Raw genomic sequence first — 143,670 nt, 5'->3', positions numbered from 1 at the left:
ATCCTTGTGTGCTTCTCTATCTCTTATCTTTAGCACTTAAGTTCTCGAAAGATTTGTCAAAATCTTTAAGGTGGAAGTTTTGTACTGAAAACGTTATTCAAACCCCCCCCTTTCTACCGTTTTTCATACCTTCAATTGGTATCAGAGCGCAAGTTCTGATTACCACACCTAACAGTGTTCAGTGATCCGGGCCGGTGTGAAAAACAATGGCTGCCACCACCAGTGAAACTCAAAGAGATGGTTACAATGCAAAGCCTCCTATGTTCGACGGTCAAAGGTTCGAATATTGGAAAGATAGACTGGAAAGTTTCTTTCTGGTTTCGATGCAGATCTCTGGGATATTATTGTGGATGGCTACGAGCGTCCAGTTGATGCAGATGGCAAGAAGATCCCAAGGTCAGAGATGACTGCAGATCAAAAGAAGCTGTACTCACAACATCACAAAGCAAGAGCAATTCTTCTAAGTGCTATTTCCTATGAAGAGTACCAGAAGATTACAGATCGTGAGTTTGCTAAAGGCATTTTTGAATCTCTGAAGATGTCTCATGAAGGAAACAAGAAGGTCAAAGAATCAAAGGCATTGTCTTTGATCCAAAAGTATGAATCCTTCATCATGGAGCCAAATGAATCCATTGAAGAAATGTTCTCCAGATTTCAATTGCTTGTAGCTGGCATACGACCTCTCAACAAGAGCTACACAACAAAAGATCATGTCATAAGAGTCATCAGGTGTCTTCCTGAAAGTTGGATGCCTTTGGTGACTTCAATAGAGCTCACGAGAGACGTTGAGAATATGAGTTTAGAAGAACTCATCAGCATTTTGAAATGCCATGAGCTGAAGCGCTTAGAGATGCAAGATCTGAGGAAAAAGTCCATAGCCTTGAAATCCAAATCTGAAAAGGCTACGGTTGAGAAGTCAAAGGCTCTTCAAGCTGAAGAAGAAGAATCTGAAGAAGCATCAGAAGATTCTGATGAAGATGAGCTGACTCTGATCTCCAAGAGACTCAACCGCATCTGGAAGCACAGGCAGAGCAAGTTCAAAGGCTCTGGAAAGGCAAAAGGCAAGTATGAGTCCTCAGGCCAGAAGAAGTCTTCAATCAAGGAAGTCACATGTTTTGAGTGCAAAGAATCTGGGCACTACAAAAGTGATTGTCCAAAGTTGAAGAAAGACAAGAAGCCAAAGAAGCACTTCAAGACCAAGAAGAGTCTGATGGTGACATTCGATGAATCAGAGTCAGAGGATGTTGACTCTGATGGTGAAGTCCAAGGACTCATGGCCATTGTCAAAGACAAAGGAGCAGAGTCAAAGGAAGCTGTTGACTCTGACTCAGAATCAGAAGGAGATCCTAACTCAGACGATGAAAATGAGGTATTTGCTTCTTTCTCTACCTCTGAACTGAAACATGCTTTGTCTGATATCATGGATAAGTATAACTCTTTATTGTCTAAGCATAAAAAGTTGAAAAAGAACTTATCTGCTGTCTCCAAGACTCCTTCTGAACATGAGAAAATTATTTCTGATTTGAAAAATGAAAATCATGCTTTGGTAAATTCTAACTCTGTGCTTAAGAACCAGATTGCTAAGTTAGAAGAAATTGTTGCCTGTGATGCCTCTGATTGTAGAAATGAATCTAAGTATGAAAAGTCTTTTCAAAGATTCCTAGCTAAAAGCGTGGATAGAAGCTTAATGGCTTCAATGATCTATGGCGTAAGCAGAAATGGAATGCATGGCATTGGCTATTCTAAACCAATTAGAAATGAGCCTTCTGTGTCTAAAGCTAAATCCTTGTATGAATGCTTTGTTCCCTCTGGTACCATATTGCCTGATCCTGTACCTGCTAAAGTTGTTAAACATCCTCTTAAAAAGGGATCTTTCTCTATGACTAAATATCATGCAAAAATTCCTTTAAAATATTATGTTGAGACACCCAAGGTGATCAGAACCTCTGGGGTAACTAACAAAAGAGGACCCAGAAAGTGGGTACCTAAGGACAAGATTATCTATGTTGCAGATATCCTTGATAGCTCCACTGAAACACCAATCATGGTATCTGGACAGTGGATGCTCGCGTCACATGACGGGAGAAAAGCGTATGTTCCGAGAGCTGAAACTTAAGCCTGGAGGCGAAGTTGGCTTCGGAGGAAATGAAAAGGGTAAAATTGTTGGTACTGGTACTATTTGTGTAGATAGTAGCCCATGCATTGATAATGTTTTATTGGTAGACGGCTTAACACATAACTTATTGTCTATAAGTCAATTAGCTGACAAGGGTTATGATGTTATATTCAATCAAAAGTCCTGCCGGGCTGTAAGTCAGATCGATGGCTCTGTTCTATTTAACAGGAAGAGGAAGAACAACATCTATAAGATCAGACTATCTGAGTTGGAGGCTCAGAATGTGAAGTGCCTTCTGTCTGTTAATGAAGAGCAGTGGGTATGGCATAGACGGTTAGGGCATGTCAGTATGAGAAAGATTTCTCAGCTGAGCAAGCTAAACCTTGTCAGGGGCTTACCCAATCTGAAGTTCGCTTCAGACGCTCTTTGTGAAGCATGTCAGAAAGGCAAATTCACAAAAGTCCCTTTCAAGGCAAAGAATGTTGTCTCAACCTCAAGGCCGTTGGAACTTCTGCATATCGACCTTTTTGGACCATTGAAAACTGAGTCTATAGGTGGCAAGAGATATGGGATGGTTATCGTTGATGACTATAGCCGCTGGACATGGGTAAAGTTTCTAACCCGCAAGGATGAGTCTCATGCTGTGTTCTCTACCTTCATTGCTCAAGTGCAAAACGAGAAGGCTTGTAGGATTGTGCGTGTCAGAAGTGACCATGGTGGAGAGTTTGAGAATGACAAGTTTGAGAGTCTGTTTGATTCCTATGGAATTGCACATGATTTCTCTTGTCCCAGAACTCCTCAACAAAATGGTGTTGTTGAAAGGAAGAACAGAACTCTTCAGGAGATGGCTAGAACCATGCTCCAAGAAACTGGCATGACTAAGCATTTTTGGGCAGAGGCAGTAAATACAGCATGTTACATTCAGAATAGAATCTCTGTGAGACCAATTCTGAATAAGACTCCTTATGAATTGTGGAAGAACATAAAACCCAACATTTCTTATTTTCATCCTTTTGGCTGTGTTTGTTATGTTCTCAATACTAAGGATAGATTGTATAAATTTGATGCTAAGTCTTCTAAGTGTCTATTACTTGGTTATTCTGATAGATCTAAAGGTTTTAGATTTTATAATACTGATGCTAAGACTATTGAAGAATCTATTCATGTTAGATTTGATGATAAGCTTGACTCTGACCAGTCAAAGCTAGTTGAAAAGTTTGCAGATTTAAGCATTAATGTTTCTGAAAAAGGCAAAGCTCCAGAGGAAGTTGAGCCAGAGGAAGATGAACCAGAGGAAGAAGCTGGTCCCTCTAACTCACAAACTCTGAAGAAGAGCAGAATCACTGCAGCTCACCCTAAGGAATTGATTCTAGGCAACAAAGACGAACCAGTCAGAACCAGATCTGCCTTCAGACCCTCTGAAGAGACCTTGCTGAGTCTGAAAGGATTGGTGTCCTTAATTGAACCCAAGTCTATAGATGAAGCTCTTCAGGACAAGGATTGGATTCTGGCCATGGAAGAAGAATTGAATCAATTTTCCAAGAACGATGTTTGGAGCTTAGTGAAGAAGCCTGAGAGTGTCCATGTTATTGGAACGAAATGGGTATTCAGAAACAAGCTGAATGAGAAAGGAAATGTAGTCAGAAATAAGGCAAGGCTAGTTGCTCAAGGCTACAGCCAGCAGGAAGGAATAGACTACACTGAAACATTTGCTCCAGTAGCAAGACTGGAAGCAATCAGACTGTTGATTTCCTTCTCAGTAAATCACAACATAGTTCTACATCAGATGGACGTAAAGAGTGCCTTCCTAAACGGTTATATCTCAGAGGAAGTCTATGTTCATCAACCCCCAGGTTTTGAAGATGAAAAGAAACCAGACCATGTGTTCAAATTGAAGAAATCACTCTACGGTCTGAAGCAAGCTCCCAGAGCATGGTATGAGAGACTTAGCTCATTCATTCTGGAGAATAAGTTTGTAAGGGGTATAGTAGATACAACTCTTTTTTGCAAGACTTATAAAGATGATATCCTAATTGTGCAAATTTATGTTGATGATATTATATTTGGTTCTGCTAATCAATCTCTATGTAAAGAATTTTCTGAGATGATGCAGGCTGAATTTGAGATGAGTATGATGGGAGAATTAAAGTACTTTCTGGGAATACAAGTTGATCAAACACCAGAAGGAACATATATCCATCAGAGCAAGTACACTAAAGAACTTCTGAAGAAGTTCAATATGCTGGAATCTACAGTAGCCAAGACTCCAATGCATCCTACATGCATTCTGGAGAAAGAAGATAAAAGTGGTAAAGTATGTCAGAAGCTCTATCGTGGCATGATAGGTTCACTTCTATACTTAACTGCATCTAGGCCAGACATATTATTTAGTGTTCATTTATGTGCTCGATTCCAATCAGATCCAAGGGAAACCCACTTAACTGCTGTTAAGAGGATCCTAAGGTATCTGAAAGGCACCACTAACCTTGGCTTGATGTATAAGAAAACATCAGAGTATAAGCTTTCAGGTTATTGTGATGCTGATTATGCTGGAGATAGAACAGAGAGAAAAAGTACTTCCGGAAATTGTCAATTTCTGGGAAGCAATCTAGTCTCATGGGCAAGCAAGAGGCAATCAACCATTGCACTATCAACTGCAGAGGCAGAATATATCTCAGCAGCAATATGCAGCACTCAGATGCTCTGGATGAAACATCAGCTGGAGGATTATCAGATCCTTGAGAGCAATATCCCAATCTATTGTGATAACACTGCTGCAATCTCATTGAGTAAGAATCCTATCTTACATTCAAGGGGAAAGCACATTGAGGTAAAGTATCACTTTATTAGAGATTATGTACAGAAGGGCGTACTTCTTCTAAAGTTTGTTGATACTGACCATCAATGGGCAGATATCTTTACAAAGCCCTTAGCAGAGGATAGATTTAATTTTATTCTGAAAAATCTAAACATGGACTTTTGTCCAGAGTGAAGATGGATCAGAACCTCTGACTATGATACTTCTTGATCAGAAGATGTCTAGTCCAGTAGGTAACTCAATCAGAGTGTGTGTGCCCACTGGTACTGACTCTGAAGCTGAGACAATAACACGTGCGTCAGAATTTCTGATGCATAGTTCCTTGTGCCCGTGTGACAGTCTGTTATGATTGCGTGTAGATATGCTTATCTCCTGTGTGTGATTGTGTATTTTACTGTTACTATCTATCTTTAATTTTCAGCCGTTGATCTTAAAGTGCTTTTTGAATCAACAACGGTTATTTGATAAAACCCACTATACACACACGTTCTCTTTCACTTCCGGTTTTCACTCTAGCTCTCTCTGCTTTTCAAAACCGCCTTTTTCTCGAATTCTCTCTCGATCTCTCTTCATCTTTCAACCTTCATCTTCTACCTCAAACCTTCAACCTCTTCAAAATGGTGAGACAAACCAGAAGATCTACTGCAGATGCACCTCAGTTCCCTCACATGGTAGTTGGTCTAGCAACGGGTCAAAGGGGCTCTGAGAATCCAACTCAAGAACAAGTTCAAGCTCAAGAACAGAGTGTTCCAATTGCAGAACGGGGCTGTGCCATTCACTGTGTTTATCCTCCTGAGGAACTCCAAGTCCTGGCAGAATGGAGATTCAACCTCGACAACTTGGCTGCAAATGGGTTTGATCTTCGTCCTGAAGTCCAAGCTCAAGGTTGGGGAAATTACTTCAACCGACTTCGAGGACCGGAGTATGAGAAACTGGTAAAGGAATTCTGGAAGCACGCAGACTGCGATGATACTCAAGTGGTCTCTCACATTCTTGGCAGGAAGATCATCATCACGGAGAAGTCATTCGTGAATCTGTTAGGTGCAGAAACTGCTTATGGGTATCGGTTCCAACTGCGGAATCGAAGCTGAAACCCAGCACCAAGGACATAGTCAATCAGGCTCTGTACACCACCTTCAAACCGGGCAAGACGAGTTACAAGGTGATGGATCTTCACCCCAAACTCAGGATCTGGCACAAGATCCTGCTCAACTGCATAAACCAGAGACCGAAGGGCAGTTCCCCAGACTACATCAACTTCAACTAGAAGGCGATGTTGTTCTTCATCCAAAATCAGGAGAAGATCTGCCTTCCCTACTTCCTGTTCTCCTACTTGAAGGAATGCATCCGGAAGTCCCGCACCACCGCCTCCATCAAGTCTGCAATCAAATACATCCCTTTTGGGAGGCTACTCTCAGACTTTCTCATTGAAAGCAACTTGGTGCAAGATTTGATCAATGCTGGTTGCACAGAGGATTTGAGCACCATTGTCAGTGATGTCTTCACTGCAAATTCTCTGAAGAAGATGGGTTTGGTCCAGAAGAAGATTGCTCCTGCTCATGAAGACACATCTTCTGAGATCAGAGGAAGAAGAATGCCTCTGAATGACTACCCTCTGTAGACCCAAGCAGACAATCCTGACGCCATCAGATGCTATGTTGAAGATCTAAGGGCTCAAGGATTCGAAATTGACCTTGATGATTTCGTCAGCAGACTACCACCAGCTCCAGAGTTTCCTTCTCCTCCCAAGAAGAAAGCTCAGAGGAAGATGGTTCTGGACGAATCTTCTGAGGAATCTGATGTCCCTCTGGTCAAGAAGACAAAGAGAAAGCCTGATGATGCTGATGATAGTGAGGATGGTCCTCCAAAGAAGAAGCAGAAGAAGGTCCGAATCGTGGTGAAGCCTACTCGGGTGGAACTAGCTGCTGCAGTGGTCAGAAGGACTGAACCTCCTGCCAGAGTGACTCGATCATCAGCACATTCAAGTAAGCCTGCACTTGCTTCTGATGATGATTTGAATTTATTTGATGCACTCCCTATTTCTGCCTTGCTTCAACACTCCTCAAATCTCCTCACTCCTATTCCTGAATCCCAGCCAGCCGAACAAACCACTTCTCCACCACATTCCCCAAGATCTTCCTTCTTTCAATCTTCTCCTACTGAAGCACCTCTCTGGAATTTGCTTCAGAACCCAACCTCTAGGTCAGAAGAACCAACATCTCTCCTTACCATTCCGTACGACCCATTATCTTCTGAACCAATCGTCCAAGATCAACTAGAGCCCAACCAAACAGAACCACAACCCAGAACGTCTGATCACTCTGCTCTCAGAGCATCAGCACGTCCTGCTGCTAGAACCACTGATACAGACTCTTCAACAGCCTTCACACCTGTATCCTTCCCAACCAATGTTATTGACTCTCCTCCCTCCAATACCTCTGAATCAATTAGAAAATTCATGGAGGTTAGAAAAGAAAAAGTATCTGCCTTGGAAGAGTATTACCTTACCTGTCCAAGCCCTAGGAGATATCCTGGCCCTAGACCTGAACGTCTAGTTGACCCAGATGAACCTATCTTGGCCCATCCTATCCAAGAGGCAGACCCCTTAGTTCAACAAGCTCACCCTGTCCCTGACCAACAAGAGCCCATTCAACCAGACCCTGAACCTGAACAATCAGTGTCTAACCAATCCTCGGTTAGAACACCTCACCCTCTGGTTGAAACTTCAGACCCTCACCTTGGAACCTCTGAACCCAATGCTCCCATGATTAAAATTGGTTCTCCACAAGGTGCCTCTGAAGCCCATAGCAGCAATCACCCAGCCTCTCCTGAACCCAACCTCTCCATAATTCCCTATACTCACCTTCAACCCACATCTCTCTCTGAGTGCATCAATATCTTCTATCATGCAGCCTCTTTGAGGCTCCGCAATGTGCACGGTCAGACTGATCTCAGTGAGAATGCTGACAATGTGGCTGATGAGTGGAACAATCTGAGCACTTGGCTAGTGGCTCAAGTTCCGATTATGATGCAGCTCCTGCATGCAGAGGGCAGTCAGAGCATTGAGGCTGCAAAGCAAAGGCTTGCTAGTAGGGTGGCTCTTCATGAACTAGAACAGAGAAATAAGCTTCTTGAAGCTATTGAAGAAGCCAAGAGAAAGAAAGAACAAGCAGAAGAAGCTGCACGTCAAGCAGCAGCTCAGGCTGAACAAGCCAGACTTGAGGCAGAGCGTCTTGAAGCTGAGGCTGAGGCAGAGCGACTTGCACCAGTTGTGTTTACTCCTGCTGCTTCTGCTTCCATTCCAGATCCTCAAGCTGCTCAGAATGTTCCTTCCAGTTCTACTCAGACAAGCTCATCCAGACTCGACATCATGGAACAACGTCTTGACACTCATGAATCCATGCTGATTGAGATGAAGCAAATGATGATGGAACTTCTGAGACGCACTGACAAACCTTAGTTTTTAGGATCTCTTCTTTTTCTTCTTTTTCGTTAACTTTGTTTTCCTTTTGTTAAACTCTGTTTCTTTTTATTTATTTATTCTCTTTTGTTCGTTTGTGATTATATATGCATATATATCTATATACTTCTGTCACATATGTTTGCAAAAGTCTTTTTTATTCATTGTCCTATCCTTCTCCAGACGCTCCAGTACATGCTGGATGTTGTTGAGTCTGACCTTTAGCTCATCTTTCTCCAGAATCTCTTCTGAAGTCCTGAGCTTCTTTTCCAAGATTTCTTTTTCTTCCAGCAGCTTGAGTTCAAGCCGGCTGAGTTCTTGCACCTCCTCCACGAAGGCAAGAAATTCCTTCAGGTCTCTCTCCAACTCTGGACGCAGGTCCTCTTCCAGCAGTGTCCGTGTCAGCTCCGCGATGGTAGTTGCACCCTCTGGATGCCTGATGTTCAGGAACAAGTCCTCTTCAAAGGCCTTCTTCCTCAGCTCTTCTAGTGCTACGTTGTATGATGCCATTTTTTTCTTACTGAAAATTATTCGAGGTGTGAAGCTTACCTTTCTCTCCAACGCTTTTTATAGGCTTCACTTTCTCTCTGAAAGTTAATGCTATTACAGTTTCTCGAGGTTAAGTTCTTGGTAACTGACCCTTCTATTTACTCACTTGACCGGTGGTAAACGTTCATCCCTTGCATTAACTCTTCTATTTATTTTCGCCTAACTCTGATTCTTACATCGTTTTCATTTTCTTTAAACTTAGACCTTCTCTAAGGGGGAGTACCTTGTACTTCAAGCTAAGTTTTTCACACCCCAAGCTTTTTGCTTATGACAAAAAGGGGGAGTAAACCCAGTTTTTGATGTGTAAGATGTGTTAGTGTGATTTATTTTTCTTTTGGAGAATTTAAGAGTTCCACCTTCATGACCATAGATGTGTCACTGGGCAAATACAAGGAATACATTTCACTTCTTCTGAAGTGATTCTAAGTTGACTCTGATACCCAAGACTCTGATACCTTGTCCATGACTCTGATCACTTATTCGCTCTGATTATTCGTTTTTCATCTATGTCATAAGCTTCTCACTCTGAACTCTTATATTTTTTAGCTCAGAATCTAGACTTTACTAACGTTTTCATCAAGTATTAGATTCAGGGGGAGCTAAGCTCAGAATCAAGCAGTGACTTGAATTCAGAATGAGCAAGATAAACTATTCACATCAGGATAAGTATTATTCTATATCTCTAAACTCTGAGTGAATTCAGTTTAATGTTTAAGAATTGTTCATCAAAAATCTTAGTTTTGTCATCATCAAAAAGGGGGAGATTGTAAGATCAAGTTTTGATCTAGTAGTACAACTCTATGTTTTGATGATTACAAGTTAACCTTTTGATATGAACAATTGTGGTACTCTAACGTGTTTTTCTGAGTGTGCTATTTACAGGCTCTGACCTCAACTCAATCTCACACAAATCAGAAGCACTGTGTATAAAGAGTGACCCAAGCAACGCTTTCGCATTCACCATGTTCAGTATGAACAGTGGAAAAGCTTCAGAAGTTCTGAAGCTATACAAACTCTGATGTGGACTCAGTCGCTAGAAGCTCTGAAGATCCAGAAGTTCTGATAACCAAGAAACACTGAAGGTTCAGATGTTCTGATGGTGTAGAAGACTCTGAAGATCCAGAAGCTGAATAGTGGAAACTCTGAAGTCCAGAAGCAAGAAACTCTGAATGCCATGTTCTTCCCTCTGAGTTCAGAATCAGAAGATACAATGGTCAGAGGATCTGTGCTTTCCCTCTGACTCTGATCAACCGGCTTCACAAGTTCCAATATGAAGTATTCCCCTGATCAGAAGTCTCCTAGGTTAAAAGGTCAAGTCGCTATCCAAGTACAAAAGCAAGTGTACCTTCCTGACGACCTACCTAACGTTCTCAGCCACAGCAGAAGCTGGATTTTCCAGAACTGCCCTCCAACGGTAGCATTTCCCATGCAACGCTCAACCCTAATCCTTGAAGTATATATAAAGGCTGAAGATTGAAAGAAGCGGCTAAGAAACTAAGAAGAAGTAATACACGCGCAAGACATATTCAAAATATTCTAAGCTTTCTTTCATCTTGAAATTCATTGTGTTTACTATAAGCTTTTTAGAAGCACTTTCTTTGTAAACAAGAACTTCATATACAGTTGTATAGTTTGCCTTTAGGAGATCAAGGTTGATCGGATCCTAGAGAAGACTAAGAGAGTGAATCTTAGTGTAAGCTAAGTCAGTGTAATTGTTAGTCACTTGTAGGTTTCAAGTGCAGTTGTAACTCTTACCTGATTAGTGGATTGCCTTCATTCTAAGAAGGAAGAAATCACCTTAACGGGTGGACTGGAGTAGCTTGAGTGATTTATCAAGTGAACCAGGATAAAATCCTTGTGTGCTTTTCTATCTCTTATCTTTAGCACTTAAGTTCTCGAAAGATTTGCCAAAATCTTTAAGGTGGAAGTCTTGTACTGAAAACGTTATTCAAACCCCCCCTTTCTACCGTTTTTCATACCTTCACTGATCACTTATGCGCTCTGATTATTCGTTTTTCATCTATGTCATAAGTTTTTCACTCTGAACTCTTATATTATTTAGCTTAGAATCTAGACTTTACTAACGTTGTCATCAAGTATTAGATTCAGGGGGAGCTAAGCTCAGAATCAAGCAGTGACTTGAATTCAGAATGAGCAAGATAAACTATTCATATCAGGATAAGTCTTATTCTATATCTCTAAACTCTGAGTGAATTCAGTTTAATGGTTAAGAATTGTTCATCAAAAATTTTTAGTTTTGTCATCATCAAAAAGGGGGAGATTGTAAGATCAAGTTTTGATCGAGTAGTACAACTCTATGTTTTGATGATTACAAGTTAATCTTTTGATATGAACAATTGTGGTACTCTAACGTGTTTTTCTGAGTGTGCTATTTACAGGCTCTGACCTCAACTCAATCTCACACAAATCAGAAGCACTGTGTATAAAGGGTAACCCAAGCAACGCTTTCGCATTCACCTTGTTCAGTATGAACAGTGGAAAAGCTTCAGAAGTTCTGAAGCTATACAAACTCTGATGTGGACTCAGTCGCTAGAAGCTCTGAAGATCCAGAAGTTCTGATAACCAAGAAACACTGAAGGTTCAGATATTCTGATGGTGTAGAAGACTCTGAAGATCCAGAAGCTGAATAGTGGAAACTCTGAAGTCCAGAAGCAAGAAACTCTGAAGGCCATGTTCTTCCCTCTGAGTTCAGAATCAGAAGATACAATGGTCAGAGGATCTGTGCTTTCCCTCTGACTCTGATCAACCGGCTTCACAAGTTCCAATATGAAGTATTCCCCTGATCAGAAGTCTCCTAGGTTAAAAGGTCAAGTCGCTATCCAAGTACAAAAGCAAGTGTACCTTCCTGACGACCTACCTAACGTTCTCAGCCACAGCAGAAGCTGGATTTTCCAGAACTGCCCTCCAACGGTAGCATTTCCCATGCAACGCTCAACCCTAATCCTTGGAGTATATATAGAGGCTGAAGATTGAAAGAAGCGGTGAGAAGAAACATTCACATACGCAAGACATATTCAAAAATTCTAAGCTTTCTTTCATCTGAAATTCATTGAGTTTACTATTAGCTTTTTAGAAGCAAATCTCTTGTAAACATTTCTTTGATAAACAATTTGTTTAGTTCCTTTAGGAGATCAAGGTTGATCGGATCCTAGAGAAGACTAAGAGAGTGAATCTTAGTGTGAGCTAAGTCAGTGTAATTGTTAGTCACTTGTAGGTTTCAAGTGCAGTTGTAACTCTTACCTGATTAGTGGATTGCCTTCATTCTAAGAAGGAAGAAATCACCTTAACGGGTGGACTGGAGTAGCTTGAGTGATTTATCAAGTGAACCAGGATAAAATCCTTGTGTGCTTCTCTATCTCTTATCTTTAGCACTTAAGTTCTCGAAAGATTTGTCAAAATCTTTAAGGTGGAAGTTTTGTACTGAAAACGTTATTCAAACCCCCCCCCTTTCTACCGTTTTTCATACCTTCAATCATTTTTACAGGTTTTACCTTATGTGGACGAAAAACTTCCATCCCTGAACTAAAGGAGAGAAAAACCTACAAGAAATGGGAAAGAAATTGTCAGAAATCAAACCACCAACTAACCACCAGGACAACAACCCCCTCCCTCCCTCCCTTCTGTCACCCCTACCCTCACTCCATTTTCCTCCATCAAACCTTATCGCAACCATCTCCGCTTGGACTCCATCAAACCTTGTTTCAACGGTCCCACCAGATCTGCAAATCCTTCCAACAACAAATCGAGCCCAGTTGCAGAGGTTGAAGTACAGGTAGCCTGAAGCACAGTAAAGTAGAACAAAAAACAACAACAAGGATGAAGTAGAGCCAAAAGCATAGTGGTTTTAACAGGTTATACCTCGGTGGACGAAAAAATTCCATCCCTGAACTGCAAAATCGTAAACTCAAGGTGTCACACATGCTTCGCACTATATCTCAATTATCCTCAAGTACTTAGAGCTCGAAGAAGGGGATCCCGAGAGGGAAAACCCTTAGAGCTTCCAGTGGGCCAATTGACGCTGTTGGAGGGAAGACACCGCTTATAAATCACTTCTTGGTCAACCAAGCCACCACCACAAGAAATCCCACTATTAGAAAACAAAGCCACCACCATGAAAAAACCCATATCCACCTCCAAGCAAACTCACGAAACTCCACCTGCCTTCTGCTTGTTTCTCACATCGAAAGAAGAACGAGGCAGGGTTCTAGGATTTCCTTCGCAGATCCTCACTGTAAGACACTGAATTGAATACATAGTTTCATTTATTTAATTTCTATAATTCTAGTGTCGCCTGCTATTTTATCGTGCTTGAATTATTATCCGCGCCATGTTGGCGGGAAATATCTTTGTACTATTTGTTTTGTGATATTTTTAATTGGGTGAATTTAATTTACCGTTTATATTATTTTCCCGACGATGAAAAATAATGACGCGATTGATGCGTATTGTTTTAATCATTATCTAAGGGTGTGCCAAATATACATGTGTATTTTCCAACCTAGATTATTAAATTGTTGGAAGGAAATTCAAATGATGCCAAGAGAAATTTTTGTGTGAAAATGACATGCATCTTACTTTTCACTGGAATAATCACTAGCATAATGACAAATTTGCTATCCTTAATGGGGGTGACATGCGACATCAGCATCCCCCTTTAGAGTTGGATTAACTCTTTTATTAGGGCTTAAGTGAGCTTAGACCATGCATCGTCTTTTCTTGTTGCTTAAGTTGTTGGGTCAACAAGTCTCCTAATGTGACAAGAGAACCTGTGTCATGATAAGGACCTTTAACCTGTCCCCCGAAGAATAGCTCAAGTGGTAAGAGCTAGAGACATAAGGGTTGGGTAGGATGAAGGGTGAGAGATCCAGGGTTCAAACCCTGAGGATGACTAATTTACTAACATTACTAACAACTAACATTTGCCTATATAAAAAAAGGACCTTTTACCTAAGGTGAGAAAAAATCACTCATTCCTATCCTCTCCTCACTCATCAGACTATCTTTAATGGTGTTGAAAGGGGGGTGTTTAGTGTTGAAAGGTGTAAATAATGGTGTTGAATTGAAGTGTTGAAAGTTGAAAGGGGGAGAGAAGAGTTGAAAAAATTCAACATAGTTGAAACCTGCTTGTGGGACCCAGTGGAGAGAGAGAGGGGCTGCAGATCAACACGTGGCTCTGTTTGATTGGTCCGGGCGATTTTCGTTTATCCTAATCTTTCCAACTCAATTATTTCATTCAAAAAAAAATTTTAAAAATATAATTTTTTTACCAAAATTCATGATTTTTTTTTCTCTATAAATAGCGACTTGGTACGTTTGATTTGGACACAGAAAAAAAAACAAGTTTTCCATCATCTTATTCATCTTATTATCTTTCTATTATCCCCTTTGCTTTGAAATAAAATATATTATTGTGTGCTTAGTTTCTTTTCTTCCATTTGAAGTTAATAAAATAAAATAAATTATTCTGTATATTTTTTTAAAAAAATATTAAATTGTTAAGTGTTTTAATTTAATTTACGTTAAAAAAATATTACGTTAATTTAATTTAATTTAAAAAAATAAAAAAAAATTAAATTAAATTAAATCGATAATAGTTTATTTAATTTAATTTTTATCGAAAATTTTAATTTTATGAAATCATAAAAAGAAAAATATAAAATTAAATCAAAATATAAAATAAAAAAAGTGGTGGGGTAGGGGGTAGGGTGTTGAATGAAAAACCATTGGAGTGGGTAAAAGTTGAATGAAGTGTTGAACTGGAGAGAGAAGGTGATGTGGAGTGTTGGGAAGAGAAAAAGTGGAGTGTTGAGGGTGTTGAATGTTGAAAGTTGAAACCATTGGAGATGGTCTCACTCATACACACACATAACCTACATATCCTCTTTATCTTTTTATTCATTTGAGAAGAAGAGAGAGAGTTGAGAAAGAAAGTGAGAATCTTTGAGCGAAAGGGAGAAAAACAACTCTATTTACTTCCTCTCCTCTTGCACCCTCGAGCTCAGGCCTTTTCCTCTAACATTCTTCACTAAAGAGGTAGCTCTTATCTCCTTCTTTCTATTGATGTCAATACTCATGCATAAAGTTCATGTGTTGAAAGTTTATTCTTTTTTATCAAAGCTTTTCATCTTTTTCTCTACTTTAAAGTTGTAAAGCTTCTCTTGGACGTCATAAAAATGTGAAAATGGTTTTGAAAAGATGATGATTTTATGTTAGAGATTTATGAAGTTAGGCTATTGAACTAAGTGCTTGTATAGAAGTTGTTTTCCATCACAGGATCTATGACTTGTGCTAATTTGTTCTCTTGAGGAAAAAGTGCTTTTGAACTTTAGCTTTTCGGGTGAGTTCTTCTATGAAAATTGTAGAGAATGAAAAGGGATTTCTTCTAGTATATGGTTTGTGTTGAGAAGTTGAGTTTGAGAAAAGTGTTTTTTGACTAAAAGTGATTTTGTGCTCTAAAACTAGTTTTCCAATATGTTCTAGATCAGCTGTTTCTTGTGTACTTGGTTTGAGAAGAAAGACTTGTCTTTCTATTTATGTGTGTGAGGCTACAAGCTATAAGTGGGTTTTGGGTTGAAAAGCTCTTATGAAAAGCTAGGTTGTATGTTTTATGTTAAAGGTTTGGTTTTTATAGCTTTTGACAAAGTATTGAGTGAAAAATATCTATCTCGGAGATTTGTTTTTTTTCGGCCATACTATGATTTTAGGGTTTGGACTTTGGAAACTTTGATTTTAAGTGTTGAGTAAGTGTTAAAAATAGCTTTGGAAGTGATTAGGAAAAAGGTAAAATTGGTTATCATTTGAGGAGTGTGGCCGAGACTATGCTTGGTGTTTTAGGCCAAGTTTTATGGTTTGGAACCTGCTAAATGTTGATGCATGAGGTAATTGAGTTATGTTGGTCATTTGATGCTTGAAAATTAATTTTAGGACTAAAACTATGTGTTATAGAAGTTTTGGGTTGAAAATGTAAACTTTGAAAAGTTTGGGAACCAATATTTAGTTTACAAAATTAAAGGGATTTATTTACAATTATTTATTTTAGAGAATTTGAATTTGGTTTCTTAAAATTTCAAGGACTTATTTGTAAAACTTGAAACTTCTTTTCAATTTATACTTTGGTCCTTTTTGAGTGATGCATGTGCATATATTCTAGTAAGCTAGAAGAACTACCTAAGATTGACTTAAATCTTAGATCATAGAGACTAAGTTTAGAATGTATGTATGTGCTTGTTAAAGTTCGGAGAACATCTTGGATTCGAGAAACGATGCTAGGAAAGAAAGCTCATGAGGTAAGGGCACTTCGAGAAAATGAACTTTAGCATGCAACTTGTGTGTTAGCTTGTATGAATCTTGAGTTAAATCGATAATGATGAGCATGAGACTAACATTTGAACTTGTGATTACAAGTGTGGGTTGATATATTAGAATGTGATATGCGATTACGCATGAGATATGCTTGAAAAATAATATGTTAAATTATGATATGATGTGAAGATTCGTGAAATGAATTGTTGAGACATGACTATATGAGATTATGAGATTGATGATGAATGCATGCTAATGATTGCTGAGGACAGCTACTGAGGTTGCTGCAGTATTCCTTCAAGAAATTGTCAGGCTCCATGGTTTTCCTTCCTCCATTGTATCTGATCGAGATCCCCTTTTCTTGAGCAATTTTTGGAAGGCACTTTTCCGAGCAGCAGGTACTCAATTGAAATTTAGTTATGCTTATCATCCCCAAACTGATGGCCAAACCGAAGTTGTCAACCGGTGCTTGGAGGTGTACTTGCGCTGTCTTACAGGTTCCAAACCCAAAAAATGGGTTTCTTGTCTTCCATGGGCTGAATTCTGGTTTAATACTAATTATAATGCTTCCAGCAAAATGTCACCTTTTCAAGCCTTGTATGGGCAGGATCCTCCTCTTCTTTTCAAAGGTTCGACCATTCCTTCCAAGTTAGATGAGGTTAATAAACTTTCTAAGGACCGGGACGAATTGTTGGCAGATTTGCGAGACAACTTGCTTAAGTCTCAGGATATCATGCGTACATATGCCAACAAACACAGAAGACAAGTGGAATTTGAAGCTGGCGATTGGGTCTTCTTGAAGTTGCAGCCTTATAGAAGGCGAACTTTGGCTCAACGAGTTAATCAGAAACTCAGTCCACGATTCTATGGGCCATTCCAAGTGCTAGCCAAAGTTGGAGCTGTAGCTTATAAATTGGACCTTCCTTCCCATAGCAGAATTCATCCGGTGTTCCATGTCTCTCTTCTTAAGAAAGCCATTGGCGATTCGTTTCAATCTCAGCCCTTGCCTCCCATGCTATCTGAAGATCACGAGTTGCAAGTTTATCCCGAATCGGTTCTCAATGTTCGTGAAGATTCTTCTGGTAATGTTGAGGTTCTGATTTCCTGGCAGAATCTTCCTTCTTGTGAGAATAGTTGGGAATCGGTGGCCCGCATTCATGAAGCCTTTCCAGACTTTCACCTTGAGGACAAGGTGAATCTTCAAGGGGGGGGGGTATTGATAAGATTAAACCTCCTTTGATCCAAGTTTATCGCCGGAAAAAGAAGAATTTCAGGTCTGGAACCACCATGGGGGGTGGCGCAGCCACTACTGTGGCCATGGAGACTGCTGAGCAGCCAAAACAGCAAGGAGAGAGGGGAAATACGAATTTGGCAGATGGATAGGGGCAGTTACCAGTCTGTAGTTATTAGGAGTTAGCAGTTATTATGTGTGTATGTCAGTTTGAATTCAAAATAGAAACTGCACTATGCAGTTGTATAAATAATAGATGTAGCCTATTAGATGATCATCCAGGAAATTATAAGTTTGGTAGTATGGAGAGAACAGGCTCTCGAACTCCTGCTGTATTGTACTATTCCCAGTAGAGATTCTTCATCTCTGCAGTATCAATAATAATTATCCATTATTCTATTCCCCTATCTTATCAGGATCACATGATGATTGATGACATGACTACATGCTCTGAGTTATATGAAAAACATGATGAAATTGTGATGATCACATGAGTTGTATATTGTGCTACCATGACTAAACTATATTATTGACTGTGTTCAAATGCAGAAGTTGTTTGAGAAAGTTGTCGTTGTGACGAGTATCTATGAGTACCAATAAGTTGGTGATATTGACCACTCAATTATAAGGGCACGTCTTATTTGAGAACCGAAATTTTACATTGTGAATGTCACTTCGTCTTTTTGACTAATCATGGAGCGTATCATTGCATTTGAGAAAACTCCTAAAGATGTTCGTGGAGGGAGAGTCCAGCTCCTGGTGGATTGAGGATTCTACGCGTTTCCATGTTAGGTTGCTAGCTATACGCTAACCGACTAGGAGTCTGTGTGTTTGTCCCGCCTTCCTCGTATGAATTTCGCGTATTTATCAAAATCATGATGAAAATGCATTGAGCATAAGAGATACGCTAGCACTAGAGACTACATAGGTCTTCTCCTGATACGTTTGACCTAACCTTTAGTTATGACTGAGTTATGTTGTTGTATATATATGCAAGTATGCGTTGTTTATGTTTCTGCACGTCCTTTAATAAAATCTGCGGTATGAAGTTTTGTTCTCTTCTTGGGAGTACTGCTGCCACTCCCAGCATTTCACTTATTTTAGGCGGATCGAGGAGACCTTCTACGATGACTATGGTGTTCGAACCCACTATCGGCATAGCTAGAGAGCCCTGCATTGGCCCATTCCCCCGTGGATGGCCTTGGTTGACATCGAGAGGACTCCAACTGCTTTGAATCCTGCTATGACTTATACCTATTCTCCCGTGTCGGAGGAGTGTGTCTCTTCCCCTTCTGAGGTGAAGGAGGTGCTTCCACATCCCTCACCTGTGTAGCACCGTGTTATTCACCCGACTAGTGTGGAGGAGGATGTAGTGCGACGAGTTCACGTTGAACTTATGGTCTCGAAGGTGGATCTTGCTACTGAGAGTCCCTTGAATAGCTACTTACCACCTTCGAAATGACAGAGCAGGTTCTTATCTCACTCCCTTGAATAGCTACTTACCACCTTCGAACTAATAGAACTTATTTCATTAATTTTCACTTTAGCAAATGTGTAACTTCCTGACTTGGCGACTGACCCCACTAAAACAACACGAGTCTTTTCAGCGCGCTTTGTCCTCACTTGCGCACTTCCCGAGAAAACTTCCCAGGAGGTCACCCATCCCAATATTACTCCAAGGCTAGCACACTTAACCATGGAGTTCTTATGAGTTGGGCTCCCGAAAAGAAGTTGCAACTTGTTGTCATGAGTAGTACCAATCAAATCTTTTATGCCCTCTTCAACTGTATAGTCCATCCCTATACAGTCTCGGAATACCTCTTGTTCAGGTGTGAGATCGGTTCTTTCATGTGCCCCTCCGCCTAGAAGCCTGCCAGGAGCCGCTCCTTGTCTGTGCCTCACTGCACCGGCGATCACTCCCCGCCCTCGTCAGCCCCGGGCGTCACAGGCCCACCAACTTCCGCTTGGTTCGTCCCCGAACCACACCGTACTGGGAGAGGTCGGCTCTGATACCATTTGTAACATCCTGACTAGGAGACTGACCCCACTATAACAACACGAGTCTTTTCAGCGCGCTTTGTCCTCACTTGCGCACTTCCCGAGAAAACTTCGCAGGAGGTCACCCATCCCAATATTACTCCAAGGCTAGCACACTTAACCATGAAGTTCTTATGAGTTGGGCTCCCGAAAAGAAGTTGCAACTTGTTGTCATGAGTAGTACAAATCAAATCTTTTATGCCCTCTTCAACTGTATAATCCATCCCTATACAGTCTCGGAATACCTCTTGTTCGGGTGTGAGATCGGTTCATTCATGTGCCCCTCCTCCTTGAAGCCTGCTAGGAGTCGCTCCTTGTTCGTGCCTCACTGCACCGGCGATCACTCCCCGCCCTCGTCAGCCCCGGGCGTCACAAAACGACAGAGCAGGTTCTTCTAGGGAGATGGAGGAGGATCCCAAGGAAGAGGTCTCACGCGTAGCAGTTTTCCTTGTCTTTTAGTATATACTTAGAGCAGAGTGCAATGTTGTACTTCGCTTTGAAATCTTCTATGTTGGATGACGAGAAGTGCTTTGAGTATGGAGTCTTTTCATGCGTGTTGTACTATCCTTTTTGTGTGGAGTAGACACCCGATCTTAGATTTGAGCCCGTGGGGCAACATGCCTTTTAACAATATGGTCCCATTTATTATATGTACTTATTGCAATTTGACTTATTTAAGTGTAACGCCCCGATTTTTCGAGGGTTAGAATTGTAATATTGAAATAAAATAAAGACAATAATAGAAGCGAAAATTTGAATCCATTGAAAATCTTCAATAAAATAGGTAAAAAAATTATTCCAAAATCTAAAGTGAAAATTAATGAAATTAAGAAATCCCTCCCGAGTCAACGCACAGGATGAAACTTCAAGGATGGTGATGACCATAATAACAAGAAGCAGTAAAAGTTAAGGTATGAGTACAAACTCGATCAACTGAAAACCCAAGACCCACTAAAAACGAGAACTCCTAGAGACTCTATGTCTAACCGCAACACTGTCCCTCTCGAGTTTCCGCTCCAAATGCATATTACACCTCTATACCCTCCATTGTCGTTCCTTGCGAGGCCTATCGTACAAGGTCTCTCCGTCGAGTATTTTTGGTCAAGTAGATGAATTTCATCGTACTTTGGGTATGGTACCCCCATCTAGTGACCAAACTCCATCTATGACGTTAAGCGCTCACATAACACACAACAAACAAGCAATGATCAACTCCAAAAATATGATGCCTCAAGGGAATTCAAATATAACAACATATTAAATATCATAATTCAAATATCAAGAGTACAAACATGATAATAACAATATCAATAAGTAAGTAATCAACCATAAAATTGAACCTAGGGTTAGTCTAGGATGATACTTAGTACGACCACGTCGCAAAAAAAATATGATCCGGATATCAACGCCAACTATAAAGGAGGGTAGGACAAACACGACTCCTTGAACGAAAACGAGGGTAACGCTTAATCACACACCATTGTCAATCTATTTTCCAATTCAACAGGAACAACCTTGAGTTGAACCAAAAACCACGGGTAACGACCCTTGGTCGAACAAAAAATGCATATGCAATGAGTTAGTTGAAACTTCCAAAATGAGCTGTTCTCCAACGTCCAAAACATCCAACGACAAGAATATAGGCCCAGTTTGGAAGAGCTTATTTGAGCTTATCTGACAGCATAAGCTCTTATGCTAGTGTTTGGGAGAGCTTATGCAAACAGCTTATGGCTTGCCATAAGCTATTTTCAGCTTATTTTCATAAGCTACTCAGGACAGCTTATGAAAAACAGCTTATGCTTATATACAACTTATTTTTAATTTATTTCAATAAATTTTTAAAAATAGCTTATGAATAAGCGCTTATGTCATAAGCGCTTATGGTCATAAGCGCTTAATTAAGCTGTTTTTCCAAACGGGGCCATAATCAACCACATAATTTGCATGACATAATTTTTTTACAACACAATAGCAAGTCTTCTCGAACTAAATATGCAATAGTGTTTATAAAAACATGGATTTTCTTTTTCTTTTTCAAATGAAAAGATTTTCTCCACATGCAATGCATAAGACTTTACATAAGTACTAATCCACCATCATAAACATAAGCCCGAAGGCAAGAGTAGTAAGGTCGTCAAAGACAAGCAAATACATATATTACAATGCTAAAAAAGGAATAGTCAGCCCAAAATGACATCCTCCAGACCCCTACGTCCGACTACTCCCTGTAATTCCCAGCAATGAGAACCACACAAAAAATAATGTGTTGGGGACCTACCCTGCCCAAAATGTACAAACACTAGCTAGTCAAACTATCGCCTTACAACCAGTAGGCATTACCCTCCAATATACGTCTACCACTGACTCTGCTACATTACCAGTCCAGTTCTCCCTAGTAGTCGGAGTCCTCAATCACGATCACCTCAGCTTCTACATCCACAATTTCCCGCTGGTCGATCTGCTCCTCACTCGAACGTCACCAGTGTCCACATCCACGACATTCACAACTACTACCTTCTCCTCTACACGTACCAAGTGGTCGACGTGTAGTAAGGTGAAGGGGGTGGCGACAAGGGCTCCATCTTAATCAAGAATCGTCTGGAGGTCGAAAAAAATTGAAGTAGGGTCGCATCTCGGTGCAACTACTGGCATCTGGGGTGCTATCAGAAAAGTTGAGGACTCCTCGGAAGGATCCTCCATAGAATTGGTAGTCGGTGCGGGTGGGGGTACTCCTTTCCCTGGACCTATCAAGAATGATGGAAGGTAGATGCTCACAGTCATAAGGTGAAGTCATCCCTATACTAAGTGTTCGTGCTCATCATGAATATCCTCGACCACTCTATAGGTGTAGTTCGCCCTCCTGGTGGCGTGGTCTACGACCCATGACTTGGGCTCGTCTCGATCAACGAACTCATAGCGAATTCACCCCGCATGACGAATCCCTGACCACCAATCCTCCATAGTCTGGCAGTTTAATTTATGGAACTTAAACTTGTAGCATACACTTCTTACAAACACCCTTTGCCACGAAATTAGAAGAGGTACAATTCAATTTGGGTGATTGTGGATCGCTTGACTAAATCTGCACATTTCCTGCCAGTGAGGACTACCTACAACGTAGAAAAGCTCGCAGAGATTTATGTGGCCGAGATTGTACGAGTGCATGGGGTATCAACAAGTATTGTTTCCGACAGAGTTCCGAAGTTTACTTCACACTTTTGGGGAGCTCCGTATAAGGCTTTGGGAACAAAACTAAGGTTGAGCTCTGCTTATCGTTCGTAAATCAATGGTCTGACGGAGAGAAACATTCAGTCTTTGGAAGATCTACTACAAGCTTGTGTGCTGGACAACAAAGGGAGTTGGGATGACCTACTACCGCTGATTGAATTTACTCACGCAAGTGTAGGGATGACACTCTATGAAGCTTTATATGGGGGGAAGTGTAGAACACCTTTGTACTAGTATCAAGATAAGGAGAATTTGTTGGTTGGACTTGAACTTCTGCAGGAGCCAATGAAGAAAGTTAAACAGATCAGAGACAAGATTAAGACTTCTCAGAGTAGGCAGAAAAGTTACACTGACCAACACCGTCGAACCCTTGAGTTTGAAGAGGGAGACCATGTGTTTATTTGAGTCACAACAGCCACGGGAGTCAGAAGAGCCATTAAGTCAAGCAAACTCACGCCGAAGTTTATTGGTCCATACCAGATTACTCGACGAGTAGGGCCGGTAGCCTATCAGATAACACTACCACCATTTCTTTCCAACATTCATGATGTGCCGCTAGTTAGAATAAAGTATAAAAGAGTGAAGAAACTGAGAGGAAAACAAATTATGATGGTGAAGGTCATCTAAAATAATGACACAGGCAATTCTACCTAGGAGAGAGAGGAGAAGATGAAAAAATAGTACCCAGAACTATTCGCTGAACCCTAAGTTTCGAGGACGACATTTCTTTTTAGGGGGTAGTATTGTAAGACCTAGATTTTTAGAAATAATATAATTAATTAATTTTTGATTTACGCCTAGGTTTCTATGCTGGCGTAAGGATGTTTGTAAAAAGTGTGTGCTATAACTTGCAAGTGAAGCGATGTAAAAGCTTTATACATCTATATTTAAAAAGTTGTAGTCACTTCGAATGCTAAATTTGAATCGTATTCATAACTTGATTATAATTCCGAATATTCAAAAGGTCGTAAAAATACTAATTAACCCACAACTCTTAATCGGAGCTAGAATAAGACTTGGGTGGTATTCTGATTGTGAATGTATGTTTAATTCCAGAACTATTTCAAAACTTTCGACTGTAATATTGATAGAGCTTAGCTTTAGAAACCCGATGAAAGTTTTTCTCGTCGACTGAATATGTTCAGTAGATGACCTAAGTTCGCGACCTCGATTTGAAAATCAAGGAATAACCAAACAATTCTGATTAAGAAAATTAACGCGGGAAATTTTTTGTGTCGAAAACGTATCGATCGGTCTTGAAGCAAGTTGTTCCAAGATATTTGTGGACCCCAAATATATTTTCTTTTAATTATGTTTTGTTAATTTATGAATCATTTTACTGTACACTAGTATTTTTTACCCGTGCGATGCACGGGGATATTCGTATTTTGTTTTTTGTGTAATTTTTTTAATTATGTGTTTATTTAAAATATTTTACGAAATAATAATATGTAATTCTATAAATCAAAAGTAATTAATTGTGTGCTACGAAATTTCCTAACTCATATAAAAGTAATAAAGAACTAATTACTTCTATTTTTTATACAATTAAAAGTCAGCTGAAAGGTTAAAACATATTTTATCTATCATTTCAGGGCAATTCATGTTGTGAATTCATAAGAGCAACAAATATATTTTTAGATTAACACTTTAAAGTGAAATAATAATGCATTTACTTAACGTGCCCATCATTATTGAGATAGTTCCTCCAAGTTCGATTTATTTATATAGCGGTCAAGTTAATTAAAATTTATTGTTTTGTGTGAGGTTTAAATTGTCTTAGAAATTTCAAGACATTGGTCTAGTAGAGCATGACAGAGTCCCATCTGTGACAAGTTGTAGGTTTGAACCTACCTAGTCTCCTTGGGGTGAGATAAATGCAAGTCTTTTGGAAGTGCTTTTTGAGCCAGATGGCTTTTCTAGCCTTGAACTGGGGCACCATCCCCTCACCGTAAGTTTTTGTAACAAAAAAAAGCCTTTGAAAGACATGTTCCAAATAAAACTTTCTGAATCTGTCACTGCATATTAGAGATGATAGGTTTGAGAGATGAAATGATGGAGAACAAAAATATCATATTAAATGGAGTTTCAACTTTAGCCGTTACACTTCAACGATGCAACTTTTTTTTTACCCTTTTTAATGTTATTATGATTTTATTTTAACAAATTGCGTGGCTGGGGGCATACATAAAGTAATGATGAATGACAATTTGACTATCTAGGGGAGTTCAATACGCCCATTATCTTTAAAAATGTTTTCTTTGTTTAGTTTGTTGGACCTTTTCCAATTGATAGAGAAAAGCCTAAAGCCTTGTAAGTTAATAGAAAGACTAATAAGGGTATCATGTAGACATCATAACTCATAAGTCATAATTATAAATATAAAGGTGATATGAGATCAAGTTCTTTTATCTATAAACTATTTTTATGTCTCCACCTCAAGTTCATCAATCAAGGGTTTGATACAAAGAGCACACCAATGAAATTATATCATGATTTAGCTAGCTTTCCTGTATTGTTCTACTGTGTCACACCCATAAAATCCAAATTTAAACACGAAGGAAAGAGAAAAAGGGGAAAAAATATCAAAGGAGTAACAACATCACAGTCCTATTTACTGTTCTCATTACTAATAAGCTCAAGCCATGTTGGGTTCTTCAAAGGAGTAACAACAGTCTTCCCTTGAAAACTTCTCTACTTTTTCTCTGCTGTGACCACTCATCTTTTGCCCACCAAAGGGAATTGCAGCATTTAAGAGTAAAGAACTTGAGCAGATAAAAGCAAGGATGAAACTTGTCTTCCCCATGGTATGAGGTGAATTTTAATTCAATATGCATTTTTTTCAAATCTAGGTTGTTGATAGAAGGCTCCATAAATCTCAAGTGCCCTAGTTAATGATATTCAAACTTCCATGTGCAAAGCTAGATAAAGCTACACTTATAAAATGAAAAGCCACAGAAATTATTTGCATAAATTAAGCGGTTTCCACCATAAAAAAAAGGATTCATTAGAAATAAAGCAGTTTACTTAGTCACATGGAGTAATAAAGTTTGACAATTCAATCGCTGACAACTTCTGCAACCACATTCCTTTCAACTCTAACATGCTCAACCCTCTGATGGAAATAAACTCAATGAACTAAAAATATTCAAATCAAAAAATGAAACTTAAAATACGATATAACAAATAACTTTCCATTTCTTCTAATATTAACTGAAGAATGGAAATAACAAAATTAAATGCTATTAAGGGAAACACGAAAACTCACATGTCTCCTACTAAGCATTTCAAACTTTTTCATCTTTTACATGGCATATATGTTAGATGATTTCTTCTCCCTATAGGATATTACCCGTGAAATAATACGGTATAAGATTTCACATAATTTCACAGTATAGAGGTATGTAAACAAAAGTAAAATGAGAGATGTTTCCAGGACATGCTCAATTTCCAGGGGAGAGATTCTTTCACAGCTGATATGGCTTAGAGATAGTCTCAAGAGGGGGATAAGATGAAACATTTTATCAAAACAGAAAGCAGTGAGCAAAGTAAAAGCATTCCCATTTGTCATTCTACTGCACGAAGACCTCATTTAAAAAGAAAATAACAGACCAAAAAACTCTTTCAAAAAAGAAAAATTGAAAGTAAGAAACAAATAAAACAGTTTTTAAAAAAATAAAAACTTGTTCAATTGAACAGATTCAGAACCAACAACTGAAGAAGAAAAAGAAGCATAGGATGCTAAATAGATTCAGACAGATTGAGAAAAGCTATGTAAATATGTCACAACTAACATAAGAGTTATATATGGAGCTGCATATGTGAGGAAAACACCCCTAAGCATATGAATGATATGATCCACCCAACAACTCTTCATCTATTACCATCATTCATATCTGCACCACAAAAATCAAATCAAAACAAAATAAGTAAGGAGAAGAGAGACAGTTGGAAACAAATGGAAACATGATCCTTAACAACTAAAGGTTTTGTGTCCTCAAAAGCATCAACGTTTACCTCAGAAAATTTTACATTGTTCTCTGCAGTTAGCACTGCTCAAACTATACCCCGCTGACACTGAAGAAATTGAATCCTGGATAGAAAGAGACACTGGAATTGCACGCAAAAGAAAATTACTGCACTACCCAAACTCTAAGAATAAGCTTAATCATTTTCTACACATTGTCATCCATGAATGAGAAAATGAAAAAAAAAAAAGAAGAATCATAAGTTAGTGATGCAATGAAAGAAGAATCTGAAAGCAAAGCATTGGCCAAAATCACATAACTGACATAAAACTCACCTAATTTAATGAGGAAAGCATTACAAAAATCTTATGGGAGATTATTGGTCAACATCACATAACTGAGATAAAACTCACCTAAAAAAACTGAAGGCAAAACAAACACACCAAAAAATGCGAAAAGTAACTCATGGAAACTCAAAAACTTACTCAATGACTCTTAATGAAGTGCAATACAATTAGACTTTGTAACTGACTCTTTAAGACACTTTACTTAGTAACTGACTCTTAAAGATACTTTAAGCACAATTAAAAGTAAGAAAGATAACGGACAATAAGCAATTATTTCTAATACTTATCAGCTAATGGAAAGAGGAAAGCATAACAAAAAAACTCAACCCACATATAAATCATATTAAACTGAGTTAATGTCATAAGGCCACAAAGTTACCCCAACAATAAAAGAACATGCTCTAATTGGAACTTATCAGTGAAAAGAACAAAAAGCCACAAAGGCACTCCAAGCACTAAAGATACACTGTTGTGGTCCCACTAACAATGTTGTTTTCTTCAATGAACATTCAATGATATGTATTAGAGTGATTGATAGAAGGCAACAAAGAAGGCAAGACCATTTTAAATAAAGACTCTCAGTGAGAGAATCTCACTCGCAAACCCCACCTAAAACCACTCTCCATGTAATTTTTTCCAACATTCCATTACTCTAACTCTGTATTTAATATTTTCGACTATAAAAATTCAGCCCTCAAACCTCCCTAAAGTCCACCTCAGTATCCACATAAGTGAGGCTAAACATAATATTTAGCAAATGAAATCCATATCTAAATCTGGTTATAGCTTCTTAAGTTTTCTAAATTAACGATTCCATTTCTTTTTGCTCTTCAAAGTAGTTATTAAAGTAATTGGTGGAAGGAAACAAAGAATATAAGGAGAAACATTGCAAATAGAGACTTTAAGTGAGAAAAGTATCTCATATTTGGGAATGGCTAACCCCACCTAACCAACTCTCCATGCCATTTTTTCCTACATTCAATTCTTCCCTCTCTGCTTAAATGCCCAGGAAGGAAGCATGCAACCAAGATCAACCGGACAATCTGATAACAAAATGACATAAAAATTGACCTCCTATTCCACAGCAAGACTGCAGCAAAGATCATCAAAATCCACTCAGTCAATCAGAAAATCAAAATCAAGCTTAAAAATCAAAATTATGAAAAAAACATTTACCTTTCCCTAAGTAATTCTGCAACAGTTTGAAAATAAAAACAGGATTATTTATCATTTCAAAGCCCAAAATTGGGGTTGATGATACAGTATCCACCCTGAAGCTTCTTGACCTTAAAGAAGAATGCACAGACCTGGAAACTTGCCCTGATTTTTCCAATTCCATTGCTCTTGAATTTCTTAATAGCCTCACATAAATGAAATTCAAACACTTGATGATGCTCTCAGATAACTTGTTGGGTTGCCACTTTAGGCCAGTTTCTTCTGACAGAAGTGGATCAAGTAGTGATCTAGTGGGGAGATCTATACATCTCTGGATTACGTTCCCTCAGCTGAAAATAGAAAAGGAATTGTAAATTAGCAAATTAAAACTGTTGACAACATTATATATTCCAAGTTATGGCATGTATAAGGTAAGGTATAGATCATTGTTGAAGTTTTGATATTACAGTATTATTTTCTACTTGATAAATATCATAAAGGCACCAAAAAAGCAAAAATATAAGGGTTCTTACCGGAGCAGAAGATAATGACTGATAAGAACTTAGCCTCACAGCAAAATCTAAAGATATAGGGTGACGACTCCATAACAGTAAAAAACACAAATGCATAAAACATCAATTCAATTCTAACCCCCCAAAACTGCGAGCATGGGCGTCAGTTCAGATGAATCAAAGTCAAATTCGGTCTCTCCAGAGCAGAACTGCAGGTAAATTAAAAATGGAAGAGAAGATGAGACTCTAAATCACATAATAAGGTCGATTGAGATGAACAAATGAAAGACAGAAAGAAGAACAATCAAAGAGTTGTAGAGAAAGAAACCTAACACGATGATGAACCCAAGGCGCACCGCAACGACGAAGATGAACCTAACACGTTTGAGAAGCCAAAAAGGCAGTAACATTGCAAAGGGAACCAACGGCTGTGATTGAATCAAGAAGAACTACTTATTATTTTTACCAAAATAACCATAGTTAAATTTCAAGTATAGTGCAATAAAATATTGAAGTACTAAATTGCCCTCTAGGCTGCACAAACTCTCTCTTTATATAGTTTATAGATAGATAGATAGATAGATAGATAATTACTTTGGGAAATAAGAGCCCTAAGTACAATATAGATAGATATATATTGATAGAAATTTTTTTATTTTAAAAGTATTTTATCTAAATTATTTATTAAGAAATATTATTTTGTTTTTTATTTTGATTTTTTAAATTTGTCAAATGCAAACCTCAAGTCAATTTTAAGTCTATGAATGTTGTTATTTAATATAAGTAGTTGAATATGTTTTTATAATACAATTTTTTTTCAGTTTTTAGTTTATTAAATTTTTTATTTTTTAATGTATTTAATATAAAGGTATGTGAGCTTTTATGGTTTAATACATTAATTGCATGCAAAACCACAAGTGTGCTTTACATATATATATAGATTTTATTTTTAATTTATTAAACTCTTATTTTTTATTTACATATGTGGAAATAAAATTTTAATTTAAAATTTCATGTCGGCCTCATTTAACACGTAAGCGCGCCATGTAGGACCGTTGAAGTCATGTGGCAAAGTCATCGGACCACCACCTTCAAAAGGAACTAAAACTGGGTAGTTTCCCTAAAATTAAGGACTGAATCCAAACTTTACTCCAGTAAAGAACTAATTTCAAACTTTGCCTATTACACAAGGACCAAAAACTTAATTAACCCTAAAATAATCAAATCCTTTTGTTTTCTAGTTCGATGTGATAAGTAACCTGAGTGCTGCTAATTGGGGACCAACAATCCTTGATCCTAAACCATGTGCAGAACAAGAACGTAAGAACTAGGATGTAATCATGGAATGCAATATGGGAGCAGAAAAGAAACAATTAATTAAATTTAGCTATCCATAAATATACGAAAATTTACATTCAGTTTCTTCCAAGAAAAAAGTGCATTCATGACAATGTTAATGGATATGCTAATGGGAATTCCACGATTGGCTACAAGTTTGTTGGATCTGGACTCATAATAAAATGAGAAGGTGAGAGAGTTATGTGCTTAAAAGAGGAAGTAATTCCGCGAAAGAGGAACAGAAGCAGCTGCGGTGCAGGTGAGAACCGCTCCATCTGCTGTGACCGTGTAGGTTTCTGGGTCCACAGTGATTTGTGGAAGGGCATCATTCAGTTTCATGTCTAGTTTGGTGAGCTTCCTCACATTGCTGTCCACGGCTTCCACCCTCTTGTTAAGTCCGTACGAAGTTTTTACCCCTTCGTCCAAAGCTGCCTGCTTTGTCACACAATCAACATATGATGTGAGTCTGTAATCTTCCAGAGAAACTAACAGTGTGTGTGATACGTGCAGATCAGAATCCACTCAATTGGAAATTCACATGTCACTGCCTTGTTAAAATTTCATGTCTATATCTCTCTTTATACTTATTAAAATTATGAAGAGAGACCTCGATAGACAGAAAATATCACAAGACACCATTACTTGACATGAGAGAATCCTTATTTCGTTATTTGTGTGCCTGCATGTGTGTGATTGTGTCTGTCAAAGAGGAGCAGAGAAGGATTCCATGCCTTGCTCACAAAAGTAATGGAGTGCGAACTCCCAGCCTTGCCAAATGCTCCGAACATTGGCCTCATAATCACCTGAAAAGTTATGTTTCCTAGTTTATTTAATGCACTTCCATCATAACGCCCTAAGGGTGTTGGAGGTTTTTTTTTTTCTGAATTAAAAGAGCTATATCATGTTTGTAAAAATGAATGAGATTAAGTGATAATCGATCACTTTAGTCCTTTCATTCTACAAAATGATTAAATTAGAAAGTATTTAATTGAAATAATTTTTTTTACTATGTCTTTCCTTTTCTTCAAACACCCCACTCCATCCACACTTGCATATAGCTTCCCATAATATATTAGAAGGCAAGCCAATACATATATGAAAACATTACCGGTTCAGGCGTTGGGATGCTTGCATTTGGGTCACCCATGTTAGCCCATGCAACCTGACCACCTTTGATCACCATTTCTGGTTTTGCTCCAAAAAATGATGGCTTCCATAATACGAGATCTGCTAACTTTCCCACCTGCAAGACTAGGTGTAAATGAAGGGGTCGAGATAATACTAAAATTAGAAGGATCGGCACCAGCTTTATAGCTGTGGTATGATACACAAATTGCAGTTGACGTATGAAAAAAGAAATAGTTTAGTACTTAAATGCATACCAATAAGCAATAATACAGGTACTCACTAATTCCAAGATAGCTAAAAGTTCAATAACTTTTTCTACAGGAATAGCTGACCAAAGACGTGGAACTAGCACTACTTATAAAGTATGCTTTATATAATTATGCACACAAGTACATATCAAAGTAAGAAAGTTTGATAAATCAATAAAAAAAATAAGAAAAAATGATTTCTGAAAATCGTGACGAACTTTTGCTTGGTCATTAACCCCTCTCACCAGGTGTGCGCTTCAGTTTTTTTTTCTGTCTTTTTTTTACGTGCAATCTTGTTAGAGCCGGGAACATCCACATACTGGTGAGACTAACTCCTGAGGTTTTAACAGATTATAATTATGTCTCTTATTGGAATTGAAGCCCAAAGAATTCAGCCACTGAGGCTGAAAACCTTGAGAGCTAGAAGTTAACTAAATCTATTATTCATTAATTATTGTGATAGTTTCAAGTACATACAGTGATAACTCAGGCTTAGCTAGCCTAACTAACTTTAATTAACTTCCTAACAGAATTAGTTGGAGCTAACTGACGCTAACAGCTCTATTATCTTTATTGGCAGTAGGTTCTGTACATTATGTGTGTATATAGCCTTATACTCTAATATCTGTGGACCAATGGACACTGGTTCACAGGGGAAGAAGTTTTGGGATTGCTGGAAATGTCTGGTTCCACAGCCACCCTTTTTTTCACTAATTCCTACAATAGCAGTCGCATCTCCTCCAAACCATCAACCTTCTTCTTCATCTTCGCAGAATCTATCTACTTCTTCCCTAGATTAGGTCATTGTTCTGAATTGGTCGTGACGTGACGCATTGAATTTTCTGCATCTCATTTGATTTAAAAATTGTCTCTATTTGCTTCTTCGGTCCTTCGACTCTTGAGTCCATACTTGTTGAGAGTACCCGACAAGTCAAACCAAATTATTTGGTTCAAGAGATTGCACAAACAAACATGAAAATTTTGTTGATAACAATTCTGGATTTCAACCAGAATTGGAATAAAAGAACGGATTCACGGGCCTAAGACCTAACAGAGATCAAGAATACTTTTTTTTTTCTAAATTGGTAACTAGCCCCCATGCATTTAGAATTAAAAACACACATAATTATCAAAAACTCGTAATAACTACCCCAAAGATAGATATAAACACACATAACTATCATGACCTAAATATAACTGTCTCCTTATCGTAACTTCCACTAGAAACCCTATTTTTCTTTCTAACATAGACTTTCAAGGCCTTGGGCATTTGACCTCCTTTGGCCAATCGAAATTTTCAAAGAACTATCTGTTTTTTCCCAGGAAAATGCATGCCTAACTTGACATAGGACTCAACATTCAAACACCATACCTCAACTGAACCAACATATCGTGACAAACCATTTGCTATAGCTGGATTTATAGTGTACTTTGCGACATAACGTTTGATCCGAAAATTGTCATTGACTGATTCATCGGGCAGCAGTGGTCCTCTTTGTGACTTCATCTTGTTGGCAGTTTGCCATGTTCTGCTTATCACCTAAAGAAGAAATTATTCAACAATATAATCCTGAGGATAAAAAACTTGATAAAAAATTTCATGGATATACAATAAATATAAATAAATAAAAGTGAAAGTTAAGAGACAAATATGGGAATATGGTACGGTGATAGTCAAATTAACAACAGTAAGACATAAATTCCAGACATAGATAGAACAGAAGTAGAAGAGAGTAGAGAGAGAGAACAGAGAGAAACAGATAGATTCAAGAAAGAAGAGTTCAATACAATCAATCACAACAACCATAACTGACTCTAGATATTATATGCTACTACTAACTAACTCTCTTGCTAGCTGTACACCCTAAAACAGCTGTAATTACCCAAGCTACCAGCACATGCACACCATTGTGCATCAGACATTTTCTGCATGAGACAATAACAGAGATCTTCAAACAAATTGAAAGAAATACCACAGGCACACACCATTTGATTTTTGAGAATAAATTTGGCCCTACCAAGCTCTCAATTCCATTGTTCTTTTCAAAATAAATATGAGAGTAATTAAGTCTTATCCATATGTGATAACTTGATCAAAGGAAAGACCTCTCCAATTCGCCCCATAGCCTGTGAATCAGAAGATATAATACTAATTGCCCCCATATCATGCAAAATATCTTCAGCAGCTATTGTTTCAGCTCTTATCCTTGATTCTGCAAAAGCTATATCTTCTGGAATATCCTTATCAAGATGATGGCAGACCATCTGTACATCATCAAGTCTGAGTTAAGAACCAAATAGCTTAAGCTAAATATTAATATTATTACTGTATTTTCTTCCATACCAACATATCAAGATGCTCATCTATGGTATTAGACGTATAAGGGCGTGTAGGATTTGTTGATGAGGGTAGGACATTCTTCACACCACATACTTTGATGATATCTGGAGCATGGCCGCCACCTGCACCTTCACTGCCCAAATCAGTTAACTTAGATCAGAAAACAGAACCAAAAAGTCATCATGTTCTCCTTATTGGAGCATATAATATAATAAACCATGCCTACCTCGAACCCCCACACGGCCAGAGAGAAGAGTTGAGGGTTACAAAAAGAGTCATATGTATACAAGTAAATGTCCTATTATGGGAAAAACAAAGCTCTAAGTTTAACCTATCACCTATTTCACATTACAGATAAGATCTGATTCAGTAAACGATGGAAATTAAAGTTCCACCAAGAAATTACATATAAACTTTTTTCTTCAAGGTAATACTTCTATACAGTGAATTTTTCACATAAAAATAAAATGGGCATTTTCCCTCAGCAACAGTTAGGACAGTAATTAACAAATAGCAATGGACCTGTGCCTGTTATAAGAACTCTCAGAGTTAACATATACCTGTGGTAAGTATGAATAGTTCTTCCTTTGAATGCAGCAATTGTATCTTCCACAAATCCAGATTCATTTAAGGTGTCAGTGTGTATATTAACCTGTTATACTAAAAGTTAGCAACAAGGAAATAAGCTCCAATTTTACAAAGACAAGGATATTATAATGGGCAAGTGACACACAAGACAAAATAGGATTAGGCATGAATGCATTAGGGAGAAAATTCAAGTAGCACCTATTAAGGAAAATATAGTACTATCCAACTTAAGATGGAATGGACAAGTGTGGAGAAGACAGTAGTCCCACTAAGGAGAGTATATTAGATGGAAGATAATCAAATAGTTAAATGTAGAACAAGACAAGACCAAGAAAAACTACTGGCCACACCAATAAGAATGATTTAGATTTAAATAGTTTGTCTTTAAACATGATTTACAACAAATTATTATGGCATCACTTGATCCATGTAATTGACTCTGTTTACTGGTAAAAGACTTGTTGTAAAGTAAAAATTGGCAATAGAGATAAACCAAGATTAGAAAAACAAAAAAGTGAATATGTGGAAGAAAGTTGTGCCTGAATGCCATATTGTTCCGCAACAGTTAAGCAACAGTCTATAGCTGCTGGTGTAGATCCCCAGTCCTCATGCAGCTTCAGTCCCATAGCTCCAGCCCTGATTATTTCATGAAGTTCATCAGGCTTGGCACTATTCCCCTGAAGAACGAAATGAAGCTTTATTCACTTTAAACATATAACATTGAGCAGAAAAACAGGAAACATAACTAAACAAAAAACCCAGTAAAAGATTAAATAAACAAAGAGACTTTTCCAGTAAAACCAAAGTTCAGAGGCAGGTCATCTGTTGATTGCAACATTAGTTTCATCTGACTTGGAGCTGGTGTACAAGTTGTAGCACGTGTTCCATCAGCTGGTCCTGTTCCTCCTCCCACTAATGTTGTGATACCTATGTACAAAGCAGAAAAGGACTAATAAAATCATACAAGTAGTTTGGATGATGGATATTTCTTGAGAAAATGAGTAAATTGGTAAAGATGGGAGTCTTCAATACAAAAACAATTCGCAGATGATCTCAAATAACTCCCAAACTTTTTCATCTACATATCAGTCATGAGTCTGGTACCGCACACTGAAGCGTGCTTTAAATATTTGAAAGATACATGAAATGTGAAATTTCAGCAGAACTTGGTTATAGACTTACCACTTGATATGGCTTCGTATACTAATTGAGGGCATATAAAATGCACATGACAATCTATAGCCCCGGTTGTTACAATCAAGCCCTCTCCAGCAATAACTTCAGTATTGGCCTAGATATGGATGATGTGTGTAAGCTGTATCAGGACAATGATGAATGAATTCAACCCATTACCCATGATGTCTGGAAGAGAACTTACCCCAATGATCATATTAAGGAATACACCATTCATCACATCTGGATTTCCTGCTTTTCCAATTGAGACAATAAGGCCATCTTTAACACCGATATCTGCTTTGATAATTCCAGTATAATCAATGATCACGGCATTTGTTATAACAGTATCCAAGGATCCATCAGGTGAATGGCCGCATGACTGACCCATTCCATCTCTTATGACTTTCCCACCTCCAAAAATACATTCATCACCATAGACAGCAAAATCCTTTTCAATTTCGGCAAACAAGTTAGTGTCACCAAGACGGATTTTATCACCAGTAGTGGGGCCATATTTGTTAGCATACTCTTCTCGAGAAATTAGTGTAGTAAGTGAATAGTCTTCCCCAGTAATACCTTCCCTGCCAAATTGATATTTGAAATGAGAAGTCTTTGCAAACATGGAATTGGCAAAGATGTAAGAAAATGTATACGACAATCACTTCAATAACAAATCATAAACCTTGCATTTGCCTCTTCCATATGCCCAAATCCCCTTTTGGTCACAGCCTCCATGGCTTCTATGCAATTAGAATTATTTACTGGACCATCAACAATGTTGTTACCTCCTCTAATGACTTTGTTACCTCCAATACTTACGAGTACAACACTTTTACTTTCCCCTGGCTATCAAAAGTAGATATTTTTAGATTAATATCAGTGATCTAAATCTAATAAATGAATTAGTTCACTATATGAACAAGTCTAGTCTGCTTATATGAGATCAGTTCGGCACTGAATAAAAAATTAAAATGCAAAAAATTCAATGAACTATATTTTACAATTATTACTATGGTAAATAGGAAAACAAACAACAATGTAGAATATTACCTCAAAGCGCGTGGTAGTTCCAGAAGCTATATTGAGGCGCTTGCCAAATGCTTTCCTTCGATCAAAGGTTAAGTAGGGATTTACTTCAATAAAATGGTAGTGGCTTCCAACCTGAAAATTTTCAAAAGTATTACAAAATGTAGCTTCAGTTATTTTCTATGGATAATAGAAGGAAGATGAGTGCTCGAAACACACTATTTAACTCATTGTTTTTAACACACTCTCTTATTGATTGAGATTCATGGTTCCCGCATGAATTTCAACCAGTAAGAGAAATTGTGTTGGAAAGAGTCTGTAACATTTCTCGATAAGTAAACAAGTAATCAATTAGCTGGAATAAATGAAACAGAAAAGCTGTAATATTTCAATATTTGACAAGGATCCATATATATAATATAAATTCATTCAATTTGACAAGAAAAGCTCAAGAGGTTCGTTTTCCTGACATAACTATGATCCAAACATGCTCAAATCCTAGTACAGAGTGGTCAACAAGATTCATGTACTTAGATGCGAATCTTCAGACAACTTTGAAAACCATTTAAATCCTCCTTATTTGATCAGAAAATAAATTCAAGAGGTAAGTGCCAATATTGTCTCATTCATTGACTTCACTTTGTTATTTCATGAAACTGCATTTAGAAACTCTATCACTATGTGTAACTGGAGCATCTTTCGATCATTTTGAATATGGAATATATTAAAATTTTCATTTTAATGCCAGCCAAAGTAAAAGATGCATAAATGCTAAGGAACTAGGTCCAACAAACAGGCAAACACCTGAATTGGCCGGTCTCCTTTGTTGACAACTTTGAGAATTGCTGCATCCCTTCCAGAGTTAAGAATCAGGCTTCCATCTCTAGATATTACAGTACCAGGAATTATATCATCTTCTTTGCTCTCGGTAAACCTGCCAAGTGAAGGTACTGCAATCATAGAGTCCATTATCAAGAGAAATGCTAATGTAACTACAGGTTTCAGTTTGTAGTTTCTGTTTCTATAAATCAACAACACCATAGATTTTCAAAAATAATTATGAATACTAAATTAATATACATATATCATCATTAAACTGAAAATATATACTATGACTTATCATGTCTCTAGGCTCCCATTACCCCTCGATAGTCAATGTGACAGTCATGTGATTCGAGTAATCAAAGTCAAATAAGCTAATTTAGTAAAAATGTAAAATATATACATAAACACATATATACATTCATACATATAGATATAGATAGCAGATCATCATTGAAAGGTCACTGATCATTTCTGAGAAAAAAGCAGCTTCAAGTTAGCTTGTAGAATTTTAAAATATCCCTAACTTCTATATAGACATTAGAAGACAAGAGATTTTTCCTTTTCATGTAAACAAAAGAAATGCTGATCATGAACAAAAACTAAAATTACACAAGAATTTTATTTAAAAGATATAGTTTGCAAGTCATGTTTTAATTCAAACTAGGCAAAGAAACAATAAAAAGAATTTAAGATACCTGTATAGCATGCACAGAGACGAAGCACTCAGCAGAGAGATATAATAAAGCATCTAATTTTAAGATCAAAATAGAGGCACACCTGGGAGAAAAGAACCAAATAATGCTAGTTCCATGTTTCCATTCTCATTAGCAATGGGGTCATGAATAGTGACTAGCTTAGTCCCATCATGAAAGGTACCTTCAACCTGCATTCAATTTTATTTATTCAATTATGACAATAATTTCTTTCTATCAATGAGCTTGGGGGATGGGGGAGACCGGTCGTTTTGACATTTTAAGAGCCATGACAAAGAGATTAAAAGAGCGAAAAATATACTAATTTAAAAAAAAAATATTTTGAATCATAAACACAAAATAAAAATAATATAACTATCTATCTTGGCACAAAAGATGGAAAGATCTCCCAGTAGGACCCATAACAACAATTTGGCTGAGTTAATTTCATGCAATATACATAAAGCCATTTGGGAGAGTTATTTTCTAACAATCAAGAAAAGTATCACATAATCGCGCGAGATTACCTGAACAGTATCCAAGAGATGGGGGACAGCTGGAAGAACTTGTCTCCTGTTAAAACAGAGAAACAAATTTAGATTCTCTGAAATCAAGTTTTAACGTTATCCTCTCAACCATTACTTAGTAAATTAGTCATAATCAGGGTTCGAACCCTGGACCCTTCACCCTTCATCCCACCCAACCCTTATTACTAATTCTGCATGTTTTGGAAATCATTTTACAATCGATTCTAAAGCCAGAATGAAATCTGGGAAAAGCTTTTGTTAGTAGCTTCTGAATATCAGAATTGATTCTGAAAAAAAGAAAAGCTGATCCAATAATACCTTCCTAAGAGTTCTCTCCCAATAGACATAAGCTCTGCAACAGTCTTATCACCATCCCGAATAAATTCCAAAGTCTATGAAAAAATTAAATTAAATTAAATAGTATGAAATATTATTGAGGAATTAATTTTATTTAATCCAACAGAAGAGAAGCAAACCTGTGCTGCTATGAGAGCAACAGCTTCAGTGTAATTGAGTCTTAAACCACGAGCAAGGCGTTTCTGGGCCAGGAATCCAGCATTGTGTAGCTCTATTTTCGCGATCTCTCTTGGGCTCAGTTTCATTTCTCAGTGCTGATCGATGAACTGAAAAGGGGGAAATCAGTGAAAACTATGAAATATGAAAATCCAAAATAACCAGTTTGAAGAATGGATGGAGAATCAAAGTCTAAGCTTAGGAGTGAGCCTCAGTCCGCACTCTTATGTCTGAATTTCGATCAATGGGTTACTATAATCTGCAAGAATGACGTGTAATTTAGAAAAACTAGGTGTTGACTAGCGGGAGGATATTATAGCTTATGAGGGTTAAATATGTTTTTTACCCCAACTTATCCACCCGAAGTAAGAGAATTTTTTTTTTTCATCTGAAAGATAGAAGAGATTAATTATTCATTCATATTTGTTCCCGTACGATAGCTCAAGTGGTAGGTCAAAGAAAAGAGAGAACAAGCTTGTAGAAGAAGCTTGAAGAACAAGTTGAAATCTGAGTTTAATTGATTGAATGTGATTTTCGTTACAATGTAGAAGAAAGACAAAAGCTTATTTATACTAAAACAGAATAACAAACTTGTAACTAACTGCTAATCAGTTTTAACTAACACTAATTACTTGCCAGCTACTTGCCAGCTCAGCTATGAGCACTAACTATCAGTGTTTACAACTAAGTCCCTATACTTCACTTCTGTCCACTTATGTTCAGTAAATGGTCCTCAGAGATTCTGTATTTTCACAGTAGGAGCTGGGGGGACATATGAGTTGGGTAGGATCGATTCCTGACGGGTAAAATTTATCTTTCCGATATACAAAAAAAAAACCTCCCCAAAGAAACACGCATGACTTAATTAAAAAAATACAAAAATCAAAATAAAAACTAAACACGATCGGCTTCCATCTCTATTTCACACAGTTTAATATTTGAATTTATTTATTTGTGTGAATTCATATTTCGGTTTATTATTTATGTGATTTGATGCTCATATGTACAGAAAGTGAAATGCGATATATACAATAAATGCTATATTCGAAATTTTTTAAAAAAACCTTTTGAATTGACCTAGATAATGATTATTCAATACATTAATTTTGACTCAATTAAAAAATACTATAAATAGTATATTCCTTTCCTTAAAAAAATGTTTTAAACAAACCGATAAAATTATTATTTCTAAAATTAATATTAGTAAAATATTAATATCATTAACTGCTATGCTCACGTATTTAACCGTTTTTAAATACATTTTTTTTTAAATTGTTTTTAAATACATTGATCAAGGGTCAATGGTAGAAAACAAAATATTCTTTAATACATTAATTTTTAGTAAATAAAAAATTACAATAAATGCTATATTCCTTTCTTTAAAAAATACGTTTTTAATACACCTATTTAATATTTTTAAATGCATTAAAAAAATATTTGTTTTAAAAAAAATGTTTATACTGAACCATATTTAATGGTTTTTAAATACATTAAAATATTTGAATCAGTTTCTATAATGGAATAATTAATATATCATAAAACACACATTTTGTCTTGTTTTAATTAATTTTCTATTTTAATATTTATTCAAATCATTTTTACTATTAATAAGAGAATTACAGAACAAAATACGACGCGTCTTTAAATTAATGTCATTATTTATAGCAAATTATTGACAACATTTTTAATATACAATTAGTTGCAAATTACTTATATTTCTGAACAAATTTATGCCTAAAAAATGTTTTAATTACTAATTTTTATTGACTTTCACATCATGTTATTAAATGACATGTGCCTTGAAACCAATTAACATAGCCTGTTATTAAAAAAATTCGAATTTCCCACCAATAGAACCAAATATGACGGCCTAAAAGGTTGATTCCTATTATAACTCCACATTATAACTCTTTTGTCTGAATACCCAATGTCCTAAACCTAGATGTCAGCTAAAACTATTTAATCGGTGAGACTTTCTTGTATATTTTTTTGTGTTCTGTTTTCATTAATTCCATATATTGAGATTAATTTCAAATATGGATTGTCAAGCTTTAAAGGTGTAGTCGTATTATAAAAGCATTTTAAGTTTAATAAAGTTATTTTTGCTTTCGAAAAAATTGATCAATGAAGACAAATTTTAAAAATAAATAAATGAGAACATATACCAAATTATGAGAAAATTAATTGTGATAAATTGAATTTTAAAAAATAGTAAGATATTCAGTTTAGGAATTTATGCTGTTTTTATGGTATTATTTTACACTACAACCTAACATAAATTTTGAAAACCATAATAATAGTAAATAATTTCGATGAGATATTATCAAGCTTAATTTCATGCTTTTAATGTGCAAAATATTTAATAGGATAACAAAGGTTTTTGCATACGATTAATATGCTTTCAAATGAAATTTTTTAATGAAATCAATTATGATTAAGCTTCAAATTTGGCATATTCAAACAATCTATGCACATATTAATTATGATTTGTTTTCTTAAATAATAACTAGCATTTTTACCCCGTGAGTTGCACGGCGATATTTGATCTAATTATTTAGGCACGTATTAATAAATTAAGATATGAAAAAATGAGCATTCAACCAAACAAAATCACAATGAGTGTCACACACACACACACACATATATATATATAATAGTGTTTTCAAATCATATTTTCAATTTCAATTTATCATACCGTTACTTATATTTACTTAGTTTTTTTTTTTAAAAAAAATACTTAAGTAATATATAAAATCATTTTGATAATCGCCCAAAATTTTGCAAGTTGTGTGACACTCATTGTGATTTTTTTTTTTGTTGAATGCTCATTTTTTCTTTCATATCTTAATTTATTAATACATGCTTAAATAATGAGATCAATATTCGTCGTGCAACGCACGAAGTAAAAACTGTATGTACAGAAAGTGAAATGCTAGTGTTGAATTAATTGGGCCAAGAGGTTCAAGATAGTACGTAATTGGGACTACAAAGGGCCCGCCATATTTTCTTACTGGATCATATATTCTTAAAGTGACCCATAGTGTGTTTGTCCGAGTGAAAGGTCTCAAACTTCTTAAGTATGTGGTCGTAAGTTCAACCTATGAATTTATGTGCATGAAAAACAAACATGGTTGGGAAATCTTCATTTTTATGTCTGACAATATCTGAGATATTAATCTCACACATATCATACACGAGGATATACTAAATAAATATATAGAGAATGTATCTCATGAGAAATGTAATTTTATGTGAGAATCATGATCGTTGTATCTAATCATGAATGATTCAGATTAACACATGAAGTCATGTGACATTTTAAAAAAGTCAAATAACTTTTTTAAGTAAGCACATGGCTATTAATTTGTTTTAATTGGGACCGTTCATGATTAGATCTAGCAGTCGAGATTTATTCTCATTTTCTCGCATAAAGTCACATTTTTCATAAGATACATCCTCTCTCTCGATATATATATATATATATATATATATATATATATATATATATAAAGGGGAAGTATCATATGAGAAAGTCTCCCTTATGTGAGAAAAATAAGAATAATTTATAGCCATTAGATTATTATAAACGGTTGAGATTAAAACTCATCCTTAAGGGAATCACGTGCCCTCTAAATCCTAAACCTTTTGCGTTCTGTTCCCTCTTTCTCCTCTCTTCCTTTTTGGCTTTATCCATCACCATCATTCAACAACTTCTTCGACGGAGAGATGGTGGTTTGGGTCCTTCCACGGCGGCGATTTCTTGCCACCGGTGGTGTCGACGATGTCAAGGTGGCGAAACAATCCTCGGTGCGCCCTCATCTCCAGATCGCTGAATTGAAGGCTGCGAAACAATCTTGGTGGGTAATTCTTATTTGTTGTATGCAAAAATTAGAATACTTTTTCTCCTTTTCTCTATTATTCTAAAGATCAAAAGAGGCCAAGACATGTACTTTGTCTTCTGATTGCGATGTGCATATTCCAAACGGTACCAGATCAATTACCATTAAATGGTCCTCTAGCTAGTTTAAACTATATGTGAAGAACCCCAATTTAGTCCATTTTGAACTGGTTCTAAAACCAGTCTTAAAAGTGTTGATTAGTGTCTTGAAACTTGGTTCTAATGAATTCTTGATTTATTAGGGTGAATAATTTGTTAATATTTTATCTTAAACACTGTTGAGTAACTGTGTTTGAGGATATTATGTTGATGTAGCTGTGCAGGAAATACTTTTAAACCCCTTTGCTTGTCCTTATTCTGTTTCTGTGGAATCAAAATCTGGTTGGGGAGGGCTGTTTGTGTTCTTGTGATTTGTAAGACTGCTATTCAGGCTTTGTTGGCTATATGTTTGTGCAAGGTATTAGGCTTAAAATCTCTTGAATGCTTGCTGATTTTCTGCAATTGTCTCACTGATATTCACATTTATATAAGCCACCATTTCAAATCATGTTTTATGTTTGTGAGAGGTATTATGTTTGTGCGAGGAAACTTTGATTGCTGATGATGACATTCTTGACTGAATTCTTGTTTACTTGCAGAAAATATTTTTCCAACAATGGTTCTTGTAGCTAACTCCTCACTGTTGTCTCCTTCAACTTGCAAGTTACATATAGCAACCTCAAGAGTTTAATTCGGGTTGTTCTGCTCTACCTCTTCAGTCATGATGGTTGAATTTCTAGTACAGAACCATTAGCCTAAATCACAATGGAAGTCAATAACAAACTTAAGTAACTGGGATCCACTGTACAAGCAAACTAGGAGTAGTTACTAAAGTTAGAGTATTATAATCTCAATAAAGTTGTAACCTGTGTAAATAATTCAGTACATGGGAACTTCAGATCCCTTCAAGGTTGCAAATAAAGACTTCTCACCTTTAATCTGTTATATAACTCAAGGTACATAGGTCATCAGAGCATACATAAGAACATGCTTCTTGGAGTGCATGAAACCAATCATTTATTCATTTTTATCCAATGAAGAACATAAGCTCACAAAACTTTGTTGTCCAAGACTTCACTTATCAGAAATTGGAAAGACTAACAATAAAAGTAGCCAATACAGAAACTTCAAAAATTAATAAAAGCCAAATTACACGTGGCTTCTATTAAAATTACACCAAAGCCTAAAATAAATAAAACCAGTCTAACTAAAAAGTACATTTGACTTCAATTTTGGAGAAACAAACTTCACACAATTTTCCATTTAGTGATACGAACATTGTGCTCAAAGTTTGACAGCATTACCTGCACAAAAGGAAGCACTAAGTTATCATCTAGTAATATCATAAGTAATAAAACAGAAGCAAGCTAAAAGACTAGGAAGCAAGCTAAAATCACATAATTCATATAAGAATTTATGGATAAAGAACTAATTTAAACGGTGATCAAGAATATCATGATATGAACATTGCCTACATGCATTAGAAAAAGTTTCTTACCAACAATTAAGATGAGGACTTTGAAGGGCAATTGCGACTATCATGAATTGCATATTGTTTACAAGCCCTGCATAATCTTGTTCTCTTTTGTTGTTGTTCCATTGCTTTCTCTTTTCCTCCTTTTATCCGTTTTCCACTCCCTTTGGTAATTGATTGTTCAGGAGGATGAATATCAACAACCTTAGGTACATTGGAGCCAATAAAGGACTCTAGTTCTTGTAACTTGCTTGCTCCAGCATCAACTTCTGCATCACCTTCTGCCTTACTCAATTTCAATTCAGTACTAGAAACATCATTTATGATAAGAATTAGTTTTTCTTTACATGTGCCAGCCATATGCATGCATTTAAAAAACTTTGCCCATGCGTCAGAAACTAACTTGCTCTCACTTTCCAATTTAGAACATGCCTCCAATAGGTTGCCATCATAATCAAATATTGGTTTACTAGTTGCCAATTTGGTCCATCTATTAACAATGTAGTAACTTGGAATTTCATTCAAACCTTTACCCTTTAATAAATGAAGGATATGTCGGCATGGCATACCTTCAGATTCAAACAGTTTACATGAACAATGTGCAATGTGATTGGAAGGATCATAAGTTACTTTTCTGAGTTTCTTGATTTTGATGTCCTTGACCATAATATATTCAAGTATACTAATCAATGATAGACCATTTTCCTCTTTTGTTTCTTCTACTCCGCAGTCCACACATGCACTCCCCAACTCATCTTGAAATTTGTAAAAATTTTCATTAGTATTGATACAGCGGAAGTCGTACTAGGATTGCAAGCGCAAATCCTAAGGAAAAGGTTTCTGGAATCCACCAGAAAGGAAATTAGCAAGCGCTAAAACCCTAGAAAATACACTGGAATCCACCAGAGAAGAAGAGAAAACTCTTAAATTTTATTATCAATCAAAACTGAAATAGGCTATGCCTTACAAGTGCTTAAATAAGAAAAGAAAATATCCTAATAGTAAAATAAATAATATCCTAAAAGATCCTAATTGAAAATAAAAGATCCTAATTGAAAATAAATAAGTTCCTAACAAAAAATAATTAAGATCCTAAAAGATCTTAATTACAAATAAGTAAAATTACTAAAATACTAAAATTATCTTAAAAAGCTCCTACATCAGTCTCCTCTTCTTGTAAAGAACTCGACCTCGAGTTCACATCACGATAAAGGACTTCAGTTGCCTCAAAATACCAGGATCAAAAGGCTTCCAAATTAAACCAAGGAGAGTGAGTGTTGAATATCTAATAAAAGCACATGGAAAAGAGTGTGGAGACTCCTGTTTTGAAACACTAGCATCCATCTTGTTGATGCCAGGATCAAATTGTTTTCGCCAAACACCATGAAATTGATGGAGTGTGATTTCTGGATGAACTAGCCGTGATTGAAACAACTTCCAGTGGCATGGAATAAATTGTCGGAATTGCGAGTTAGACAAGTTGGATTGCAGTTCCTTTTTCTCAGGCATATTACCAAACAAATGGGGTGCAAACTTGGGAACAAGGACATATCGAACCTGAGGCACAACCATAAGTGTTAGATTGTAAGGTGTGAACACTGCTTCGATGCCCAAATTGACAGAGGTGTCTGGCTCAGATATAACATGGGGTACAACCTCTAAGATGTCATCAGATCTAGATAAAAGAGAACAGTGTGTTGGTGTTGGTGCGCTCTCGCTGCACAAATCATCCATCAACGTTTTTGCCTCATCTTCCAGGCCAACAACAGAGGATGGCGCAAATGAAATTTGAGAATCAGATTCCGAAGAAGTTGCGTACATAGGTCTTGTAGAGGGACATGAATTTGAAGTAGGTTTTGGTAGGGGTTGTGGTAAGGAAATTGGATCTGCAGTCGGTGATATGTTGGGGTAAGGATTGATAAGGTTTGGAGTAGCAGGTTGGGGGTGTGGAGTTTCGGTGGTTTTAGAGGTTGAGTACTGAACTTGGTAATAAGGATGAGATACGGATGGTGAATGCAAAGATTGGGAAGGTAAAGATATAGCGGAACGATTGTTGTTGTTGTCGCCCGGAAACCTATGTGGTTTCCCTCTCCTGTCTCGTCCCCGGTTACCGTTGTTGGTATTGTTGATCTGCGCCGTTAAAGCCGCCGTGAACGTCGCCATATGTTGTATCATCTGTTGTGTCATATGTTGCGTAATAGCAGTTAGGGCCGCGGTAAGAGCCACGGTAACATCCTTCAGGTCTGCTTTGGTCATTGGTTGATCTTCCATGGTTGATCAAGCAAAGAAAAGAGACAGGAGAAAGCCTGCTCTGATACCACTTGATACAGCGGAAGTCGTACTAGGATTGCAAGCGCAAATCCTAAGGAAAAGGTTTCTGGAATCCACCAGAAAGGAAATTAGCAAGCGCTAAAACCCTAGAAAATACACTGGAATCCACCAGAGAAGAAGAGAAAACTCTTAAATTTTATTATCAATCAAAACTGAAATAGGCTATGCCTTACAAGTGCTTAAATAAGAAAAGAAAATATCCTAATAGTAAAATAAATAATATCCTAAAAGATCCTAATTGAAAATAAAAGATCCTAATTGAAAATAAATAAGTTCCTAACAAAAAATAATTAAGATCCTAAAAGATCTTAATTACAAATAAGTAAAATTACTAAAATACTAAAATTATCTTAAAAAGCTCCTACATCAGTTATTGAAATTCTGGTTCTCGCACAGGACAGATGTCGAACGCGATGTTGGGACAATCGGTTCGACAATTGCACAACAGTACATAAATTAAATCAACGAAAAAAAACACAGGGAATTGTTAACCCAGTTCGGTGCAACATCACCTACATCTGGAGGATACCAATCCAGGAGTCAATTCACTATCAAATAATAGCTCTCAGGTCACATGAAAGTCCCTCCTATACCTAAGTACTCCCCCTTAGTATAGAGCCTCTTCAATATCTACCACTATTACATAAGTGAATCTAGCTTAGCCCTTCTCCTCTAAGCTATGAGGAAACTTCCCCTAACTCCTAATGATCACTGCCACAGTGACCGATCCCTTACAAGAGATTGAAAGATAGATCTCATGATCAAACAACAATTTGAAGAGATTACAACTCAACTAAACAAACCAACTCTAAGCCATATGATTATCAATGGAGGCAGTAGAGAGGTGTACAAAATAACAGAACAAGGACTCACAAAACAAAACCCTAAAAACCCAATCCTTGGGTGCCCAAGGCACACTTTGCAACTAGGGTTAAGCCTCCTTAAATAGTCATTCTTCAGGTCTTGATCTTCAATGGGCTTGCACGAAAATAGAGTCCACAAAACAGATCTGGAACAAATCTTTTAAACCAGTAACAAATCTTATCAAATAAGATTTGAACAAAAGATAACAACTTTCACAATTTAAACCAAATCAAATCCTCTTCAAAAGATTTGATTCCACTATAATATATTCCAGATAGCATAGAGAAGCTTCTTCAATAACCCTAACTTGATTATCACGAAATCCATCCAAAGCTTCTAGAAAAATCAGCCAAACACACAGCAGATCCGCAGGGACAAATGTCACAGCACGATGTTACAACATCAGCTTCGACATCAGGTTGTTTTTGAAAAAATGCAGACAACCAAAAGTAACAACAATCTCCCCCTTTGTCAAATTTTGTCTAAAACAACTTGAGATTCAGAGAAGATAAACATAACTCCCCCTCAGCAGCGGAACTCCCCCTCAAACGGTGCACATCATTGGGTTGCATATCAGAGACACAACATAAACAGCAGCAGATACATGAGATCACAAGATCAGATCTATTTATTGATCCCTCTTCCTTGGCGTTGTCCATGAAACCAGAATATATTCCCTGGAGCTCACCCAACAGAATAGGGTGCCAGCTCTGATACCAATTGAAATTCTGGTTCTCGCACAGGACAGATGTCGAACGCGATGTTGGGACAATCGGTTCGACAATTGCACAACAGTACATAAATTAAATCAACGAAAAAAAACACAGGGAATTGTTAACCCAGTTCGGTGCAACATCACCTACATCTGGAGGATACCAATCCAGGAGTCAATTCACTATCAAATAATAGCTCTCAGGTCACATGAAAGTCCCTCCTATACCTAAGTACTCCCCCTTAGTATAGAGCCTCTTCAATATCTACCACTATTACATAAGTGAATCTAGCTTAGCCCTTCTCCTCTAAGCTATGAGGAAACTTCCCCTAACTCCTAATGATCACTGCCACAGTGACCGATCCCTTACAAGAGATTGAAAGATAGATCTCATGATCAAACAACAATTTGAAGAGATTACAACTCAACTAAACAAACCAACTCTAAGCCATATGATTATCAATGGAGGCAGTAGAGAGGTGTACAAAATAACAGAACAAGGACTCACAAAACAAAACCCTAAAAACCCAATCCTTGGGTGCCCAAGGCACACTTTGCAACTAGGGTTAAGCCTCCTTAAATAGTCATTCTTCAGGTCTTGATCTTCAATGGGCTTGCACGAAAATAGAGTCCACAAAACAGATCTGGAACAAATCTTTTAAACCAGTAACAAATCTTATCAAATAAGATTTGAACAAAAGATAACAACTTTCACAATTTAAACCAAATCAAATCCTCTTCAAAAGATTTGATTCCACTATAATATATTCCAGATAGCATAGAGAAGCTTCTTCAATAACCCTAACTTGATTATCACGAAATCCATCCAAAGCTTCTAGAAAAATCAGCAAAACACACAGCAGATCCGCAGGGACAAATGTCACAGCACGATGTTACAACATCAGCTTCGACATCAGGTTGTTTTTGAAAAAATGCAGACAACCAAAAGTAACAACAATAATCTTGTAGGATCACGCGCTTACCACTACGCCAAAACCAATTGGTGTTAGTGAGGGCGCAACGTTATTTCTTATAGCGTAGCAGACAGCGCCCCGTTTCGAATGCTACCTGCAGGCAGGATGCTGGCCCACCTGGACCCAACAATCCCCCCCCCCAGCACCTGCCAGCCAAACTAGCTGCACAGCATGCCTTCCGTGGGATTCGAACACGGGACCTGGCTCTGATACCACTTGTAAATACAGTTCTCGCACAGGACAGATGTCGAACGCGATGCTGGGACAACCGGTTCGACAACTGACTAACAGTAACAAAACCAGAAAAATAATAAAGTAGAACACAGAAGATTGGTAACCCAGTTCGGTGAAACTTCACCTACGTCTGGAGGGTTTGCACCCAAAGAAAGGAAATCCACTATCTCAAGATTCAGGAATTACAGACACTCATGAACACCACAGTTCATAGTTCACTTCCTAATCTACCCAAGTGTATTTCTACTTAGTATCTCAACCTAAGTATGAGAGTCCCTCTCCCTTTCTCTCAATCACTGCCACAGTGATTGGTAACAAACAATCAACAATCAGAGTTTGAAGAATTAAAGAACACAGAACACAACTTTGCTTTATAGAATCATGGAGCAAAGTTTGTTCACAAGAAACAAGGATAAAGAACAATGAACAACCCTAAAACACTTGATCTCTCTCTATTAGCTTCAGTGGTCTTCAAGCTTTAGGTCTTCATCCTTTTTATAGACTTCAGCAGCAGCAGGTAGGCACTAGGGTTTGCTTGGGCTGAAGTAACAGATTGCAACAATAATCAAATCAAAACAGAATCTCCAAAGATCTTGTTGCGTTTTTCCCAAGTAAAGATAGAAACAAATCTTTTATCAAAGATTGTTTCAACAAATAACAACCCAACAATTAAAACCCTTCTGAAATAGCTACTTGCTCCTCAAGTAACTCAAAAACATATCTTCAGCAAATCTTCAGAGGGCCCACAAAATTAAACTTCAGCAAAGGACTGATGTCCTAGCTTCACGAAATCAGATGCCACGGCATCTGCTTCGACAATCAGTTGTTTTTGACAAAATGCATGACAAAATGTTCCAACAATCTCCCCCTTTGTCAAATTTTGTCTAAAACAACTCACAGATCAGAGAGGATAAAAACTAGAGAAACAACTCTCCCCCTTAGTCAGAGCTCCCCCTCAAACTGATGCATCTACACAACCAACTACCATACTTCAGAAGACATAGTCGGAACAAACCACTTAGCAGCACAAACACACAACCAGAGGTACAATCAACCTTAGCACATGATGTCTTCAAAATGGATCAGCTTGGACATCATCATATCAAAAATACTACCATCAGAAGCTGGCAGCACATACCCAGAAGTACAGCTAACAGAAATACTGCTCATCAGAAGCACCGTCAGAAATACTGCTCATCAGAAGCAACATTTCAGAAAACAAACATAGCCATCGTCTTGAACTTGTCTTCGGACCAGAGCTAACACTATCAGAACACACATAGCACAGTAGAAACAGAAGCAACTTCACCTAACTTCTGAGAACATGAACATCTGAACTAAAACAAACTTCTGATCTGCGAACATCTGAACAAAAACAACTTCACCTAACTTCTGAGAACATAAACATCTGAACCAAAACAAACTTCTGATCTGCGAACATCTGAACAGAACCAACTTCTGAACCACTAACATCTGAACATAAACAACTTCTGAAACACGAGGTTCTGAACATAAACAACTTCTGAAACACAAGCTTCTGAACATAAACATCTGAAAACACTGTTCACACACTTCTGAAACTTCAAAACAGCTGAAACCATCTGAAACATAAACTTCTGAAAACTCAAACATCTGAATCACAAACTTCTAAATCACAAACGTCTGAAAACTACTCCCCCTTTTTAGCACAAATTTGGCAAAGGTAGCACAGCATAAACAACCCATCACTTCTAAGACCAGAATGACAACAATTCATGAACACATTCAACAACTGACTTCTTGCAAACGGTAGATGGTTCAGAACCCAAGGTAGATTGATGGATTTGGAGATCAAGTTCAGATGTGTCAACAATGGGGTTTGGATTTCCAACAGAGGGTCCCATACTCACATCTGAAGTAGTCTCAACTAATGTGTCAACATGGGGTTCAACATTTGGAACAGAAACAGATTCAACTGATATCTCATGAATCACACTAGGCACAATAGCATTAGGATCTGCACTTACAGATTCACCTATGCTTGCATGAACAGTTGATGGTGCATTTGAACCTTCAAGAGAACTTGCAGCAACAAATTTCTTCCTCCATTCCTTCATAACATCTACACCAGAACTCTGAGATTTAAGAAGAGCAACATCCTTGTTGGTCATGAGAAAATGCCTAGGAGCCTTCACAATCTCTTTCTTCTCCTTCTCTTTAAGCCCACTTGGTTTCCATTCTTTCCTTGTTGGAGCTACTTGTGGATTAGTCCTTGGTTGATCATGAGACTGAGGATATCCATATAGCTTGTAACAGTAGGGCCTTATATGACCAAGTTTTCCACAGTGATGACATCTCCAAGTAGATTTCTTGGATTTTCTGAACTGAGGGTACACATGTCGTACAGAATGATGCAACATTGGGTCTGACATTGGTTGCTTAGTTTGCTTTTCAGATGAAGCAGACTTATTTGCACTCTTGTAGCTGAAGCCTATCCCCTCCATATCTCCAACTGTTTTCCCAACTTCCAGAATCTCCTCTAACACATTAGTGCTTTTATTCATCATACGAATAGACTTTTTCATACCTTCAAGCTTTGAGTTCAGTAATGTTACCTCCTCCTGCAGTTTTGCATTAGTGATCTGAAGTTTCTCATTCTCCTCACGCAACTTGCTGATGGTCTTTACTTCTTCTTGCAAACTGGAGTTATTACTCTGAAGTTGCTTCTTCTCAGCAATCAAATCCTTGACTTCTTTTCTCGTTTTCTCACCATACATACATGATTCCTCCCACTTAGCCAGCAACAATTTGTAGGTTTCAACTAGTTCTTCCTCATCACCATCACTTGACTCAGCATCAGAATAGCACTTCCCAATGAGAGCCTTTACATGAATAGCCTTGGTTGTATCATTCTCATGTTTGTCTTTGAGTTGAAATTCAGTATTCTTCACATTGTCCGACACATTGTCCAGGACATTTGTATTTGACATTCTGCCCAAACTCTTCAACGCTTTGTTAAGTAATGATACAGCTTCTGCAATGTTTGCATCAGTATCCTTCTCCCTCTGATCTTCATCTTCTTTAGTGTTGGACACAAAGGTTATACTCTTCGCCTTCTTCTCAGATCTACCATTAAGAGACATCTCAAAGGTTTGCAAGGAACCAATGAGTTCATCAACCTTGATGTTACTGATGTCTTGGGCTTCTTCAATGGCAGTTACCTTCATATCAAACCTCTTGGGGAGAGACCTGAGAATCTTTCTTGCTAACTTTTCTTCAGACATTGGTTCCCCTAGGGCAAAAGAAGAGTTGGCTAGATCCCTTATTCGCATGTGAAACTCATATATGGATTCATCCTCATTCATCTTCATAGTTTCAAACTGAGTTGTAAGAAGTTGAAGCTTTGACATACGTACTTTTGATGTTCCTTCATGAGCAGTCTTGAGAATCTCCCATGCTTCTTTAGCCACAGTACATGTGTTAATTAACCTGAACATATTTTTGTCAACTCCATTAAAAATAACATTCAAGGCTTTGGAGTTTCCAAGAGCTTCGTCATCTTCTTTCTTTGTCCACTTATCTTCAGGCATAACCGTATTTTCAATTGGCATCAGAGCAGGCACCCTATTCTGTTGGGTGAGCTCCAGGGAATATATACTGTTCTCAAGGACAACATTATGGATGGAAGAAGATCAATCTATATGCCACCAATTTTGGATGGTACCAATTATGACTACTGGAAGGCTCGAATGGTGGTTTTTCTCAAATCTATGGACAGTATAACATGGAAGGCAATAGTCAAGGGGTGGAAACATCCTGTGATAGCATCCACAACTGAATTGAAGCCTGAAGATAAGTGGACAAAGAAAGAAGATGACGAAGCTCTTGGAAACTCCAAAGCCTTGAATGCCATTTTTAATGGAGTTGACAAAAATATGTTCAGGTTAATCAACACATGTACTGTGGCTAAAGAAGCATGGGAGATTCTCAAGACTGCCCATGAAGGAACATCAAGAGTTCGTATGTCAAAGCTTCAGCTTCTTACAACTCAGTTTGAGACTATGAAGATGAATGAGGATGAATCCATATATGAGTTTCACATGCGTATAAGGGATCTAGCCAACTCTTCTTTTGCCCTAGGGGAACCCATGTCTGAAGAAAAGTTAGCAAGAAAGATTCTCAGGTCTCTCCCCAAGAGGTTTGATATGAAGGTAACTGCCATTGAAGAAACCCAAGACATCAGTAACATCAAGGTTGATGAACTCATTGGTTCCTTGCAAACCTTTGAGATGTCTCTTAATGGTAGATATGAGAAGAAGGCGAAGAGTATAACTTTTGTGTCCAACACTGAAGAAGATGAAGATCAGAGGGACAAGGATACTGATGCAAACATTGCAGAAGCTGTATCATTACTTAACAAAGCGTTGAAGAGTTTGGGCAGAATGTCAAATACAAATGTCTTGGACAATGTGTCGGACAATGTGAAGAATACTGAATTTCAACTCAAAGACAAACATGAGAATGATACAACCAAGGCTATTCATGTAAAGGCTCTCATTGGGAAGTGCTATTCTGATGCTGAGTCAAGTGATGGTGATGAGCAAGAACTAGTTGAAACCTACAAATTGTTGCTGGCTAAGTGGGAGGAATCATGTACGTATGGTGAGAAAATAAGAAAAGAAGTCAAAGATTTGATTGCTGAGAAGAAGCAACTTCAGAGTAATAACTCCAGTTTGCAAGAAGAAGTAAAGACCATCAGCAAGTTGCGTGAGGAGAATGAGAAACTTCAGATCACTAATGTAAAACTGCAGGAGGAGGTAACATTACTGAACTCAAAGCTTGAAGGTATGAAAAAGTCTATTCGTATGATGAATAAAAGCACTAATGTGTTAGAGGAGATTCTGGAAGTTGGGAAAACAGTTGGAGATATGGAGGGGATAGGCTTCAGCTACAAGAGTGCAAAGAAGTCTGCTTCATCTGAAAAGCAAACTAAGCAACCAATGTCAGACCCAATGTCGCATCATTCTGTACGACATGTGTACCCTCAGTTCAGAAAATCCAAGAAATTTACTTGGAAATGTCATCACTGTGGCAAACTTGGTCATATAAGGCCCTACTGTTACAAGCTATATGGATATCCTCAGTCTCATGATCAACCAAGGACTAATCCACAAGTAGCTTCATCAAGGAAAGAGTGGAAACCTAAAGAAGGAGTTAGAGTCAAGTTCTTCGGCGAGGAAGAGATGTCTCCACAGCCATCTAGGGTGAATAGATCATATTCAAAGGATGTTGCTCTTCTTAAATCTCAGAGTTCTGGTGTAGATGTTATGAAGGAATGGAGGAAGAAATTTGTTGCTGCAAGTTCTCTTGAAGGTTCAAATGCACCATCAACTGTTCATGCAAGCATAGGTGAATCTGTAAGTGCAGATCCTAATGCTATTGTGCCTAGTGTGATTCATGAGATATCAGTTGAATCTGTTTCTGTTCCAAATGTTGAACCCCATGTTGACACATTAGTTGAGACTACTTCAGATGTGAGTATGGGACCCTCTGTTGGAAATCCAAACCCCATTGTTGACACATCTGAACTTGATCTCCAAATCCATCAATCTACCTTGGGTTCTGAACCATCTACCGTTTGCAAGAAGTCAGTTGTTGAAAGTGTTCATGAATTGTTGTCATTCTGGTCTTAGAAGTGATGGGTTGTTTATGCTGTGCTACCTTTGCCAAATTTGTGCTAAAAAGGGGGGAGTAGTTTTCAGACGTTTGTGATTTAGAAGTTTGTGATTCAGATGTTTGAGTTTTCAGAAGTTTATGTTTCAGATGGTTTCAGCTGTTTTGAAGTTTCAGAAGTGTGTGAACAGTGTTTTCAGATGTTTATGTTCAGAAGCTTGTGGTTCAGAAGTTGTTTATGATCAGAAGTTAGTAGTTCAGAAGTTGGTTCTGTTCAGATGTTCGCAGATCAGAAGTTGTTTTTGTTCAGATGTTCGCAGATCAGAAGTTTGTTCAGATGTTCATGTTCTCAGAAGTTAGGTGAAGTTGCTTCTGTTTCTACTGTGCTATGTGTGTTCTGATAGTGTTAGCTCTGGTCTGAAGACAAGTTCAAGACGATGGCTATGTTTGTTTTCTGAAATGTTGCTTCTGATGAGCAGTATTTCTGACGGTGCTTCTGATGAGCAGTATTTCTGTTAGCTGTACTTCTGGGTATGTGCTGCCAGCTTCTGATGGTAGTATTTTTGATATGATGATGTCCAAGCTGATCCATTTTGAAGACATCATGTGCTAAGGTTGATTGTACCTCTGGTTGTGTGTTTGTGCTGCTAAGTGGTTTGTTCCGACTATGTCTTCTGAAGTATGGTAGTTGGTTGTGTAGATGCATCAGTTTGAGGGGGAGCTCTGACTAAGGGGGAGAGTTGTTTCTCTAGTTTTCATCCTCTCTGATCTGTGAGTTGTTTTAGACAAAATTTGACAAAGGGGGAGATTGTTGGAACATTTTGTCATGCATTTTGTCAAAAACAACTAATTGTCGAAGCAGATGCCGTGGCATCTGATTTCGTGAAGCTAGGACATCAGTCCTTTGCTGAAGTTTAATTTTGTGGGCCCTCTGAAGATTTGCTGAAGATATGTTTTTGAGTTACTTGAGGAGCAAGTAGCTATTTCAGAAGGGTTTTAATTGTTGGGTTGTTATTTGTTGAAACAATCTTTGATAAAAGATTTGTTTCTATCTTTACTTGGGAAAAACGCAACAAGATCTTTGGAGATTCTGTTTTGATTTGATTATTGTTGCAATCTGTTACTTCAGCCCAAGCAAACCCTAGTGCCTACCTGCTGCTGCTGAAGTCTATAAAAAGGATGAAGACCTAAAGCTTGAAGACCACTGAAGCTAATAGAGAGAGATCAAGTGTTTTAGGGTTGTTCATTGTTCTTTATCCTTGTTTCTTGTGAACAAACTTTGCTCCATGATTCTATAAAGCAAAGTTGTGTTCTGTGTTCTTTAATTCTTCAAACTCTGATTGTTGATTGTTTGTTACCAATCACTGTGGCAGTGATTGAGAGAAAGGGAGAGGGACTCTCATACTTAGGTTGAGATACTAAGTAGAAATACACTTGGGTAGATTAGGAAGTGAACTATGAACTGTGGTGTTCATGAGTGTCTGTAATTCCTGAATCTTGAGATAGTGGATTTCCTTTCTTTGGGTGCAAACCCTCCAGACGTAGGTGAAGTTTCACCGAACTGGGTTACCAATCTTCTGTGTTCTACTTTATTATTTTTCTGGTTTTGTTACTGTTAGTCAGTTGTCGAACCGGTTGTCCCAGCATCGCGTTCGACATCTGTCCTGTGCGAGAACTGTATTTACAATTGGTATCAGAGCCAGGTCCCGTGTTCAAATCCCACGGAAGGCATGCTGTGCAGCTAGTTTGGCTGGCAGGTGCTGGGGGGGATTGTTGGGTCCATGTGGGCCAGCATCCTGCCTGCAGGTAGCATTCGAAACGGGGCGCTGTCTGCTACGCTATAAGAAATAACGTTGCGCCCTCACTAACACCAATTGGTTTTGGCGTAGTGGTAAGCGCGTGATCCTACAAGTGGTATCAGAGCAGGCACCCTATTCTGTTGGGTGAGCTCCAGGGAATATATACTGTTCTCAAGGACAACATTATGGATGGAAGAAGATCAATCTATATGCCACCAATTTTGGATGGTACCAATTATGACTACTGGAAGGCTCGAATGGTGGTTTTTCTCAAATCTATATGCCACCAATTGGCATCCATAGTGATGACACTGTACACAAATCTAAGTATTTTGCACTTTGACAAGGGTCCAGTAGAAAAGAAGTCCAGTTTCTTGGTGATGACACAGAATGAAAAGGAGCTTGATGAGGATGTAAAAGAAACTGAATGCTTCTGTCCAGTGGTAATTAAAGGATTGATGAGCGTTGTCAAAGAGGAACCGATAATTCCAGAAGAGGTCCTAGAGATTCTAGAGGACTTTAAAGAGCTGACTGCAGATGAGCTACCCAACGAGTTGCCTCCGATGCGAGATATTCAGCACCACATTGATCTGATTCCGGGGTCTAGCTTGCCAAATCTTCCTCACTACAGGATGAGCCCGAAAGAGAATGAAATCTTAAGGGAGCAGATTGAAGACTTGCTGAAGAAAGGATTCATTCGTGAGAGCATGAGCCCATGTGCTGTACCAGTCCTCCTTGTCCCTAAGAAAGGAGGTCAGTGGCGAATGTGTGTTGATAGTAGAGCCATCAATAAGATAACTATCAAGTATCGATTCCCAATTCCCCGTTTGGAAGATATGCTTGATGAATTAGCTGGTTCTAAGGTGTTTTCAAAGATAGACTTGCGTAGTGGCTATCACCAGATCAGAATCAGGCCTGGAGATGAGTGGAAGACAGCTTTCAAGAGCAAGGATGGATTGTATGAGTGGTTGGTGATGCCTTTTGGGTTATCAAATGCCCCCAGCACCTTCATGAGGTTGATGAATCAGGTTCTGCGTCCATTTATTGGTTCTTTTGTGGTTGTTTACTTTGATGATATTCTGATTTATAGTAAGAACAAGAAAGAACACCTGGAGCATGTGAAGCAGGTGTTGCAAGTTTTACAGGAGAACCAGTTATACATTAATATGAAAAAGTGTACATTTAGCACCAACAAATTACTCTTCCTAGGTTTTATTGTTGGAGAAGAAGGGATTCATGTTGACGAAGAGAAGGTGAGTGCAATCCGGGATTGGCCCACACCAAAGTCAGTAACTGAAGTACGCAGTTTTCATGGTTTGGCTACTTTTTATAGGAGGTTTATCAGAGATTTCAGCACTATCACTGCACCTATCACTGAATGTCTAAAGAAAGGAAAGTTCAAATGGGGATTTGAACAGGAGCAAAGTTTTGGCCTGATTAAGGAGAAATTATGCTCTGCACCGGTGCTAGCACTCCCTGATTTTGATAAAGTGTTCCAAGTTGAATGTGATGCTAGTGGAGTTGGCATAGGAGCGGTGTTGTCTTAAGAGAAGAGACCGGTGGCCTTTTTCAGCGAGAAGTTGAGTGATGCTCGCCAGAAGTGGAGCACTTATGACCAGGAGTTCTATGCAGTCTTTAGAGCTCTACGCCAGTGGGAACATTACCTAATTCAGAGAGAGTTCATTCTGTTTACTGACCACCAAGCTTTGAAGTTTCTTCACAGCCAGAAAGTGATAAACAAGATGCATGCTCGGTGGGTGAGTTTCTTACAGAAGTTTCCTTTTATTATTCAGCATAAATCGGGAGCTCTTAACAAGGTAGCAGATGCGTTGAGTAGGAGAGCTTCCTTGCTAATTACTTTAGCGCAGGAGATCGTAGGCTTTGAGTGCCTTAAAGAGCTGTATGAAGGTGATGTTGACTTCAAGGAATTATGGGCCAAGTGTAGTGGTAAGCATCTTTCGGCAGATTATCATATCCGTGATGGCTATCTTTTTAAAGGGGATCAGCTGTGCATCCCTTGCTCCTCTTTAAGGGAAAAGTTGATCCGAGATTTACATGGTGGCGGACTCAGCGGTCACTTGGGCAGAGACAAGACCATTGCTAGCCTGGAAGAGAGGTATTATTGGCCACACTTAAGGAGGGACGTTGGTACTATAGTCAAGAGGTGTTACACTTGTCAGGTTTCTAAAGGTCAGTCACAAAACACTGGTCTTTATATGCCTTTGCCTATTCCTGATGATATCTGGCAAGATTTGGCTATGGATTTCGTGTTGGGCTTGCCTCGTACACAACGAGGTGTGGATTCTGTGTTTGTTGTTGTAGACAGATTCTCCAAGATGACGCACTTCATTGCCTGTAAGAAGACTGCTGATGCGTCCAACATAGCCAAACTGTTCTTCAGGGAGGTGGTGCGCCTTCACGGGGTTCCTACGTCGATTACTTCAGACAGGGACACCAAATTTCTCAGTCATTTCTGGGTTACTCTTTGGAGGTTATTTGGAACAGCGCTGAACCGAAGTTCTACGGCACATCCACAGACTGATGGACAAACTGAGGTAACCAATAGGACTTTGGGAAATATGATTCGGAGTATTTGCAGGGATAAACCGAAGCAGTGGGATCTAGCTCTTCCACAGGTGGAATTTGCTTATAACAGTGCTGTGCACTCAGCTACCGGAAAGTCACCTTTTTCTCTCGTTTACACTTCTGTGCCCAGACATGTGGTGGATTTTTTACAATTGCCTAAAGCACCTGGGGTTAGTGCAGCGGCTGAGACAATGGCTAAGGAGATTGTGACTGTTAAAGAAGCTGTAAAGGCCCGGTTGGAGGCTACTGGAATGAAGAACAAGGCTGTCGTCGACAAACGCAGGAGAGCTAAAGTTTTCAATGTAGGAGACGATGTGATGGTGTTCTTACGGAAGGAGAGGTTCCCAGTTGGTACTTACAACAAGTTGAAGCCACGCAAGTATGGTCCATTCAAGGTGATTCGAAAGGTCAATGACAATGCTTATGTGGTGGCTCTCCCAGATGACATGAATATCTCAAATACTTTCAACGTAGCTGACATCTATGAGTATCAGGAAGATGCGGCCCTTTATCACGATGAGAACTCGGGGTCGAGTTCCTCAGGGGTGGAGGAGACTGATGTAGCGCGGCTGGCTGCGCGCTTCGACGATGATATCGCTCGTCGAATGAGCCCGATCGGATTTTAGCCCATCTAATCAGTCTCGGGCCCGCAAAACAAAATCTAAGTATTTTATTAGGATTTTATTTATTAAGATCTTTAATTTTCAATTAAGATCTTTTAGGATATTATTTATTTTTTGTTAGAAACTTATTTATTTCAATTAGGATCTTTTATTTTCAATTAGGATCTTTCAAGATCTTATTTCTTTTTGGTTAGGATTTTCTTTCTTTTCCTATTTAAGCAATTGTAAGGCATAGCCTATTCAGTTTTGATTGATAATAAAATTTAAGAGTTTTCTCTTCTTCTCTGGTGGATTCCAGTGTATTTTCTAGGGTTTTAGCGCTTGCTAATTTCCTTTCTGGAATCTCCAGAAAGGAAATTAGCAAGCGCTAAAACCCTAGAAAATACACTGGAATCCACCAGAGAAGAAGAGAAAACTCTTAAATTTTATTATCAATCAAAACTGAATAGGCTATGCCTTACAATTGCTTAAATAGGAAAAGAAAATATCTTAATAGAAAAATAAATAATATCCTAAAAGATCCTAATTGAAAATAAAAGATCCTAATTGAAAATAAATAAGTTCTTAAAAAAAATAATTAAGATCCTAAAAGACCCTAATTACAAATAAGTAAAATTACTAAAATACTAAAATTATCTTAAAAAGCTCCTACATCAGTCTCCTCTTCTTGTAAAGAACTCGACCTCGAGTTCACATCACGATAAAGGACTTCAGTTGCCTCAAAATACCAGGATCAAAAGGCTTCCAAATTAAACCAAGGAGAGTAAGTGTTGAATATCTAATAAAAGCACATGGAAAAGAGTGTGGAGACTCCTGTTTAGAAACACTAGCATCCATCTTGTTGATGCCAGGATCAAATTGTTTTCGCCAAATACCATGAAATTGAAGGAGTGTGATTTCTGGATGAACTAGCCGTGATTGAAACAACTTCCAGTGGCATGGAATAAATTGTCTGAATTGCGAGTTAGACAAGTTGGATTGCAGCTCCTTTTTCTCAGGAATATTACCAAACAAATGGGGTGCAAACTTGGGAACAAGGACATATCGAACCTGAGGCACAACCATAAGTGTTAGATTGTAAGGTGTGAACACTGCCTCGATGCCCAAATTGACAGAGGTGTCTGGCTCAGATATAACATGGGGAACAACCTCTAAGATGTCATCAGATCCATATAAAAGAGAACTGTGTGTTGGTGTTGGTGTGCTCTCGCTGCACAAATCATCCATCAACGTTTTTGCCTCATCTTCCAGGCCAACAACGGAGGATGGCGCAAATGAAATTTGAGAATCAGATTCCGAAGAAGTTGCGTACATAGGTCTTGTAGAGGGACATGAATTTGAAGTAGGTTTTGGTAGGGGTAATGGTAAGGAAGTTGGACCTGCAATCGGTGATATGTTGGGGTAAGGATTGATAAGGTTTGGAGCAGCAGGTTGGGGGTGTGGAGTTTCGGTGGTTTTAGAGGTTGGGTACTGAACTTGGTAATAAGGATGAGATACGGATGGTAAATGCAAAGATTGGGAAGGTAAAGATATAGCGGAACGATTGTTGTTGTTGTCGCGCGGAAACCTATGTGGGTTCCCTCTCCTGTCTCGTCGCCGGTTACCGTTGTTGGTATTGTTGATCTGCGTCGTTAAAGCCGCCGTGAACGTCGCCATATGTTGTATCATCTGTTGTGTCATATGTTGCGTAATAGCAGTTAGGGCCGCGGTAAGAGCCACGGTAACATCCTTCAGGTCTGCTTTGGTCATTGGTTGATCTTCCATGGTTGATCAAGCAAAGAAAAGAGACAGGAGAAAGCCTGCTCTGATGCCACTTGATACAGCGGAAGTCGTACTAGGATTGCAAGCGCAAATCCTAAGGAAAAGGTTTCTGGAATCCACCAGAAAGGAAATTAGCAAGCGCTAAAACCCTAGAAAATACACTGGAATCCACCAGAGAAGAAGAGAAAACTCTTAAATTTTATTATCAATCAAAACTGAATAGGCTATGCCTTACAATTGCTTAAATAGGAAAAGAAAGAAAATCCTAACCAAAAAGAAATAAGATCTTGAAAGATACTAATTGAAAATAAAAGATCCTAATTGAAATAAATAAGTTTCTAACAAAAAATAAATAATATCCTAAAAGATCTTAATTGAAAATTAAAGATCCTAATAAATAAAATCCTAATAAAATACTTAGATTTTGTTTTGCGGGCCCGAGACTGATTAGATGGGCTAAAATCCGATCGGGCTCATTCGACGAGCGACATCATCGTCGAAGCGCGCAGCCAGCCGCGCTACATCAGTCTCCTCCACCCCTGAGGAACTCGACCCCGAGTTCTCATCGTGATAAAGGGCCGCATCTTCCTGATACTCATAGATGTCAGCTACGTTGAAAGTATTTGAGATATTCATGTCATCTGGGAGAGCCACCACATAAGCATTGTCATTGACCTTTCGAATCACCTTGAATGGACCATACTTGCGTGGCTTCAACTTGTTGTAAGTACCAACTGGGAACCTCTCCTTCCGTAAGAACACCATCACATCGTCTCCCACATTGAAAACTTTAGCTCTCCTGCGTTTGTCGACGGCAGCCTTGTTCTTCATTCCAGTAGCCTCCAGCCGGGCCTTTACAGCTTCTTTAACAGTCACAATCTCCTTAGCCATTGTCTCAGCCGCTGCACTAACCCCAGGTGCTTTAGGCAATTGTAACAAATCCACCACATGTCTGGGCACAGAAGTGTAAACGAGAGAAAAAGGTGACTTTCCGGTAGCTGAGTGCACAGCACTGTTATAAGCAAATTCCACCTGTGGAAGAGCTAGATCCCACTGCTTCGGTTTATCCCTGCAAATACTCCGAATCATATTTCCCAAAGTCCTATTGGTTACCTCAGTTTGTCCATCAGTCTGTGGATGTGCCGTAGAACTTCGGTTCAGCGCTGTTCCAAATAACCTCCAAAGAGTAACCCAGAAATGACTGAGAAATTTGGTGTCCCTGTCTGAAGTAATCGACGTAGGAACCCCGTGAAGGCGCACCACCTCCCTGAAGAACAGTTTGGCTATGTTGGACGCATCAGCAGTCTTCTTACAGGCAATGAAGTGCGTCATCTTGGAGAATCTGTCTACAACAACAAACACAGAATCCACACCTCGTTGTGTACGAGGCAAGCCCAACACGAAATCCATAGCCAAATCTTGCCAGATATCATCAGGAATAGGCAAAGGCATATAAAGACCAGTGTTTTGTGACTGACCTTTAGAAACCTGACAAGTGTAACACCTCTTGACTATAGTACCAACGTCCCTCCTTAAGTGTGGCCAATAATACCTCTCTGCCAGGCTAGCAATGGTCTTGTCTCTGCCCAAGTGACCGCTGAGTCCGCCACCATGTAAATCTCGGATCAACTTTTCCCTTAAAGAGGAGCAAGGGATGCACAGCTGATCCCCTTTAAAAAGATAGCCAACACGGATATGATAATCTGCCGAAGGATGCTTACCACTACACTTGGCCCATAATTCCTTGAAGTCAACATCACCTTCATACAGCTCTTTAAGGCACTCAAAGCCTACGATCTCCTGCGCTAAAGTAATTAGCAAGGAAGCTCTCCTACTCAACGCATCTGCTACCTTGTTAAGAGCTCCCGATTTATGCTGAATAATAAAAGGAAACTTCTGTAAGAAACTCACCCACCGAGCATGCATCTTGTTTATCACTTTCTGGCTGTGAAGAAACTTCAAAGCTTGGTGGTCAGTAAACAGAATGAACTCTCTCTGAATTAGGTAATGTTCCCACTGGCGTAGAGCTCTAAAGACTGCATAGAACTCCTGGTCATAAGTGCTCCACTTCTGGCGAGCATCACTCAACTTCTCGCTGAAAAAGGCCACCGGTCTCTTCTCTTGAGACAACACCGCTCCTATGCCAACTCCACTAGCATCACATTCAACTTGGAACACTTTATCAAAATCAGGGAGTGCTAGCACCGGTGCAGAGCATAATTTCTCCTTAATCAGGCCAAAACTTTGCTCCTGTTCAAATCCCCATTTGAACTTTCCTTTCTTTAGACATTCAGTGATAGGTGCAGTGATAGTGCTGAAATCTCTGATAAACCTCCTATAAAAAGTAGCCAAACCATGAAAACTGCGTACTTCAGTTACTGACTTTGGTGTGGGCCAATCCCGGATTGCACTCACCTTCTCTTCGTCAACATGAATCCCTTCTTCTCCAACAATAAAACCTAGGAAGAGTAATTTGTTGGTGCTAAATGTACACTTTTTCATATTAATGTATAACTGGTTCTCCTGTAAAACTTGCAACACCTGCTTCACATGCTCCAGGTGTTCTTTCTTGTTCTTACTATAAATCAGAATATCATCAAAGTAAACAACCACAAAAGAACCAATAAATGGACGCAGAACCTGATTCATCAACCTCATGAAGGTGCTGGGGGCATTTGATAACCCGAAAGGCATCACCAACCACTCATACAATCCATCCTTGCTCTTGAAAGCTGTCTTCCACTCATCTCCAGGCCTGATTCTGATCTGGTGATAGCCACTACGCAAGTCTATCTTTGAAAACACCTTAGAACCAGCTAATTCATCAAGCATATCTTCCAAACGGGGAATTGGGAATCGATACTTGATAGTTATCTTATTGATGGCTCTACTATCAACACACATTTTCTTAGGGACAAGGAGGACTGGTACAGCACATGGGCTCATGCTCTCACGAATGAATCCTTTCTTCAGCAAGTCTTCAATCTGCTCCCTTAAGATTTCATTCTCTTTCGGGCTCATCCTGTAGTGAGGAAGATTTGGCAAGCTAGACCCCGGAATCAGATCAATGTGGTGCTGAATATCTCGCATCGGAGGCAACTCGTTGGGTAGCTCATCTGCAGTCAGCTCTTTAAAGTCCTCTAGAATCTCTAGGACCTCTTCTGGAATTATCGGTTCCTCTTTGACAACGCTCATCAATCCTTTAATTACCACTGGACAGAAGCATTTAGTTTCTTTTACATCCTCATCAAGCTCCTTTTCATTCTGTGTCATCACCAAGAAACTGGACTTCTTTTCTACTGGACCCTTGTCAAAGTGCAAAACAGGAGCCATAGCAATTTTGTGTGTTCCCCATGTAAACAACATCACATTATCCCTTCCTTTGTATGTAGTATCAGTATCATACATCCAAGGCCGCCCAAGTAAAATATGACAAACATCCATACTCAAAACGTCACACAATACCTCCTCTCTGTAGTGCTTCCCAATGGAAATAGGTACCTTGCAAGTCTGTGAAACTTTCACATGTGGCCCTTTACTCACCCACCCCAAGGTGTACGGTTTCTCATGAGGCTCTGTTGTCAGCTTCAAGTACTCTACCAGCTTTTGGGAAACCAAATTCTCAGTGCTGCCGTTGTCCACGATCAAGTTACACACCTTGTTCTTAACAGAACAGTGTGATCGAAACAAATTCTTCCTTTGACTTTCTTCTTTGGATGATAGCAGGATCCTCAAGAGCACAAAGTTTACTCTTTCCTCAGACTCCTCTTCAGCAAACTCAACCCCTTCATAGTCATTGTTCTCCTCTTCCTCCTCAGTCTCCTCATTCAGAATGGCGGCGGTTCTCCTAGAAGGACAAACATTGGATCGATGACCTTGCCCACCACAACGAAAACACTTATCAATTGCCGGTCTCGCATAAGGATTAGTTGGTTTCTGGTTGGGTGTCTTGCTCTGTTGCACACCGCTAGAACTGTTGGCTCCTTTGTTTCCTGAATTGGGATCCTTGGTTGTTGGGCTCTTTTCCTTATCGCATGCTGACTCGATGTTGTTTTGGGGAGAGTATCTTCGGAAAGATGGGAAATTTCGAGGGGACTTCTCTATCAATTCAGCCTTCAAAGCTAGACTGGATGCTTCAGCCACAGTCCACACAGTTTGCAAACCCATCTTCTCCTGCAAAGAACCCTTTAAGCCACTGATGTATCGAGCCACCTTCTGATTTTCAGATTCTCCCAGTTCGTTACGCTCAGAAAGACGTAAGAACTCAGTTGTATACTCCGTCACAGACTTCTTTCCTTGCTCACAATCGATATACATCTTATAAAGAATCTGCTCGTAATCTTCTGGTAGAAATCGCTCCATCATCAATTGTTTCATTCTTCGCCAAGTTCTGACTGGCCCTTTTCTCTGTCTCTGCCTCTGGATAACAAGCTTATCCCACCACACAGCAGCAGTACTCTTCAGCCTGATTGCCACCATCTTGACTTGCTTATTCTCGGGGACGCCCATGACGTCGAAAAATCTGTCAACATCAATCTGCCAGTCTAGAAACTCCTCCACTCCCATAGTTCCGTAGAACAATGGAATATCAGCTTTCACTCGGTAGTCCCGGTTATGATTCTGATTCCCTTGGTCAACTATTTCTTCTTCATCAGCTTCATCTCCTTCAGAACTTGAATTTTCCGTAATAATGGCATGACTGTTGTTGCCACCGTGCGGAACCCTACGCGGTACTCTTCCCCCGTCTCTTCGCTGGTTCATGTTGTTGATGTTGTCAGTTAAAGGCGTCATTAACGTCGCCATCTGTTGTGTCATCTGTTCTGTCATCTGTTGTGTCATAGCAGTTAGGGCCGCGGTAAGAGCCGCGGTAACATCCTTCAGGTCTGCTTTGGTCAATGGTTGATCTTCCATGGTTGATCAAGCAAAGAAAGGAGACAGGAGAAAGCCTGCTCTGATGCCACTTGATACAGCGGAAGTCGTACTAGGATTGCAAGCGCAAATCCTAAGGAAAAGGTTTCTGGAATCCACCAGAAAGGAAATTAGCAAGCGCTAAAACCCTAGAAAATACACTGGAATCCACCAGAGAAGAAGAGAAAACTCTTAAATTTTATTATCAATCAAAACTCAATAGGCTATGCCTTACAATTGCTTAAATAGGAAAAGAAAGAAAATCCTAACCAAAAAGAAATAAGATCTTGAAAGATCCTAATTGAAAATAAAAGATCCTAATTGAAATAAATAAGTTTCTAACAAAAAATAAATAATATCCTAAAAGATCTTAATTGAAAATTAAAGATCCTAATAAATAAAATCCTAATAAAATACTTAGATTTTGTTTTGCGGGCCCGAGACTGATTAGATGGGCTAAAATCCGATCGGGCTCATTCGACGAGCGACATCATCGTCGAAGCGCGCAGCCAGCCGCGCTACATCAGTCTTGATGCAGCGGAAGTCGTACTAGGATTGCAAGCGCAAATCCTAAGGAAAAGGTTTCTGGAATCCACCAGAAAGGAAATTAGCAAGCGCTAAAACCCTAGAAAATACACTGGAATCCACCAGAGAAGAAGAGAAAACTCTTAAATTTTATTATCAATCAAAACTGAATAGGCTATGCCTTACAATTGCTTAAATAGGAAAAGAAAGAAAATCCTAACCAAAAAGAAATAAGATCTTGAAAGGTCCTAATTGAAAATAAAAGATCCTAATTGAAATAAATAAGTTTCTAACAAAAAATAAATAATATCCTAAAAGATCTTAATTGAAAATTAAAGATCCTAATAAATAAAATCCTAATAAAATACTTAGATTTTGTTTTGCGGGCCCGAGACTGATTAGATGGGCTAAAATCCGATCGGGCTCATTCGACGAGCGACATCATCGCCGAAGCGCGCAGCCAGCCGCGCTACATCAGTCTCCTCCACCCCTGAGGAACTCGACCCCGAGTTCTCATCGTGATAAAGGGCCGCATCTTCCTGATACTCATAGATGTCAGCTACGTTGAAAGTATTTGAGATATTCATGTCATCTGGGAGAGCCACCACATAAGCATTGTCATTGACCTTCCGAATCACCTTGAATGGACCATACTTGCGTGGCTTCAACTTGTTGTAAGTACCAACTGGGAACCTCTCCTTCCGTAAGAACACCATCACATCGTCTCCCACATTGAAAACTTTAGCTCTCCTGCGTTTGTCGACGGCAGCCTTGTTCTTCATTCCAGTAGCCTCCAACCGGGCCTTTACAGCTTCTTTAACAGTCACAATCTCCTTAGCCATTGTCTCAGCCGCTGCACTAACCCCAGGTGCTTTAGGAAATTGTAACAAATCCACCACATGTCTGGGCACAGAAGTGTAAACGAGAGAAAAAGGTGACTTTCCGGTAGCTGAGTGCACAGCACTGTTATAAGCAAATTCCACCTGTGGAAGAGCTAGATCCCACTGCTTCGGTTTATCCCTGCAAATACTCCGAATCATATTTCCCAAAGTCCTATTGGTTACCTCAGTTTGTCCATCAGTCTGTGGATGTGCCGTAGAACTTCGGTTCAGCGCTGTTCCAAATAACCTCCAAAGAGTAACCCAGAAATGACTGAGAAATTTGGTGTCCCTGTCTGAAGTAATCGACGTAGGAACCCCGTGAAGGCGCACCACCTCCCTGAAGAACAGTTTGGCTATGTTGGACGCATCAGCAGTCTTCTTACAGGCAATGAAGTGCGTCATCTTGGAGAATCTGTCTACAACAACAAACACAGAATCCACACCTCGTTGTGTACGAGGCAAGCCCAACACGAAATCCATAGCCAAATCTTGCCAGATATCATCAGGAATAGGCAAAGGCATATAAAGACCAGTGTTTTGTGACTGACCTTTAGAAACCTGACAAGTGTAACACCTCTTGACTATAGTACCAACGTCCCTCCTTAAGTGTGGCCAATAATACCTCTCTTCCAGGCTAGCAATGGTCTTGTCTCTGCCCAAGTGACCGCTGAGTCCGCCACCATGTAAATCTCGGATCAACTTTTCCCTTAAAGAGGAGCAAGGGATGCACAGCTGATCCCCTTTAAAAAGATAGCCATCACGGATATGATAATCTGCCGAAGGATGCTTACCACTACACTTGGCCCATAATTCCTTGAAGTCAACATCACCTTCATACAGCTCTTTAAGGCACTCAAAGCCTACGATCTCCTGCGCTAAAGTAATTAGCAAGGAAACTCTCCTACTCAACGCATCTGCTACCTTGTTAAGAGCTCCCGATTTATGCTGAATAATAAAAGGAAACTTCTGTAAGAAACTCACCCACCGAGCATGCATCTTGTTTATCACTTTCTGGCTGTGAAGAAACTTCAAAGCTTGGTGGTCAGTAAACAGAATGAACTCTCTCTGAATTAGGTAATGTTCCCACTGGCGTAGAGCTCTAAAGACTGCATAGAACTCCTGGTCATAAGTGCTCCACTTCTGGCGAGCATCACTCAACTTCTCGCTGAAAAAGGCCACCGGTCTCTTCTCTTGAGACAACACCGCTCCTATGCCAACTCCACTAGCATCACATTCAACTTGGAACACTTTATCAAAATCAGGGAGTGCTAGCACCGGTGCAGAGCATAATTTCTCCTTAATCAGGCCAAAACTTTGCTCCTGTTCAAATCCCCATTTGAACTTTCCTTTCTTTAGACATTCAGTGATAGGTGCAGTGATAGTGCTGAAATCTCTGATAAACCTCCTATAAAAAGTAGCCAAACCATGAAAACTGCGTACTTCAGTTACTGACTTTGGTGTGGGCCAATCCCGGATTGCACTCACCTTCTCTTCGTCAACATGAATCCCTTCTTCTCCAACAATAAAACCTAGGAAGAGTAATTTGTTGGTGCTAAATGTACACTTTTTCATATTAATGTATAACTGGTTCTCCTGTAAAACTTGCAACACCTGCTTCACATGCTCCAGGTGTTCTTTCTTGTTCTTACTATAAATCAGAATATCATCAAAGTAAACAACCACAAAAGAACCAATAAATGGACGCAGAACCTGATTCATCAACCTCATGAAGGTGCTGGGGGCATTTGATAACCCGAAAGGCATCACCAACCACTCATACAATCCATCCTTGCTCTTGAAAGCTGTCTTCCACTCATCTCCAGGCCTGATTCTGATCTGGTGATAGCCACTACGCAAGTCTATCTTTGAAAACACCTTAGAACCAGCTAATTCATCAAGCATATCTTCCAAACGGGGAATTGGGAATCGATACTTGATAGTTATCTTATTGATGGCTCTACTATCAACACACATTCGCCACTGACCTCCTTTCTTAGGGACAAGGAGGACTGGTACAGCACATGGGCTCATGCTCTCACGAATGAATCCTTTCTTCAGCAAGTCTTCAATCTGCTCCCTTAAGATTTCATTCTCTTTCGGGCTCATCCTGTAGTGAGGAAGATTTGGCAAGCTAGACCCCGGAATCAGATCAATGTGGTGCTGAATATCTCGCATCGGAGGCAACTCGTTGGGTAGCTCATCTGCAGTCAGCTCTTTAAAGTCCTCTAGAATCTCTAGGACCTCTTCTGGAATTATCGGTTCCTCTTTGACAACGCTCATCAATCCTTTAATTACCACTGGACAGAAGCATTTAGTTTCTTTTACATCCTCATCAAGCTCCTTTTCATTCTGTGTCATCACCAAGAAACTGGACTTCTTTTCTACTGGACCCTTGTCAAAGTGCAAAACAGGAGCCATAGCAATTTTGTGTGTTCCCCATGTAAACAACATCACATTATCCCTTCCTTTGTATGTAGTATCAGTATCATACATCCAAGGCCGCCCAAGTAAAATATGACAAACATCCATACTCAAAACGTCACACAATACCTCCTCTCTGTAGTGCTTCCCAATGGAAATAGGTACCTTGCAAGTCTGTGAAACTTTCACATGTGGCCCTTTACTCACCCACCCCAAGGTGTACGGTTTCTCATGAGGCTCTGTTGTCAGCTTCAAGTACTCTACCAGCTTTTGGGAAACCAAATTCTCAGTGCTGCCGTTGTCCACGATCAAGTTACACACCTTGTTCTTAACAGAACAGTGTGATCGAAACAAATTCTTCCTTTGACTTTCTTCTTTGGATGATAGCAGGATCCTCAAGAGCACAAAGTTTACTCTTTCCTCAGACTCCTCTTCAGCAAACTCAACCCCTTCATAGTCATTGTTCTCCTCTTCCTCCTCAGTCTCCTCATTCAGAATGGCGGCGGTTCTCCTAGAAGGACAAACATTGGATCGATGACCTTGCCCACCACAACGAAAACACTTATCAATTGCCGGTCTCGCATAAGGATTAGTTGGTTTCTGGTTGGGTGTCTTGCTCTGTTGCACACCGCTAGAACTGTTGGCTCCTTTGTTTCCTGAATTGGGATCCTTGGTTGTTGGGCTCTTTTCCTTATCGCATGCTGACTCGATGTTGTTTTGGGGAGAGTATCTTCGGAAAGATGGGAAATTTCGAGGGGACTTCTCTATCAATTCAGCCTTCAAAGCTAGACTGGATGCTTCAGCCACAGTCCACACAGTTTGCAAACCCATCTTCTCCTGCAAAGAACCCTTTAAGCCACTGATGTATCGAGCCACCTTCTGATTTTCAGATTCTCCCAATTCGTTACGCTCAGAAAGACGTAAGAACTCAGTTGTATACTCCGTCACAGACTTCTTTCCTTGCTCACAATCGATATACATCTTATAAAGAATCTGCTCGTAATCTTCTGGTAGAAATCGCTCCATCATCAATTGTTTCATTCTTCGCCAAGTTCTGACTGGCCCTTTTCTCTGTCTCTGCCTCTGGATAACAAGCTTATCCCACCACACAGCAGCAGTACTCTTCAGCCTGATTGCCACCATCTTGACTTGCTTATTCTCGGGGACGCCCATGACGTCGAAAAATCTGTCAACATCAATCTGCCAGTCTAGAAACTCCTCCACTCCCATAGTTCCGTAGAACAATGGAATATCAGCTTTCACTCGGTAGTCCCGGTTATGATTCTGATTCCCTTGGTCAACTATTTCTTCTTCATCAGCTTCATCTCCTTCAGAACTTGAATTTTCCGTAATAATGGCATGACCGTTGTTGCCACCGTGCGGAACCCTACGCGGTACTCTTCCCCCGTCTCTTCGCTGGTTCATGTTGTTGATGCTGTCAGTTAAAGGCGTCATTAACGTCGCCATCTGTTGTGTCATCTGTTCTGTCATCTGTTGTGTCATAGCAGTTAGGGCCGCGGTAAGAGCCGCGGTAACATCCTTCAGGTCTGCTTTGGTCAATGGTTGATCTTCCATGGTTGATCAAGCAAAGAAAGGAGACAGGAGAAAGCCTGCTCTGATGCCACTTGATACAGCGGAAGTCGTACTAGGATTGCAAGCGCAAATCCTAAGGAAAAGGTTTCTGGAATCCACCAGAAAGGAAATTAGCAAGCGCTAAAACCCTAGAAAATACACTGGAATCCACCAGAGAAGAAGAGAAAACTCTTAAATTTTATTATCAATCAAAACTCAATAGGCTATGCCTTACAATTGCTTAAATAGGAAAAGAAAGAAAATCCTAACCAAAAAGAAATAAGATCTTGAAAGATCCTAATTGAAAATAAAAGATCCTAATTGAAATAAATAAGTTTCTAACAAAAAATAAATAATATCCTAAAAGATCTTAATTGAAAATTAAAGATCCTAATAAATAAAATCCTAATAAAATACTTAGATTTTGTTTTGCGGGCCCGAGACTGATTAGATGGGCTAAAATCCGATCGGGCTCATTCGACGAGCGACATCATCGTCGAAGCGCGCAGCCAGCCGCGCTACATCAAGTATAAACTTTTCTACCATGTTTCTCTATATCCCTATGCAACTTCAATTCAGGCACTGCATTAAGTGTATCATGATCTGCAAGTAACTCTTTATGCCTTTGTGATTCCATTGCAGAATCAAATCTCATCCAAAACTCTACCAAGCTAAGATTTTTACTCAAGAAATTACCAAAGAATGAATTTTCACTTTCTGATCTGGATGTGGTTCTCAAAATTCCAGCTAAAAACAAATCTCTAAAATAAGCTGGTATCCACATACTTCGTATGTCATACATTTGGGAGAGCCAACCATTTCCTTCTAAATTATAAGCACTAATAACCTTTTCCCACCTCAATTCAAACTCTTCTGGAGACTCTGAATTCCAAACACAAGACTTAAAACGACGGTTAAAATCAGCATCATCATTCAATGAAGCACCCACCTTTTCTGAAAGCTTTTTTAGAATATGCCACATGCAAAATCTATGAGAAGAACCTGTGAACACCTTGTCCATTGCGACCTTCATAGCTGGGTCTTGATCTGTTATGATCACAATAGGTTTATGTCCTCCCATTGCTTTCAAAAATGTTTCAAACAACCAGACAAATGATTCCATCTTTTCATCTTTTAAGAAGGCAGCCCCAAATGTTATGTTGTGTCGATGGTGATTTACGCCGGTGAATGGTGCAAAAATCATGCAATACTTATTGGTACTGTATGTTGTATCAAAAGAAACCACATCCCCAAACAAAGAATAATTTTTTCGACAAAGACCGTCTGCCCAAAACACATATTTCAGCTTTCCTTCATCATCAACGGCATAGTCATAATAAAATGAATGGTTCATATCATGTTTTCTTCTAAAATTATCAACAAACATATGTGCATCAGAGTCTTTGACCAACTCTTTCAAATCCCTACAATAATTTTGGAGATCCCTTTTTGTGCACCCTATGTTATCATAACCACCGACTTGCTCTTTTAGTAATTGATAAGATTTTGAAGGTCCTACGTTAGCTCTATTATAGCAAAACAACAAGTTCTTATGAACACTGTTTACACTCCTTGCAGATCTCAAGAATTGTTTCTTTCTAGGCGTCGCTAATGCATGAGTATGACCTTCATCGAATCGTTTAACTTCATATTTTCCATCTTCTATCCTCTTGAAAGCAACTTTTGTACTACATCCTTCCCTTGTTATTTTACTTCTTCTACTTTTAGGCAAATTTTTTTCATCAATAAGCAAATCAGTCACAACATCCTTTTTCTGTGCTTTGAATCCTTCTTTTGAGCAAACAAAATACCTCCATTTCAATCCGTATTTATCTTTTACTTGAGATGAGTTATGAACACTAAAACCAACAGTGAGTGTGTACCTTTTATAAAAGCTTTCTCCTTCTTCTAAAGTATCAAACACCTTTCCAACTACTGGTTTCAATTCTTCATCACACATAGGAATCCATTCTTCTGATGTGTTCATTGTATCATTGCGCCCTAAATCAGCTTCATCATCACTCACGTCCATGGAAATATTTCACTGTCAAATAGCATTATAATAATCTGAATTAGATATATACCAATCAGATAAAAGCAATAGCTACAAATAGCAGTATACCAATCATAATATGCTCGAAAATAAGAAAAATTAACAACAGTTGTAAAAGAAACCTGATAGAGAAGGACACGTTGAACTATTCAAAGAGTACAAGGAAGAGAAAAGACGGACGAGACTGGGATGAAAGGGCGGCGTTGAACGATTACGGTGACGGCACGACACAAGGAAGAGAAAAAGACGACGTTGAACGATGACGAGACTCGGACGAGAGGGCGGTGTTGAACGATTACGGCGATGGCACGACACAGGATGAACGATTGAGAACGTGCAGAACAGGGAAGGAGAAGTTGATGGAGAAAAAATAGGATTTCCAGAAGCTGGGTTTCACTTACGCAAGGAGAAGTTGTTGAAGAGGTTTAGGATTTAGTGGGCACGTGATTCACTTAAGGAGGAGTTTTAATCTCAACCGTTTATAATAATCTAATGGCTACAAATTATTCTTATTTTTCACATATAAGGGAGGCTTTCTCATATGATACTTCCCCTATATATAAATATAAATATATATATATATATCAAGTCAATGTCTTTTAATTTATATATGGTCATCTCCATTTCTATGAATAATTAAAGCATTTTGTCTATCTCTAGCTAGACAATCATTTAGACTATGTGTTGGCACGCTTAACTAATAAGAGCTTAAAGCTTATAAGCAAGTTTTTTTAAGCTAGCACAAGGGATGCTAGTTTATAAGCTAGTTAACAGTTTAAAGCTGAAAAGTTACATGATTGCAAAATAAGTGTTTGGTTAAACTAGTTGTTAAATAAGTTGAAACCACGTCATGCACGGATGGAATAATAGTATGAATAAACGAATAGAATGATAAATTGAACTCAAATATAAGTAAGTAAATTAGCAAGTGTTAATCATTTATTGGTAAAAAGATTCTTATAAACCACATTCATTATTGTTGAACACACATTTTCTTCACTATTAATCATAAGAATTTTAAACATTTTTCTGTTTGTAACTCTCAATGACGCATCAATTTGTCGTGATCTCGTAATAAAAGCAGCTCCAACTGTATAAAATATGAGACATATGAGGGTATATGATAGAGTGAGGGACCTGGTTCTGGAGGACAGATGATGGCATCATTGAGGAACATTATTGTGAAGTAAAAGTGTCATAGTAGTTTCAAGCAAGTGTATATTTTCCCATTTAACGACCCCGTTTTGTTGAGGTGTGCGAGCACAAGACATTTGGTGAAGCATGCCATCCATTAGCAGCCATGAAAGACTGAAATTGGGTAGAATAATATTCTTGAGTATTGTCACTTTGCAAAGTACTAATTGGAATACAAAACTAGTTTTTTATTTCATTATAAAAAGTGTGGAAGACAGAAAATAACTCAGAATGATTTTTCACAAAAAATAACAAAGTAAATCGCGAATAATCATCAATAAAAATGACAAAATACTTTTATCCCAAACTAGAAACAACATGACTTGGACCCCAAACATCTGAATAAACTAAAGCAAACAAACACTTAGCACGACGATTGACACGACTCGGAAAAGAACTACGAACATGTTTTCCTAATTGACACGTCTCACAAGACAACGTCGTTAGATAACTTGGAAAGGTTGGGCACCGGCTTTTGTAACTTGGCAAGGCTTGGATGACCTAATTTTGCATGAACCGGAAGAGGATAATTAACCACGGAGTCAGCATGTGCAGAAGGCTAAAGTAAGTAAAAGCCATTAGACTCACATCCGGTGCCAATCATCCGCTCCGTGCTCCGGTTCTGCAAGAAAACAAAATCGTTGTTGATGGAGACAATTCAATCAAGAGAACAAGTCAAATGACTCAAAGACAATAAGTTAAAAGAAGACTCGGGAACAGAAAGAACATTAGTAATGGAGAGAGATGAAAAAGACAGACAGTACCAGTACCCTAAGATTTAGTTTGTGAGCTATTTGCAAGAGTGACAGATGGTAATAAACCAAAAGCAAAGAATGAAGATAAAAGAGATTTATTACCAGTAATATGATCAATGACTCCTGAATCAAGGGTCCTTGGGCCAAGAGATGTGGAGTGAGATAGACCAACAAAGGAATTACCCGTGTGCGCAATAGAAGCCGGGGACTAGCGACTTGTCGTTCCTCATACCACTTGATGCAGTTGTTGAAGATGGCAGGTAGAGCTGCAGAATCAGTAAAAGGAGGTGGAGTAGGTGCAACCGTTTGTGCAACATTAGCATTTCGAGAAGGGGGCGTTCATTCAAAGCATAACACCGATCAATAGTGTGGCCGATCTTATGACAATGATCGAACTTGTGACGAGGCTTGACCGTCTTCTAAAATCGGCCACGATCACCACCATGAGTTGGATCACCTCCTTGTGCACGATCACCTCCCTGAGAAACCAATGCAGATGAAGCAACTTGAGTAGGAAACATTCCCCCTTTAGAGGACGATTTGGCTGAGACACGCAACAAAGTAGACCAAGTAGCAAGTGGGGATTGTAGGAGATCCCAATATATGATCATGTATAGACTAATACTTCATACGCAAGCCATATAAGGCCAGAAGCATGAAAAAGGATTGGCGTTGCTCAATCTCCTTGTTAGGTATGGCAGCTGGAGGCAAGAGTTCACTAAAATCATGAAGGAGACCATGAACACGACCCAAGTATTCTTCCATAGAACCATCTAGACGTCGAGGAGCAATAACATTCAGAAATTGGTACACTCCATATAAGCGTTGGGTATCGTTTGCATAGAGGACCTTAGCCTGCGCCCAAACAGAATCACAAGTCTCATGAGAACAAGAAATCAGTTTCAAGGAGGGAGTAATGGTAGACTTAATAAGACTGCAAAGTTGAGCATCAATCTTCTTCCATCAAGGATGATCAGCCGCAGCCACTAAATCAGCGTTCGTAGTGAGATGGTTTACATACTCTTGTCCCTGAAGCCAAAGTTTAATGTCCGAAGGCCACGAATCATAGTTGGTGTCATCCAACTTGTCAACAGCAAGGGGCGTATTGACATAGCTGGTGAAAATAGGGTTCTTGGCCTTAGGAGGAGGTTTTGCAGCTATGGGTCTCAAGAAGGGGAAAGATAGAGTCCAAATACTGTTAAACCAAATGGGAAAAGGTTAGATCTGCAACCCCACGAACCTGTAAACGTTGAAATAAGGCTGAATCTGGAAAAAGCAGAAGGCGGGCACTACGGAAGAAGCGATGGTCTAAACGGAACTTGGGCGCTCTATTACGCGCGGCCAAGGTGGGCGGCACGTGAGATTCACTCGCAGAGAGAGTGGCGGCGTGTGTGGGCACGTGGGAGGTGCATTCAAGTTGAAACCACGGGGATGGGCCGCGCTTTTCCTGGCGATCCTTGTGGGGTGGTCAGAGTATTTTTCAAGTGGGTGAAGGCGGCGGTGACGGCTAGACAGCGGCGATGTTGGCAAAAAAAGGGTTGTCAGAATGCGGCACGACAACGGTAAAAGTCAGAGATAAGAGGTGAATCCAAATGTTTCAACTACACAGCGGAAGTCATTATATATAATAGGTACCATAAAGGTACAATAAATACAAAATATTTTATTTCCCTAATTACATGATTATGTTACCTATTTAAAATTAATAAGGGATATTCTACTTATTTATAAGATATCTAACAGTGGGGATATTATTTTTGAGAAATAGTTAGGTTTGGAAAGATTGTTTCTTGATTCATTTTCTACGATGTAAAATCAGTGTTATATGCATACTTTGCCTTCCGTTTCTCATCCATTTGTGACTTCAGGTCGCTAGAGGCAAGATATTAGCTCAGTACTCATCTGCTAAGGATTACACTTTCTGTGGTGTTTTATATGCTACTTTCTTAATATAAAAGTTCCTTGGATGGGTCTCTAATGATAAATGCTAGTGTAGTTTCTGTATTATTTGGGTGAGGATTCAACATGCAATAATATCCAAAATTATAAATCTTTATTGTTGGGGCTTTACTGATATAGAGTTTGTGGTGAAAAGAATGCCACTAAAGTATTTAAGAGCATAAAATTTCTTTGGAGAAAATTATCATGACCAATTTATTACAGTTCTCTAATGCTTTATGGCAGAGGGATCAATAGTTACTGTAGAGTGTAAGAGTGCAGGCAACACAAGAAGCCTGACACTTGAAGAGGCAACATATACAATCATTTTCTGTAGGTCTATCATCCATGAGCTTGCACATGAGGCTGCAACAATAGGAGTGGAAAAGGAATGCTCAAATCCTTTTAAAGTTTCTGAACCATCAGTGACTTTATTTGGGCAATCCATATATGATAGAAAGGACACGCGCATTCGTTCTGTCTGCAAGTGCTCTTTAAAATCCCAGAAAACCAGATAGAGGAGGGTGGAAGCTGGTGTCAAATCCCCTTCTGGCAAAACTGAGAATGATGAAAATGTTAATGAGTATTTCAGACAAAATGTTGGGCTTCCTAACAAGGTAGATGGCATGAACCCGTCAAAGTTTGAATCAAAGTGCAATTGCATCATAATGTGACTGTGCAATGTTCAAGTTGTACTTAGAATTCCAGGCAGCATTTCTAAACTTAACTTTGGCCTATACGTGAGAGCTTAGTTAAGTGCTTGCGCGTTTATGGTTTTTATTGCTTGAAGACTGTTTGGGATAAAGCCACTACCAATCGGTTTGTGTTGGTTCCAATATATATTGTAACAAGCTCCACGTTATGTTTGACATAATTGTAAAGTTAATTTGTTTTCCTCTTTTTAAATTATCAGTAGGCTAGTTAGGGGCATTTTGGAGAAATGTGATGTGCCCCTCCACTTGCATAATTCTTGTTTTTTCTCCATCACTCTTCCTCTAACCAACACATGTAAAGTAGAAAATCATTAACATTCGCTAACTTTGTTGCTAGTAGATTTCTTTTCGTCCTTGAATGATAGCTTAAGTGGTAAGAGCTAGGGGACATGTAGGTTGGGTGGGGGGTCTAGAGATCAATCCCTGGCGGGTGCAATTTATCTTTCCGATGTACCAAAAAAAGTGATTTCTTTTCCTCTTGACTGGAGTGAAAACACATCTACGTGTTGGTTAGATGAAGAATTTATCCACCTGAAAAAAAAATCATAACATTCTTGTATCATGCCTTATTTATTTTTGTTGGTATTAGAGCTAAACCTTTTGAGTATCCAAATGGTTTAGAGGAAAAGAATATGGGAGAATTTTTGAAACAGAAATAAATAAAGATAATACAACAAGAAATAAATAAAGATAATACAACAGAATGTTTGAAAATCATGGTGGATGACCAAGTCCTAATGATTTTCACTATGCCAAGTTTTAACCCGGCCGGACTTCTCCCGCAAGTATTTGACATGACATCTCACCAAGTTTTCGAAAGGACTTATCTCACAAGTATTCATAAGACTTCTCCTTTCATGTATTCTAAGGACTTTTTCTTACAAGTATTCTAAGACTTCTCCTTCAGAACCTTTTACAAAGAGAGGTTTAGTTCTACTTGATTCTTCTGAAGTAATGATGTTAGAAATAAAGTACAAAACTCTCTAGTATGTGAGTGGTTTTTGACTCTTGATTACTGTAAGACGCAGGATTTTAGAATTAAATAAATAATTAATTTCCAACTCACGCATAGGATTCTGTTTAAGCGTGAGGGGAACTTGACTTGTGTTTGATGTTTGGATTAGTATTATGAAGAAGAAAATTTAGGAAATGACTAAGAATGGTACTATAGTCACTAAGAATGGTACTATTAAAGGCTAATCTGCTCTTAAAGCACTGTAGAAGCAGAATTCAAAAATATTCAGAGGAATATAAGAACTTCTCTTATTCCTTTCCATGACGAGTGTTTCGACAAGAAACCCTGGACTGTACGAACGATCGATTTTGATTCTCGGAAGTTTGCCGAAACCGAGTTCCTGGTAACTCAAGAACCTTAAAACGAACTGTAGATGAAGACTTTCCTACTCGGAGCTTCAAATGAAGTTTCCATCCGCATTGTCTTATTCCATTCAATGATACGAACCTTTCTTCAGAAGGAAGTTTCTGCATCTGACATTCGCTGCAAAAAGTAGTTTTTCGGGTTGAATTATTTCATACCGCTTTTGGATCGTTTCATTTATTCCAAAACCTTGATTCAAGTTCTGGAAACTTGACATCGGAAACCCACTCAGCATTCACGGAGTATTGCACAGGAAAAATCGGAATCAGGAAATATTTGTTTTGCCGCGTTTTTGACCAACCTAATAAATAGCCAAAATTTGAAATATCTTCATCATTTTTCCATGCTTTGGCCGTGGGTGAGCTTGAGGAGAAGAGGGAGAAGAGTTTTTTGCAATCCTTGACTGATCGTCGCACTAACAATTGCTATACGTAGGCCTCGAGGTACTTATGCTTTTCCTTACCTCTGATCGTAAATTCTATAGCTTTTCTCTATGTCTTTTTGCGCTCAAAGTTTTGAGCTTTTTGTAAAACTGTCCAAATAACTTGATTTCTCTGTCTAAACTTATTCCCTGCATGCCCAAGAGCATGTTTAGCGGATTACATTTCGCTGAATCTCGTCGAATCGCCGCAGAACTTCAATTCTGCTCAAATACCCATTTTTATGCTGAGGTTCCGCTTTTTGAATAAAAAACTCTCGACTGAGCTTAGCGTCAGTAGGATTAGTCGTCATAAACGTTGTTGGTATCGACCTCATCCAATTTGTTTTTCGAAATTCTGATTTTGAGTTTCCGAGCTAAAAATCTTGACCAAAATACCCCTGTTCTAGTTTTCGATCCGATAATTTTTCTGAGAGTTTCCCTGGCCTAGATATCGCCTAAGAATACCTAGGAATTGATTTAGATCGAAGAAAAAGTTCGGAAACCCTATTTTCTAAAGTGGCCGAAACTAAGTGTTATGGTGCCTTGTCCAAAAATAGTTTTTGGGTCTGTATGGCCTGAGCTATAGCGTAGCTCTTTCGATTGTCGAAATTTTGGTTTTGGTTTCGTGTTATTCCGAGTTCTGTAGCTCAAGTTATGCGCGTTTTAGCAAACGAAGTTCTATTGTCAATTCGTGCCTAAAAAGGAACTCTGAAGCTTTAAAAGCTTTCTTTCCGGTTTCGATTAGTGTTATTAGATAGTGTTACTTCTAGTAGGGCTTTTGTTGATGATTGTGTTTCCTTGTTCTAGGTTCGCAACTTCCATGCACAACTCTACTCACGAAGGTAAGGGTAACTCAGTTTTAGCGCGTCTTTGAGTCTTGCATGCTTTTATCGCACTGCCTGCGCTTGAGATGAATATGTTTAAATTGATTGGCATTTGATTATGACTGTTGTGCTGAACTGGGAAAATGTTTTCTGGAGGCTTCGACCGAGTGAACTTATTGAGACGTGTGTCTCCGTTTTCTAAGAGGCTTCGGTCGTTTATTGGTTTCTGTCATTACTGCTTTCGTGTGGATGTTTTGATTGTTGTCGTGGTTGATGTTGGGATGGATCACCTACTAAGCATGTGCTAAGTAGCTATATGCTGTGTTGATATTTGTACATATGCGTTGTCGGGTTGTATTGTGTGGCCTTCGTGGCGTAATGTGTGGCCTTCGTGGCGTATTGAGTGGCCTTCGTGGCAGATTAAGTGACAGGTCAATGGGTTTCGTACCAGGTGACTGTCCCGTCTTGCGAGACACTTTTGATTTGATATGTCTTGGTAGTAACACCTAGTCGTACTACAAGGCACTTATATGGTTTTGGTTGATATCTAATTCGATGCTATATTGTTGAGGTTGTTGATAACTGATTTCAATCTATCATTATGTTGCTGATATCTGATTAAATCTATGTTGTTGATATCTGATTTGATTTTATGTTGTTGGATATATGTTGTCATCTATATGAAATTAAGTTGTGAGCTTATGTGTCATGTTATGCACTTAAACTTTAATAGCATGCTTTTCCCTTTGATACGGGGTAATTGCATGGAGTTAACCCTTTCTATTTGCTATTTGTTGTTTGGGCGCTTAACGCTATTAGGCGATGGAGGACTGTCGATGAAACTTGACCTTTGTACGAGTCGAAGCTGAAGACTTGAAGATTAGTGGAAGACATGAAGAGTAGAGTCGAGTTTAAGGTTAGAGCATTGGGTTAGAGAGCTTACTGTTATTGGTTTAAGCTTGCCTAATAATTTTTAGGAATTTGCATTTGAGATTCGGGTAGGTTCCGATGCATTGCTTTCTTGCGGTTCCCCGGTGTGGAGATCGTAGGGAGTAGGTCGGATTAGGGTGTCGTGGCATAACAGATTCCTTGTTGGATCTGATTTCATTCGTTAGATTTGTAGTTGTGTTCTTTCGTTCATACATTCGGGAACTTGCCTTGTTCAAGGCTTGATGTAGATTTTTTTTACTGTTGGGTGTAGGCATTACATGTTTTGAAAACATTTCAAAAGAAAAAAATTACTCGCTTTATAAATCCTTTTGGAAAACATTGCATATTTATTTTATCAGGTTGTTACCGTAACCCCTGAAAATCGGGGCGTTACAATTACAATACTAAGAAGATATCAACAAAAGCTTTGAATGAATAAAGGAATAGGCTTTTGAGGTATAAGATTTTGGCTGTTTTGAACTAAGAACTTTTGGAATATTTTCTTGAGAGTATTTCTAGCTCCTAAAAACTGATCTTGCGTGAATGATTCGACGTTTTTGAAAATCTTGTTTCTTACAAATCTTGGCCCGTTTGGTACACTGTATTAGGCAGTATAGTATGAGCTTATACAATACATTATGAACTTATCCATTGTTTGGTGCTCACATTGTATTGTATAAGCTTATACATCAATCCCTTCTTATACATTAAAATGATGGATTATTTAATCCACCCTATAGATGATGGATAATGCATGATAAAAGTGTGATGTATAAACTACTTGAATATATTCAATCAGGCGCCACCAACACCACCCTCCACCACCACCACTACCGCCACCACCGTCGCTGCTGCCGCCACTACTACCGTTGCCGCCACCACCATCACGCTCCGCCAGTGCCACCATCGTTGATATTGTCATCGTTATCGCCACTACTACCACCACCGCCCTCCACCACCACCACCGTCGCCGCCACCACCGCAACGCTCCACCATTAGGGACATTGTTGAACTTGATCTTGATAAGTGTGTCAAACATTGGATGTTATAGGGCTCATATTTTATTATAAACGATAAGAGCCTTTGCAGACGATAGATGGCTTGGCTCTTTGTAGACGATGGGTTCCCAATATATAACGCCCCAATTTCTTGAGGTTTAAAAATGTAATATCGACAATAAATAAAGACAATAAATGCCATGATAGCAGCGGAAAAAGTTGTAATTAATTAAACCAATGCGAAAAGCCTCAAGAGCAATTATCCAAAAACCAAAAAAAGATATCCTTGGAGGTGAGCTTAAGAGTCAAACTCCAAGAGAGAGAAAAAAAAGATGAAAAGAAAGAAGAGAAAAGCATGAGCTAAAACGTCATATCCAGACATGCTTTTAAGAGAAAGAGCTTCAAAGTCATATGCATCTTGTTCACAAGATGAATTTGAAGAGAAAGAAGAAGAAGAGATAGAATGCACTGATTGAGGGGAAGCATTCCCAATCTATTGAGAAGTGCATCATTTACATGTGTTCTCACATGTTGAATTCATTCATTCAATCAAATTGTCGTGTAGCAAGAAGAAGAAGAAGCTCACTGATGTTGATGGTCCGAGTTTACACTCCCACTTCCAAATGACCTCAAATACATAAGCAACAACATAATGAAAAAAAAGCAAGGTTGAGCTGATTCAACGACAACATCCATGCTTATTCTAGAAGGAAGAATGACCTTGATATTTGAATAACTTTTATCTCATCTAATCCTATCAGACATAAAATTATCAAACTTTATACTATACAAAATTCAAAACAAACTCATAGAGTAAAACTTTAACTCGGTTTCGTTTTTATAAAGTAAATCATCACACCATTATAAAATTATTTTGTTGACTTACTTTACTCTCTAAAATCACATCAAACACTTTTAACTTGATGTTTCTGTCTCTATTGTTAATGGATGTTTGTGTCATTTTATTAGCATAAGTTATTCCACTTAAATATTTGAATATGCTGAAAATTCAGGTAAACTAAAGCAAACCAATTTTGGGCCCACAAAGTCGAAAATTGAACCTCCTCCTCCTGCCTACCTACCCAAACAGAACACAGCCACCTCGTTTGCATCGCCCGCTCATTAGCAACACTCTCACTCTCCGGAGCTCCCGAACACACAAAACGCTCCTTTAAAACCCCAAACAACTCCCTCCCTCCCTCATCGATTCATATTCTCTGGCTTCTTCCATTTTCTCTTCTCGTTGCCTTTTCACAACGATCATGGCTTCTCTCACCGCATCTAACTGCGCCGCTCTCAGAACCGTTAACTTCGCCGCCGCTAACCGTAAAATCGCTCAGATCCGTCAATGGTCTCCGATTCTCACCCATCTCCGCCCCCTCTCTGGTCTCCGATGCGGATCCAACCATTCGTTTAGCTCCTCCTCCTCCGGTATCCGTCGTACTTTTTCTCTTTACATTTTTTTTTTTTGATTTTGCCCTAAGTTTCGCTAATTCGAGACGCGCAATTGCAGGCGTGAGAGCACAGGTTGCTACTCTGGAGCAAGCGGGAACCGGAGCACCTTCGAAAGTGGATGCGCCGGTTGTTGTTGTAACCGGAGCTTCCAGAGGTATTGGCCGAGCCATTGCGCTCTCGTTGGGGAAAGCGGGTTGCAAGGTTAGTTATCCAAAATAATTGGACATAAACTGCCACTCGAATTGTCGAAAACGGATAACCAAAACTTTTGAGAATTCGTTTGTTTTCGTCGGGAGAGATAGGAAGAAAAGAGAGAGAAATTAAAGACGTTATAGGTGATTTGATTGATAGAGAAGCGAGAAATAGATTAGAAAATGAAGGTCAAAAAGGAGTGGGTGTGTGTATATGTATGTATCATAACTCGTTCGTTTTCTTATATCTCAATATCTGTTACTTATTCATAGATTACTGTTTTCAGCATTACTAATTCAGTTACTTTATCTTACTTTCGGCTAATTATTTGAACAAATTTAGAACATACTTAATCACGTAAAATATCTGTTCTGCCGTTGATTGATGCAATCACTGGAATTTACGTAAAATTTCTGTTCTGCCGTTGATTGATGCAATCACTGGAATTTTAGTTAGAGCTCTTTTCGCAAATTTCTGTCACAATTTAGGGCATTCCCTGGAATCTACTTATGTTGAAGTTTTTTTTTTAAAGTTGAAGTTGTCTACATTGCTGTATTATTCACTTTTGGATCATTGATGTTCAGTTGCCGGGCTTTGTGTTGTAGGTCCTTGTCAACTATGCAAGGTCATCCGAGGAAGCAGAAGAGGTTTCCAAAGAGGTAAAAATCTTTCTTCTGGAATTTGTGTTATTATTATTATTCTGCACATTGTTGCCTTTTTTGTTGTTGATTTTATGCCAATCTCATACTTGGGACTGTGATTATTTGTTTGTAAAACATGAGTCTACATTTTTTCTTCATAGGCAATATACTTAAGACTAAGATATCCTACAATATCAACCTTTTTGCTTGTATAATTGCTATCAAATTCATTGTGTCTCAAATATCTGGACTATAAGTTGGTGGCACAGCTAGATGATTGCCTCTGTAATTTTACAGTTTTTATGAACTTCAAAATTTGATGTTTGATGTTTGTAAACTGTAAAGTTCTATAGTGCTAAGGATGCAAATGTACAACTTATAAATGAAATGCATGAAATGATTGTAAAGTTTTATATATGATAATGCATGTTTCCGTGTCCCATTTCCCCGTCAAATTGTTGATCATTAACAATTTTTATAGTTTTTTTGTGTTCCATGATTTGTTCTTTATAAAGTTGTAAATGAAATTGATGAAGAAAATCGATGTTAGTGACTTAGAGTACTAAGAAAATTACTGCCGTGTTTTCCTTATGTAACTTTGCATTTTACTTTCATTTTTAACCTTGTGCATTATAACCAAATTTCTGTGTGGATTGTAGTGATCACATTTCTGACCTATTTTACATATGATGTCAGCTCTTGTCACCTGTATTATTCATACACCTAGTTTTCAAGCTAGATTTTAGTGACTGACTGAACTACATCAATTTGTTTTGAATATTTTATGTAGATTGAGGCATTTGGTGGGCAAGCTATAACATTTAAGGGAAATGTTTCGAATGAGGATGACGTGGAGTCTATGATTAAAGCTGTGAGCAGCTATTCTTGAACTATTAGATTCACCTTATTCTACCTTGGCTGCTTTATGACTTTCACATGTGCAGGCAGTTAATACTTGGGGAACTGTTGATATATTGATAAATAATGCAGGTAACTTGGTAAGGTCTTGTAGTTGTATTGTCCTCTCTCATTTTCCTCATGCTCAAATGAGGACATTATGGTTTCAGGAATAACGAAAGATGGTTTATTGATGAGAATGAAGAAATCCCAATGGCAGGATGTTATTGATATAAATCTCACTGGTGTTTTTCTTTGCACACAGGTCAGTGTGTTCAGATAGTGAATTTGTGTCAAATTATGATTTTCTTTTTAATTGGATCTGATATAGTGTTTTTTATTTTGTTTTTTTTTTCCTTGCCAGGCTGCCGCAAAGATTATGATGAAGAATAGGAAGGTGACGTATCAATTAATTCTCTCCCCCGCCTCCTTTTTTCTGTTTTAAGAAATCATTAGTAAAGGGTTTTCAAAGTACGAAAAACTGTTTAGTGTAGTTTAGTTTTTGCTTTGTTATTTGCTGGTTTTTAATTTCACTACTTCTAAAGAAGTACAAAAAAATGCCCACTGAAGAGATTGTTCCTAAAGTGGGAATATTTTTGTTAAATCTGATAAAATATTTCTTGTGTCTTATTCATTGATAAACTTGTACAATATATATAGATGTTAAAAGATATCAAAACTATATCTATCTAAATCTAAAAGATATAATCTAAAAGATACTAATCTATAATAGAAACTTATATTTGAACCATATCTCTATTTCTAAACTAAATCTTAATAATAATATTCAACACTCCCCCTCAAGCTGGAGCATAAATATCTAATGCATCCAGCTTGTTACATATGTATTGTATCCTAGGACCTCGTAAAGACTTAGTTAACATATCTGCAAGTTGATCCCTAGATTGAACATAGGAAGTCTTGATGACACCTGAGAGGATCTTCTCTCTGATAAAATGGCAGTCAACCTCTATATGTTTGGTCCTCTCATGAAAAATTGGATTCGAGGAAAGATACAATGCTGATTGGTTATCACAAGCAAGCTCCATAGGACCTAACTCACAAAACTTTAACTCCTGATGCAAGTGCTTTAACCAAAGCAATTCGCACGTAGCGTTAGCCATAGCACGATACTCTGCTTCTGTACTAGACCTTGCTACTACTGTTTTCGCACGTAGCGTTAGCCATAGCACGATACTCTGCTTCTGTACTAGACCTTGCTACTACTGTTTGTTTCTTGCTTTTCCAGGAAATTAGATTTCCTCCAATAAGAACACAATAACCTGTAGTGGATCTTCTATCACTAACATCCCCTGCCCAGTCTGCATCAGCATATGCAAGGACATCAGTATGACCCTTGTCTGTATAGACAAGCCCCTTTCCAGGTGATCCTTTAATGTATTTTAGGATCCGAATGACTGCATTCCAATGACTATCACATGGTGAATTAAGAAACTGACTCACAACGCTAACTGGGAAGGCAATGTCAGGTCTAGTCATTGTAAGATAATTCAACTTCCCAACTAACCTTCTATATCTCCCTGGATCAGGATATGGCTCCCCCTGATTAGGAAGAAGCTTCACATTGGGGTCCATAGGTGTGTCAACAGGTTTACAATCAAGCATTCCAGTTTCCTCTAGAATATCAAGAACCTCAATCCCAAGAAAGTATCGTAACTGACCAAGATCTTTAGTTTGAAAGTTCTTGAACAAGTGTTGTTTCAGCTCCTCAATACCCTTTTGATCATCACCTGTAATGACAATATCGTCCACATACACCACAAGATAAATTGATTGATTGGATGATGAGCGTTTAAGAAACACAGAATGATCGGCTTCACAACGAATCATGCCAAACTCTTGAATGACTTTGCTAAACTTCCCAAACCAAGCTCGAGGTGACTGCTTCAAACCATATAGAGATTTCTTCAACCGGCAAACCTTACCTAACTCCCCCTGAGCAACAAACCCAGGTGGTTGCTCCATATAAATCTCCTCCTCCAAATCACCATGTAAGAAAGCATTCTTAATATCAAGTTGATACAACGGCCAATGGCGAATGGCAGCAATGGCTATAAATAAACGAACAGATGCCATCTTAGCAACGGGAGAGAAAGTATCACCATAATCCAGACCATAGATCTGAGTGTACCCTTTAGCAACAAGTCGGGCCTTTAAGCGGTCCACTTGTCCATCAGGGCCAACCTTAATGGTAAAGACCCATCGACATCCAACTGTAGATTTACCATGAGGAAGTGGAAGAAGTGTCCACGTATGATTGGCCTCCAAGGCAGTCATCTCATCAATCATAGCTTGTCTCCATCCAGGATGAGAAAGTGCTTCTTGAACAGTTTTAGGTACAGTAACAGAAGACAAGGCAGACACAAAGGAACAATAGGAAGGTGATATTCTGTGATAACTGAGAAAGTTATAAATAGGATGAGGATTAAGGGTGGAACGATTACCTTTACGAAGAGCAATAGGTTGATCATCAAGAGAATCAGGGAGGACCGCAGCAGGAGGAGATGTTGGAGTTGGAGCTGAATCACAAGTCTCAACTGTAGAAGAAGGCCCTGATGTGTTTGATCGTCGTCGCTCATAAGTAATACCAAAACGTCGTGAGTCAATGAGTGGCACAGGTAATACCGGGGAATGAATAACAGGGTCAATAAAGTCCGGCGAAGCCACGTCGGATGCTGAGTCAAAGAATGGTTTATCCTCAAAGAAAGTAACATCCGCACTCACATAGAAGCGGTGTGTAGTGGGTGAGTAACACCGGTATCCCTTCTGACAGCGAGAGTACCCAAGAAATATACATTTAATAGCTCGTGCAGTCATCTTGTCACATCCAGGGGAAAGATTATGAACAAAGCAGGTAGAGCCAAACACCCGGGGAGGAACAGCATAAAGAGTGGCTTGAGGATGCAAAATACTGTGAGGGGCCTTATTACCAAGAACAACAGATGGCATGCGATTGATTAAATAACATGCTGTAAGAATAGCATCACTCCAAAACTTCAATGGTACTTTAGCAGTTATTAATAAAGTTCGAGCTGTGTCTACCAAATGACGATGCTTACGTTCAGCCACACCATTTTGTTGTGGTGTATGAGGGCAATTGGACTGATGAATGATGCCATGAGATGCCATGAATGAAGTAAACTGCGCAGAAAAATATTCTTTTGCATTATCGCTGCGTAAAGCTCGAAGAGTCTTGCCAAATTGATTCTTAATCTCAAAACAAAAGGTCTTAAAAACTTCAAATAACTCAGAACGATCTTTCATTAAAAATAACCAAGTACATCTTGAAAAGTCATCAATAAAGGTAACATAATACTTAAATCCTAAAACTGACGGAACACGACTTGGACCCCATACATCAGAATGAACGAGGTCAAACGGTGATACTGCAGGACGACTAATACTAGATGGAAAGGATGCCCTAACATGTTTTCCAAGTTGACATGACTCACACTCCAATGTCTTCAAATGAGAAAGCTTCGGAACCATTTGCTTCAACCTTTCAAGACTTGGGTGACCCAACCGACGATGTAAAAGATCAGGAGACTCAAAGACTGCGCATAGTGTTGATAGATGAGGTTGCATGTAATAGAGACCACGTGATTCATATCCAACTCCAATCGTCTTCCCTGTACTCCGGTCCTGTATAAGAAAAGAATCAGAAACAAAGGTTATCGAACAATTCAAACTACGAGTAAGTCGACTTATGGAAATTAAATTAAAAGGGGAACCGGGTACAAATAAGACTGAATCTAAGGACAAAGAGGAAAGGGGTGAAGCTTGACCAATGCCCATGACTTGTGCTTTAGATCCATCAGCAAGAGTAACACTATGAGGTGCTTTAGGAGGTGTCAAATTATTGAAAAGGGAAGGATTACCAGCCATATGATCAGAAGCACCGGAATCTAAAATCCACGATCCTGCAGATTGAGAGAAACAAAGGGTAGAATTACCAGCATGCGCTACGGTGGCTGAGGAAGAGGATTGTTGAGCTGCCTTAAGTTGAAGAAATTCCTTGTATTCACTAGGAGAAAGACGATGTTCCTCAGATTCGAGCTTTTGTTCAGTAGCATGTACCGAAGATTGAGCAACAGTGGCAGTTTTGTTCGGAAACCCAACTATGTGGTAGCAACGATCCTGAGTGTGGCCGTCCCTATCGCAATAGGAACAATGAAGATTGCCTCTTCCTCTACCACGACCTCCATCTCTACCTCCATCTCTGCCTCCACGACCTCGACCTCGACCCCGACCTCGACCAAAGGAGTTAGAGGCCAAAACAGATGACTCAGAAGCTGTGTGAGAATCAATCTCTGGTGGCGGAACCCTAATCAAACGACCAATAAGCTCGGCAACAGTAGGGATACCAGGATTTGTCAAAGTTTGATTCCGAATAGATTCATAGTCTTTATGGAGGCCATGGAGAACAAGTACCATGAGCAGATTATCAATTTTCTTTTTCATTTCCTTTACATCATCCTTTTCCAACATCAGTTTGACTTCATCACAAAGAGATTGAGCCTTCTTCAGATAGGATGGCAGATCTGTATCTGTCATATGAAGAGATGATATACCTCGAGCTGTCTCATAAAGCCTCTGAACATCATTAGCATAAAAGGTTTCAGCTGTCTTCCAGATGTCGTAACAAGTTTTGTAAGTGCGAAAGTGAAGCATCAAACTCGGTTCAATCGACTGCCATAACAAGGATACAAGCTGAGCATCAACTTTCTTCCAATCGTCTCTTTTAGTAGCATCAATGTCAGAAACCTTGGTAGAAAGATGGTCAGATAATCCCTGACCAACAAACCAAATGTCAACAGCATCACGCCAACTCAAATAGTTCTTCCCATCAAGCTTTTCCGAGGTAATTTTAGGAGATCCGGAAAAAGCATAAGACACCAAACTCTTCTTCTCTTCAGCCATGAGGAAAAGAGGAATAAAATACCAAAAAGACAAAGCACCAATAAACAAAATTGGGCAAACGATGAGAGACGTCAAAGAGGACGTCTAAACAGGGTCAAAACAGAGCACCTAAACCAAACCAAACCAAACAGGTGCAAAATAGAGCACCTAAAAGAAACCAAACCTGACTAACGATGAGAGACGGCACAAAGAACGTCCAAACAGGGTCAAAACAGAAGACCCACAAACCAAAAGTGGCCAAAACGGAAAGAGGAAGGCCGGCCGGTCACAACCGTGGCAGAACGGCGCCGGAAAACTGGCTGTAAGGCCGCGCGTGGATCCCACGCGCCGGTGAACCTGCGGAAGTGTGGCGGCGCGTGAAGGCGCGTGGAGGTCTGTTTGGCGGCGGTACTCCGGCAGATGGTGGATCGGCGGCCTCTGGCTTGATTCCGGGTGGCTGTGTCGTCACTTGACAAGCTTGAAAAATATGGATCAGCAGCACTTGCGGCTGTAACCCAGAACCAGAAAAAAAAAAGAACGCTCAAGGGAAAACTAGGGCTCTAGATACCATGTTAAATCTGATAAAATATTTCTTGTGTCTTATTCATTGATAAACTTGTACAATATATATAGATGTTAAAAGATATCAAAACTATATCTATCTAAATCTAAAAGATATAATCTAAAAGATACTAATCTATAATAGAAACTTATATTTGAACCATATCTCTATTTCTAAACTAAATCTTAATAATAATATTCAACAATTTTTATCTATGACACCTTTTTGTAAATGGACAACTTTAAATATATTTTTGTAGTATTTACTCTATTGCTGTCTTATTTCATGATTTGCACGATAGCCATTGGTCACTAAGCTCTTTTATATGTCAATCCTTGTATTCTTTCAGGGAAGAATAATCAATATTGCATCAGTTGTTGGCTTGGTTGGCAATGTTGGACAAGCTAATTATAGTGCTGCCAAAGCAGGAGTAATTGGCCTGACAAAAACTGTCGCAAAGGAATATTCTAGCAGAGGCATCACTGTAATTTTCTTAAATCCTTGCATTTTTTCCTTATATTGTCAGCTCAGTGAAATCAGCTAAAACTTGGTTTTTCTTGCCAGGTTAATGCAGTTGCTCCAGGGTTTATTGCATCTGACATGACTGCCAAGCTAGGAAATGATATTGAGAAAAAGATTTTGGAGACAATCCCATTAGGTGATCACAAGAAATACTTCAATGAAGGCTGTATTTTGTTGAAGATGTTTTTAACTCCTTAACTTACTATTTCCACTTGCATTCAGGAAGATATGGCCAACCTGAAGAAGTTGCTGGGCTGGTGGAATTCTTGGCTCTTAATCAAGCTGCCAGTTACATCACTGGACAGGTCATATATTTATTGAGTTTTGATAATGACTGCCTAAAGCGTATATCGGTTATGAAATTAAGAAATTAAGAAACAGATAATATTTATTGAAAAGCACATTATTTGATAGTTGATACATTGGTAGCTTAAAAAGATGTATGTACTAAAACCTGTATTTACTCATCATAGAGTGCTTATTCAGACTAGGATTACTATGTTGCAGGTTTTAACCATTGATGGAGGTATGGTGATGTAAGTCAGTAACGTGTTTCCCTAGCAACCTGAGCTGCTGCTATACAGTGATAGGTTGTTTCCTTGCTGAGTTTGCTTAAAATAGTTATACTTTGTTGTAGAATCTTAGTTGAGCTTATTGATTAAATATCAGGTTAGCAGAATAGGCATATTTCTTATATTTTATGCAATTCAGCCGTTTCGGAGATTGGCTTTTCCCGTCTTTGATGTATTTTGTGGGGAACTGGCAGATTTATGCACTGTGTTTGATTATTCTCTGATTACACGTGAAACTTTCACAGCCATTATTTAAAAAGCATTTTGCTTATATCGTTTTACACTTGTATTTTTTTTTTCTGTTTTAACAAAATTTCAACGCAAGCATGAAGCATTATTACTGACTGACGGATGAATGTTGAGGATTAAGTGGTCGCTTGCATAAATGTTTGCGTGGTTTATTAGGTCTTGATTGTTCTTTCTAGTTTTCTTGAACAATTTTAACTAGTCTTCACTCTTATTGTTAAGGATGCTAATTATTCGGGGAAAAAACAAATTAGTCGTTCACGTTTTAAAAGGTATATTTAGCTACTTAATAACTTAAACTTCCTAAAGTGTGTAAAATATTCATTTCATTACTATTTAAATTAACTTTTGCATAATTTATTAGTCACACTCCTGTTCAATTTTTAGGGGTTTTTTTTATACAAGTTTTAGGAATCGACTCCCAGGAATGTTATGAGAATAGGAATGTTATGGGAATTCTTCAAGTGTGAATAACAAATAAATAAAGAAGTTGATCGGGGAGCGACCAAACTACCCGTGGAAGGGGGTGGCAGAGAGAGGTAGGGGAGTGGCAAGCCGGCGATCTGGACGTTCCCGGGAGGGGTTCCTGCAAGGGACTCCGATGCTAAAGTAAGTAGAGGAATGAAGAATGTGTAAGTTAAGAGGTGAAGAGAATGAGTTACCTTAACATGGAGGAGGAGCCCTCCTTATATACACGAAGGGAAATTAGGGTTGGAGTCATGCAACGTCATGCATGACTCATACTTGGTTCATCCCGGGCCGTTGGATCCTTTGTCGCTCCCTGCCGCAAAGCAGTGATCCAATGGCCTAGGGTTCCTTGGGATCTGTGCCCCCAACCACTAGTACCATTGGGATAGGTCAACTCCTACATGGTGGGCCCGGTGATTGTCTTGTACTCAAAAGGGAAGTCTCCTCCGTCCCAAGCGGACCGGGAGGAGGTAGCGATCGTTTAGTGGGTGATCGTCCCATTAGGTCCACTCCGGTCGTCCGTTCAAGGGTTTCCTGGAGCGGTGGTCGTCCACGGGCGGTGGTGGCCGTTTCATTAGGTTTCCGCCCTGGGCCTGCTCTGGTCGTCCGTGCCATGGTTTCCCAGAACAGAAGTCATCATTGAATAAATGTAGTTGTTACTCTCACTCCCTCACATTAAGTTTCACCCTCCTTAAAAGTGCAAAAATACTAAAATGTCATTAATGAAGAAAAAAACATAACAACTATCCATCCCCATCCTCTCCTCTTTCTTCCCTCACCAACACCACTCATCTTCATCCCATATTCATCATATCTTCATACTCATCTCCATCTTCTCCTCTCTCATTATTATACCGTCGCCATCGCCCATTCTCATTTGTTCGTCGTCATTGCCGCCGTCGTTTTCAAATTTATTTTTTCTACTACTAAACACCCTTAAAGTGCGTCACCTACACACTTTAGAGAGTACGTGACTGACGCACTTTAAAGTGTGTTTAGCTACAAATTTCAACATAATTGGTATAAGATAATTTTTAGGCTTAATTGCACTATTGCTCCCTCATCTTTCACCATTGTGCAAAGTCCCTTCCCCATGTTTAAAAGGAGTTGATTCTCTCCCTCATGTATTAAAATGTGAAGATTCACCCCTTCCGTTAGTTAGCCGTTTGAAAGTTAACGGAGATTACTACTTTCACCTCCTTTATTACTATCTCCACCACCTACATGATTTCTGGAAAAAAAAAATTAATAAAAAACTCAAAACAGAGAAATCTATCATCTTCATCTCTTCCCTCATGATCTTCATCTTCTTCATGATATACAACAAAAAAACCCAATAGATTTTTTTTTACCCAAAATTTAATCTCATACACAAGTAGACACAGACACACATTGACAAAAAACACAATCCTCAACAATCTCTTCCTTCTTTTTCTTTATTCTGACCATCTTGATTCAGAAATCAAACAAGCAAAATGAAGCCTCAAAACCAAAATCATAAAAAATAAGAACCCATTTAATTTCAAAAAAATAAAAGAACCCATTTACCAAATAAAACCAAATACAGCAAAAATGAAGAACAAGACCTCTGGACAGATCACCACCCAAAAACCACGGGAGTTGGGTTTGGGGCCCCCCCTATGGGGCTCCGCGCCCCACCTCTTTTTTTTTAACCCATAAATGCCCTACGGAACTTAAACTTCCGTATTCAATAAAATAGAATACGGAAGTTAAAATTCCGTATTATAACTCTGACAGTCATCACCTTTTCCACCATTACTCCTCCCTCCACCAACCCCTCCACCATTACTCCTCCGTCACCAACCCCTCACCAGCCCCCTTAACCCCCTCAATGCCTCCAGACCACCCTCTCTCTCACCCTCTCCTACCTCACTTTCATCCTCACTTCCATTCTTCCTACCACCACCACCAACTCCTTCATTGGCAAGCTCTCCACCATTGGATGCAAAAAGATAGCATTTGAGGTAAGTGTTGTTAGTTGTTTGTTGTATGTTGTTAGTTTAAGTAGTTGAAGTTGTTAGATTAAGTAGTTAGATTAAGTAGATTAAGTAGTTAGAATGATGATTTTCTGAATTCTGAGATGTGTTAAAATACGGAATATAAAGTTTCGGAGTCTATACGAAAATTAATATACCGTATTCAATACGAATTATAAATTTCCGTATTAAATACGAATTATAAAGTTCCGTATGCAATACGGATAATAAAGTTCCGTATTCTCTTCCAGGGATGACAGAATCATTTTTATTTCATGAATCCCAATTGATTGAAGTTGGATTGAACAATGCTCAACCTGAAGAGGTGCCACCACCAGCATTTGTACCCCCGTGTATAAGTATAGATGTCTCGCATTTATTTACAACTGATCAGGTATTCTTTGAACAGATTTTTGCATTGTTTTGAAAGTGTAATATATCAATTCTTATTATGTCTTGATCACCCTTGTTTATGCCTTGTTTGTGTGTTGGGTATGCATCATTGAACAGATTTTCCCTACCCGTGATGATCTTATCAATTGGGTTCATGGAATTGCGATTGAAAATGGATATGTTGTGTTGATCACAAAGTCAGATAGCGATGGGAATGGAAGCAGAAAAGCTTATGTCATGTTGGGGTGCGAGAAGCATGGTAAGTATGTTCCCTACAGAGACCCTGACCTTGTTGAAGGAACGAGAACACAAAAGACAGAATGTCCTTTTAGACTAAAAGGACGACCTATGAAAAATGGCATAGATAGAGATTGGCGGCTAAAGGTGATGGAAGGTACACACAACCATGAACCAGCTAGGTCACTACTTGGCCACAATTTTGTTGGTCGTCTAAATTCCGAAGAGAAGGAGCAAGTGGAAAAAATGTCAAAGAGTTGGGTTCCACCGAGAAAGATGCTGTTGACTTTGAAGGAAAACAATCCTTTAAACTTGACTACCATATCTCAGATTTATGGTGCTTGCAAGAGGTTAAGAAAATCCCTCCGCGGGTCATTGACAGAAATGCAACACTTGTTGAAGAAGTTGGACGGTGACAAGTACGTCCACTTTGAAAGACATGAGCCTGGATCGGAAGTCATTAGGGATGTATTTTGGGCTCATCCAAATGCTATCAAATTGTTCAACACATTTCCATATGTAGTGATTATGGATTGCACATACAAGACAAACAAATATAAAATTCCATTGCTTGAGATTGTTGGACTGACTTCCACAGATAAGACATACTCCATAGCCTTTTGCTACATTGTTAATGAGGGCACAGATGACTACGTTTGGGCACTGGAGTGTATGAAGTCTCTATTAGCTGATCAAGCCATGTTGCCTAAGGTGATTGTTACTGACAGGGATCTTGCCTTATTGAGTGCTGCTAAGCAAAGCCTTCCCAACACCAGCCATTTATTATGCTTGTGGCACATCAACAAGTGTGTTTTGGCAAAGTGCAAACTCTATGTTGGTACAGATGATTTTGCTGAATTGGTTATGGGGAAGTGGGGAGAGGTGGTGGATGCTGCAACAGTTGAAGAATTTGAAGTTCAATGGATGCAATTGTTTAATATGTGCAAGGACAAATACAGCAACTTTACCTCCTATTGTTCTACAACATGGTTGGTCCACAAGGAAAAATTTGCCAAGGCATGGACAAATCATGTGATGCACTTTGGAACAACAACAAGTAACAGGTACAAAAATTATATGAGCTTAATTTATGCCTTGTTATATGTTTTTCATTTGATAGATTGTTTACATTGGAGAGTTAATAAGATATCTGTTTGTTGTTTGCAGGGCTGAGGGTGCACATGCCAGTTTGAAGAAGATGTTGCGGGATTGCAAGGGTGACCTAGCCACTTCTTGGGATGCGTCGCATAGTTTGACATGTAATCGACATACTGAAATATTAGCATCGTTTGAGCGCAGTATTCACAGAATTGATCACATTTTCATGTTCCCATTTTACACAAATATTAGAGGATTTGTGTCAAACAAATGCCTGCAGCTCATCGACGATGAACATATAAGAATGAAGTCCTACGGCGGATGCGATTGCTTGTTGAGAGAGACTCATGGACTACCTTGCGGTTGTGAACTTGCAGGTCACCGGTCAACCACTCTCTTGTCAATTAATTCTATTTGTTATTGAAAGTGACACTTTTGTGAACTTGCAGGTTATGAAAGAATTCCATATGAGTCAATTCATCCATTCTGGAAGAGACTGAGTTGGGAGCATGTACCTGAACCTGTTGCAGATACTATCAGCAACCATATTTGCGGCATGAACCATGGAGATATGCAACCAGAAGTTGAGGCATTGACACATTATTTCAGTTCTTTGGATACTGGAGGGCAGAGTATGGTAAGGAGGAAGCTTCAAGCTATCTATTGTCCTGAAAGCAGTTCACTTTGTACTCCTGAGGTTCAGATAAGGTCCAAGCGCACTCTTAAGGCGAACGAAAGAAAACCACCCAAGGTTAAAGCAATAGGATCCTTGACTCGTGATCCTTCAGGTTTTGAGCATGTTGATAGGGAGATCAAAGAGGCAAAGAAGGCTTCGCAACCACCAAAGAAGAAGAAGCGTGTGAAGAAGTCTGATACAAGCTATTTCATGGGTCATTTTCCATCCTTTTTCCACCCATATATACACACAGTTCAGAATGTTGAGGACGATGGTAACTGTGGCTATAGAGCCATTGCTGCATTACTGGGACTACCATCAGGTGAGGAAGGTTGGCCATGTGTTAGGGAAGCGTTGATAGACGAACTTGAACGACACAGAGGATTGTATGATGAAATGTGGTCCAGACATGTGGTTAATGCCTTACATTCTCGACTCACTCTTCCTCCTGGTCATCCGGCTACCGAGGATAAATGGATGCAACTGCCAGAGATAGGATACCTTGTAGCAACCAGGTTCCAAGTGGTTTTCATATCCATCTCTTCTCAGGGTTGTTGGTCATACCTTCCACTAAGAGGAGAAGGTCCACCTCCTGTACATCGTGTTATAGCTGTTGGTCATGTGATAAATCACTTTGTACAGGTATTTTTTTATTGCGTACACTAATATCCAGTTTGTGAATTAATTTGTTGTATTTGTAAGTTATCTAATTTTATTGTTATTCTCTATAATGTAGCTCCATCTAACTCCTGGACATTCTATGCCGCCAATTGCTCTCCAGTGGGAACGGTATGTTGATCCTATATCAGTAAGCTGGTGCGTCCCATATGTTACACGTTTACACAGGTTCACATCAGAATTAGAAGCTTGGTTTGTTACTTTTGGTGTTCCTCTTAGTCACCAAAGCTATGTAGACATCACCACAGACTGACACCACACTTTGTGTAATATTCATTTGTAAACGCTCTGTAATATTAATCTGATGGGCCTTGCCCTTATGTTGTTCATTGCTGCTTTTAATAATAGTAATTTGATGGTCATTGGTATATTGATGGGCCTTATGTTACTTATCTTGCCTTTCATTATTCACGGTGTAGTTATACAGGTTATTTTTCATTATAAGAGTCCAAACATAATAGGTGGAAATAGAAAGCGTGGTTAATATAAAAAGAGTCCATACAATGTCGTCACATGTCATAATATAAAAGTACACAAAAAAATATATACAAATATACAGTCACTCGCCCCGACCCCTACCGCCACCCCTACCGCCACCCCTCCGACCTCTAGGTCCACGAGCTCTGCCTCCACGAACGCCCTCTGCAGGTGCACCCTCTCCACGGGCTCTGCCTCCACGGGCTCTGCCTCCACGCGCTCTACCTCCACGACCTCTGCCTCCTGCAGCTCCAGCTCCTCGGACAGCAGCAAAGGCTACTCCCTGGGTACCGATGAATGCGCTGGATCTAATAAGATCCAGCGCCCTCTCAGTGAGGGATCGGGCATGCGTGCCAACTGCAAGAGCATCTGGCACCTCCAGTGACTGCTCCAACAAGTCCACGACCCGACGCACAACCGTCTGCAAAAATAATGTACATAAATGTGAGTGTACAAATAAAATATCATGAACAAAAAATCACAATTGCATGAAAAATAAAATTCAAACTTACCACAGCACTGAACTCCTCCCTCCTATCATCAGGGATGATGAACCGATGGGACACACCGCCATACCACCTCATGTACTCCTCCACAGCCTCTCCCGAATGAGTAACAGGGATCCCCTGAGGGCGCAGGTGCGGCACAAAATCAGCATAGGCAGCATCTGCAGTCTCAGCAAGGGACCCAGTCGTCTGGATCTCGGAGGGGTGTCGAGGGACATCCTGGATGTAGCCAAACTGGCGCAGAACCCTCTCTGGTAGATGTCGTCGAACAACACGGCCAAATGGCGTCCGGATGTAGCCAGAATACATGGCCCTCTGATCCCGTGGTCGATGAGCCCGATGGTCCTCAAATGGGGTCCATATAATGTCATCCACCGTCAGCTCATCGAGCATGACTCGCCTCTCATCGAGGCCTGCATGCCCGACCCGGGACATAACCCACCGCCGCGCCCTAGGCTGGTCCTGCGAGTACTCCGGATCCGCCCTCCGGATAATGACGCGATCAGAAAGGTACTCGTAGGCCCATCCTAGCAAGAGTGAGCTGAAACCTCCCATCTGGGCCGTCCCCCTCCTGGACGCTCGATCAAGCTGGTCGTACAACGTAGCGAGCGCAATTGCGCCCCACGCGTACTCGGACACTCGACCGAGATCCTGCAACATACCTATCCAGTAGACGGTCGTGTGGTATCCACCGCTCTTGCTAGCAAAGAGCGTCGCGCCTAGCTGGTTCACCAGCCAAATCCGTGCAGCGTCCTCATATCGGTGCTCTACAATGAAATGAATTCAGTTAACAGTTAATAACAATACAATAATAATAGATACTATTTAATCAAGTAATAATTAAGACATACCCTCCAACGCAGCATCATACAGGGTCTGCAAGACCCCAAAGCGAATAGTCTGGCTCCTGTTCTTATCAAACTCAGCATGATAACGAGCAACAGATCCTCCCATCAACTCAGCACATAGCGCTGCACACTCGTCCCTCTCCCCCCTCCCAGGCGTATAGAACCTCGACCCCATTGGGAGATGGAGAAGAGCCGACACGTCGTCCAGGGTGATGGTCATCTCCCCAAACGGCATGTGGAAGCTACTAGTCTCCTCATGCCATCGCTCCACAAGGGCCAAAATGAGGCCTGCATCTGTCTCCGAGTAGCTGCACCAGGGTAGCTGATGAAGACCCGTCTGCTCAATCAACTCTCGAACCCTCCTGTGACTGTCTGAATCACCATCACAAGCAAGGTTCCAAACCTTCCCCCCAGCTGTGGCCACCCTCAAGTGTCGACGGTCCACATACCGCTCGTCTGTGCGTAGGAGTGCATGTCACGTCCAGGGAGCCTTGTGATCAGCATAATGCGTGAGAAGCGACAGATCAACAGGCCCCCCCGGAAACGGCGGCAACCTCTGGATCAGGTCCTCCTCGCCACCCTGTGCCTCTGGCACGACATCAGCATCAACATCAGGAGGAGGAATACTATCCTCGTCATATGACCCCTCCTCGCCGGATGACTCCTCGTCGGATGACTCATCGCCGGATGACTCATCGCCGGATGACGACTCGCCTGATGACTCCTCGCCTGGTGACTCATGGCGAGGTACCTCAACCATGGGAGACGGCGGAGTAGGAAATCGATCAGTAGGCTCAACTGGAGCTGGAGCTGAAGCCTCTACCATGGGCGACTGCATAGAATCAACTGGAGCTGGAGCTGAAGCCTCAACCGCGTGAGAGGTCGCAGCATGATCGCCGCGCCGGCTAGAAGCATGTAATCGCCGGTGTCTATCCTCTGTAGGCCCCGCATCCTCACTAGCTCGAGACCTCTTTCTGTTCTTCATTCTCACTATATATTCAGAGCAAACATTTTCTAAATAAATTCACTGAATAAATTATACTCGCTCAATTACTAAATTTCTCAATTAAATCTCTAAATAAAATCACTAAATAATTCACGATGTTTATAACTAAATTAAAAACATTTTATAAATTAACTAAGCTAATTAGATTAGGTTTTATAAATAAACTAAGCTAATTATATTAAGTTTTATAAAAACATTTTATAAATTAAGTTTATAACTCTAAACAGACACCAAATACGGAACATTAAGTTTCATATCCAATACGGAACATTAAGTTTCATATCCAATACGGAACATTAAGTTTCATATTGAATACGGAATATTATGTTCCGTATCGAACCAGAACTCCATTAACGACATTGCATGATTGGAACTCGCCCCAAAGACCAATTTATACAATTTCAGCCAACCTAACATCTACTTAAGCATGAATCGACTATCCTAGGGTTGAAAGATTCCATAATTTCAAGTTAAATGGTGAATTCAAGTTGAAATCCAAACTTACTTACCTCTAGGTTCAATGCAATGAATGGGGAGAATGGGGTTGATGATGGAGACGATGGTACCCTGTCCAGATGATGATTGAAGCAAGGAGAGCGTCGGTCTCGAAGATTGCAGAGCAAGGGTTGGGAATGGTTTGGAGCGCTGAAATGGGTTTTGAAAAAACCCCTGTCGATTACATAGTAATATAATACGGAACTTTATATTCCGTATTGAATACGAAATGTAATATTCCGTATTCTTGTAAAGGGGGTTTTTCCGTAATTTCCCCACTTTAAGTGGGGCGCGGAGCCCCATAGGGGGGGCCCCAAACCCAACTCCCAAAAACCACCCCTCCCTCTTTCCTTCAACCCACCTCACCACACCACCGTGGTTCTTCCTCTCTCATTCCACCTTCACCTCTCAATCTCAAATCTCTTCATCATCATAAATCTGGATTTCCTGAAACCTCCATGGCAATCTTCCAGAAAACCATCTTCAACATCCATCTCGCATCTTTAACCAAACCCATATCTGCAACAAGAGGAAAAGGTCGCACCTTGGGAAGGAGATGCTGGCCGGCAGCGAAGAGCAGATGACCAGCGTACTCACGTAGGCCACCCCCATTACCGCACCACCAAATCTGGGCGAGAAACAAACCCAAAGGTCGCACCTTTTCAGCAAGGGCTCTGTTGGTTCGGTGGTTTTTGCTGCCAAATAGTTTGTGGGTAAAGGGAAGAGGTTTTTAATGGTTTAGGATGAAGATGAAGATTATGGTTGATGTTAGACTTATTATTCATTCTGGATTTTGGGTTGTTTCCATGTTTGTTGTTGTTGTTGTTGATGTATATTGGAGATTAGGGATTTTTATTTCTACAAAGAGGGGGCCCATGTGATTATGGAGAACAATAACTCTCATAAAACGGAAATGGCAGTGGATCTGGAAGATGAAAATTCCAGAAAAAATCAAGCTCTTCCTTTGGGTGGTTATGAAGGAGTCTCGAAGGTTTATGAATATCGGCACTTGTGCAATCTTGCAGAGTGCCCCGCTTGCACTCGGTGTTCGGCGACGGTGGAGAGTGTGCTCCACTGTCTCAGGGACTGTCCTCATTCTAATGAGGTGTGGCTGATGCTTGGGGCTCTTCGGTGGCGGAATTTCTTGCACAAGGATGTCGCGGCGTGGTCGAAGTTAATGCCTGGGACAACAGGGGGTTCTGTTTGTGGTTTGGTTGTGGGGGCTATGGAAGTGGAAGAACAATATGGAATTTGAGGAGAATCCGCGGAGCCAGAATGAAGTGTGAAGACACATAGTGCATGAACACGATGAGTGCATCAGGTTTCTAGACCAACGACTGGAAGGGGAAGATAGCAGGTTGTTGGGGAATGTGTTGAAACCTCCTCCTTTTGGCTTGGTTAAAGTAAACACTGATGGTAGCTTCCATGAGATAACAAAGAGCATGGTGGTTGGGGGGATTTCCCGGGATGATCGCGGACGATGGCTCCGTGGGTTTTTCTCTTATGCAGATGGTGGCAATGCTCTGTTAGCCAAGGCTGGAGCACTTAGTGATGAATTGCGGCTCGCATGGGATAAAGGCTTTAGGTGAGTAATTTGCGAGGTTGATTGCACACATCTGATTTCTTCCATAGATGATGATGAGAACAAGCGGTTTTGCTCAGTTTTCCAGGAAATCTCTATTACTGGCTCGAGATTGGAGTGTGAATTTGTCAGGATCCCTAAAGATTGCAACATGGCGGCAACTTTTTTAGCGAAGTGGGGATCGAGCTTGCGGTGGCCGAGTGTCCATTATTTAGATTCCTATTTTGAAAGTTGAACCTTTCATTATGAGGACTCGTAATGTGTTGTTTAGCTTTGTTGTTTGTCTTGTCCTCGAGATGAAAAAAAAAAGGAAAAGGGTCATGAGCAATTAATAGGGGTAGTTTGGTAGTTAACACGGGTAATTAGCAACTAATGTAAAAAGTTAATTAAAATATCAATTAAAGAATTATTTTACACACTTGAGAAAGTTTAAGTAGATAAATACATCTTTTTAAACTTCAGGAACTAAGTCACGGTTAATTTGCTTTTTCTCTAATTAGTATTTACTAGGATTGTGACCCGTGCTATGCACGGGGTCTTTATACACAATTTTTTTTTTACTTAGGGTTACCTACAACAAAATTAAAAGCACAATAAACTACTTGTTGTCAGTTGTAAATAAAAGAGGAAACTAATTGGTTAGGCATGTGAGTGCAATTGGTGTGTCATTGAACAAAAATACAAGTATAAAAGCACAGTAATGCTTATTTTTCTGTGAGTGAACCTGAAGAACTGAGTTTGTGTCATGTGTGAAGGTACAATCAAGCAACATATAGTTTATTTTACTAAGTCTCGGGGGGGTCAAGAATGTAAAATAAAAGGAGAGAGTGTTTGTAAAATATTCATTGAAACTATCTATTTTAAGGGAAGCATATTATTACTACATTGTTTTGGCTAGCACAACACAAATGCTAAGGCTAAAATGTCTAAGCAAAATAATTAAGAGTGTAACCTTAATGAACCACAAAAAATAAAATTGAAGAACGAACATTAAGCAATAAACATCGTCTGAAATAAACATCACAATCAAACATAAATAACACTCATCATCTAATAATCTAGTAGCGTCGAACTTCAAGCCGGTAGGTGTCTGGTTGATGCGTCTTGTAGAACCGCAGTTGATCCCTAGCACGAATGCGTTCCTCCCTATGCTAAAGAGATCACAACTTTCTAAAACATCACACATTTTCTATACCACGACTTAGGGATCATAACTTTCCATGGAAAATTTAATAGTAGTCTTTGATTCTGCTATTCAGGCTTTGATAGAACAAAATTTAATAACACCAAATAGAACTTCAATGGATGATTGGAGTAGGTTCTGAATCACACTATGGTTCCTAACATAAATCTGAATCCTAAGGCCACCTTGAAATGACTCATCCTTTATGAATCCATGCACCAATACTAAAAAAAGTTCAAGCTAGCCAGTGCCCCGTTCTTCTTTGCCTTGGCAAGTGGTTCATAAGCAGCGAATATGGTATCCTTGAACTTCTGAATTGCACAAATCCAACCTTAAAGATTAAAAAACACCGATTTTACAATCACTGGAAAAGAAGAGAAATATATAGAGTTTGTGATGAATCACTAACAACCAGTAATAAAGTCCAATCAAGCATGAGACTATAAAAGAAAGGCATGTATTGAACTAAAAATCTAAAAAAGGGATACAAAGTCATAACAATAGCAATGAAAATGCTGGTTTCACCTTTCAAGTGATTCGTTTTGGTGCTGCGGAAAAGATGAGTGTTGTTGTTGTTGTTGTGCTGAAAAATAAGGATTTAAAGAAACTAAACAAAGAGAGGGAGAGAAAAGAGTACAAAGTTATGAGAGAAATGAAGTAATATACGAAAAGAAAATAGAAGTAAGACTATTCACCTGACTCATCTGTCTCAGTACGTCTTGAAATGGTCAGTTGCTCAAGCTTGTTACTGACAAGAGAACCACAACTTAAATCCACCATGATTTGAGAAGAATTCCCTAAAACTGAAGAAAAGATTAACTATGCTTCCTAACCACAAACAACAATAACACCAGGATATGAAAGGAGCTAATGAAAGACCAGAAGTGAAAGGCATACAGCTAGAAAAAAAGGTGAAACTTCATATCCAAACTAATGAAAGACTGTTACCTTTGGGCTTACATATGGTGAAGACCCAAAAAACCAATCTGAAGCCAAATCCCATAGCACCAGAGGTCTCAGGTTCAACTGTAAACCAGAATACAAAAACAAACTCTTAAAATAATCAATTGCAAATCCTTCGGTGCACTATTTTCCAGCATAAGTCTAATGCCACCTTTAGTGCAACATCATTGAGTTATAGCTTCTCAAGAGCATCCCGTAGATCAGGAAATATGTGGGGAATCCAAATACAACTAAGAAATTTGACCCAGATCAAACAAACACAATAGTACAATGAATTATAAGAATGCATGACCACTCTTCTAAATGTTTAATTCCTAAATAAGCAAATTAAATATTTCATTCAGCTAAAAAACTACTAATGGAAGAAACTCAACAGATCAGGATCAAGCACAGTACAGAAAAAATTACTGCCCAATGAAAGGGAAATTAGTACAATAATTAAAATGTGCATTAATAGTTTCAGTACACACATTAAAGATTAAGAGAACAATTTATCTAAGCGTGCTGCCAAAGTAGATATCAGATTCATGATTTTGTCATTTGTTATATCACCAAATAATTTAATAATATAATAGTTAAAGCCTGAAACTAACAAAGGTATTGATTAAACAAAATGAGGGTGTTGTTCACGTAAAATGCAAGTTGCACATCTCTTTTACTTTACATTTTGCAAAATGCTAATATATATACACCTCAAACTTGAGACCACAAATCATAAACTTCTGTCGGATTTCACTTTTGATTTAGATAAGGCACTGATGCATTATGTCCTTAAGGTAGTGTATCACCAAAAAAGAGAAACCAATGCATTATGTTTTCAGTTTGTCATTTGTATTGAAATTAGTATAAAGATAAAGCAAGTGTGTTAATCTTTATATTAGATGATACATGAAGAAGCTAGGTTAGAAGCATTATTTAGTCTTGAACAACATTAAGACATCTTATCCTACTCAGTATTACATTAAAATTTAGCTAGAAAAACCCCTTAATTTCTTGATGTAATGAGCCCACCACCATAACCAAAATCCAAACTAATAAAATAAAGATACTGCATAATTGAAACCTACATGTGGGGCACCAGAGTATATCTTTTTCTTCACTCCCTCCTCAGTCCTCAGTGTAAACAAAAAGTAAAAAGAAAAAATAAAGCAAAATTTTGAATGGTAGGGGAGAATAAAATTGAACTGGTGATTATTGTTGGGAAATAAGTAAATTATTCAAAGAGAGTAACATTTAACTGACCTCCGCATCAAGCAGCACCAAACTCATTGCATATAGTTTGGATGGTTCAGTAACTGGGCACATGTCCCATGCTCTAAGGACCCTTAGTTTAATCGTCCATGTATCCCTCCCGCTGCATAGAGCTTCAAAGGGCTGTCAGTTCCAGCTGGAATAAGACATTGTGTAGATAAGCAAAAATATGGGCATACATCAAATCAACTCAAATCAGAACAAAGCTGTAAAGGAAAATGGAGGAGATAAGGTGTAGGCAAACAACCTGTAAAGAAGAACGTCCAGCTGGTTTTGGTGGCTTGAAGGTACCTACGGATTGCTACACACGCAAGCTGCTAGGTAAAAAGCCATGAAAACCGGAAGGAGGATTAGGGCTACTACATGAACAATGAAAAGTACAGCATGAACAGAAGTAGAAGGGATGATCGAGGTGGGATCGACCTTCGATGCACCAACACGGCAACAGATGGTTGAGAAGTAAAGAAGGAGAAGTAGAGAAGGATCACAGAGGGGAGAGGAAACGGCTGCTGATCACAGTTGGACAACATGGGCCATTGGAAAGAGAAGTTGTCCCAAAAAAAAATGGCCCCGTGAACAGTAACCAGGATTAGGAAATTAAGGGTAGAAGATTATTATGAATATGCAAACAAGAGGGAGATAAGCAAAACAGGCAGTTTCTCTGGTGCATGAATTATTTTTTGGGTATGGTATATGAGTGACATGTACCAATTATATGCTTACACCTGTTCATATTCTTTTATTCGTTAATTAAAATAACATATTTGTTCTAATTTTAAATAAGTCCCATAAAACTGTTAATATTATCAGTTTATCCTTTACCAATTCTTTAACTTTTCCTCACAGGTCATGATGTCGAACCCTCTTCTGTGGCTTACTTCCTCAATCTCAAATAATCTAATGCTTTCAATCAATTCATTCATATAAGCACTAGCTCAAGCCACAAGAATCATTTTTCTATTGACCCAAGACTCGTTTTCTTCCACACGGCAACTGTGCTGAAATTCACCCTTTTCCATTTAGGGTTCTATCACCCCTTGCCTCCATCTTTGTGAAAAGGTGAGATCTTGCTGCAATTGCCGCTGTATCTGGGCTTGGAAGCAATTCGGTTGAGGAGGATTCGTGCCTACTGTTGGAAAATGAAAGATATTGTTGCCTATTTCTGTTGATTCTGGATCTGACGAGTGGGTTTCTGGGTTTGAATAGTTTGAAAGGTTGAAGGGACTTCTGGGTTCTATTTTGAGTGAGAGCTTTTGGGTGAAGGGGCTTCTGAGTTTGAAATTACTGGGTTTTGTTTTTTTAGGTGGGATTGAGAAAGGAAAAGAATGAGATAGTGGAAGTGGAGTGAGATTGAATGTGTTGGGTTTTGCGAATGATTGTTAGAAGAAGATGAAGAACAAGAAGGTGAAAAAGGTGAAGATGAAAGAACACTACTGAAGTCTGATGTTGAAATAAAATTAGTGGGGTCATTATTGAGTTAATTAAATAAAAGAGGGGCCATTAAGCAAATACTAAATGATTGAGTGTAAATTAAAAAACAGTATGATGTCATTACTCACTTATCTGTATTATCTTAATTTTTAAGTGTATTTATTTTAGTGGTACGTGTCACTAATGTATGGTCCACTCATTTGTAATTGTGGGTACCGGAGCATGCACCAGCAAAACATAACCAAGGAACAGTTGCATAGAAAAACAAGTAGAATAATGCATACTGAACGAAAAGTCATCATTCAGTTTCAAGAAAAGAAAATTATAAATACATATTATACAATGCCATAAAAAGAAGCCAGTGTAACCTCCGAAAATAAAACAAGCTTCATATGCCAACAACTGAAGCGTTAATCTTATCAGGACCTCCACAGTAATCGAGCTCTACGAAAGTACCCCCTCCTTCTCCCTTGGCTAGTCTTCCCGGGTTGACGGCGACACATTTCGCGTGGTCTATCCCTTCACGTTCGCTACTCAGCACCTGCATAGTGGTGAAAAAAATTCTAAATGTTTCACATCACAGGCTTATTTGATAGTCTGGGAAGAAAAAGCGTCTTCCTAAACAATCATTTACCTTCACAAAATACTTTATATCTGAAGGTAAGATAAGAACATCTGGAACCAAAGAGAGTTGAAGGGCTTCTGGAGCAAGAGAAGAGTCCAAGGGAACACTTTCTGCTGGCGGGTAAAGTGGATAAAAGCTGACTCCAAAATTGAAAAGCATCAATTATTTCTGATGAAGCTAACATCAAAAGCACAAAAATTACAGAATAATACTATTACCTTTGCTGGTTAAGAATGTGGTTTGCAAGTCTACTCAAGCGATCAACAGGTTTTCCATCTGCTGCCATTCGTGATATCTCCTCCCCACTGAGCTGCTTGAGAATATCCACAGTGCAGCAACCAACTTTGACCTGAAACCCAATCGTTGGTTAAAATACTTCTCACATGCTCTTCTCCAGGCACAACATCTAAATAAACACTATAACTTAATCTTTTTTGTTTCTCTTGTTCCAAAAGAAACATAGTAAGATGTAAATAAGCACTTTAGTGATTAGAAAATACAGGTTTTAATAAATACAAGTTTCAATAAATACGTCTTTGAACAAACTCTATTAAGGTGCAAGTTTCTCAATGAAACAGCTAAGATTTCATAACAAATATCCTTCTTGTGTTTCAAGAGTAAGTCATAATGTCAAATTGCCATGCAATACCTCATTTGCTTCAAAGAGTCCAGGGTTAGCGAGACTGACTATCTGAATTATAAAACAATGATAATGTTAGCATCACCAATAGTGAATGATATTCTGCTGGTACAAGTAACAGTTCTGAAGATAGATTATTGGATGTTTTAAAATCATTATACCTGAGATTTGAGATCAGGTAGACTGATATCCAATGCAGGCTGCAAAAAAAATGATTTAAATCAATTTTTGGATGATTAAGCTAAGCTAATGCACTGGCTATGTATCTAGAACAAAAATCATAGGATGATGGTTGGCTCAATTTTATCATTACCTGAGGAAAAACAAAATCATGGTTAGCATCACGTATAGATGGAACAAGGAGAACACGTGCTGCTGAACCCATACATTCTACATAATCTTGCAACTGGGAATAGCCAATCCACCGGGTGTGTCAGAAAAGAACAAAAGAGAAATCTAAAAAAATCCTATTACTAAAAGTTATTACCTTCCTCAAGATTTCAAAATGAAATATTTCATCAAAACTCCGATCTGTTGTTCCTTTCTTAATGTCTGGGTGTTCCGAATCAATAAATGGTCCCAGCTGAGAAAAATCCAGTTGTCAACATCAAGTTTGCATCCTTACATGAGTAACATATTGTCCAAGACCCAAAAAATAGTACTTATGAAAATGCTGATTGAAGTATAGGACTTATAGATCTGATATAGATGGTATTTACCAATACAAGCAACTGTGTCGGTTTTCGCTTTGCATATGCAAGTAGTTCTACAAGAGGCTCAAACAACAAATTGTCTGTTGTAGTAAAAGGACCCGCTGCAATAATCTGTTAACCACCAAAAGCATTGTAAATATAAATCATGAACAGAAATGAAGTATGCAAAGGATTATCCCAAAAATATTTGAACATAGCCTGTAATTATTGAAAATCTATAAAACCTAAAGTATAACTTTGAGTCAAATATATGGGACAGATTGTATGTGTTGCATGAGTTCCTTATGAATATGTAACTAAGATGTTAGGACACTTTTTCCTAATTAAAAATGAATCTTCAGTAAAACTGTAAAAGATAAAAAATTCTAAATGTTTTTTAAAAATAATTCAATAAAAACTTACATAGAGTGCACAATATAGTTTTCAGAATCCAGATAAATCATAAGTAACGAAAAGAAAGATGCATACCATTGATAACGCTCTCGGTTTAGAGAACAGATCAGTTGGCTGATTCTCCTTATCAATAGCTCGCTTCTTTGGAGGATTCAAATCCTCATCAGCAACAGAAGTAGGTATAGAATCCTCCAATTTAGATGCAACTAAGCAATGCCCACTAGGATTATGCCCTCCAATACCAACTACCTATCAAGATGAAGTTTTCCGCTTTTAACTTATAATGCAAATACACTTGGCATTTAAAACCTGAACCCTAACCCACTATTTCTTACCTGGCCAGGAAAAACTGAATAGTGGCTTAAATGTTGTAAGTCTAGGCGAACACATTCTCCTCCAGAGTGCTCCATACTGTCCAGTTATTAATTAGAAAACAGATCCATCTATGATAGATGAAATTGAAGGGCTAAAATGTAGCAAATATATGAATGCACCATACTGTCTGAGTTATTATTTAGAAAACAGATCCAAGAATGATAGATAAAAATGAAGAGCTAAAAAGGAGCAAAAATATGATATATATATATATATATATATATATATATATATATGTAATGTCACACTTGAACATAGTCAAGACCTCAAATGAGTCAACAGGCTAATCGGCACATGAACTCTCTAAAACTAAATAACGGATCACAAAATGTTAAGAATCACATGATGGCATTCCTCTTGTTGACATAAGCTCTGGTCAAGTTGAACAGAGCACACTGCCTTTTTCAGAAAGAGTATTTGTTACATGTTCCTTAACAAATCAAACTTACCGGCCAGCAATAGATACATCAGCCTGATAAGAGATAGAAGATATATACCCATAAATAATATACACAGATCAGTTGGCTGTATACCTGCTCTGCAGCATGACTGACTTCTCATTTAGTCGGCCTTCTCCATCACAACATATCATGCCAACAGCAAAAATGCTTCTCTGATAAAGCATATTAATTTAAATTATTAGACAATTTACACCAAGGAAGAGATCATTCAATGTAGTCACTGACCGGAACTGATGCTCGGGTTAAAAAACAAAACAGAAAGATGATTTCATTGGCCAAGAGCCCATAGTTTTATGTTTTTTATATGTATATATACAATTCGAAGAAAAACATCAATTTAGCTTCAACTTTTCGTGTACGCATGAGAGATGTGTTAAATTTACCTGCGAAGCAATAGTAGGATCTGCAAGTTCTTCATAGAGCCTAGAAGTTACAAATGCTCTTGCATGTTTCCTAATCCGATTTTCTACTGCATTAACCTAAATAACAATAATCAGATTCCAACAAACAAATGTAATAGGATAAAAATGTAAGAGCTACAATATATAGCAAATACCCTATCCTCAATCCGATCATACATGAACCTGCAACCAGGTTCGGGCCCTGATCCATGAACCACCAATGAACACCTTTCACGGGGCAGAACTTTCCTAACAACATTGTCCTCGTCATTCTCAGCGTTCTCATGATTCAGTTCTTGTTTTCCATTCTCTACATCAGGGATGGTATTGATGCTAACTTTCACTGCAAACCTATCTGTTCGCTTTGAAAAGGGTGTCACTAGATTTGATGGTTTTCCAGAATATGAGACATTTTCATACACTGAAGATGGCGTATCATGTGCAGGTGAATGAAGATCTTGATGATGATCCGTTGGCGTTCCGGGAGTATTGTCCTTTTTATCATCATCATTATTTAAGATCCTGCATGAAAGGATTTTCATTTTAATAAGGTGTCTTTTAGAGGTAATTATGGACTAACATAAAATTCCGTAAGCCTTATCAGCTATTACATAACCATAGAGGATAAGATAAACAGAAACCATAATTCTAGTGCTTTTGTGTCAAAGACAAGGGATATATATATATGTATATATGTATGTATATAAGTGCAAATATAATCCTTAGAAATAGATACAGGGAAGGGAGCTGAATACAAGTAGATGCAGCAGCCAGATCATTTGCTTCAACGTTTACACAATGATGCAAGCTAAAAGAAGGTTTGTTCAAACACCATTTAATGCAGTTAAATAATTTTTCTCTCTTAATTCTGTCCACAATTTTCACTAGATGCCGAAAGCTTTATTTAAAGAGCTGTGAATTTCTTGTTTCAGAAATGGAACTACAAATAAAGTTGCCCTGAATTTATTTGTTAACAGTTAAGACAGTGCAATGGTCCCAATTAAAGCATTATTAAAGTAATCGAACATGCAATCCAAGTAGGATATGCTCACATTTCTACATCTTTGATAGAGTAACTATGCCATGCAGCTTCCTCCATTAAAACATCTTCTTTCATATTATTTTGTAGATGCATCAGAAAACCGTCCATTTCAACATTTTGCACAGTTGGTTCGTTCAGCTGCCTGCCACAGAAACCACCATCCAAATTAAAATTGTAAATTATCTAGCAAACCAAAGCACCTGAACTGAGTGGTTAATTCAACACTTCAACTTATTAAAAAAATGACATAAATTCAAGTTAAAAGAAATTAACGAAGTTAGTGCATGAAAGAATAACATGGTTCTTCACAGCTTGTTAAAATGCTTACTTCATTTTAAATTTCTCATAATATATTATTGTAAAGTATAAACTATAAAATTCACATAGTGCAAGGGAACATATAAGTAAATAGATGGCAGTTGCAAAAGAGACAGACCTATTGAGGTAGTAAACCTCCCAGCTTGAGACGAGATCGGAAGGGCTGAGACTGTAGTTGATACAGAAAGTGACACCTACACATTAGGGAACATGATTTGTCAATAGATAAACTATTTGTATGATGAATCGACAAAAGAAGAAAGGTAAAAGGAAGAACTAGTTACATTTGCTCAGTAATTCTTCTTCTTCTTCTTTGTTGAGATGGAACCCGCTTTTTCTGAATTCTGACTTGATTTCCTCATTCATTGCGCGCTTTCTGAATTAAAAACCAATCAGAAAGGTTTTAATTTCCAGCAATAAGCAACCTATGTTGTCCCTCTAAGGCAAACCAAAGCTCACAAATAAGTTTCAACCATGATTAATCACACAAAGTTTTGTTACAACACAAGCAAATTACAATAATGCAAATTTTGTTTATGTCAAGCAAAGACAACCACAACTGCAATAATATGTTAAATTGTTAATGAAATGATAAAATTGATTTCCTGAAGATGAATATGGCTTCATCATAATATCAAACATTGTATTCAACATTTATAAAATAGCCAATAATGAAAGTTACATGAAAATCGAACTTCAAACATCTCTGTACAATAAATATAGCTTCTCTGTGTGATTTAAAAATAAAAAACCGCATCTCCGACTCAGTGTGCATTAAAGGAGGATACATCATCGCTTACCTCGATGGGACACGGAGGAGCTGCTGGACGTGCGGCGGCCGCCGGAGCGAGCTGGAGGAGCGGCAAATTGCAGATCGAACTTAACTGAGGACACCTTCGGCGACGTCGCAGTCGAACTGGAGAGGGGTTTCTACAAGGCAACTACGGATCGGACTTGAGATGATGACAGAGCGGCTTCAGGGGGGAGATGGCGGAGGGGATTTGCTTTGGGTTTGTAAGTTTGTAACACTGTTCTAGGGTTTGGGTTTGAGGTGCCGGGAAAAAATGGCGGGAAATTTGTGGGTTCGGGTATATATATATATACAAGGAGTTTTTTTTTAATTCCCATTGTGCCCTTCCTAGAGACCATGTTACATTTGGACTTATTGATGTATCTAATATATATATATATATATATTAAAGCAGTAACATTCCAAGCATGCCATTATCAAAAACCTCAGCTCCCGAATAATTTGCAATATTTTATTCTCTTCATTTTGCACCACAACTCGCCACGTGTCAAATTCAGATTATTATATTCAGATTTATTCATCCATCCTTCATTCTCCTTCTTCTCCCACTATCTCCATACTATTTTCTCTCCCCCATTATCTCGGTCTCAACATATAATTATACTGAGGATTTAATGGTGGTCAAATTTCTATGTGCAATTAATCATAATTCCATTACTTTTCTCCCTTTTTTTCCTCCCTTTTCTCATATTATTGTTTCACGTTAATGTATCTAGACCATTCTTCATTATAATCTGAAAATTTTCAAATTATTAAGGGGTAAATGGTCACATTGGTCCCTGGATGTTCGCACCGACTTCAGAATCGTCCCTGGATGAATTTTATTAGGCTCGCGGTCCCTAGATGTGGCAAAAAATAGTCATATTAGTCTCTGACGTTAAAATCCTTTAACGTCCGTTAACCCAATTAATAAAAGTAAACATTATCTTTCTAATTTTCTTTCACATTGGTCCCTTTCTTCTTTCTTCCACCCACTTCACCCCCCCTTCCATCATTTTCACCAAAACCCACCCCCCATCATGCTTCAGAAACCCAGAACGTAAACCCACAATCTTCACCTCCTTCATCTTCATCTTGTTCATCTTCACTTAATTCATCTTCATCCCCTTCTTCCATCATCTTCACCAAAAACTCCTCTCCTTCTTCATCAACCCATTCCCTTTTTTTTTTCTTTTTTTTCATATCATCATCATCAACACTCTTCGTCTCCTTCTTCAACCAACCATGCCCAAACCTTCTCTCCCAGATTTAATACAAACCCAACTCAGATTTAACACCAAATTTACCCTCCATGAGTAAAATCTCCACCTCAGCTACTGCTATAAAATGTCAAGGGTGACAAGTTCCTATGGTCCTTTGGCTTCATCATCCAGTAAAACTAAAGTGATTTGAGTGCTTTGGTTCATGGTAAAGATCCGAACTTTGATTGACCCTGTCTTTTATTTTCTTTGTCATCACTCTTCTTATTCTAATATCCATATATAACACACACTCTGCATCTTCTTCCACCTCTTCCCATTTTATGGATCTCAGATTCAGTGTCCTTCTTCTGGGGTCCCCAAAAATTGTTTACACACCCCAGTTAATTTTCTTTCTGTTTTCTTCAAATCATGGACCAAAGCTACCAGCTTTGTAGTCAAAGACTGAGGAACACACATCAAGCTAGTTTTCACCATTGAAAAGCACCCTTTGTATATTGCTTTGGAAGATTTTCTGTAATTTACAGATACCCTTTGGATCACTTTGATTGAATCTTCTTTCTTATAGAGAAGTTTTTTGCTTTCAATTTTCAAATCTCATTTTGATTCAAAAGGGTGCTATAAAGTTCTGATTTTTTTCTGTTGGGTTTTGGAGATTCTGTGTTGAACATGGAGTGCAGGATCAGAAAGAAGGAATCTCCAGAACCAAACATCTTGAACCAAGCTTCACCTTTTCCTGATGAGGTGTTGGAACGAGTTCTTGGCATGGTGAAATCACGCAAGGATCGAAGCTCGGTTTCTCTGGTTTGCAAAGAGTGGTACAACGCTGAGAGATGGTCAAGGAGGAGTGTGTTCATTGGAAACTGTTACTCTGTCTCTCCTGAGATCTTGACCCGCAGGTTCCCTAACATTCGTAGTGTTACACTGAAAGGGAAGCCTCTGAAGCATGATGGAGGGTGAGTTTTGGTGAAAATGATGGAAGGAGGGGGTGAAGAGGGTGGAAGAAAGAAGAAAGGGACCAAAGTGAAAGAAAATTAGAAAGATAATGTTGACTTTTATTAATTGGGTTAACGGACGTTAGAGGATTTTAACGTCAGGGACTAATATGACTATTTTTTGCCACATCTGGGGACCGCGAGCCTAATAAAATTCATCCAGGGACGATTCTGAAGTCGGTGCGAACATCCAGGGACCAATGTGACCATTTAGCCAATTATTAAGCCTCCGTTATGATTAATCGTCCATTCTCCCATCAACATTCCAATTTAATTCATCCCATTCTCATCTTTTCGTTTTTCTCTATTTTTAGTTTTTTACGGTAATCCCCATTGAATTATAAAAATTTCTTTTCATATATTTTCAATATCTTTTTATCACGTTCAAAAAAAAATATTTTTATTATGTATTATAAAACAAAATCATAATTAATATTATATAATTTGAAATGATATGTTGTTTTTTTTAACTTTCCTAATAATATGAGCAAATCATAACAATATTTGGTTCATAATCAACATATTTTGTTTAGAGCTGTAATTATTCTTTATTTTTTTTCAAACTGAGCAGTAATTTTTTCCTATTGCTTTTTATACGTTAATAAAAATTTAAATTCTCCCACTTTATATTTTTTTATTAACTATTAAATTTTTCCATTCAATCTTTAATCATATCTTTTGGGTTTCCAATAACTTCACTGCTTCTCTCTCCAGGTATCCTTTAAATTAAGAGTAGTTATTAACACAAATTTCTATCTACTATTATCACATGTAACTTGCTTCACGACTTGCTTCTCTCTCTCTCATTTAAACCCAATTCCAAATTCCCAATATTTGGAATGTTTCTCTCTCTCTCTTACTCTTAATTTTTCCTTCCCCTTCATCTTCTCTTTTTCTCTTCCAATCCGAATTTCTGCAGCTCCTCATTTTCTCTCCATTCAATTAACTTTTATCAGCCCATTAGTGTTTGACATCTCATTTATGGTTCTTGCAATTCCCACTCACGGCCTCATTAAATCTGCTCGGTTAAAACGTGATTTTTCTTTTCTGCTTCCAAGGTTGCATTGCTCTATCAATTTCCAAGACTTTGTCTTCCCCTTATTTGAAATTTGAAATTCAATCTAACCTATATAAATTCAGATATCTCTTTCATGTTTGCACTTCAATACCTGTTTCCCTCTTCTCAAATCTCTCAATGTGCTTCATTTCATAAAGGAGGAAAAGGAGGAGTTTGTGCCTTGCAGTGTCTCCCAGTATATTCTTTCTCACTGAAAAATTGGCTAGGCAGGTACAACTCTAATCTGAACTCCAAACACAACATTTGTCCCAAAATTTCCCAGGAATTTTGTTTTATTTCTTCGTTGAATTAGTTGATATGTAATTTCAAGTTATTCTTGGCTAGAGATTGTGCTTGAACCTGATTGCGGGAATTCAAATAGCTGAAGTGATTCAGGTGCTCCAGTCTTACATTCCTTTATCATAGTTATTGGTTGCATCCATATTATGTAAGCCAGCAGTATTATTTAAAAAAATTCATGTTACCATAGGGCTGCAATCAAGTTTCAGTGTTAATACCTGAGAGAAACTAAAAGATTGGTTTTGGTCTTGATCTCTATTTCTAATTTTATTTTTTCAGATCAAATTTGCTGATCATTTTTTCAGATGAGGGATTCTTTCATTTTAGTTTTTGGTCCTGTCTGCAGGTTGGTGTCGTCGTTTCCTTTTTCACTCTTACTTCTATCAAATTTTGTTTGTGTTTTCATAAACTGATTTGTTGGTAACTTGGTATGCATGTCTCTCCTTTATACTCCCTCCGGTCCTATTTATAAGCAACAAAAAAAAATTCACATAGTTTAAGAAATGTAGTTAAACTAGATAAAATGCATTAAATTTGTCTTAAATTAAAATGAACTTCCAAAATTACCCTTTGTTATTAGTGTTGGAAAGTGGAAAAGAGAGAGAATAATTAATGAGACACATTTTACAAGTTAGAATTAATAAGGGCATCATTGGAAAAAATTAATTAATATAGCTCAAACTTTCATTTGGTTCTTATAAAATGGACCAAGATTTTTCTTCTCTTTCATGCTTATAAATAGGACCGGAGGGAGTAGATGTTTTTTTGATATAGAAGGTTAACGTTTTTTTTTGTTGTTGTAAGATTCTTGAAGCTTGAATTTCATGAAAGACTCCAAATCCACTACTGGCAAGTCTTTTAATTGGAAGCAAAATCTTTGGCATCCTCAAACCTCATGTTTGTTTTGGTTAGTTGGACCCCATCAATAAAATCTCCACCTACTGTTTTTCAATTCCAATGGGTTTAATGCAAAACTCATTTTTTACGTGTCTTCTTTATAATCATTAGGTTGGGGTCTCTTAAATTTATTATCAACAAGAAAATGTTTGTGTGTTTTTATCTGTTTGTATGTTTTAAATGAGTTTTGTAATAGCTGTTTTAAAAAATCCTTATTTAGTCTTTTGATTTCCTTTTTATTCTCCTTATTAAGTCTTTTAAAACTCTTTAGATTGTTTCTTGAATTGATATAGTGGAAGCAATTCACCAAAGTTGCATGAAATGGCAACCAAATACACTTACTGCCACTTGAGCACTAATTTTTCCCAATACTTGCATGTACATATACTCAAAGAAAAGTGCACGTTTAGAAACAACAGAAAATGATTGTACCAAATTTGGGATTTAGTCCATACTACTTTTAGCTTTATGTTTCTCTTTTCTTTTCACTAAACTCAGTCGTCACCACTAACTAGATAATTAAAAAATGCTCACAGATTGGTGAACTGGTTTTTTACTCAAGATAAATGGACTATTGTTTAATGCTGCTATACATGTTGTAGAGGTGTACCATGATTGAACTTTATTTCAGGTATGATTAGTCATTCAAATGATTATGTTCAATTGCACCATGACTGAACTTTATTTTTCTTTATCACATAAGAAGCTATGGATATGGCTACACATGCATGATTGTTAAATAGAGTTCTTCAAATCTAACATTCTAAAGATTTTCTGATGTATAAAATTTTCAAAACTGATGTGCCATGTCTTGCAAGTGCTGTGTATTCTTCTCTTTTGTTTGCTTTAAAGAGATGCTCTTACACATTATGATTTTATCTAAGGTGTTATTAATTCAACATGGATTTTGATTTTTGGGTATTGCTTGAAGCCTTGAACAGCCAAATGTATTATTAGAATTTTTGTGCTACAATTTAACGAAGTAGATTTTCTTTCTACTCTAGCTACCATGACTATGGAAATGAGTTCTAGAATATGGGAGATTTCACTTCAGTGGGAATTGAACAACTTTCAATGCAGGCTAACGGCTAAGGAGTTAATGCTTAAGGTAGATTACTAGGAACACAATTGAAACACATTACATGGGGACTATGTCTCTGTATAAAACAATCTTCGATTTTAAGTTTTTCTTAGTCATTTCTTATATGTTTCTTCATGAGTGTTGCTTTGCTTTATCAATGCAATGACATTTGCAATATTAACAGGGCAAGGTATAATGGAATCGCCATGTGATATGAAGTATGGGAAGTTTAGTTTAATTTTTAGTGGCTAAGCATATTGGTTATGGATAAAATTGAAGCACTTTCAATTATAGCTTTGACAATACAAGTTGGGATGTCATAAGAAGATGCATTGTCAAATATCATTGCACAATCCATTTTGTGGATATGAACGGATTCCTTGGCCTTGAAGGAGCTTCTAGCGTGTGGTTATTCGATGTAAAAGACACCATTGATGTATTTTAATGTAATTTTATCCAATATTAGTCTTAAATGCTTTTTACTGAAGTCCTTAAATTATTTTTTAGTAGTATCAATTTATATAATAACTTTTCTATTTTCTCTAATCTTTAATTTGTTTTAATAATAAAAATATATAAAATAAAGGTTTTATGCATAATTGAAATATCTAAATACAATATGAAAGAGAACCTAAAAGATGGAAAGTATTGACACTTGGCAGGCATTAGGATAGGTTTCAAGCATTTTTTCAAGAATAAAATAAATCAAAAAGAAAATGTTAATTCCACTTTTTGAAAGTTGAGAGGGGCATCTTTGCTAATTGTTTTTTTATCTAAGGGTAGCCATGTAATAGCACCTACAAATTATTTTATTTTCGAAATATTTTTAACCTTAAATTTGACTAACATTCATTATTTATTCACATTAATTATCCACTGCCTACTTCTAAGCCAATCAATATTTAACAACTTAAACCATTTAAAAAATCTGATCACAATAATAAAAAGCACTACCAAGTTATTGACCAATCATATTTTTTCTGATAAATAAATTCAACCATGATTTTAACTATAATAAAAACCACCTCATTCAAGGCCAATCAGATTTAAGAATCATTTCCCATTTGAAACCCTCTTTATTTCCTTTATGATTTCTTTTTATTTTAAACGTGTCTTTCTCTTATCTAACTCACCATCTCCTAATTTCATATTGTTTATAATAATAAATAGAAAATAGAGTCTCCCAATCTGACCAGTAGTAAATAGCGAATGGCACATCTCATCTATTTTATACAATCACGTGCCTAATAATGGTCTTGGAAATAAATCCAATGATATTAATTGTCCATATTCCCTAGACATGATTTGAAAATATGTGTTAAATTTTTTAGATTATATCGCCTATTACTTTGATTGGTATATTTTGCCAACCCACTTTAATACAATTCATGAGGGTTCACCTATAAATAACCCATGATCTTTAGGGTTCAAAACATCAATCCTTCTTTCTCCAATAGTCTGTGTTTTCAGTTTTGTATTTTTATATATTTTTGTCTCATCTTTCTCACAATTTTTGTTGTTGTTATGAATTATTTGCTTCTCCTTGCATCAGATTTCGTACTCAACAAAGGTTACCATGCATGAATGCGGAAATCCCCTAATAAGGAGCAAAATCTGAAATCTCTGCACACCGGGATGTTTGTTGAAGTATATCGTGAGTTTGAATTTTTACTGGCATTTTCCATATTTTCATGATATATATTGACTCGCACCAGTTCTAATGCATGAAATCTCCCTATTTTCATGATATATATGGTGCCATCAGTATGTGTTCAAACATATTTACTTACTATGTGTGGTTTGATCCCATGATAAATTCATTCCGCGTAATGCCATGGAATCAACTTTAGTAGCAGATCCAAAGAATTGTATGATGAAGCTAACAATCATTCACCCGGATCAAATGTGAAGTGATCAGCATCCAGCTACTACCCTTTGTTGATTAACCCATCAATCATATCTTGAGAATTAATGTCAATATATATGACTTCACTACTCCATTGTTTTCAATCTAGCATGATAAGGCCGGTGTCTTAAATCTACATTTGAGAAACTTCAATTCTATTGTTTCACTCTCTTTTCAAGCTATTGATTTATATTTCAAATTCCTTTATTTTCTCACTTCTCAAGCTTCTATCCCATTTACTTTTTAATTTTTTAAGGCTCTTCATTTACGAAACTAGGAAAGATTTTTTCCTCTTATGCATTGTTTTCTTTTTTTTATCTGTTTTGTTTCAAATTCGGTTGTGATTGGTAATTTGATCTAGGTTTTCAGTCTCTGCGCCTCTCAAAGGTTGGGGTTTCTGGTTTTTGAGAAGCTAATTGCAGAGGGAGGGAAAGGAAATGGCAAGTGGAGTAGCTAGCTCTACCTGATATAGCATACCTTGAATTCTTGGGAAGCCAAATCTTTGGAAACCTGCATAACAATTGTGTTTCATGGGGGTTCAAATTGATCTTGATGTTATAATGTTCTTAGTGAAGTTATATATGTACTTCGCTTTCCCTTCTAAATTAAATTCAATTGTCTACGGTATACTTTCCTTTCTATTGTTTTTGTGAATTAGTTGAATATGTTTTATACATAATAATCATAATTGGAATTAATAACCTGCTAAGAGTAATCAGATTATAAGGTGTTCGTGAAGGCAATCAGTTTTGAAAGAACAATATTTCGAGATCATTGCCCGATTTGTCTCATGTTGGAGATTGGTCAAAGTTCACGGGCTCTCTCCTTCACCCCTTTCCTTGGCATGTACAATAAGCTATACAACATTTTAGTGGAATCTGTTGTGAATTTTCAAAGAATTGTGTTTGCTCTTATTTCACAGTGTGTAATTGGGGATGCAAAGAAAGGGAATAAAACAGCTGATGATGCTGGCCATGGCTTCCATTAATGGCTAATCTTATCAATGATTTTATTTTTTGGGACAATATATCTCATTGTTTTGCAGGACTTGGACAATTTCTTTGATGTTTTTATTCCTAAATTTTTGTTTTCTTTCAGTTTTGTTAAATTTTGATTTAATGTGCTTTTTTTGTCTCAATTCTATGGTCATCTTATTTTTCTGAAGTTTCTCCGTACCTTCAAAGTAGCACTAATTTTCTGTCTAATAGATGATACAGGTTCTACGCTGATGAATTAAAAAAATTATGTAAAGATATCAACGGGGATAGTGTTGTAGTTGAAGTTTAGAGGGAGTTATGACTATCATTGTATGTTACTAATGTGATATGGTGATTGATATTCAAAAATATGTTTTGTGGAAGAAAAGTATTATGACAGTGGAGCATGAATGTAGATGTACTAGATTTATTGGAATTTTTTTTTCAAGTTAAAATTTATATCGTAAAGAATTTTTATCATTATTTGATAACTATTTTCAAAAATATTAAAATAGTTTTAGAAGGAAATTAATTAATAGTATCATAAATTAGAAGGTAAAACTGGAAAGCTTCCACAGGGGATTAAATGATTTTTTTTTCATAACTTTAAAACTTAGATTTTTTTCACGCCGGATCGGAATAAATTAACAAATATAATCTATTTATTTATGAATAAATTAATTAAGAATATCATAAGAAGGTAAAACTATAAAGCTTCCACGGGGACTAAAAGATTTTTTTTCATAACTTTAAAACTTATAATTTTTTTCACGTGGCATTGAAATAAATTAACAAATATAGTCTATTATTTATGAAGAAATTAATTAAAAGTATTAGAAGGTAAAACTAGAAAACTTCCATGGGGGACTAAAATATTTTTATTCATAACTTTAAAATATTCTAGAATCAAAAATAAAAAATTAAAAAATAAATTTTATTATAATTTTTTTAGTACATCGGAAGATTATTATAATTTTTGTTTAGTTTTTGAATTATAAATTTTACCATTTATGTCAGCTATATTGTGGTTGGATATATTAAAAAGTTTTTTTTGTCCTCAAATGATAGCTAAAGTGGTAAGAGCTAGGGGACATGTGGGTTGGGTGTGGGAGGTCCTGGAATCAATCCCCAAATGTGCAATTTATGTTTCCGATGTACAATTGTTTTTCTGAAACTAAAATTTAAACATTATAGCTATATAGAATAAAAAATATTTATAAAGATATATAAAAAATATAGAATTTATATACTTTGGTATATTTGTCAATATTTTAATTTTTTGATTTTCCACTATAGTTAATAGAAAGTTTAAATAAATTTTAGTAAACAGGTTATATTTTTGATTTTTCATCCTTGGACCGTATTTATTTTTAAATGAATGTAAAGTGCATTTTTTACAATTTTATTGTGAAAATAGGGATCTCACGAAGAAGAATATTTATATTAAAATATTTTACAGTTAAAAAAATTAAAGAAAATTTTTAATATAATTTAATATTCTCTTCCATAAAAAGTACTAAAATTGTTTTTAGTTAAACTAATAGAATTTTGATGTTAAAATTAAGTTGAAACTAATATTATTTTAGTACTTTTTACATACTTTTAAATAATTTTAAGAGAAGATATATAAAACCATTTTAATTTGATTGTAAAAATATAGATTACATGGGGAAGAACATTTATATTACAATATTTTCAAGTTGAAAATAACAAACAATAAATTTCAATATAATTTTTTAATTTTTTCATATGTTTAAAAGTATTTATATATATATATATATAAGAAATGTTGAAGGAATTGGAATAAATGAACATATATAGCTTATATTCAATTATGTTTACGTTACATATGCCGAAAAGCTCATACGGGGAGAAACAATTTGCATGAAATACTTTTAAGTTGAAACTAATAGAAAATGTTTTGCTATAATTTCAGTACTTTTTCTAGAAGTCCCACATTGGCTAGAGATAGAGCATAGATATCCTTTAAAAGGGTAGTGCAAACCTTGACTCTTGACCTAGCTTTTGTGGTTGAGTATATGTCTCACTTCAGAATTTCTAAATGATGTTAAGTGCTCTGGTATTCCCAACCACATAATTGTTCTCAAAGTTGGTGTCCCTATCATGTTAATTCGGAACATTGATCAGTCTGCTGGATTGTGTAATGGAACAAGATTGATAGTGAGCGCTTTGACACCTTATATCATTGTTGCAACAGCTCTTTCCGGTTCTAAAACAGGTAAACCTGTTTATATTCCTAAGCTTAGCTTAACTCCTTCTGATACTGGCATTCCTTTCAAATTCTCAAGGAGACAGTTCCCTATTACTGTTTGTTTTGCTATGACTATAAATAAGAGCCAAGGCCAGTCGTTATCGCATGTTGAATTATACCTTCCTAGGCCGGTGTTCACGCATGGCCAGCTATATGTAGCTCTATCAAGAGTAAAATCTAGAAAAGGGTTGAAGATACTTATAGTCGTTGACAAAGGAGTAGTATCTAATTGCACTCGGAATGTTGTGTATGAAGAAGTATTCCATAACATATGAATGGTTAGATTATCTATCTTTGAATTCGTACTTCTTTGTATAATGCACATTGTATTTAGCGTGCTGTATTTTTTGATCTACTTATTTAAAACATTTTCTAAATTGTTGCAGATTCAACAGACTTTCAATGATAATGGGGCAGCAAGCAACAAGTGGAATGCATAACGTTCATATGACATCTTTTTGTTGCTGATATATATATTTCTGTAATCATCAACCTTTGTTAGATTCATTCAGTTTTTCATTGTTGTGTAAACGAATCAAATCTAATTTTAATTGTTATCTATGGTTTTGTGGTAGTTAATCATGTCAATTTCATGTAAAAATAATTGTCATAAAAAATTAGAAAAATCTTTCGCCGTGCAGCGCACGGGTAAAAACACTAGTCTAAATACAATATAAAAGAGAAACTATAAGAAGGAAAGAATTGACACTTGGCAAGCATTGAGGGACCTTTCAACCATTTTTCCAAGAATTAAATAAATCAAAAAGAAAATGTTATTACTACTTTTGGAAACTTGGAAATGACACACTTGAAAATTGCAATTTCATTTAAGGGTAAGCATGTAATAGCACATCTAATTTATTTTATTTTTGATTTTTTTTAATCTATAATATGTCTAACATTAATTACTATAATTCAAACTTTGTTCCTACAAACTACTTTCACCACATCAATAACCAATTAGAATTTTTTTTTGAAATAGGAACTCGATAATGTATTCAATGAAGACTGTGTTATTGTTATCCAAGTTACTAAAGAACATTGCCAAATGCCAAGCACAATTCCAAAGAACACAACTTCCCGTCTTGTGTTATTGTTATCCAAATTATTAAACATGAACCTCCCACATAGATTATGCCAATACAACTCATTAATAGCCAATTAGATTTAACCTCTTTTGGTGCTCTTTAAATCCTCTTTAATACCTTGCAGATTTTTCTTTTTTCTTTTTACGTGATTATCTTTGACAACCTTTCTATCTTCTTTTTTCCAATTGTTTAAAAACTAATGCAAAACTACAACCTCCCATTCTGACCAATTAAAAAAAAAGATATCAAGAGTTTAAATTTTTTGAGAGTCCAATCCACAAGTAGCTTAGGAAAAATACTTCAGAGTCATTAATTCTCAATATTCCCAATACTTATTTAATTTTTTGAATTCAATTTTTGGATACTATCACATATTTCTCCTATAAATAACTCAACAACTTTACATCTCAATTCAAACGAATCCCTTTCTCAATTTTCCTCTCCTTCTCAGCACCTACGTTGTTGAGCAGTTCCGGTGGATCCTTCGCCAGATAGGGATTGAGTGAGTGATTTCTCAATCCTTTTTCTTTTTGTTGTTCACTACAAAGGATCGTCTTTGGGATTATTTCTTCTTCTGTGTTTGACAGATTGAAGGTACCAGAGAAGATAACAAGTTATAAGGGGGAGGAATTTACAATTGTGCTGGATCTGGAACTCCTCTTTACATGTCGTCTAACAAATTTGATTTAGATTGTGGTATCTAACCGAACTTCTCTTAATATCTAAGCAACTAACCGGGTTCTGCTTTTTTTTATCCTGGGATTTAATTCTTCTTTTTCGTATGCGTTCTCTTAACTATTTGTTTTCATCTCATTTTCGTTGATTAAATCCTATTTTTTGTGGCCGGATTTCTTAAAGGCACAGTCGGAGATGGTGATGGCGGAATGAGGCTTCTCTAGCTTTCCCTTTTGAATCTTTGTCTCATCTATTTATGATTTTTTTACTTGCAATTTGATATGAGGCTAGAAGCCACTAGGGAAAGGATCATCTGTTGTTAGGTTGTTATTCTTAGCATTTGCCTGAAGTGCAATCTATTGGAGGATCCAAGATGGTGGGAACAATTAAGATAATTGGGATTCACAATTGTGAGATGAAGAGAAAACTATGATTTTGCCTCTTCATTTCTCTTCTACAATTTCTTTGCAGGGAACTAGGATTTTGCTTAGCTTGAAGTCCTTGGAAGAATTAAGAGCTATGGTCTATATTTTGAGTTGTGGTTTGCCTTAAAATCATATCAACATGGGTGGAGAATCTGAAGTTGAACCGGATCTATGGGAACACTGACTTTTTGCTATAAAGAAGTTTTTTTTTTTCATAAGCTTTGCTATAAAGAAGTTATTTTTTCTCATTGTGAAATCTACATTCACAGTAGTTAGTTGACATCAAGTTAGCTTTATAAAAACCTTCGGGTAGAAAGCTTTGTAAATATATGGAAATTCTTAATCCAAATCTGAATGGTTGTTATAAAGAACCATGATTTATAAGTCATGAAGCATGACGAGACACTGGATCCAAAAAATTAGTTTTGCGGTGGAGTTATGAAGAAGCCAAGGAAAATGTAATTTTTTTAAGGAAGAAGTTCTTATTTGAAGATAATTCAAGCAAAAACTATTGGAAGAAAGTAGCTTTAGAAAATGGTTGGAGTTCAGCGCACGGGAGAATTTATTTGTACTGTTACTATATTGATTAATTTTAATTTGATTATGTTGAAGGGTATCTAAATCTAAATACAATATAAAAGAAGCCTTAAAAGATGGAAACTTTTGACACTTGGCAAGCACTAGGATAGGTTTCAAGCATTTTTTCAAGAATAAAATAAAATCCAAAAGAAAATGTTAATTTCACTTTTGGAAACTTTAGGATGGCTCATTTGATATTTGCAATTTTATTGAAGAGTAATCATGTAATAGACCATCTAAATAATTTATATTTTGATTTTTTAAAATTGATTTATATACCTCATATTAATGACTATCCATATTTTGACCCCACTACCAAAATTTGAACAAATCATCTTTTTTCTTAAAAATAATTTAAATAAGTATTATCTTCCTTTTATAAACCACCTCCATCACTCACCAATTAAAATTAAATGTATTTATGGCCAATTTGTATTCTACCTATTTCCATTATGAATTATAACTATCTACATTCTTTGATAATTTAAATAAAATTATTGTCTTCTAATTTGACCAATGAAATTAGGTGAAATCAAAACTTCTTATCATTATTTACTCACGTGCATGCTTATTGTTAGTCTTGAAATAAAAAATAAATTAGATGCCAATTAAATTTAACTTCCATTATGTAAAATCTCACTATCATTAACTACTTCCCTTTTTCCATGGTTGTTTTTTATTTACAGGAGTTATTTTAGGTGGTTATTTGAATTCAAAACTACTAAAGTGAGTTGATTGGAGTAATGAAACGTGCCTGGTTAAGTAATTGTTCTTGGAAATTATCACCAATATTTATCTCCATTTAAACCTGTTATTGGACCAAGGTCATGCGGCTTTAATTGAATTCAAATATATAGATTAACACAATTGAATTCAAATTTTATTTTAATATATCTTAAAGTAGTTGATACAATAATAATGAGCCTTTAATTAGTTGATACAATAAAATGTGAATTTTTTAAAGGAAGAAGTTCTTATTTGAAGATAATTCAAGCAAAAACTACGAGAAGAAAGTAGTTTTAGAAAATGGTTGGAGTTCAGCGCACGGGAGAATTTATTTGTACTGTTACTATATTGATTAATTTTAATTTGATTATGTTGAAGGGTATACTTTTATTGATTCAATTGTAAATTAATTTAAAAATTGTTGCTTACTTTGTAAAGGAAAGGTTTGGGTCTATAAGGAAACAATGGTCACTTTAAGATAAAAAAATTTCACATGGTAGTTGTATGGTAGATCATAAATGAAGGAATGATCTAAATGGTTTATATTCAAATTCCCTCTATTGTTTCTTGACAACAAGTTTTAAGAATAAGCTTGGGCATAATCTTTTTCATAAAAGGAGAATTTGAAGATGTTTACAACCTCACTGCATTTTAATACTGTTGTAGTGTGAGAACTTTAACATTATTTTTAAAATTGTTACTTGAAATTACACTCCTTCCTCAATTTCATGTGTTGTGCTTTTTTTCCAAATTAATGTTGGTTTGTATCAAGCGACCGTTACAAATGGAGGGTTGTGCTAATAGAATTTAATGTAGTAAAGAGAAGAAAAAAAATGAGAGAGAGAGGGATCAGAATTAGAAATGGTGATCAACTTATAGAGAATAACTAACATAAAATTCAGTATCCCATAAAACCCTTCACATGCAAGCTGATTATTAAAAAAAAAAATTAGTAGAAATCGACATGGAATTTTTCATCTTGGAAAAATAAACATTTCATCTTGATTTCTCTTATCTAAATCTAAATACAATATAAAAGAGAACCTATAAGAAGGAAACTTTTGACACTTGGCAAGCAATGGAGTACCTTTCAGCGTATTTTCCAAGATTAAAATAAATCAAAAAGAAAAGTTTATTACTACTTTAGGAAACTTGGGAATGATTCAATTGCTATTTGATGTATTATTTAAGGGTAAGCATGTAATAAGCCATGTAAATTATTTTATTTTTAACTTTTTTTAATCTGAAATTTTATCCCAGCACCTACCTCTAAACCAATCAGTTTTTAGCATATTAATAAATTTAAAAAAAAAACTGATTATGCATCATTATGATTCTACGTGATTTCCTATGGTGCCTTTGAATCTTCTTCTTTTTTAATTCTTTACAATATGTTAATAACTATCTTGCCTCCTTATTGTCCAATTAAAAAGAGTGAAAATTAATGAAAATCAACCATCAATTAAAGTCGTCCACATTGAACCTTTGAACCATGATTGAAACATTAATTCTTATTAGTCCCAACACTTATCAACTTCTGTTTTTTAACTAATTAAAAATATTATTTTAATAATTTGCCTCCCATTGTGGCCACTTAGAAAATTAGAAATTTAAAGGTTATGATGCATAACCTATGAAAGCCGTCCATCTCCCATTGGAATCAGAATTTAGACTAATTATTGGGAGGTATTCCCAATTGTTATTAAATTGTCATAAATCAATTTGTTAAATTTTATCACCTCATCCTCCTATAAATAATTTGCATTTTTGCATCTCAACTCAAATCCATCCCTTTCTCCCTCCATTGTTGCTTACTCAGTTGATACGTTTTTTATTTTGCAATGGCTCCAGTTTATGATAAAATTGCAAGCATCAATCATATTAGAGATAATTGGAATATTCTTGTGAGGGTTATTAGGGTGTGGACCATTCGTGTTGGTGGACAAGCAACTAAGATAGATATGATTATCATGGATGATAAGGTTTTTGTTTGAATTATCTTATTGAACTTACTACTGTGCATTCATATTTTGTACTTTAAATTTTGGGAAATATCTCCTCCATGATTATTGCAGTGTTACTTAATCCAAACTTAGTGAAGGTTGGGTATGAAGGTGTGAAAAACGACTAGAAGGGGGGGTTGAATAGCGTTTTCAATATAAAAACTTTCCCCTTAAGATTTAAAGTAAATCTTTTTGGTTTCTCTAAGATAGATGGTGCAGCGGATAAAGATAGAGAGAAGAGAGAAGCACACAAGTATTTTATCCTGGTTCACTTGATAAATCCCTCAAGCTAATCCAGTCCACCCGTTAAGGTGATTTCTTCCTTCTTAGAATGAAGGCAATCCACTAATCAGATAATTGTTACAACTGCACTTGAAACATACAAGTGACTAACAATACACTGACTTAGCTCACACTAAGATTCACTCTCTTAGTCTTCTCTAGGATCCGATCAACCTTGATCTCCTAAAGGAATCACCACTAAGATTCACTCTCTTAGTCTTCTTAAGGATACTGACCTACCCGGTCCCTTAAGGAAAATCAAACAACTGTTTGAGGTTGGTGTTTACAAAGGTTTGCTTCTAAATAAGCTGAGTGTAAACTAAATAAGAACAGATGAAGAAAGTAGAGGCTTGAATCTTTTCTTGTATTGCAGCTCTTGATCTCTCTCTCTTAGCTTTCTTCTTTTCTTCAGCCTTTTATAGTCCAAGGTGCAAAGGATATTTCTGTTGAGAGAATATGACCGTTGGAGGGCATTTCTGGAACTTCCAAAACCTGCTGTGGCTGAACCTTGGTAGGTAGGCTTGTCAGAATAGTACACTGCTCTTGTACTTCTTGATAGAGACATTTGCCTTTAACCAATGACATCTGATCAGAGTTATGCTTCGTGTTGGAACTTGTGAAGCTTGGTGATCAGAGTCAGAGGGATGCTTGGATCCTCTGACCTTCGTAACTTCTGCTTCTAGACCTTCAGAGCTTCTGAACCTTCAGAGCTTCTGGTCTTCAGATCTTCTGATCCTCTGATCTTCTGATCCTCAGATCCTCTGATCCTCAGATCTTCTGATCTTCAGATCCTCTGATCTTCAGAACTTTAGATCTTCTGATCCTCAGATCCTCTGATCTTCAGATCTTCTGATCTTCAGAACTTCTGACGAATATATCTTCTGGTGTCAGAATCAGAACCTGTTTGTCAAAACATTCAAGACAAACATTAGAGTATCATAGTTGTTCATCCACAAATAAATACTTGTTATCATCAAAACATAGAGTTGTACCACATGACCAAATCTTGATCTTACAATCTCCCCCTTTTTGATGATGACAAAACCATGTATTTTGATGAACAACTCTAAACAAATAAACTGAATACACTCAGAGTATAAGGTATCAGAGTTAAAACTTATCCTGATGTGTATAGTTTATCTTGCTCCTTCTGAATCCAAGACTCGTGCTTGATTCTGAGCTAAGCTCCCCCTAAATCTAATACTTAATATCAACGTTAGTAATATCTAGATTCTGAGCTAAATAATATAGGAGTTGTCAAGATACTTTAAGTTCTCCCCCTTTTTGTCATAAGCAAAAAGAATGAAGGGAAAAAAAATAGTAAGAGTATAAGACGAAATACTCCCCCTCAGAAGGAATGCCAAGGGATACTTGGCTGCTGATTAGTGTATCTTCTGATGAGAGCAAAAGTGTGGTTCTGGTGACATCTCCGTTCTGGACAAAATTTCATCTTCAGATACTTCAGAATGAGAAGCTAGGAACCTACTCTTCTTCTGATGACGCAAGTCAGAAGTTGTAGTAGCATCTTCTGATGTTGTTGCTTCTGGTTCGTCAAGTTCTGAGTCTTTGTTTCTTTCTGAAACGGTCATGCTCATCTCTGCAAGCTTTTTCAGCTAGCTTTGACTTGTCAGAGTCAAGCTTATCATTAATTCTAACATGAATAGCGTTCAGAATATCAACAGAGGGGTTCTTATCAAAAACCAATGATTCCTTGACCAAATCTTACTCTACTGATGCCTCCAAGATTAACTTCACCTTCAGGTTCAAGTTTTGGATCTTGGGACATATGCCTTTCTCCCGTCATGTGTTGCCTGCATCCACTGTCCAGGTTCCATGGTTGGAGTTTCGATGGACCTATTGAAGATATCTGCAACATATATAATCTTATCCCTAGGTACCCACTTTCTGGGTCCTTTCTTGTTAGTTAGCCCAGAAGTTCTGACAACTTTGGGTCATTCAACAGGATAATATAAAGGAATTTGAGCATGATATTTTGACATTGAGAGAGTTCCTTTCTTAAGAGATGATGAAGCAACTTCAGAAGGTTTAGAATGACCAATGTCATATATTCCATTTCTGCTTACGCCATAGATCATTGAAGCCATTAAGCTTCTGTCTACGCTTTTAGCCAGGAATCTTTGAAAAGATTTTTCATACTTAGATTCATTCTTACTATCAGAGGCATCACATGCAACTACTTCTTCTAACTTAGCAATCTGGTTCTTAAGCACAGAGTTAGAATTTACCAAAGCATGATTATCATTTTTCAAATCAGAAATAATTATCTCATGTTCAGAAGGAGTCTTAGAAGCAGCAGATAAGTCCTTTTTCAACTTTTTATGCTTAGACAATAAAGAGTTATACTTATCCATGATATCAGACAAAGCATGTTTCAGTTCAGAGGTTGAGAAAGAAGCGAATACCTCATTTTCATCGTCTGAGTTAGGATCTTCTTCTGATTCCGAGTCAGAGTCAACAACATCCTTTGACTCTGCTTCATTGTCTTTGACAATAGCCATGAGTCCTTGGACTTCACCATCAGAGTCAACATCCTCTGACTCTGATTCATCAAAAGTCACCATCAGACTCTTCTTGGTCTTGAAGTGCTTCTTTGGCCTTTTGTCCTTTGATGAACCTTTGTATTTGCTCTGCCTGTGCTTCCAGATGCAGTTGAGCTTTCTGGATATCAGAGTCAGCTCATCCTCATCAGAATCTTCTGATGCTTCTTCAGATTCTTCTGCTTCAGCTTGAAGAGCTTTTGACTTTTCAGATTTAGCCTTCTCAGATTTGGATTTCAAGGCTATAGATTTCTTCCTTAGATCTTGCATCTCTGAGCGCTTCAGCTCATGACATTTCAGTATGCTGATGAGTTCTTCTAAACTCATATGCTCAACATCTCTTGTAAGCTCTATTGAAGTCACTAACGGCATCCAGCTTTCAGGAAGACTTCTGATGACCCTTATGACATGATCTTTTGTAGTGTAGCTTTTGTTGAGAGGTCTTATTCCAGCTACGAGCAACTGAAATCTGGAAAACATGTCCTCTATGGACTCATTTGGCTCCATGATGAAGGATTCATATTTCTGGATCAAGGACAACGCCTTTGATTCTTTCACCTTTTTGTTTCCTTCATGTGTCATCTTTAAGGAATCAAGGATACACTTAGCGGAATCACGATCAGTAATTTTCTCATATTCTTCATATGAAATGGCACTTTGCAGAATAGCTCTTGATCTGTGATGATCTCTGAACTCCTTCTTTTGATCTTCACTCATCTTCTCCCTTGGGATCTTTACACCATGTTCATCAACAGGAGGGGTGTAGCCATCAACAACAAAATCCCAGAGATCAGGATCAAAGCCAAGAAAGAAGCTTTCGATTCTGTCTTTCCAGAAATCAAATCTCTGACCATCAAAGATAGGTGGTCTTGCACTGTATTGATATTTGCTTGTAGTAGTGGTGGCATCCATGAGTTTTTCACACTGGCCCGGATCTACTGAACACTGTTAAGTGTGGTAATCAGAACTTGCGCTCTGATACCAATTGAAGGTGTGAAAAACGACTAGAAGGGGGGGTTGAATAGCGTTTTCAATATAAAAACTTTCCCCTTAAGATTTAAAGTAAATCTTTTTGGTTTCTCTAAGATAGATGGTGCAGCGGATAAAGATAGAGAGAAGAGAGAAGCACACAAGTATTTTATCCTGGTTCACTTGATAAATCCCTCAAGCTAATCCAGTCCACCCGTTAAGGTGATTTCTTCCTTCTTAGAATGAAGGCAATCCACTAATCAGATAATTGTTACAACTGCACTTGAAACATACAAGTGACTAACAATACACTGACTTAGCTCACACTAAGATTCACTCTCTTAGTCTTCTCTAGGATCCGATCAACCTTGATCTCCTAAAGGAATCACCACTAAGATTCACTCTCTTAGTCTTCTTAAGGATACTGACCTACCCGGTCCCTTAAGGAAAATCAAACAACTGTTTGAGGTTGGTGTTTACAAAGGTTTGCTTCTAAATAAGCTGAGTGTAAACTAAATAAGAACAGATGAAGAAAGTAGAGGCTTGAATCTTTTCTTGTATTGCAGCTCTTGATCTCTCTCTCTTAGCTTTCTTCTTTTCTTCAGCCTTTTATAGTCCAAGGTGCAAAGGATATTTCTGTTGAGAGAATATGACCGTTGGAGGGCATTTCTGGAACTTCCAAAACCTGCTGTGGCTGAACCTTGGTAGGTAGGCTTGTCAGAATAGTACACTGCTCTTGTACTTCTTGATAGAGACATTTGCCTTTAACCAATGACATCTGATCAGAGTTATGCTTCGTGTTGGAACTTGTGAAGCTTGGTGATCAGAGTCAGAGGGATGCTTGGATCCTCTGACCTTCGTAACTTCTGCTTCTAGACCTTCAGAGCTTCTGAACCTTCAGAGCTTCTGGTCTTCAGATCTTCTGATCCTCTGATCTTCTGATCCTCAGATCCTCTGATCTTCAGAACTTTAGATCTTCTGATCCTCAGATCCTCTGATCTTCAGATCTTCTGATCTTCAGAACTTCTGACGAATATATCTTCTGGTGTCAGAATCAGAACCTGTTTGTCAAAACATTCAAGACAAACATTAGAGTATCATAGTTGTTCATCCACAAATAAATACTTGTTATCATCAAAACATAGAGTTGTACCACATGACCAAATCTTGATCTTACAGGGTAGCTATTGAAGAACCCCATGGATAAATTTCCTCTGGATGTCTTTTGAGGGATTAAAGAGATTTTGTTCATCACATAAACGAATTAAAGATATTGTGCATTAGCTTGAGATTTAGTTAATTTTTGTTTAACTTGCTTCTGTTGGTGAAGGTGTGCATTTACAAAACATTTTTGTGAGGAAGGTGAAGTATCTAATTGTAAAGGTACTGCCATACGCATTTGAGTTGCTTTTTTCTTGCTCCCATCTGTTTTTGTAAGTGTTTTATTGGAACCTACATGGCACAATTGTACCATTTTTTTCAAGAGCTGTTTTTTTTTGTGGAGAGATGGCACAAGTCTATGTTTTAGTTATATGGATGGCTTCATTTTCAGGACACTCCTATTCTGCCACAGTTTTCTTTGGTGCTAATTATTCAGATTTGTTGGGAAGAATCTATGAAAAGGTACATGTACCTATTGAAGAGTACAGACATAATCTTAGAAAAATTGTTCTACACTTGAAGGTTAAATTTTTGTTTTGTTTTTGTGTTTTAATATTTAAACTTCATTAGTTTTTTTTATTACGTGGTCTCCCTTTTAGCTCAAATTTTTTAGTACATTTTCTGTTGATCTTTACCCCCTTGGTTGGGTCTATGTTTATCTGTGACACAGGATGATATATTTCAATTCTCTGCATTTTAACTTAATTTTATTTTCTATAAATGTCCATCTTCTTTAGTTAGACATTGTAATATTAGACAGAACAAAAATTTGATTTCTTTGAGCGCTTTGAATCTTCATGCGCTTTCAACTGAACATGATATCTCTTAGCTTTATTGTTCTACACTTGGAGGTTGCATGCTTTTGTTTCTATATATGTTTTAATATTTGAACTTGATCAGTTTTTTGACTAAATGTTCTCCCTCAAACTCCAATTTTTTGGTACATTATCTGCTGAACTTTGCCCCCCTTGGTTGTGTTTATGTTTATCTATGACACATGAATACATGATGACATATTTCAATTTTCTGCATTTTAACTTAAAATGTTTGTTTATTTTATATAAATGTCCATCTTTGAATCTTCGAGCGCTTTCAACTGAACATGATATCTCCTAGCGTTGTTGTTTGCTTCTAGGTTAACCACTGGATTGGCTTCGGAAGTAGCCTATTTTATTTGTTTTAGAACTTCCTGCATGAATAAAACCTTTTATCATTATATGCCAGTTTATATTATTCATCACGATTGATAATTTGGTTTCAGACATGCTCTCCGTCTATGCTAATTGTGCTTATTACTCCACCTCCAGTTTCTGAGGAAGGGCGTCTAGCACATTTAAAAGAAGGCTATCCACGAATATTTTTTATGTGAATTACAAGATTTTCTTTGACATAATTGGCAGGAGATGATGAGTATTAATCCACAAATTTAAGAGAACCTTCTTCTGGATGAAGAAAGAGATCATTAACTCTTTTGTAGTTGTTTTAGTGGAACCTGCTTAGGGAGAAATTAAGACCCGGGGGAAAGGGTCTGAATTGAAGCAATATCACAAAGTGTCGTTGAAGAATATGACTGCAGCATTTGGGGTTCCAACCTTTCTTGATCATATTCATCATATATTTCTCCTAACCTCCTCTATTTGGCAGTGGCTGTGTTCGTTTTATTTTGATTAGTTTTCAAAATTTATGTGACTTAGTCAGTTATGATCTGTTGTGATTGCTTATTAATAAGTTTTATCACTTAATTTTTAATGAAAATTTGATTTTATTTGTTGTCTACATTGATTTTATTTGTTGTCAACTCTATTTGATTGTCAAATTAGGGATCGCACGGAGAAGAACACCAACACTAAAATATTTATGAGTTAAAATAACGATAATTTTTTTTTATCAATATTATAGATTTTTTAAATAAGTTTAGAAGTAAATATATATAAAAATATGAAATTTTGACATTAAAAATTTGTCACACGGGGGAGTGGAATAAATTAACAAATAATATGGTATATATTTATTTGTATAACCTACTTAAAGCTCATAAAGGAATGAACATTTTACATGAAAATAGTTTCAAGTTGATATCAATAGAAAATATGTTTTAATCTAATTTTTAGTACTTTTCTCAAACTTTTTAAATAATTTAACAGTAGATTTACAAAAGCATTATAATTTGGTTGTGAATATAGGGCTCTCACAGGAAATTAGAGAAGAATAAACATATTTAGTATATATTTATTAATAATATAGCAAAAAACTTCTACATGAGGAACAATTTGCATGAAAATACTTTCAAGATTAAATTAATAGAGAATGTTTTAATATAATTTTAGTAATTTTTCATTCCTTTTAAAATAATTTAAGAGTAGGTATACAAAAACATTATAATTTGATTGTGAATATATGGCTCTCACGGGGAATTAGAGTAGAATGAACATATTTAGTCTATATGTATTAATTATATAGTAAAAAGCTCCTACATGAAGAACATTTTGCATGAAAATACTATCTGAAGGTATGAAAAACGGTAGAAAGGGGGGGTTTGAAAAACGTTTTCAGAATAAAACTTCCACCTTAAAGATTTTGACAAATCTTTCGAGAACAAATAAAGTGCTTAAGATAAGAGATAGAAAAGCACACAAGGATTTTATCCTGGTTCACTTGATGAATCACTCAAGCTAATCCAGTCCACCCGTTAAGGTGATTTCTTCCTTCTTAGAATGAAGACAATCCACTAATAAGGTAAATGTTACAACTGCACTTGAAACCTACAAGTGACTAACAATACACTGACTTAGCTCACACTAAGATTCACTCTCTTAGTCTTCTCTAGGATCCGATCAAACTTGATCTCCTAAAGGTAACTAAACAACTGTTTAAGAAAGAATGTTTACAAAGACTTTGCTTCTGAAAAGCTAATAGTAAACACAATGAATTCAGATGAAAGAATGCTTAAGAAGGTTTGAATATAGCTAGCGCGTGTGAGATTCTTCCAACCGCATCTTTCAATCTTCAGCCTCTATTTATACTCCAAGGATTAGGGTTTGAACGCTGCATGGGAATGCTACCGTTGGAGGGCAGTTCTGGAAATTCCAGCTTCTGCTGTGGCTGAGAATGTTAGGTAGGTCGTCAGGATAGTACATTTGCTTTTGTACTTGGATAGTGACTTGACCTTTAAACCTAGTAGACTTCTGATCAGGGGAATGCTTCATGTTGGAACTTGTGAAGCTAGTTGATCAGAGTCAGAGGGAAGCAGAGATCCTCTGACCGTTGTATCTTCTGATTCTGAACTCAGAGGGAAGTACATGGTCTTCAGAGTCATCTTGCTTCTGGACATCAGAGTTTCCACTTTTCAGCTTCTGGATCTTCAGAGTCTTCTACACCATCAGAACATCTGAACCTTCAGAGTGTCTGGGTTGTCAGAACGTCTGGATCTTCAGAACTTCAAGTGACTGAGTCCATATCAGAGCTTGTATGGCTTCAGATCTTCTGAAGCTTTTCTACTGTTCAGAGTGAACATAGATGTTGCGAAAGCGTTGCTTGGGTCACTCTTTAAGCACAGTGCTTCTGATTTGTGTGAGATAAAATTGAGGTCAGAGCCTGTAAATAGCACACTTAGAAAAACACGTTAGAGTACCATAACTGTTTATACTAAAATGTTAACTTGTAATCATCAAAACATAGAGTTGTATTACTCGATCAAAACTTGATCTTACTGTAGTTCTTTTGATTGGCTGCATTTTGCTCAAACCATGATGTGCAACCATATGTGCCAACATCTGGAGCAACATGGTGAAATTTCATATGTTGTTGGTTAAGTCGTTAAAGTCAAGTTTGTTGTGAGGTTGCTGATTGTATGGGATTCAGAAGATTTATTCTATGTTGTGCGTTTTATCTTCTGAAGGCGTGTTTGTTTTAATCTTGGCTGAAGTAACAAGATTGATAACGTGTGAACCAAGTCTATCTCAAAGGTTGAATTCTGTTTTACTTGGTTCTGTTATTTTATTCTGGTAAGACTTGATTCCATGAAGATTCTTTCCAGAAGTGTGTTAGTGGACTCTATGACGTTTAGCCCATTGAAGATCCAAGCCTCAAGTGAACGTCTATATAAAGGAACTTAAAAACCCTAGCTGCACAGGGATTCAGAGTGATACATACTGATTTTAGGGTTTTTATTTGTGAGTCCTCTTGTGAGTTTTGTACCAACTTAGTGCTTTCGTTCATCAAAGTACTAAGTTGATTTGTTTAGGTGAGTTGTAATCTCATCAAACTTGTTTGTTGATAAACATGATATGATCGCTGTGGCAGTGGTCATTAGGGGTTAGAGAAAGTTTTCTCATAGCTTAGAGGAGAAGGGCTAAGCTAGATTCACTTGTGTAATAGTGGTGAACATAAAAGAGGCTCTATACTAAGGGGGAGTACTTAGGTATAGGAGGGACTTTCATGTGACCTGAGAGCTATTATTTGATAGTGAATTGACTCCTGGATTGGTATCCTCCAGACGTAGGTGATGTTCACCGAACTGGGTTAACAACTCCTTGTGTTTGTCTGTTTAACTGTTTGTTTATTTTTAATACTCTGATTGTGTTTTGTTGTGCTACACATTGTTGCAACATTGTGTATCACATCTGTCCTAGGTGAATACGAATTTCAATTGGCATCAGAGCAGGCACCCTGTTCTGGTTGGGTGAGCTCCAGGGAAGACAGATTCGGTTCCAATGGACAACTCAAAGGAAGGTGGCTCTGTGAATAGACCACCTATTCTGGATGGCACCAACTACGACTACTGGAAGGCTCGCATGATTGCGTTTCTCAAATCAATTGACAGCAAGACCTGGAAGGCTATTGTCAAAGGTTGGAAACATCCGGTGAACATACCCAAGGAAGGGTCATCTGTTGGTGAGTTGAAACCTGAGGATGAATGGAACAAAGAAGAGGATGAGGAGGCGTTGGGTAACTCTAAAGCGCTAAATTCTATATTCAATGGAGTGGATAAAAACATGTTCCGATTGATCAACACTTGCACTGTGGCAAAGGATGCTTGGGAGATTCTCAAGACTGCTCATGAGGGGACTTCCAGAGTTAGAATGTCAAGGCTTCAGATTCTAACAACTCAGTTTGAGAACTTAAAGATGAAGGAAGATGAGACCATCTCTGATTTTCATATGAGACTGCGTGATATGGCAAACTCCTCTTTCGCTTTGGGAGAACAAATGTCAGAGGAGAAGCTTGTGAGAAAGATTCTCAGATCTCTTCCTAAGAAGTTTGACATGAAAGTAACTGCTATTGAAGAAGCTCAAGACATAAGCAGTATCAAGGTGGATGAGCTTATTGGATCCTTGATGACTTTTGAAATGACTCAAAATGATAGACCTGAGAAAAGAAATAAAAGCATTGCTCTTGTCTCAAGCACAGATTTAGATGAAGATATGTCTGATAATGAAACTGGTGAAAGCATATCAGAAGCCATAGCTCTTCTGGGAAGAAAATTCAACAAGGTTTTGAAAAGGCTGGATAAGCGATCGAGGCCAAATGTGCAAGACAAACGGCTTGACAATTTCAAGAATCAGCAATTTCAAAGAAGAGTGAAAGATGAAGACAAGATAGGAAATGGCCGAGGGGTTCAATGTCATGAATGTGAAGGTTTTGGCCACATCAGGACTGAATGTGCCACCTATTTGAAGAAACAAAAGAAAGGGATGGTCACCACTTGGTCTGATGATGAATCTGATACAGAAGGTGAAGATGTAACAGCAAACAGAGTAACTTCATTCATGGTTAGATGTGATTCAGATGATGGGGACAGTGACAAGGAGATCTCTGATGAGGAACTTGCTGAAGCTTATAAGCTTCTCTACACTAAGTGGAAAGAAGCATGTATCTACGGTCAGCAATAGAAGAAGCAAGTTTTTGAGCTTCAAGCTGAGAAGAAGAAGCTAACTGAAGAAGTGGCCTTATTGAACTCAAAAATGGAAGGAATGACCAAGTCCATTCGCATGATGAGTAAAAGCACTGATATTCTGGATGAAATTCTTGATGTTGGAAAAAATGCAGGTGATAAGACTGGGATAGGATTTGATTATCGTGCTGTTAACAAGGCGAGCCAGAACATGACTAAGGAACATGTGCAGATTGGAAGGCAATCAAATGTTAAAATGTGGAACCGCAGGCCCCAGCAATCAGTTACACATTCGTATGCTCAAGTCAGGAACTATCAAAATTCAACTTGGAGATGTCATTTTTGTGGGAGATTTGGTCACATTAGACCATATTGCTTCAAGCTTTATGGATATCCTATACTTCAAGATGTATCACGAGAGTATGAAAAGAAAAGTCCAGGCAAAAGCATGTGGAAGCCCAAGGTTAATGCTACTGCTCTCATTGCTCACACCTCTCTGCGTGCATCATCAAAAGAAGACTGGTACTTTGATAGTGGATGTTCCAGACACATGACAGGAGTGAAGAGCTATCTGGAGAAAATGAAACCACATGCTAAGAGCTTTGTTACTTTCGGTGATGGAGCCAAAGGAAAGATCAGAGGAATTGGAAAATTGTCTGACACAGGGTCTCCAAACCTTGATGATGTTCTGTTAGTTGAAGGTTTAACTGCAAACTTGATCAGCATAAGTCAACTTTGTGACCAAGGCTTGAAGGTGGTGTTCAAACAATCTGGGTGTGTTGTCAAAAATAAGAACAAGGATGTGCTAATGAGAGGAGCCAGATCAAAGGACAACTGCTACATGTGGACCTCTGAAACAACATCCTTGTCTGCTCGATGTTTGATGTCTAAGGAAGATGAAGTTAGAATCTGGCACCAAAAGTTAGGTCATCTGAATCTTAAGAGTATGAAAAGAATTGTCGCTGAGGAAGCAGTTAAAGGAGTACCAAAGTTGAAAATTCAAGAAGGAAAGGTTTGTGGTGAATGTCAGATTGGGAAGCAAGTCAAAATGTCCCACCAGAAGCTACAACATCTGACTACATCAAAAGTGCTTGAATTACTACACATGGATTTGATGGGGCCAATGCAAGTGGAAAGTCTGGGAGGAAAAAGGTACGTTTTTGTATGCGTAGATGATTTTTCCAGATTCACTTGGGTAGAATTTCTGAAGGAGAAGTCAGACACCTTTGAAGTGTTCAAAGAACTATGTCTCCAAGTGCAAAGGGAAAAAGGGAGTGGGATTGTTAAAATAAGAAGTGATCATGGAAAAGAATTTGAGAATGGTCAATTCTCTGAGTTCTGCTCCTCTGAAGGAATCAAACATGAATTCTCTGCTCCTATCACTCCTCAACAAAACGGAGTGGTTGAAAGGAAGAACAGAACATTGCAAGAATCTGCCAGAGCTATGTTGCATGCTAAAAATCTACCATATCATTTTTGGGCTGAGGCTATTAACACTGCCTGCTACATTCACAATCGCGTCACTATTCGTCAAGGAGATACAGTCACTCAGTATGAACTATGGAAAGGGAAAAAACCTACAGTGAAGTATTTTCATGTTTTTGGCAGCAAGTGTTACATTCTGTCTGATAGAGAACACAGGAGAAAACTGGATCCTAAAAGTGAAGTTGGAATATTTCTGGGGTATTCTGGAAACAGCAGAGCATACAGAGTTTATAATATTCGTACTAAAGTCATGATGGAATCCATTAATGTAGTTGTTGATGATACAGCCAATGAGAGAACGGGACAAGCTCATGATGAAGATGATCTACCATATGAGTGTACAAATGTGGAACCAGATGAGCCAGCAATTCAATTCCCAAATGAGCAAGAAAACACTGTCTCTCAACTGCCTGTAGCTACCAAAGAACCCTCTATTAGAATTCAGAAGATACATCCAAAGGAA

General features: G+C 37.8%; 10 protein-coding genes and 1 long non-coding RNA gene across 15 annotated transcripts; 3 read left to right on the top strand and 8 right to left on the bottom strand.

Annotated features, from left to right (window-relative positions):
• Window positions 1-30,117: 30,117 nt before the first annotated feature.
• LOC130722495 (urease) lies at window positions 30,118-39,408 on the bottom strand. Its single transcript, XM_057573240.1, has 18 exons — window positions 39,110-39,408; window positions 38,952-39,025; window positions 38,634-38,679; window positions 38,192-38,297; window positions 37,394-37,539; window positions 36,614-36,724; window positions 36,246-36,409; window positions 35,766-36,144; window positions 35,570-35,678; window positions 35,175-35,314; window positions 34,927-35,064; window positions 34,360-34,451; window positions 33,803-33,932; window positions 33,565-33,723; window positions 32,831-32,998; window positions 31,191-31,325; window positions 30,814-30,885; window positions 30,118-30,514 (listed from the first exon to the last, which is right to left on the bottom strand). The coding sequence occupies exons 1-18, from the start codon at window positions 39,233-39,235 to the stop codon at window positions 30,290-30,292; spliced, it is 2,520 nt and encodes an 839-aa protein (XP_057429223.1). The 5' UTR covers window positions 39,236-39,408; the 3' UTR covers window positions 30,118-30,289.
• Window positions 39,409-42,768: 3,360 nt separating this feature from the next.
• Window positions 42,769-44,033, top strand: LOC130721872 (uncharacterized). 2 transcript variants are annotated; one of them, XM_057572458.1, is made up of 3 exons: window positions 42,769-43,003; window positions 43,360-43,501; window positions 43,683-44,033. In XM_057572458.1, exons 1-3 carry the CDS (start codon window positions 42,873-42,875, stop codon window positions 43,710-43,712), a joined length of 303 nt encoding a protein of 100 aa, XP_057428441.1. In that variant the 5' UTR covers window positions 42,769-42,872; the 3' UTR covers window positions 43,713-44,033. The 2 variants fall into 2 exon arrangements, 1 of the variants encoding a protein (XP_057428441.1); XR_009013678.1 differs by lacking the exon at window positions 43,360-43,501.
• A 1,199-nt stretch (window positions 44,034-45,232) lies between these two features.
• On the bottom strand, window positions 45,233-47,218 carry LOC130721870 (uncharacterized). Its single transcript, XM_057572456.1, has one exon. It carries the CDS (start codon window positions 46,826-46,828, stop codon window positions 45,755-45,757), a length of 1,074 nt encoding a protein of 357 aa, XP_057428439.1. The 5' UTR covers window positions 46,829-47,218; the 3' UTR covers window positions 45,233-45,754.
• Window positions 47,219-60,941: 13,723 nt separating this feature from the next.
• LOC130721871 (uncharacterized) lies at window positions 60,942-61,485 on the bottom strand. The gene has a single exon (XM_057572457.1). It carries the CDS (start codon window positions 61,395-61,397, stop codon window positions 61,023-61,025), a length of 375 nt encoding a protein of 124 aa, XP_057428440.1. The 5' UTR covers window positions 61,398-61,485; the 3' UTR covers window positions 60,942-61,022.
• An 11,438-nt stretch (window positions 61,486-72,923) lies between these two features.
• Window positions 72,924-74,432, bottom strand: LOC130725103 (protein FAR1-RELATED SEQUENCE 5-like). The gene has a single exon (XM_057576358.1). It carries the CDS (start codon window positions 74,430-74,432, stop codon window positions 72,924-72,926), a length of 1,509 nt encoding a protein of 502 aa, XP_057432341.1.
• Window positions 74,433-84,654: 10,222 nt separating this feature from the next.
• LOC130723556 (3-oxoacyl-[acyl-carrier-protein] reductase 4) lies at window positions 84,655-93,636 on the top strand. The gene is made up of 11 exons (XM_057574658.1): window positions 84,655-85,035; window positions 85,118-85,260; window positions 85,857-85,910; window positions 86,683-86,763; window positions 86,837-86,882; window positions 86,960-87,054; window positions 87,154-87,186; window positions 92,621-92,755; window positions 92,836-92,929; window positions 93,016-93,098; window positions 93,301-93,636. The coding sequence occupies exons 1-11, from the start codon at window positions 84,867-84,869 to the stop codon at window positions 93,331-93,333; spliced, it is 966 nt and encodes a 321-aa protein (XP_057430641.1). The 5' UTR covers window positions 84,655-84,866; the 3' UTR covers window positions 93,334-93,636.
• Window positions 90,312-92,606, bottom strand: LOC130723554 (uncharacterized). Of its 2 annotated transcripts, none has more exons than XM_057574657.1 (2): window positions 90,764-92,606; window positions 90,312-90,452 (listed from the first exon to the last, which is right to left on the bottom strand). In XM_057574657.1, exons 1-2 carry the CDS (start codon window positions 91,728-91,730, stop codon window positions 90,415-90,417), a joined length of 1,005 nt encoding a protein of 334 aa, XP_057430640.1. In that variant the 5' UTR covers window positions 91,731-92,606; the 3' UTR covers window positions 90,312-90,414. The 2 variants fall into 2 exon arrangements, with proteins under 2 accessions (XP_057430640.1, XP_057430639.1); XM_057574656.1 differs by having other exon boundaries at window positions 90,313-90,452; window positions 90,596-92,606.
• Window positions 93,637-95,703: 2,067 nt separating the features above from the next.
• Window positions 95,704-99,551, top strand: LOC130723552 (PKS-NRPS hybrid synthetase cheA-like). The gene is made up of 6 exons (XM_057574654.1): window positions 95,704-96,064; window positions 96,328-96,470; window positions 96,587-97,770; window positions 97,874-98,181; window positions 98,254-99,122; window positions 99,217-99,551. The coding sequence occupies exons 2-6, from the start codon at window positions 96,330-96,332 to the stop codon at window positions 99,409-99,411; spliced, it is 2,697 nt and encodes an 898-aa protein (XP_057430637.1). The 5' UTR covers window positions 95,704-96,064; window positions 96,328-96,329; the 3' UTR covers window positions 99,412-99,551.
• Window positions 99,552-99,618: 67 nt separating this feature from the next.
• Window positions 99,619-101,229, bottom strand: LOC130723553 (protein MAINTENANCE OF MERISTEMS-like). The gene is made up of 3 exons (XM_057574655.1): window positions 100,993-101,229; window positions 100,148-100,908; window positions 99,619-100,056 (listed from the first exon to the last, which is right to left on the bottom strand). The coding sequence occupies exons 1-3, from the start codon at window positions 101,222-101,224 to the stop codon at window positions 99,718-99,720; spliced, it is 1,332 nt and encodes a 443-aa protein (XP_057430638.1). The 5' UTR covers window positions 101,225-101,229; the 3' UTR covers window positions 99,619-99,717.
• A 3,800-nt stretch (window positions 101,230-105,029) lies between these two features.
• On the bottom strand, window positions 105,030-108,332 carry LOC130724207 (uncharacterized). Of its 3 annotated transcripts, XR_009014453.1 has the most exons (7): window positions 107,893-108,316; window positions 107,717-107,783; window positions 107,461-107,605; window positions 106,204-106,281; window positions 105,951-106,058; window positions 105,781-105,838; window positions 105,030-105,586 (listed from the first exon to the last, which is right to left on the bottom strand). It is a non-coding gene; the product is annotated as an uncharacterized LOC130724207 (long non-coding RNA). The 3 variants fall into 3 exon arrangements; XR_009014454.1 differs by having other exon boundaries at window positions 107,286-107,605; window positions 107,717-108,332; XR_009014452.1 differs by having other exon boundaries at window positions 107,717-108,306.
• An 874-nt stretch (window positions 108,333-109,206) lies between these two features.
• On the bottom strand, window positions 109,207-114,931 carry LOC130724206 (uncharacterized). The gene is made up of 17 exons (XM_057575394.1): window positions 114,669-114,931; window positions 114,153-114,244; window positions 113,987-114,062; window positions 113,561-113,692; window positions 112,664-113,030; window positions 112,491-112,586; window positions 112,180-112,259; window positions 111,607-111,682; window positions 111,347-111,520; window positions 110,885-110,989; window positions 110,653-110,748; window positions 110,479-110,571; window positions 110,327-110,365; window positions 110,175-110,216; window positions 109,744-109,874; window positions 109,535-109,661; window positions 109,207-109,441 (listed from the first exon to the last, which is right to left on the bottom strand). The coding sequence occupies exons 2-17, from the start codon at window positions 114,232-114,234 to the stop codon at window positions 109,289-109,291; spliced, it is 1,869 nt and encodes a 622-aa protein (XP_057431377.1). The 5' UTR covers window positions 114,235-114,244; window positions 114,669-114,931; the 3' UTR covers window positions 109,207-109,288.
• Window positions 114,932-143,670: the final 28,739 nt, after the last annotated feature.

Source organism: Lotus japonicus, chromosome 6 (assembly GCF_012489685.1).
Source record: "Lotus japonicus ecotype B-129 chromosome 6, LjGifu_v1.2".
Lineage (NCBI taxonomy): Eukaryota > Viridiplantae > Streptophyta > Magnoliopsida > Fabales > Fabaceae > Lotus > Lotus japonicus.
Note: the sequence above shows the minus strand (reverse complement) of the source record. Positions and strands in the feature narration are given on the sequence as shown.

Excerpts from the sequence above, each read along its gene's own strand:
- LOC130722495 (XM_057573240.1), bottom strand. The coding sequence starts at position 39,235 with ATGAAACTGAGCCCAAGAGAGATCGCGAAAATAGAGCTACACAATGCT. Across the intron at positions 39,026-39,109 it reads TTGCTCTCATAGCAGCACAG|ACTTTGGAATTTATTCGGGA; the intron begins GTTTGCTTCTCT and ends ATTTTTTCATAG. Across the intron at positions 32,999-33,564 it reads CTATGGGGCGAATTGGAGAG|GTGATAAGCAGAACATGGCA; the intron begins GTCTTTCCTTTG and ends TTTCTTCTTTAG.
- LOC130721872 (XM_057572458.1), top strand. The coding sequence starts at position 42,873 with ATGGTGGTTTGGGTCCTTCCACGGCGGCGATTTCTTGCCACCGGTGGT. Across the intron at positions 43,004-43,359 it reads AAGGCTGCGAAACAATCTTG|CTGTGCAGGAAATACTTTTA; the intron begins GTGGGTAATTCT and ends ATGTTGATGTAG. Across the intron at positions 43,502-43,682 it reads TGGCTATATGTTTGTGCAAG|AAAATATTTTTCCAACAATG; the intron begins GTATTAGGCTTA and ends GTTTACTTGCAG.
- LOC130721870 (XM_057572456.1), bottom strand. The coding sequence starts at position 46,828 with ATGGAAGATCAACCAATGACCAAAGCAGACCTGAAGGATGTTACCGTG.
- LOC130721871 (XM_057572457.1), bottom strand. The coding sequence starts at position 61,397 with ATGGTTGTGCCTCAGGTTCGATATGTCCTTGTTCCCAAGTTTGCACCC.
- LOC130725103 (XM_057576358.1), bottom strand. The coding sequence starts at position 74,432 with ATGGACGTGAGTGATGATGAAGCTGATTTAGGGCGCAATGATACAATG.
- LOC130723556 (XM_057574658.1), top strand. The coding sequence starts at position 84,867 with ATGGCTTCTCTCACCGCATCTAACTGCGCCGCTCTCAGAACCGTTAAC. Across the intron at positions 85,261-85,856 it reads TGGGGAAAGCGGGTTGCAAG|GTCCTTGTCAACTATGCAAG; the intron begins GTTAGTTATCCA and ends TTTGTGTTGTAG. Across the intron at positions 86,764-86,836 it reads TGGAGTCTATGATTAAAGCT|GCAGTTAATACTTGGGGAAC; the intron begins GTGAGCAGCTAT and ends TCACATGTGCAG.
- LOC130723554 (XM_057574656.1), bottom strand. The coding sequence starts at position 91,730 with ATGGCTGAAGAGAAGAAGAGTTTGGTGTCTTATGCTTTTTCCGGATCT. Across the intron at positions 90,453-90,595 it reads AGCACAAGTCATGGGCATTG|GACCGGAGTACAGGGAAGAC; the intron begins GTCAAGCTTCAC and ends TTTCTTATACAG.
- LOC130723552 (XM_057574654.1), top strand. The coding sequence starts at position 96,330 with ATGACAGAATCATTTTTATTTCATGAATCCCAATTGATTGAAGTTGGA. Across the intron at positions 98,182-98,253 it reads TTGCGGTTGTGAACTTGCAG|GTTATGAAAGAATTCCATAT; the intron begins GTCACCGGTCAA and ends GTGAACTTGCAG. Across the intron at positions 99,123-99,216 it reads TGATAAATCACTTTGTACAG|CTCCATCTAACTCCTGGACA; the intron begins GTATTTTTTTAT and ends TCTATAATGTAG.
- LOC130723553 (XM_057574655.1), bottom strand. The coding sequence starts at position 101,224 with ATGCCGTTTGGGGAGATGACCATCACCCTGGACGACGTGTCGGCTCTT. Across the intron at positions 100,909-100,992 it reads GTATGATGCTGCGTTGGAGG|AGCACCGATATGAGGACGCT; the intron begins GTATGTCTTAAT and ends ATTTCATTGTAG. Across the intron at positions 100,057-100,147 it reads GGGAGGAGTTCAGTGCTGTG|ACGGTTGTGCGTCGGGTCGT; the intron begins GTAAGTTTGAAT and ends TTATTTTTGCAG.
- LOC130724206 (XM_057575394.1), bottom strand. The coding sequence starts at position 114,234 with ATGAATGAGGAAATCAAGTCAGAATTCAGAAAAAGCGGGTTCCATCTC. Across the intron at positions 114,063-114,152 it reads AGAAGAATTACTGAGCAAAT|GTGTCACTTTCTGTATCAAC; the intron begins GTAACTAGTTCT and ends CCTAATGTGTAG. Across the intron at positions 109,442-109,534 it reads ATATAAAGTATTTTGTGAAG|GTGCTGAGTAGCGAACGTGA; the intron begins GTAAATGATTGT and ends ACCACTATGCAG.